Below are 141,076 nucleotides of genomic sequence, written 5' to 3'. Positions count from 1 at the left end.
ATCAGTATTATTGACTATCACTTTTCTTGAGACTTAAGCTTCAACAGACTTTAAGATGGCTAACATCCTCAGGATATACTACATGCTCTCCCCGCAGATGTCAACAATGACTGCCATCGCTTTAAAACACCTCAAATAGTTTGCAGCTATTTGGATACTTCTCCAAACACTTTTTTGGCAGGGGAGGACCTTTCTTTCAGTGCTCATGTTTTCAGGAAGTGCACTGGCTTTCAGTGGGGTGGGGGGTGGGGGGTGGGGGTTATTTGCATACTGGCTTGCCCTAAGGGAAGGGAGAGAGCCTATCACTCTTTGTATCATGTTTAGTGACCAAACTGGTCCTGGAGCAAGTGTACACGGGTGTGTGTGTGCGTGCGTGCGTGTGTGTGTGTGCTGTCTCCCCACACAGCACACACACAGAGAGGCACATATAAACATGAACCCATTTACCTTTGAAATTATGTACAGACAAGGTTTCCCATCCTCTCAGTTTGACAAGAAAAACCTGATCCATTTAAAAAAAAATTTATCTAACTGGAGTGTGTGCTTTTTGGTTATGCTTTCCATGTCTCAGATAAAAACAGAGGACATCAACGACTCACCCCATTCCGCCTCCGCACTGAAGACATGTCATCTGACGCAGAGCTCTCCATTGCCTGGAGGTCAGCTGACTGGGGTAGGACATAGACTCACTCGATATCTACATTTTAAATACCATTTAAAGAGGAACTCCAGTGGTAATGTTTTATTTTAAAGGAAAGGTTGAACATTTTTCAAAAAATATGTCTAAAAGTTTATCTGAAGATAATATGAGGCTTCGGCCAACTGAGTTAGTCAAATAAAGTGGATGTCTTCCACAGTTAATCTTTTTAGGAAAGAAAAGTCTCTCTTTGTGTCTCAACGTGCAATGTTTTCCTGTTCAGCTGAAGTGGAAGGCTCATAACAAAAAGAGGGTACTAAAAAGACAGTAACGTTGAAATATATCTACTTGATTTGACTACTTTGGATGACTGAAACTTCATGTTATCTTCAAATAAACTTTTTAATACACGTTGGCACAGAAGGACTGTGGATTTTGTCCCCCCAAGATTTACATTGTAAGTGAATTATGACAAATGCAGTATGAACAGGAAGAATCATTACAGCAAGAAAAAAACATGTTAATGTTCATATTGTCACCTGACTAAAAAATGTTGATGTAGCATTTATGAGCAACACACTATATGTAGTTATGAGCAGCCATGAGGACATTTTGAAGTAATTATTAATATACAATATTTAACAAGCATTATAACTTCTCCCTTATAGACATATTTTATTTACAACCGTGTTTTACTATACTGTTATTCATTATCTCTTTACACACCAGAATCTACTTAAGATGCCCACAGGAGGAGTTATTGACAAATACATTAACAGACACTTCTAACTTCTAACAACTACATCAAGAACTTGTGTTATCGGCAAAATTTCCCTCAAATATGAAGAGAAAAATAAATTCTAAGTAATTGGTTTAAATAAGTACATTTTATGGTGTGTGTTTTATGTTCCAGGAGCTCACCTCTCTCCACACCATGCAGCAGCTGGTTCTGATGCCCCCGTCTCACCTGTCGTCTCCTTCCCCGTTCCTGCTCTCCCAGAGTCCCACCAGCCACCAAGGTAGAGTCTTAAACATCCACCGATGCTCTAAATGTGCATGAACTCATGCTTTAGCCATTTTGAAAAAGTCAGTTGAATTAAAAGTTGCAGCCATAAAAAAACAGACACATGGCATCTTATATTTATGTGACATTTTTACTAACTTAAAAGCTAAAAGAGAAAAGTAAGATCAGGGCTCAAAATGATGACAAAAAGATACCAGCAGTGTCCTTATTAGAGTGTATATTTTAATTTATTTAACTGGTCAACAAGAACTGGCACTGGTTGAATCGTGATGGTGCTACATCATGCAGAATAAAGCAGAAATGCATATCCATATTAGGGAGTATTACTTAAATAATTATATAAATATTATAAAAAAGATTGAATTGACAAGATCTGATATCTTCATAAAGGAAAAGTCTTGTTGTCGCAAACAAATTATTGGTTAATAATCTGCTGTTTTTCGTTGCAGCCCTTCTGCAGCAGAACTTACTGTCCCTCCCTAGCCAGAGTCAAACTAGTCTCCTTCAGCATCAACCTGGACTTGCTCTGACTCCGCAGGTAAATTAAGACCACTTCCTGTCTACACACACACACACACACATCGGTATAAATTATAATACACCAAGAACAATGTTCAGGCAAAAGCATGGAAGAAGAAGACTTCTTATTCACAAACATGGATGTGAATGAGCTTTTGGTGTTTTCTGAGAAGGAAATGCTTTCAGCACATTTGTTAAGCAAATACATTGTGGTAAAGGTGTGGTTAGTCAATGAAAACACCTGGCTACAGTTAGGAGAGACTGATTTTTAAAGAAAGTTTTTTTTGTTGTTGCTCTTATTTTAATTAGTTGTCTGTAATGGAATCTAAACCCCAGTCTCTATTGTGAAGGTTGGAAGGGCTCCACACTTCTTAATTTTCTGTCTCACTACATAAAGGACACAATGCATTATCACAAAATGTAATGCAGAATGAATTTTGTAGAGAGAAGAAAAGCCAAAAAAGGTGAATATTGGAGTTATAATGGAAAGATGAAACACAACTCCAAATGGTGACAATGTTGCTCTGTAACTGCTAGATGTGGAAATTGTTTGCTAACAATGTCATATGTTAGTGTTGTGTTGTGTGGCCAATAAGACATTTGTGAAGTGTCCAGAAACATGACATCAAATTAACTCCTAATGTTGCTCCATATTTTCTGGACATGTGTAAGCAAACGTTTGCTCACTTGTTAACTTAAAATGTCATGATGTTAATTGCAGTTTAAAGATGAAATTAGGGTATAGTAGGGCATACTTGTACTATTAGTACACATGGTGAGTACAAACATTTACTTGCTAGAAAGAGGGTTATACCTGTACAGGACCATTGCCTGCTCCAGTGGTAAGCTTTGTTCTGCCAGCAGTACATTCAGCTCTTTGTACAAATGCAGCACTGCCAGCCACAGAAATAAGGTTGCTGCAAGTCAACAGCAGCACAGAAAAATGAACTTAGAATTAATGAATTTAGATAAGTAAACATTGATTACTGCAGACACATAATGGTCATTTTTGTTATGCAAGACAGTAAAAACCTCATTGCCTCTTTTATTTCAGTTGGAAACTGAGGATTATTTCTGTGATGTATTTCTGATCCAGGCCATGAGTCGCTCAGGTCTGGCAGGACCGTCTATGGAGAACCACATGGACATGTCCCATCTGCAGATGCCCAAACACATGGCAGTACCAGCACAGGAGGAGCCCAGTGATCTGGAGGAACTGGAGCAGTTTGCCAAAGCATTTAAACAAAGACGCATCAAACTGGGCTTCACTCAGGTACTGAAGAGGACCAACACCACTAAGTTTTCCTTGCAGGACATTTACTTTCACACCTAAGAAGTCTTTATATCCTGTATCTTCCAGGTTGCTCTATGAGGTCGGATTCATAGTTTGTTCTGGAGCCTTAAAATAACTTATATGCAGTGCTCAAGGGTGTTTTCACATCTGCACATTTTAGTCCAGTTAAATTGAAATCTGGTTCTTTTTCCCCTCGAAGCAATTCACTCTGTGTGTTTCAAAACAACCACACTGAGACCCTTTAGAGGAGGTGGTCTTGCCCCAAATTGGCAATTACTAGGATTTTACTTTACATTGTAAACTGTTGTACTTTTACAATATCATATTCTCTACTAATACTGTCTTAAACATTTGTTACTGCTTTTCCCTAAAAACTTTGGTTAATCCTGTAGACATACTCAAAAGATTCAGTGCTGCTTAAAAGTTTATGAACACTTAACAATTTTCTCTATTTCTGCATAAATATGACCTGAAACGTGATTAGATTTTTACATACGTCCTATAACTAGATAAAGGGAACCCAATTAAACAAATGAGACAAAAACATTCAGTGTATTTATTTATTAATTGATTTATTTAATTTTTATCTTTCCTATTTGTGTGAGGCAAAAGTATGTGAACCCTTGCTTTCAGTAACTGGTGTGATCATCTTTTACAGCAATAACTTCAACAAAACATTTCTGGTAACTGTTTATCAGCCCTACACGTCAGCTTGGAAGAATTTTGGCCCAGGCCTCCCTACAGAACAAACGTTGGTGGGCTTCTTGGCATGAACTGCATGCTACAATTCCTTCCACAGTATTTCTGTAGAATTAAGGTCATGACTTTGACTCAGCTATTCCAAAACATTAACTTTCTTTTGCTCTAACCATCCTTTGGTGACCCATTTTTTCTGTTAGCATAAGTTCATGGATGGATATCTTGACATTTTTTCTGTAGAATTTGCTGGTGCAGCTCAAAACTGAAAGCTCCATCAATGCTTGCAATCCATCCTGGTCCAGACACAGCAAAGCAGGCCCAAACCAGGATACTATTACCACCATGTTTCACAGATGGGATGAGAGTCTTATGTTGTAATGTAGTGTTTGCTCACTGCCAAACAAAACGCTTCTCATTCAAGCCAAAAAGTTTGATTTTGGTCTCATCTGTCCACAGAACATTTTTCCAGTCGCCCTCTGGCTGATCTACATAGTCTTGAGCAAACGGCAGCAATGTCCTTTTTGGATAGTAGTGGCTTTCTCTTTGCAACTATGTTACACCCACCATACACACCATTGACATTCAGTGTTCTCCTGATGTTGGACCCATGAACATTGACTGTAGTCACTGCAATAAAGGCCTTAGGTTCCCTAGATGTTAGCCTGGAGTCCCTTGTGACCTCCCAGGCTATTACATGCATTGCTCTTTGTGTGATCTTTCTTGTCCAACCACTTCTTCAGAGGGTAACAGTGATGTTGACCCTGGAAAAACCAGCAAATTAACCTTAAGATTCTTTCCCTTTCATCAAATTAGGTAATTGTGTTTTATGCTTGCATCTACTTTGACTTTTGCATCAGAGAGTGATTAATGTGTTATTGGTGCTCTGTTGCAGGGAGATGTGGGCCTTGCGATGGGAAAACTGTACGGCAATGACTTCAGCCAGACCACAATCTCTCGTTTTGAGGCTCTCAACCTCAGCTTCAAAAACATGTGCAAGCTCAAACCTCTGCTGGAGAAATGGCTGAGTGACGCAGGTACAACACAGGAACTGCCATTTCATTTTTTAATTACCACTTATTATTCTGGTTTGATGTGAGAAGGGATTGCGGAAAATGTAAAATCCAAAAAGTTGTTTGAAGAAGTGTTTTTAAACTCTTTCTTTTTGCTGTAATTCAAAGTATTTTCCACAATGTATTTAAATACCACAGAAAAAATGTACATCTTACTATCAGTATCAGTTATAAAATGACAACATAGGTGTATGTGTGCATACACTGAGTGAGTTTTGCATTAGCAGGTTATCAGCACTGACTGAGATGGTTAGTGTGTTTCCAATAATCCCAATAAACCAATTATATTTTTATATTTTGTTCATATGTAACTTTTTTTGGTTAGAATTTTGGTTAAAAGTGTCTTTTTTAAGTTAGGCAGGTAAAACCACCTTGTTGAAGAAATAGTATGGCAGTTTGGGAAATACCCTTATTTGCTTGCTTTCTAATACTTCTATGAGAAGTATGCAAACTGTGAAGCATCAGCCAAGAGACAGTAAGCTTAGCATAAAGACTGAAGACAGAGAGAAACAGCTAGTCTGGCTGTGTTCAAAGGTTAAAAAACGTGCCTATCAGCACCTCTAAAACCTACTAATTAAAATGTTCTCTTGTTTAACTCCTATTAATGTAAAGTGTAAAGCGGTCGACAGGTTGTGGTTTTAAGAGGGGTTATGTAGGTTTCTACTTCCTGGAGACTTAGCTGGTTGCCTGGCAACCTCACTGACGACAATACTCCAGGTTTAGTGGTACAGGTGAGGTAAGCAGGTTTTCCTACCTATTGACAAAGCCAGGTAGTTTTCCCCCCGATAGTTTTCATGCTACACCAAGGTAACTGGCTTCTGGCTTTAGCTTCATATTAACATAATTACAGACACGAGAGTGGTATCAATTTACCTAACAATTTATCTAACTTCTTCAGCAAATAGTGCCAATTTTCTGCAAAAAGTAAATGATTGTATTTCCCAAAAATATCAAACCTTTTCCTTAAACACTTTAATAAATAGCACAGATACACAGAGGTCCGTTTTTTAACTGCTTGTTATGGCTGAATGGGAGTCAAACTAAAGTCTTGCTAATGCTAACTGCTACCTGATATTATTGCTGTTTAAAAGTGATGATGAATGTCCATGTAATATTTGTTTCTACATTAGAGAACTCACCTTCCGACTCAATGAGCAACCCTATCTCTCTGCCGCCCCTGATGGAGGGCTACGGACGCAAACGGAAAAAGAGAACGAGCATCGAAACAAACATCAAGATGACTCTGGAGAAACGTTTCCTTGATGTGAGCTCAAGATTGATTCAATATAAAACCATTAAAAAAAAAAATCTAGTTTATCTTAAAACATCGAGACAACATTAAATATGATTTTAGTAATTGTGAGCACATTAGCATGCTGATGGTAGCATTAAGTACAGTCTCACAGAGTTGCTAGTGTGGCCATCTTTGTCATGTCAGACAATTTCAAATTATACTGCATGTATAGGCTTTAAATCTACATGTACCAAATGTTTCCTTACACATTACAAGTGATCTGTTTAAACCATTATTAAACATGTTACAGACTCACAGAGCATTGTTTCTATTCAAGAGTGAACATTGTTCCTCGTTTACAAACCATTTATAAACTTAACCATTAATATAGAAATGCCTTAAAAGTGCTCGTATAAATGTTTTTTCATTAGATAAAATAGTTTAAATTTTCATTTTTTGAAGACCATAATAATCTTAATCGTAGCGATGAAAATAAGACAATTATCAACAACTCTGTAGCTCTTGACGGAGCTTTATAGCGAGTTTTAGCGCAACTGTTTTGGTTCACTCTCAGTGCTATCATATAGTATAATATTCACTCTATGGTGAATGTAAGTTTACATGTCAATGTTGTGTTCACAACTTGCATCTACTGCCCCCAAGTGGCCAACACATCAGTTAATGCAGGTTTAAAGATTTCAAATGCTGATATTTGAAGGAGGATATGAAATTATTTTCTTTTTGTTTTTGTTTTCAGAACCCCAAGCCCAACTCTGAGGAGATAACTCTGATCTCAGAGCAGCTATCCATGGAGAAGGAGGTGGTTCGAGTTTGGTTCTGTAATCGGCGTCAGAAGGAGAAGAGGATCTACTGCCCAGTGGCCAATTTACCGGTCAAATCACACAGCTACAACTCCAGAATGGTTAGCCACAATAACAATCTACTAGTAACTCTTGAAAGAAATCATTGAAAATGTAAAAGAGAGAGTTTATGCAGTTTTTGCAAGTGATCAGTTTCTTAGCAAACAACAAGTTTATTGCACACTTAAGATAGAAAAGTAAAAAATGATCATGATAAATGATTATTTATGTCATTGCAGCTGAAGAATAAACAGACCATGTAACATTAAACCATCATCAGTCTTATTAAATAAATACACAATTTTCCATCCTTTAGTGTGTGAAAGATTTACTTGATTTACTAATGAAATTATTAAACTGCAAATACAGCTTATTTAAGAGATTTTTGGTTACACAGCAACTATATGCTTTAGGTCTGATGTAAAGTTGGCTTTATCTGATTCATTTTCACACTTTTCAGGCATCAGCTTCCAGATCCTACAGCCCTTTGGCTTCAGGCGGAGGCAAGTACTGTTTCCTCATTTAAGTACTGATAATGAGAGGTGGAATACGTATTTAGATCCAATAGAGCAATGTAAGAATACTCCATTACAAAACTGTACTTAAATTAACATATGACACTTCATCGCTGCTTAAATCAGAATTGGATTTTTCCTAGTATCACTACATAGTGTGAGTGCTGCTGTGGATGATCCATGTATGTGCCTATATGTTGGTTTCTACATGTTTATGTTTATTCGATAACATGTTGGCCTTTTTCCTTCCAGTTTCATCAAATTCCTCTCCAAACAGCATAAGCCGTGAAGCTTCTCCCAACGGTCTGTCCACAGCCTCTGCCTCTTTAACGTCACAGGTCAACCCAGCTTCCTACAGCTCACCGGGGTATGAAACCTTCTTTTCTCTCACAGTTTATTTTTACAATTCTGTAAAAGCAAACAAGATATGACATGTTAAATAGTGAACAAAATGATAAATAGTGAACATTAGAGGTGACATAGATGTAATTTTTAATTTTAGAGCCAGGCTAGCTGCTTTCCCCTGCTTCCAGTTTGTATACTAATCTATGCTAACAGACTAACATGAGATTAATATCAATTTTCTCATTTTATCTCACTGAAATATTTCATCTGACATAAGCAAAAGCTGCATTAACAACTTATAGGTTATAGGTGGTAGGATTAGTTTGATTTATGCTTCAGTGAATCTTTCAAAACTGTCATGACAGCTGTTGATGTATCACTGTGGATGTATTGTACGATAACTGGGTACTGGACTCAAAAGATGGCACCTATTCATGCATGAGCCAAATAAGTTTCTAGCTTCAAGGTTGTGCGGACCACTGTAAATACAGAGTAGTGTTTCTCACAGACTTTACATCAGGATGACATCATCACACACTTTAAAATATCTGTTTTAGGCTCGAGGAAAGTTTTACAAATATGAAATCCTTTTTTTCAGTTGGGTGTCCATAGACGTCTCATGCTTATTTGCTTCCTGGCAGAGAGTTAGATGAGACCAAATGAGCAAGAAAGCAAATAAGCATATTTCTCAAATTTGCAAACTATTCCTCTAAATTAATTATCAAGACTTTAATTTCTGAATAAAGCAAAACTTTCTGTTACTTTTATCTGTTTAAGTAATAATCCTGTGATCCTCCCTTTGGCCTTTCAGGTCCTGGTATCGCACGTGGAATGCTGCTGCATATCACCACTGAGAAACATCAACTGTATCATATGAAGCCTTTGAAGATTGTTTTGTTTGAGAAGGATGTACATTGAAGATGTGACTGAGTCACACAATATTCCTGTAATGAGGGTTGTAATTATTACAGGCCAAACCTTAGACAAACTTGTAAGACATAACAACAGCACAAGTGGAAGACTTTAAGACACCACAGTGCTGTCAGCACTCACGCAACTCCTAACTGCCTCGAGCTATTTGATTTGTCTTCATGTGATGCTCTACTCTGCTTAGGTCTGCTGCAAAGATGAAGAATTCACAGAAAAAAACATACACAAGACAGATATCATGTCCACGTTTGTCATTATTTGAGCCAAAACGCTTATGCCTTGAATTTATAACTGTCAAGTTTAAAATGATCTGTTTGAATGTAGGATTCAGGTCCAGATTCATTGAGATTGTGCTACAAGCTCTTCCTTTTGAAGAGCAGTGATCTTGGTTGTTGCTGTTATTGTATTGTTTTATGTTGATAGAATAGTTAGTGTTGTGTTAGTGAATTTGATGCGATCTTACATTGCGTACTGCTGGCCTGTCTAAATAAATATGCAGTCAAAACGAGGGGATTTCACAGACTTTTCTTCTTAATGTTCATAATTGGTTCAAAAGGGCCATGGTTATTGTTATATCTTTAAAGGATAATAAAAAACAAACTCCTGCACATTGTGTCTTATGCCTCTCCGACCTTCTTCAGGTGTATAGGAGATACATCTGGTGGAGGTAGGGACAGTTTTTCTCATTTTTTTCAAGTTACTTTCCTCTGACGTATCTGTTGGAAAATCAGGTGTGCAGAGATTTTTGGTTTTTACCATTTTACAATTATTTAAAGGATCATTTTGTTTATTACAGCTTGGGTCTTATTACTGTAGTTTTGTCCATGATTCCTACCATTATCAATATTGTTGTATTCTGCAGGAGGCAACAAACACGATTTGCTTGTAAATAACTATGCTGCCATATTATCTAAAAAATTCAACTTTATCAAACTGAAAATGAGTACTCCTGAAATATTTGAAAAAAAGAAAAATTCATTGCTATGTCAATTAAAATGAAAAACTTTGGGGAATTTTTGGTTCTTTATTCACTAAGTGAGACTTATATTTAAGCTCTAACTGGTCTGGGAAAATAATAATGAAAATAATCCATCATTGCACTAGAAAACACCAGAAGTAGAGTAGATTAAAGTTGAAGAAGTAAATTGAACTGTGAACTGTGATGGATGTTTACAACAGACTGTTCACCTTTATTTTTTTTCCAAATAAGTTTGACTCACCTTGATTTGTTTACAACCTGTTTAATTATATGTCCCTGATCTTATTATTACCCTTATCACAATTCTTATATTATTTTTCATATATGACGAATTAAACTACAAAAACTGTTCCAAAATGGAATAAAATGGAATTATTACACACAAGTCCTTACAAGGCCTGAAAACAATTTTCTCTATCAGCTTCTTACTATAAGTGATACAATTCTACATTCTACTATTAAATTGTTTGCAACAGTTAAAACAGTTGTGGTCATTTCACATGATTGACTGATTTATTTGTAATTTTGTCCTGAAGTAGGCATTGCCTGCCTGTAAAATGTTGATGTCATGCTCCAATGGACCAATCAAAATCAAATCTGATCAAACCACACAGAAGACTGGCTTTGGATATATTGAAATACTTAAAATGTGAAACAATGCATGAATTTCTGCCATCATGTGTTAAGTTCTCAGTATGTTTCAAATGAACTAGTTTATATAGCATGTTGTCCGACAATGCCTAAAGTCTCATTTTATAGCTGACTAATGGGGAGGAAAGCCTGCTGTCGTAAAATATCTTTTATGTCTCTATGTAGTCTTCAGGTGATAAATCCTACAAATGAGAAGAAAAATTTAATTTTGTGCAAACATCCTCTTATGCTTCAAAGCAACAACTTGGGCACAATCAACCTTCCAGAAATGTTCAACCCTAACTCAAAAATGCAAAAGCACTTCAGACAAATGTAGTAAAAGCTTTTTGTTGCCATCAATGGCTTCCCCATTCAATATGATATATGTATAACAAGCTACCAGGCCTTGAATCGGAAAAACTGGGCATTGTTTCAGAAATTAACTACTTTGTTGAGTGCCTGCATTGTTGCAGTGCTCCAACAGGCACCTCACTTGAAGCATACTGAGGCCTTGAAATGTTACTTTGTCTGAATATGTTACTACTGTAGTAGTTTCAGATTGAACCAGGTTATAAACTGTAAGATAAATGAAATTTGACAATTGTTGTTCACACGTGTCATGACTGCTGGAGTGTGTTTTCATCCAGTGTTTGCTGCACCAGTTCATTTGTTTGAGACTTGTTTATTTTGTCTCTTATTTCCTGCTGTTGGTCCTGTTTATCAGACACTCATATAAGTGCATAACGACTTTTCTTTGTTAGGTTGTGTAACGCATTAAAAAAAAAAAATAATAATAATAATAATATATATATATATATATATATATATATGTATATATATATGTGTGTGTGTGTGTCCATTGTATATTTCATTTCATTTTAGAGAAGTGTCTTGCAGCGGTATGAAACTCTGAGCTAAATAACTCATGGCTTCAACTATTTTATAAAGGTAACCACTACAATTATAAATACAGTGAGTAACATGACGTTTTTGATGGAAACTGTGCCATATGATCTTCTGAGTCTCAGGGAATCAGTTCTCTTTACCTCTCTCTCTTCAAGAACCCATGTTAACTTTGATTTTATGTAATTAAAAGTGATGATGGTTATACTAATTTCAACCAGTTATTTCTAAATGTGTTTTCTTGGATTCATGTCTTGGGTTTTTTTGTGTTCCTGTTGTCTGACAGTGAACAAGCATTGAATAGCAAGATGTTAAGTTGGGACTCTCATCAAGAGGTCTGTTTTTTTCTCATATCCCATATGTAGATTATTTTGCTAACCACGTATAATTTCATCAATAAAGTTGTCATAGATGAAATATGACAAAAAAAAACAAAAAAAATGTATAATTTTGCTAGTTAAATATTCTTTAAAGACTAAATCATCATGTTATCAAATCTGGAAACAGCAGCACATCCAAACTGCATGGACCTGAAATGGTGTATAGCGTGAGAATGTGGTATCCAAGGAGACAGAAAAAGACAAAATTAGGAAAATGGATAGTATGTACACTTTAATGATAAAAGAATAATACAACAAACAAGTCAGAATGAGTAGATTAGTCATAAAAAAAGCGTTGTCTTAATAAAGATATAATTGTCTCTGTTTTACAATAAGAAGAAGGCTTGAATCGTCAGTTTAGTGCCTTGAATCTTCCCTGATCCATTCGACCATGATGGAAAGACGCTGTCCACGGTAAGGTGAGGTCAGTTGTCATTGTTTCCCTCTTTGATGTGTGGTTCCCAGTTTTTAAGTGGTGTATTTCAGAATTCTTTGAACCTGGAATTAAAAAGGTAAATAAAAAGTTACAGTTTGTTTGTTAATTAATATTAGACGTATATATCCTGCTTATAATGTTCAGTATTTGTTCATAACTGATGATTTTAAGAGCGAGTTAGACGAAAGGATGAATATAGTTAGAGGAATATATATATATATATATATATATATGTTCATCTCTCAGTCAGAAAATCAATAAGCATATTTCCTAAGGTTGTACTAACCCTTAAATTAATTCATTCTAAGTTGCATACCTTAAAAGATAGGATCAGGTGCCAAAATGAGCACTGAAACATGTTTTGTTGCTGTAATCATTACTTCTGTTTATACTGCCCATTAGAAGATCCCTTTATAATGTACTAATATGAGTGATGGGAGAAAAAAAAATCCAGTTTATGTAAAGCTTCAGCCATTCAAATTAATCAGGTAAATATCTCTCAGTTACAGTCTTTTCGTGCACAATTCCCTCTTTTGTTATTATACTCCTACTGCAGCTTAAGAGGAAAACTGTCTGTTGTTGTCTGAGACACAAACAGGGAAATTTTAACGAAAAGAAATGTAACTGTGTAAGATATCCACTTTATTTGACTAACTCAAACTGCTAAAGTCTCATATTATCTTCTGATAAACTTTTAAATACATTTTTGCACAGAAGGAGGACTGTGGATGTTGTCCTTGAAACTGTAATTTAAGGCATGTGTGCTTCAAACAAAGTGTCAAATCTAGCAGCGTCACAAACATCCTTTCCGATGGCAGATTTAGGATGGGCACTGAGTGTAGGGTATGTGTCTTTTTTACCTTTTCATAACAGGCAATCTGACTGGCATTCAGTATTTTTTTGGTAGTCATCACATCCTTACTAGTAGTTTTAAACATGGTTTTATAGATTTATAATTTTCATAATGATGTGATATTTTGGTTTTGTACCAGCTGAAAAATACATCTAAACCTAGATCTAAATGATTAGGCTGAATACAATAGTCAAAGTTTCTGTATCTTTGAGACGAGCATCAGTCTCACCCTCTGGCACGAGGTTGACGTCCACACCAGCCCTGAGCCTCCTTGAAAACGAGCCTGGACAAAAACTGAAGACAAACAAACAACAGTGGTTACAAAACTACAAGAACATTGTCATGAGTCAAGACAATTCAATAATACAAAACATGACAAATAATGTTCTAATTGTGCTGAGTTGTACTGTAAGAGACTAAATAGATGTAGTAGTTTGTCTGACCGTGCAGGCCAAGATGTCGGCAGAGATGAGCATGTAGAAGACGTTGTTCCAGCCAGTGGGAGAGATCACACCGGCAAGCAGAGGACCCAACGCAGCGCCTACAGAGAACACACAAACATTAATGCACTGAAACCTCCGTTGTTAAGTAGAGCAACATAAACAAGTTTCAAACTTTTAGAGCTTTAAAGGCATTTGCCAAAAAATGTCTTACTTGTGTTGAGTGTGTTGTACTGTATTATATGCTGGGCAGGTTGTATAATGATTCAAGAAGGTTTAATGGAGTAATGTAGAAGAAAACATCAACGAAAAGATGCTGGATCTCTACAGTTCAGACACTTCATACATACCTATTGAGCCGGTCCCGTCAATAATTGCCGTCACTGTTGACAATGCCCTTGAGTTTCCTCTCAGACTCTCATGTGTTCCCTGTTGAAAAAAAGACATCATGTAAATAATCGGTCCTGAGTCAAAGAAGCAGGGAAATACACAGAGAGAAGGAGAAGAAAAGGGCAGAGATAAAGAAAACTAAACCAATTGTTATTTTAACTGTGTGTTGCACTTACAGGATATAGCTGGAGGTTTTCCATTCTTTTCTTATTGTCAACAAATCTAATTTGTAGAGCCAAACCAACAATTAACTGATCCTATTTACAAGTACTGTGTGTTTATCCAAAGTCTGATATGTTGTATTCCTCTGTGTTGTAGACATCCAGAAACACGGTTCTGTTTACAGAGGTTCTCTAGCTGTTTGTGCTACATAACACAACCACTTGACTTTGTACTTAAGTTATTTGAGAAATTTCTCATGTACAAGTCGGTGCAACGTTTCACTTGTACACAGTTCTAGGAATCTCACTCCTGAAGGTTACCATCTTATGAGCTGTTTCTAAACAAGCATTCTTTCTTCATGGACAAAGGAAGGAAGGAAGCCAGTGCAACAATGTTTTCTATAGTGTTTGCACAACAGAGTCCTATGGCACAGAGGAATCAGGCTTTGGATAAACAAACAATAATAATATAGTAAGTAAGATCAATTAATTGTTGGTTTGTCTCTGCACATGAGACTTGCCAACCAAATCCTTTATTTGTGTGTTTATGTGTGTTCTACACACTGAGCAGTTTTAAACCATAATCTGAGTTTTACTTTAAGTAGGTTATTGACAAATTACTTGAGTACTTTAAACCTCTTCCTACCGCTGAGAAACATACCAGACCATTCATATCTGTCCCTAAAATGTATCTATGCAAGTACAGAGAAGGATATTTATTGTAATGCAAAGCGTGTATTAGGTAAGCATAGCAGGGATGGATGGCAGCGACATAAAGCAGAGGGTTGAGTTTCTTGTGGTGCATCAGGTCTTACCAGGTCAGCAGATACAGCAGTAGTGATCAGGGCGTATGGTCCGTTCACCAGGCCTCCACATACCAGCAGCATAGCTACATACAGAAATAAAAAAACTGTAAGTAAAACCAACTTCGTATTCATAAAACTCAACGTAGTTAAAACACTGTTCAAGTAATTAAACCACGGTCAAATGTATTTCTGATGACTTGGGTCTTGATGATTAAATATATAATAAAACATTGGTTTGCCAAATAGTCAACTCTGACTGTCCCAAATATCACAGACCAAGACAGAAATGCTGTCTGTGCAGAGGTTTTCCTCAAACATCCCCACCTGCAGATGTGTGTGTATTCATTGGGTTGTATGTAGTGAGATTGGAAGTAACTGTTATTATTGTATGTGACTTATGGTAGTTAAATGCTGTTTGACCATCCTTCATAAAGATTAAAATTTGTGTTTTCCAGCTCAGTCTTTATGCCCAATTTAAGATCTGAGTTTACATGCAAACCTTTTATCACTGAAATAAACCATTTTGGAAGTTTACAAGGCAGATTATGAAAAGGTAATAATGAAAGTTAAAAACACAGTAAATAAATCTTACCAATTGTAGTGCCAAGGCTCCTTTGCCCGATGTAATTATAGAGGAAAAGCTGCAACATGGGGAAAAAAAATTAGCAGATGAAGATTCACAGTTTCATACAGAGAATATCAATGACATGAAACTTGTTTTTGACAGAATGCTGCATCATTCAGAAAATGTATTACTAAACTGTAACCAAGCCTTTGAGATACAGAAACATTTAAAGCTTATCCACAGCCAGTTTCAATTTCATATTGACTTTTCACCCAAATCTACATGTAAAATAATAACACATAACAGAAACACGTTCTGTTGTTGCTGTTTTAGGAAATCACTTTGGCTTTTTTCATGAATCAAACTATATATATTTTAAGATTCACGTCTCCATAGGAAAAAATGAGACACATAGACTGGGTAGGGAAGTTGAAGATTACTGAAAGAGCAATGAACACATTGTTGGTTTTGGTCTTTTCATGGTAGAAGTCTAAACACATATCATTTGGGATCAAGCTGAGGAGCAAATGATAAAGAAGAGTATCTGTTGTCAATATATAATCTGATGTATGAGGTGACACTCACCATAGGGGCAGCAAGAAGTAACATGATACCGCAAGTCGTTGCTCTCCCACCAGTATAGTCTGACACGACGCCTGCCATGATGCCTCCTGTAGACACAGCACACAATCAGTCAGGTAAAAGCATTATGACAGTTTCAGGAATAAAACAAAAAAAAAAATACAACACTAATATAACACCAGATGTTAGTAGGACATTTTTATCCTGTAATGACAACTCATTGATTAGGCATATTTTTAATATCAACCATCCTGTTTTCAGCCTCCCTGGGATGCTGCTGTAATCCTTGCAATATGTTTTAATTACAGGTTTCTATAGTGACAGGCAGTTATGCTCCAGGGTATCGCAACAATAACTTCAAAGTCAGTCTGACCTCTTTTGAAGTTTAGCTGCCTGACACCCTCCTGGCAAGTGAAAACATCTAAGGTTAAGTCGCTGGAAGCAAAGAAATGTTGTCTTGAAAACTGAAAATCTAATTATGACATTTTTTGTCACTACTGAAATGTAAAAGTTTGGCATGTCAGGATAGACCCTTTCTGGCTGAGATAGATGAGAAAGTTGATACCACTTTAATAACTGCATCTGGTGAACTTAGTATAAAGGCTGGAAACAGGTGGAAAACAGCAACCCTGGCTCTCTCCAGCAGTAACAAAATCTGCCTAAAGGCACCTCTAAAGCTGACAAATTTATATAGTATATCTCCTTTGTTTAATCTGTACACGAACAGACATGTAAAATTGACACATTATAGTTTTACGAGTTGGTTGCGTGTCAAACTTTTTCTTAGCCAAGCCATAAACTGTCTGTGGTTTTAGCCACTTACCTGGCAAGTGTTCAGAGACAAATAATCCCTGGTAAAACGGCAGTGATGTTTTTATGCTCCAGTTTTTGTACATTTTTTGTAGTTCATGTTTTCAGTCCCGCTGAACATTTCAAGGGTAATTTAAAGTGGTGCAATTTCAAAATCTTGATTTTACTTTATTTTTTACAAATTCAGACAGCAAATCCAAATATGTAATATCTATATTAAAAAATATATATATTCAAATTGCTCAAACTGTCAAATTCTGATCTAAAAATGGAATTACTAAAACCAGATTGGTAAACTTCAGTTCAAACTTCAACATCCACTTGAATTTGTGAACCAGCATATTTAATACCAGCAAAATTCTAATGAAGGCCTCTCTTTGCTTCCATAGAGACTAAAACATCCACTGCCACGATTATTGACTTCTACATGAGTTATCTGAGGTATCTCCATCTACTTCTTCCATCATAAAAAGGTTGGAAAATCAAATTAAATCAAATCAATGAAATTATGTGATATGACTTATCAGTTGATGCTCAAATCTTACCCACGATTCCTCCTACATCAAATAGCGTCGACATGTCTCCGGCTTCCTTTGCATCAAAATGTGCTGAAAATAAAAGAAAAACATGAATTTATCTTTAAATTATGTCGTTATAACTGTATCACTTAAGTACATAAATGTAAAAAAATAAAGCATGTGTGTGAATACTGACCAACGTTTGAGATGTAGAGAGGAAGCCAATACAGGAAAGTATAGCTGACCAGCTTGGCGAACAGCAGACAGAGCGAGAACTCCACCACTCCCTTTGACAGACATTTAAAAAGATGAAAAGCACTTAAGAAACGTTTCACCATCTCAAAGTCTCATTAACACTGTGCTGTAACTCAAAATTCACTTTCTGAGACACAGCAAGTGTACACAAACCCATTCAAAATGTGATTTTATATAAGAGGAGTAGCGCTGGACATCATTTTAAATGCTTTGATATGCCATGGTATAACACACCTCCCAATGTGAAATTAGTTAACATGAACACAATTTCAGCCAGAGTGAATGGAGCCAAACAGAGTGCTAATTCTGATGATTATTCGACACATATGATTTCTATTTCTTTCAGCTTTAAATGCTCAGGTTTGTTTTTCCTTGACACTGCAACATGCCACACTAATTAAATACTCAAAAGCAAATGTACAAAGTGAACATATGTGACTGATTGATCATCACTGACACATGCTGAGCTGAATCAAACAGTCCTCATTATTAAATATGTGGCCTGTGCTGGTCTTTTGCTCTGAAGGTTACTGCTACATTTATTACAAAATGTGATCCTTTCCTTTCTGACTGTAGTGGGAATGGTTTTGATTTGATGAAACTCTGAGTATAGTGTCTCAGAAAGCTGAATTTGAATGAACTGAATTCATTTTACACAAAACAATTAATCTTTGTTAAAAATCTGTAACAGTAAAGTGTGTGTATTTTAGCATTTTTATAGCATATTTCAAATAGCTATTGCTGCATGAGTTAAACTTGAACAATCCTGATGACACTGTGACCACTAGATGGTGCTAGATTATCAATGATCAAATCCTACATGTAGCAGCAAAATCACCTTTCAAACACATTTTATACATGAAATATAACTTCCCTTTCCACTGGCACAAATATCTGATACACAATCATACAAACATGTAATTTCCATAGTTTAAAAGCAGTTGTTCCCACTCACAGGTATACTGAGAGCCCCGCAGAAGCTTATAGCCTCAGCGTGCTCCTCGACAATCTCCTGAGGCTCGGTGGTGATGGAACCGTTGACGGCGTGAGACGAGTTCTGCAAGAGAGGCTCTGTCTCAGTGCTCTCCTGATCACCCTAACACACAAACACAGGCATGCATGACCCACAACCAGTCCTGTAATGAATGTACAGGAATTAATGAATGATTCAGTTTTTTACTCACGTGGTGCTGAGGAGGAGTGCAGTTGACGTCTTCAGGTTCTGAAACACAGAGGAAAGGGGAGACTCAGAAATGTCTTTATACAGCAATTTATAATTTAAAGACAAAGGAAATGTGATCATAAAAACAACATGTAAAAAAGGCAGATGTGGAATATTTCCCCCTGCTTTAAGTTTTTGACCTAACTATGTTAAACATGTCCAGACCTGCCCCTGTACTGAGAGATTACTGACTGGGTAAAAACAGGGAAAAAGTCTATTTCCCCACAATGTCACAGTTCCTTTCTGACACTGCAGAGTTGTCTCTCCTCTCCTGACTCTGACTTCATGAAGTAATGAAGCAAAACCATTTCCAAGATTTAACTATGTCAGAGTTGTGTGTGTGTGTGTGTGTGTGTGTGTGTGTGTGTGTGTGTGTCTTGGTTGAACAGAAACTGACTCTCAACCAGGAAGAAGAAGCACAAGATCCCAGTGCAGGCGATGATGAGGCCTGGCACGATGAAAGACATCCCCCATGCTGAGGAGACGAAGACACCTGCGATGAGGGAACCCAAGATGTTTCCTACTGAAGTGTGAGAGTTCCACACACCCATGATGAACCCTCGCCTGAAGATCAAAACACAAGCACACAACAACCATGAGTGATCTCTCCACACTGCTGCTCCTATTGTAGGTCAACGAGCTGTCAAGTCATTGCTTCAAAAACATGACTTTGGTTGGTAAAAGCTCTTAAATAGGTTTTTACACTTTAGACCTTTTGTATTCTGTATATTCTATGTATCTGTATACTACAATATGTTCAGGGATGCACACTGACAACAGTCACGTTAAAGGAACAGTTCAACATTTAAATGCATCTGTGCATTAAGTACGGAGCTTGAATTTAGATGTGGTTATCTTATCTTAGACTGAAGACTAGAAGCAGGGGAAAAAAGCTAGTATCTTGTTTAATTTGTAGGCAAAAATGTAGCATGTAACACCAAACAGTAACACCGAGCAGAAAATTTGGTTTTGGTCTCTGTAGGCACAATGGTACCAATCCTAGTACCTTGTGGTCAATGTGAGCATCACTACTGCACTGTTTTTCAACAAGAAGTAGTTTTGATATTTCTGTGTAAAAGTTTAACAAACAAGATACAACATGTTAATTAGTGAGCTTTAGAGGTGTTGGAAGGTATACCTGAACTTTGGACATAGCGAGGGTCATATCAGGCAATATCAATATTTTCATCTTACTCTCAGAAAGAAGAGAAATTGATCTTATTTCACAAAATGTTGAACTATTCTTTTTGCCAACTTTTATATGTATTTCAGCACACACAGAAAAAAAACAAGTAACTTGCTGCATTTTACAGCAACCAGGTTACTACGATGTGACTAGCTGTTTTCTTTTGTTTCCTTGACTGCAGATGAGGCACTGAAAAGGGTGTATTATTTTTATGATGTTTGCCTAAGTTTCAGGAACCAGTTTGACCTGTTTTTGAGCTTCCAAGCATATGCAAATGTGCAGTTTACATTCAGGATGTAGATTTCAGGTGAGTGGTCTTAAGTAAATCAAAGCTTGCTTGGTCTCACTGTGCTCTCAAAACAAGACACAGTGTCTGTGGTGTGTCAGCAGCATCTGATACTACACAGTCAGCAAGACTGCACCACCAGTACACGGCCTGCAGTACTCACTTCCCCTTTCCGAACCAGTTGCCGACACAAGCCACCACTGCTGGCCATCCGGTGGTCTGCATCAGTCCGTTCATGACCTGCAGAGTGGAACAAATCGAGAGAGACCAGACAATGTTAACTGAGTGCATCACAGCCTCATAACACTGGTGCAACCCTAAAAAACATATATGCACATAAAGGAGGGTGAGAGAACACCAGTGTGAAGAAGTGCTTTCAACATTCCCACATCACACGCGCCTGTAGTAATGTGACACTGTGTGAGTCATGTGATACGTGTGAGTAAAGCCTGACTAAGCCACCATGAGATCTCCACATTTTGAAAGGGATGAGATTATAAATGAGGTCCTTACTGACCCATAGAGTCCACCGTGATCAAACCTGTAAGGAGTTGATATTGTTGTTAATGAACATGTTGAAGAAGTGGGCCTTTTTTAATAGTTGCATGTAGGTGCTTCAGCTTTTAAAAAGTTTTTTTTTCTTACAACTGTCAAAATTATAGACCTAATCAGATTTATAGTGGCAAAATCGTTCTGATCTTTCTCTCTTGTTTGCCATAGGTTGTGAATTTACTTGAGGAATTTGACTGCTGGGAGGAGTCATGTGATTGTGGGAAGCTCATCTGACACTTCAGAGCTGCAAAACAGCTTTTCATTCATCTAAACTACAAACTATCCAACATGCAGCTTTCTAGCAGACTTCAAACCAGTATTTTCAGACTCATAAAAAACAGAAAAACATAATCACAAAATCATTTTTGTTCAATGATGTGTTTTTGATGTAATACAACTTTTACACAACTACAGTCTCTGCATGGTGAGTGTGATTCTCATTATAAAGTCAAGACAGCAATACAGTCTGATTTTCAGTGTGTTAAACAAAACAATACCATGGGTTATAAAGACCCTGAGTGTGCCTCCATTCATTTCCTATAATGCTGAGCAACCAGCTAAATCTAGCCAGTGCGTGTTGCTATGGCTGAAGTTTTTATGGTGAGTCAGCTTGTAAGGTATCTGCTTCCCTCTTTTCTCTACTAATGTGATTTTGCTGTATGCAGTAGTTCTGTCAGGGAAAATGGATGCCAGGTTGCAGAGAAAGCAACCCGATAATAAGTTACCTCCGGGCTGTTTACAACCAGTCAGTGAGCAAAACCTGTTTGTGTGAGCTGCAGCCTGTTGTATCTTTACCTGGATGACGGCGTAGTACCACAAAGAATGAATGTTCCAGTAGAAACCAAGGCCAAACAGACATGTGAACAATCCACTCATCAGCATCCCAAAACTCAGGTAGTACCGCAAAGGCAGGCGCTCTCCAAATATCCCACTGTGAACACAAGGAATAATAAAGACTCAATATGACACAAACATTCAGACAAAAACTTAACAAAATCATCCAGCAGCCGCAAATACAAACCTGAAAAACATGCCGATGGCATAGGCAACCAGGAAGGAGTTATCCAAGACCCCAAATAGGGTTTGATAGTTGTCCTGGTCTACAGAGATGACACAGATGAGACTATTATCTTTCTATGAAACACTTTACAGTAAGAGCTATACAGCATTAAGGATGTAAGCACTCGTTTGTGTTTGCTGAAAGGCATGACTTAGCGGAGGAAAGACGGTGCTCTCTCAAAAGTAAGTGCATCAATAAGACAATTAATCAACATACACAAAAAGCAATATACTATTAACAAATACGAATACCGAATCAGATTAGATTTACTCATTTACACTCATATCACAATATATCATTAAATACTGTCTGCATAATATACTAATTAGTGAATTATGGATGGCACCAAGTGAAAGACTTACCAAAGGGTGCCCAGTCACACCAGGTGGCATTATTGGTTATGTTAAGATCTGGTGGCCGAATAACAGTGGAGCAGTTTTTGTGCAGTTCACTCTGAGTATCGGTGAGAAAAACACAAGAAGCAGATGAAATAACCTTGACAAAACTCTCAGACACAACAGAATACAAGATTAGAAAGACTACGAGGAAACAAGGGAAAGTTTTAAATTCATGCTTTCATATTGATATTATTATAGAGAGGTTGCAGGAACTTGTGATTAGAATCAAATGTTTGTCTAGCTCCCTGAATAAGAAATTTGATTCACATTTTTTCCATTAATTTATATTCATTGATGAGGATAAAAGATGATGAAGTTCGACTGAAGCTAACTGAGACTCTCAGGGAGTTTCTTGATCGCATGTTATATTCAAACTATGCAAAATATCTCAGCACCTCAGCAACAAGAAGATAAGAGAGACATTTTTGTCTTTTTCATGGCTTCCAAACTTACATAAAGGAACTCTGATGAGTCTTTTAAAAGGCATTTGACCTCTAAGCCACACTTATCAAGCTCCTGCAAAAACCCTCTAACACCTGTAGATAAAAATGAACTGAATTGACGCGGTCACCTTTACAATGCTGATAGGTTTCCGTGAGAGATGGTAGGCAGTGTAGAAGAGGAAGGTGAGGAAAAGAATAAAACTTCGATACCTGCAGAGGAGACGTTAAAACACACACAGTTCAGCAAAGTTATTCTGATTTACAGGAACACTTCAATGTATTTTAATACTGGTTATTCAGAATATTTTCTTATTTTGTACATTGCGAAAACAGAATAATAATATTAGTAACATATTTATGCCTAAATTATACATCTGATATCATTATTATAAGGTGGCACATGTAATCACATCTACCTGATGGTAATAAACTATGATGGCATGTTAGAAACATCAAGCTTTCATGATAATAATACAGTTTCTTTCTATAAACAGCAGTCCAATACGCCAACACACCATCTTACATTATCAACTTTACAAAAATAGGATTTACTACAGGGTTGTTGAGTTGGATTGCATTAAATTGTACAGGTGAACCTAATAAAAAGGTAGGTCACACCCTGTTTGTTATAATTAAAGGAGATAAAACTTTATTGACTGCTCACATGAAAATGTGCCTTGCGTCATATGTTCCAACAATCATTACAATAAAATAAAACCACATAAAAGGACATTTCTATGATCACCCTCCAGCGATGTAATTAAATCCTGAGAAAACACATTCATTCACACAGTCATTCACCTGTCCACCTTCACCTGTCCCTTGTTATGCACACACACACATCCTACATCCAAAATGTGATTTTATTGTTAGCAGAAAGTGGGGAGTAAAAAAAAACATTTTGTGAAGATCATGTACAGAGTCACATGCAACATTAAGGCACACCCAAGTGTACTAACACTGCCATGTGAGCCCCCTCCAGCTGTTCATTATGTTTGTTTTTTTATCACTTAGTCTCAATTCATGGCGGGACACTGTGAGAAAGAGTTTCAATTAACATGAACTATTGATCACTATCAAGTTTTAAACGACAAACAGACAGCTGGTAAAGTGTTTAGATGTGTAAAACTCCTGTTACAACATGGTCTGTCTTAGTATGAAAAATAAACTGTAGAGACATGGATGTTCTTGTTTAGGAATACACTCATTTATAAGATATTCTATTGCATCTCCACTAAGGCTGGAAAGATTAGTCAATTAATTGATTAGTTGACAGACAATAACTCTGCAACTATTTTGATAACCGAGCAATCTTTTCAGTCAATTTCTCAGCAAAAAAAGCAAACATTTGCTGATTCCAGTTTCTTAAATGAGATGTTTTTTTCCAGTCCAACATTATTAAAATGATTAGTATAGTATAGTATTTGTGTTTTTGGTGGTTGGTTGAACAAAAAGGGCGATCACTTTAGGCTCTGGAAAAAACTATACTCTCATTTCTAACAGATTTTCTAACTTTACAATCGGTTAGTCAAGAGGATAAGCTGTTACAGCTACATCAAGAAGTATCTCATATTCTTATTATTCTGACTGACAAGATACAAAACTGTTATTTGAACAGTAATAAAATCACAATTAGTAGACATATTATTTATTCGTTTGCACTTTTATGTTTTCTTGCATGTGGGAATGGGCTTGCATACTAAATGGTGGAACATTAAGGTCTTCAATGCTGTAATATTATTTTTTCCACACATTTGTTTTGCGTGTTAAGTGTGAATTAAAAAAATAGTGACTTTTGTCGACAGTGTGAAAGCATACTAGAAACTGAGATGTAATAACAATAGCATGCCCCTTGTCTTGTGAAATTCCTGAAATACTGCGAAGCTATCGACTCGTTTCGGGGTCAAATCTGTGTCAATAAGAGAGGAAGCTCTGAAATGACATCTCTTTAAATGGAGTTTGGCATGGCTTCACATTTTTATAATAAAAATAGCAATAATATCACCGACTCATAAAAAAAGCAGAGATTATAATTGTGTCACAGATATTGAGTTATAAATAATTGGCTAATTACACAATTAATCAATTGGGTTTTACTAACCTTACTACGGACTACCACAATGCATGTTTATTGATGTGTTTAGGCCAATCATTTACAGCAGGGAGATAAAGATAAGGTCTCAGTGGTAATGAGGCTGCCATTAACTCCTTTATACTTTGGAAATGTGGAGGAACAATAGGAATAATGGAAACTTACCAACTATCTCGAGAAAAAGACGTGATAAGACGTATGCCGGGAGCCTGGGATGCCTTCATTTTTGGACCAAAACGTTGTAAAACTTCACAGAGAAAAAACTTAAAAACTGGTTTCAGGCATTTTACTTGTATCCGACTAACTTTGTGTGCTTGTATCCGACTAACTTTAGATGTAGAAGCAGGAGAAGATAACCCACTGCTTATTAATGGTTAGTATGAATAGATAGATATGGATGATAGACACGCTTACTTGATTTTGTAGTACCGAGAATAATTTAAAACGTTAAAAGCCGGTTAAATAAAGGTAAAAAAGCAGACGCTAGCTACTATGGGAGTAAAGCAGTTTCGGTTTTGAAGCGTCCTGTTCGGAGACACAGTCCGTAAACATCCAGCACTTCTCCATACTGTGAGGCTGTGGGGTTAAATACGGCGGTCAGGAGAGCCAACCTTCCTCTGTGCAGCCGCGATAGGCCGTCAGAGTAAAAAAAAGTATACAAAAATAAAAAAAGGCGTCAAATATGAATGGAAAAGTGATGACAATATTAGCGTTTAAGGTAAGTGTTATTCCACGAGATTTTCCAGACGGAGCCTCTCTTGGACCACGTGGCTCCTCCCCTTCATGACGTCACTTCCGGAAACAGATGATGGAGTCCAGCAGTGCTCTGTGTCCCACATGTAAACTGATAGGTTTATCATAGGTTTCTTATAGACAGTCTATGGGTTTATCTCGTTGTTCTCTTTTTTCTTTATTAAACATAAACAATATATACAAACCAAATCTGTTTCTGCCATGGAAGTCACATGAAGTTTTTTTTTTTTTTCAAACAGTTTGTTTTCATTGCCTTACTGTTTTTAATGTTCTTAACTGTGGTGCCATTTTTTTAGATTTAGTTCTTGAGCAAAGTGACCAAAGTTTGGCTTGGAGTCAGTCCATTTCTTCTATGTAAATGGAATTTTCCCAGCAACAGAATTAACTGTACAAGATAAACAAATGTTATGTCTTTCTGTTCATTTTCATAATGTAAAAAAGCATCTCTATCTCTGAGATGAAATGTCTTATTAGTTTTTCTCATCATAACATTTTGTACATCTACCCAAAATATTTTAGCTATTATCTGCAGCTTTGAGCGTTTTTTTAAATGATCAATACAGTACATGAAAGAGTATTTTCTAAATTTTAATCAATCTCCTTAGATTATTATAATTTTTTATTATTAAGTTTTACAATCATAAATGTAAACTGCCAAAGGTTAAATTTCACTTGAATGTTTTCTAGCTATATTGCGCTATATAAATAAATTTAGACTTCGAGAAGGACCCCACTTTACATCTGCCTCCACAATTGACAGGAAGTCATGTCTTCTTTGCGTGTTTATTACCCCGTAAAGTAGCAGACGAAGAAAGCTGAATTAATTCGATTCGGACAACAGATTAATAAATTGATTTAAAACATTACATGGCACATTTAAAATAACCGCCAACTTTCCAAAGACTTAGTGAATGAACTTTATAGTGGCCCATTTAAAAAAATCTTTAAATTACTAAGTCTCAGTTTTACATATTGTATAAAGTCTTTAAAAGAGTCAATTTAATTAAATATATGTATGAAATGATGATTTCCTGTCAGTTGTGGAGGTCGAGGTAAAGATGTCTGCGTCTACGTTCGCCATCTTGTCTGCAGTTTGGTACCCTTGGAAAAGTCATGCGCTATTTGTTTCCACTTACTTTTTAATGATTAATATTGACCTCTGGCATGTTTGAAGTTTTATTTCAGTTTGTTTGTCTTTTTATTTGCTTTTATGTATGTGTGTTTGTATATATGTTCAGATTAAATTGATGAACAGTTATTTGTATTGTATTGTGAAAATAAATGTAGAATATTAAAGTTTTACTGTGCTAGGTCACCCATCACCATGAACATCAAGTCTACTTTACTTATTTGTTTATTTTTTTATCATTTACAGTTTTGTGGTAATGGAATTGACTGTAATTGAATACTACTGAATTACCATGCAATAAAATAAGATAAATGAGCTACAACAATTTAGAAAACTAATTTAAGTATCTCACAGATAATTCAATTTGAAAGATAAATACATGCACCTTATGCAGGAAGATATTATAACAGATTACAGTTGTTTATACAATTAAAATCCAGCCCTGAAAGTTGACCTGAGCTAAAATAGAAGATCAGATCCCTACATTATGGTGAGCGATCACAAAACAGATTCACCAGCTCAATACTCAAAAACACAATTACAAATGTATAGACTTCCCTGATGCTTTATTAATCATGTAAAACCACTACATTAATTACATATAGAGAGAAATTAATTAATAAATAATGTCTGTAATAATAATAACGATAACTATGATAACAATATACCAGGTAAAGTCCAGTGTGGTTTTATAAATATAAAAGGCTCAGTTTCAACAATAGCAGAACATGACAGAGTCTGCAGCTATACCAGTAGCTCTGTAAGGCTGCACTGAGGCATAGTGGTGCTTTAAGCTAAATTGGCAATCCAACAACATTTGAACTGATATTTCACTCTAAACCCAAAAATGCAAAAGTTTGTGCAGATTCATTGTAGATGTTGAAATATATCACCAATGTTGAAATCATTCATGTTAAAAATCTGCTGACTTGTTGACAGTGGTAGATGAAAAGTCTGGAGGATAAACATGTCCTGGACGTATCTTTAAGGAGGACGTACAGGGACAAAACTTGTATGACTCTTGTCGTCCGACTCTGGGTTTGACAATTTACTCTGTATTTCAAAACATGTCAGACTTCTCCTTTAGAAAGCAAACAGCAAGGAGCCTGTTTCTTCCAGACAATCTCCACTGCAGCTCATCATCTTCATTTATTGTAAATCCAAACTGAACATTGCTGAATGTAGCGCCTGGGCGTATGCTGTGGGAAACACAAATATTACCATTAACAGTATTTTTTTTAAATCACCTCATTTATAGTTCCACTGGGGCTTAATGGGAGTGTGTGTGTGGAGAGCAAGGCAAGTTGCAGTGAATACCTTTGGGATTGTTGTGGAAGACACAGTTGTTGGCACATGTGTCGGGGTGGGAGTCCCAGAAAGAGGACGCACAGCAGCAAAGAGGAGGGAGCTCCAGCTTCTCCTGAGACAGACGCTGCTTCATCTGTGCTCTCAGAGCCTCAATGAACCTGCAGAGAGTTGAGCTGTACATCAGTTTGTTTCATCAGGCAGCTTCAGCTTCAGTAAATCGTTTACTTTTCCAGAGTGTGAACGTTTGGTTTGTTTGGTCCTGATTAAGGAAATAAATGATAAACTGTTACTTTTTAGTTGTGGTCTGTTTCATATTCACACTGAGCTGTAAAACTTAAAGTCATATGGACTTTTGGTGATGCAGCAATGCTACATGGATCCACATGTGGAAATTAAATGAAGCTGATACGTTTATTTATCCCCTCTGATGCTCATAAAGAGCTCCTGAAGAAATAATTGATTATGAGCACCATTAGTTGAGGCTGTAACTTTCATATTGTACATTAATTTTTTAGGCAAGGCAAGGTAGTTTTATTTATATAGCGCATTTCATACACAATGGCAATTCAATGTGCTTTAACCTTACCTCAATATTCCTCTGTGGTCGCTTTATTTCACTTTCACTATATCACAGTTCAGTTTTGGTCAATTAATCTCTGTAAATTACCTTGCAGCTACTTTTCCTTTCTCCTGTTTTTTCCTCCTCTCTAGCTCCACCGCTCGCTCCTCCTCCTCAATCTTCAGTCGCTCCAGAATCAGCAACTCTCTCTCCTCCAGCTTCTGTCGGGCATCTGCGAGCTGCCGTGCTCTCTCCAACTTTCTTTCTTCCTCCTGACGAATCTGTTCTTTCTCTGCTTTGATCCTTTAATTTAGAAGGGGAAATATATATATATTCATTTAGAATTATGTAAAATATAAACTAAGCACAGATTTATTATCTTAAATATAGTTTAATATTTCATGTAGTCATTATTGCTGCTTTACATTTGCTACTTGTTTTTAAATGTGTTCAAAATGGTTTAAATTCATGCTTATTTCTGCGTTTTAACTTATTGAACGGTTTGAGCTGCATTTTGTGGATGAGAGGTAATATATAAAAAAAGTTTATTAAGGTAATAGAACCACAAAGAAGCAGAATATTGAACAATACTAATCTATGAATGTTTCTGTAGCTGAATTGAAGCTGCTGTTTTTCATGTGCACATTATACACAACAAATAAGAGGAACTGATGCAGATGAAAATTCTGTGGTTGCGCCACCTTGCCGTCCTCTTCAGGTGTTTCCTGTGTTGTTTGTTCTCTTTCACTTGCTCTCTTTCGATGTTCATGTATAGACGGCGGTGCATCAGGAACTGTGACTGACGCTGCAGAGAGAGACGTGCTGTTAGTGACGCATGATCTGACAAACTATGATCTTCAAGCTGCTTCATGTCCCCTCAGGAGTCAAAGGTTCATGCTCATGTGTGATGTCTACCTGTCTTTTCAGTTCTTCTTGTTCAGCCAGGGGCCACAGGACCGGAGGGTCTCTGAGGCTGGACTTAAAACGAGGATCAGGTTGTGATCGGCCAGTATCCCACAACTCACGTTCACTCACCTGAAATATATAGAAGAGAGTAAGTAAGGTTACTCACAAGTTATCAGTTCTTCTAAGTAAGATCACTGTGCTTTCCTTCACTGCCTTCATGTTGAATTCCACAGTCATCTTTAAGAGGACATAAAGACACACTGTTAGTGTAGTTAAGAGTTCAGAGTTTAGATGCCTGACTGCAGTTTCCTGCCAGACAGTGCAGAGCTATGTAAAACATGTTTTAAATAGAAAGTTAAGGTTAAGATTATGGCTGCAGCCATAATTGTGGGTTGGAACAGTCAGTCCTTGTAAAGAAGTAAGAATTTATGTCAGGTGGAGCTGCCAAAACTATCATTCATCTGTATTAACTATAAACATATAACTCAAAACAAATTATTGGCAAAGTGTCAATCCATTTACTATCACACAGCTAAATAATCACTCATACAAAAGAGTATTTTTTAGAAGTTGCATGATAAAATCAATTTAGAGAACACACAATTATATCTGAAATGCCTAAAATCCACATTTTTCACAGGGAAAAAAAATCTGGATAAAAGGTCAGCACGTAGATAGAAGAAGCCAGGCATAAACTGCTCTGCTGTTCCTTGTTCGCAGCCTGGACATGTGAATCATAATGCATTAAAGGAACATGGAAGTTGTACAGATATATTTATCATTAACTCAGTACACTTCATTCATGTCACCAGTCATATGGTGAAGTGTACCTACACAGTAGTTTCCTACTGGTATTTACACCCTGTCAGCTGCTTTGCATCACAGTCATTAAGTTTTGAATGTTTGGGTTTATGAGCTGATGAGGGCCACTGTTAGACACTGTAGATTTTTGTGATGCTCTACTACACATGTTACTCATGTTACGCCTTAAGTGGTAATATACATGTTGTAGTTTTAGATTTTAGAGTAAAATTTGTCAATTTTTTGCTGCTGGTTGTTAATACATGGCAGATATCTGTGTATGCAGTAAATGGATAAAGAAGAAAGTCAGTGTTGGGACACCGTCAAAGAATAAATTAACAATGTAAAACCAAAAAGTGAATTTGAAGAAATTCATTTTTAGATTTTTTTCATTCATTTCCATTTGAAATGATTATGATGTGTCACCCAAGTCCCATAATGCTTTGGGTGATGTAAACAGGGAGTATAAAGTGCCATGGAGCCCACCTACACCTGAGCCCTATTTTTTCACCTTTTGTTTGCATATGAGGGAAGATCTGAAGTTAAACAGCCAGCTTATTTCTATATGACATCATGGGTAATGTTCACATCAAAGAAATATATCTGTGACTGAAATATGATTCTGAAGAGAATATATGAATGTTATGAATGAATATATGTTTGAGACAAACTGAGTAAATCAAGTGGGGAAGAAAAACAAGAAAACGCCTTTTACTACAAAAATTTGAATGCCTTTCACATCTTTTCAAACTGCTATAGGGATATATTATATTTGGTAAATCCCCATTTGACACACAATGCAATTGCAGTGAAATGAATCTATTGACTAAGATGGTAATCATGTACATGCCATGCATCCTAAATGACTGAGTTTATAAAGAAAACTTTAATTCAGTAGGTCATTAACACAGCACACATACCAAACTGTGATGAAAGGTGCCGCTGCTGATATTCTGCTGAACAAGGGGACATTCATGTTGACTAGAGAAGAGTAGATCATCTCCCTCTTCTTCCTCCTCATCGTCTTCCACTTCCTGCTCTGCTCTTGGCACATGAGATTTATCTTTCTGTTTGGTGCAGAGGAAAATTGTTTTCATTAAACCATCAACAATTATAGGAACTATGTGCTTTTAAAAGAGGAACAATTGTGAGCCACAGATACTCACATGTCTGTTTGGAGAGATGTTCCACTCGCCTCCAGGAAGATCTGACGTCACTTCCCCTTGTGGGATCATCCGGCAGGCAGCCAGTCTGAGTCTCACCTGCCTCATGCCTTCACTTGGCTGAAAAATCATGGAAATAAATAAATGTATCATTGTCACATTATTTTATCACTCACACAAGGAAACAATGCAGTCATCCTGACAGCCAGGAACAACACACTGTTTCCACCCGACAAACTAATGAAGACAACATAACCTAAACGGACTTCTGTACATTACAAGGGGACAATAGAGGACATGTTTGAGAAAGCAGTATAGTCTCTGAAGTCCTTCTGGGTCCCAGACTTTTGAGAGTAGAAACCAATGTTGATATATAAAGGACAGGTACACAAATGTTCAAGTCTGTCATAAAACAACAGTCCAAAAACTGGGTTCTTAAATGAACACTGAAACTGTGAAATATTGTGATATTGATTTCAGACACATTTTCCATTGTTGATCCTTTTTTAAAACAACTTTCTAATGAAATATGGGGTACCAACAAACAAAACATGAGATTAGTTTGCAAACATTTATAATTCATTATTTTCTCATGCTCCTATGGCTTTTCTGTGCAATAGTAACAATTCCCACCTCCTGTGAGCTCCTCTCCATCATCCTAGAAAGGTGTTCCTCCCTCTGAGGAGAGGCAAACATCAGCTTTTCACTAGCAGAAACATGCTGAGTCCAGTCCTGACGCTGCTGTGGGATTCTCCGATCAGGTTTAATCTGATCACACACAGTTTTACAATGAGGGTGTCACTCAGGCAGGAGCAACAGGCAACGAGAGGGCTCAGGCTCACTTTTCCATCATCGGTGATGGAAAAGTGAGCCTGAGCCCTCTCGTTGCCTGTGCTGCTGTTGAATATGTACAGCCTAAACAAGTAGCCAATAAATTAAATTAATCAGTTGAACAATTTTGATAATTTATTACCTAACTCATTTATAAAGGAAAAAATGCCTAACACTGTTTGGTAAGAATCTTCCAATTATGATGATTTGTTGCTTTTGTTGCTTAAATGTAATATCTCATAGTTTTTAAGATTTTTACACACACACACACACACAGACACACACATATATATATATATATATATATATATATATGTATATATATATACACATAAATAAATTATTAATCACATGAAATTGCAGATAGATTGTTGGATAAATAAAATACTCAGTTGCAGTTCTAGTTTCATGTTGTGCCTAACACTATCTCATTACACTACACTATTCATACTTCACAGACAGTCAAAATAACATTATCTTTACCACTGAGTCTGTTTTTGGAAACTGCTGTCTCTTCTTGCTGACTTGTGCCACACGGTGGCGCACTTCATCTTGAAATCTTCGCAGGCTCTCTTCATTCTCCCTCTTCTTCTCTGCCTGGAGCTCATCAGTTAGCAAAGCCAGCTCCTGAGCCAAGAAAAGAGAAGACTGTTTGGACGACTTCAGGTAAAGAGAGACCAATATTGTAACAGATTTCAGCTTCCTGTGCAGACTGAGCAGCCTTTTAACCCCTTTAAATGCAGTTTCCCACATTTTTCCTTAAGTCACTTTAAAGTTGTTAAAATCATGTCATCTCACGCTACATGACAGTATCATATGTTGTCTAGCATGTTGCCCCTAAGATGAGTGAAATATTCAAACTCAAGACTTAACAGTTTTTATGACTGCATCACTCCACAAAAATGAGAAATCCTTGAAGGCTACTTATGATTTCATATAAGTTTAAAATGTTTAATATGTTTGGAATATTTGGGATCTCAATTAAACCTTAACATAGAGGTCTGTAGTTTTAAACATTGAGTAAATACTGACAGCATCACCAGCAGATCACTAACTCGATATGACAAAGGTCAGAATCTCACCAAAGATCAAAGATTACAGAAAAAGTCCAACAACTGAAACAGATATGTGTATCTGAATTTTGTTTTTTCTTCTTTCCTTTCCCATTAATCATCTCATGACCCCAGGGGTCATGAGATGATTGCCCCACCCCTAGGTTGGGAACCACTGGACTAAACTAGCTAACTGTATATAAAAAACTAGCTCCACCTCCAGCAGCTACAACAGTAACATGCTGCTCGAACACTGATGCTTCACTATTAATAATCCAATGATGTTATATATAATAATATATCAGCCAAACCACTACTTTTACTGCAATATTTAACTACATCGAGCTCATGATACTTATTTACTTTTACTGTAATACTTTAACTACATCAAACTCACAATACTTATGTACTTTTACTGTAATAGTTTAACTACATCACTTATAATACTTATGTACTTTTACTGTAGTATGATTTTCGTGCAGGATCTTTACTTTCAGAGTATTGTGACATTGCTGTAGTACTTTCCCTTCAATAAATGATCTGAGGTACTTCATCCTTAGTGACAGGCTGCAGGTTAGCTGATGATCAGTCACTCACAGACGGATGCTCCGGGATGTCTTCTCCGCCCTCCACCCAGGCTCCCACCGCCACCACCGCCTGGTTCCTCTCGGCCAGCACCTTGTTGGCTCCTCGGGGCTTCATGCTCCGGCTGACTTCAACTTTCCTCCTGCCGGCTGTCGACGTTATAACCCGGCTGGCACTCATCACCGGCGGCCTCTATACAGGCCTAACGCAAAGTTTAAGTGTAGTGCTGCTAATTCACTGCTAAATACATATCTTCTCCCATCCAGTTTGGAGTGATAATAGATTCACGACAGCATTATTAACGATTGTATCAGCACGATATGTTGCTTTGCTGCTTATATGGACGATAAGAAAAGGAAACAACAGAATAAAATCCCAGTTACTTCGCCTGTGAACAGTAAACAGCAACAGGCTTGTTTGATTTTCGCCCAATTTTCTTCTTTTTGTTTCTGAGGTAGATCAAACTGTTCACTGTCACATTACTGCCCCCTGTCGGACAGGAGGAGACACTGTGAATAACAATCAGAGCCCAGAGATAGATTTGTTTCTTGATGTATTGTTAATTAATGTCAGCATTTATAAAGTGCTGTGCTTTCTCTATTTGACAATGCAATTTGATCCTTATTTGATTTAGTATAGCACCTTTCACAGCGTAAGGTTTTCACAAGTAATATGCTTTGAAAAAAAGAAAGCAAATAAAAATGAAAAAAAGGCACATAACTTAAAAAAGAAAAAAAAAACGGATGGATGTTTTAGTCCACTTAAATATTTATTTAATATAGTTAGGAACATATAATGAATTCCTTTATGATTATATTGAATGGGCAACTATTATTCATTTATTTGTGAATCAGACTTTTCCCGTTTTCCTTGATTTCCATTTCTTTAATGTTGATGTTGATATGTAGGACTTTAATATAAGATTGTGATTTGAATTAAAATGGACAGTGCACAAGAGACATATTTGTGTTGTTTAAAAAAAATAAAAAATAAAAAACAACAAAGAAGTACTAAAAGTGTTAATAAAAAAAAAAGATAATGACTAATAAAAGTGAAAATGTACACATGAAGGACAGATACATAAATGAATCTATCCATGCATAATTGGAACATTAATTGCATTAAAAGTGCCACTTTTCCTTTCTTAGATTATTTGTTTCTGCAGTATCATCAATAGTTTCACACACAGCTGACTAGAGATCAGTGGGAGCATGAACACAACTAAAATATACAGTATGTACACTGGTAAAATCACCATTTATAAGCTGAATTTATCATTGAATATCACTCACAGGCAACACATTTTCATTTGCAAATGAAAAAGTGATTTCCTCAAACAGTAGGATGCTGCCATTTTTAGTCAATGTTAATTAAACAGGAGTCAAGACTATTTTCAGCTGTGGATAAGTAGACATTTGTTGGTCTATAGAGTATTTGCAATAGCAGGGCAGTGTAAATGGGAATTAAGCAAAGTGAACTTTAGTTTATGGTAATAAAAAGGAGCATGTATGAATGTTTTAATACAACAGTGTGACTCATTTAAGTGTTTTTAATAGTCTTTGGACAACAACTAAGCTCAAGCTGGCACAAAGGAATACACTATATTAAGCTTTGGAGGAGGATGTGAACAGACAGTACTTGTTCGCAGGATCCAATCACTGTTTGTATTATGGTGTTTTCATGATATTTGCTGGCAATAAGAATAATATGTGAAATAAACAGACTGGTCCTCTGATGTGATAATATATCAGTCCAAAAAGAATGGTCCTGTATGCAGTGCAGAGGAAACTTAAATTCATATTTAGTAACATTTATGAAAAAGAAACTGAAACAAATGTTGGTTTTGCAGGTATTTGCTCATAAACCAATCAAGGTATTGGGATGAATTGAACTTTCAACCTGCTGGTGGTGCTAGAGACAAAGTAAGGGGATCAACAAAGTTATTACATCTCATCCTCTGGGCAATAACAACACCTGGAGTAAATTTCATGGCAGTACTTGCATATTTTACTGTATTTCATTCTGGACAAAAGTAACAAACTGACCCACCGAATCATAAAACTACTGACATTTAAACAAAGGTTTCCTGAGTTTTATTATTTACCTTAGGCACCAATAATGAATGTACCAAATTTCATGGCATATAATTTAATATTTTAAAATATTTCACAGTTGGACGAAGCCAGACATTAACATCCCTTTAAAAATGCAACTTTTATTCAGGAGGCATGAGCATGTGAACAGATGCCATGATGTGAATTTTAAATAATAGGACATTTGGATTTATGTCAATGCTAATATATTAAACTTGCACATGAACTCTACTAACATCTGTGCATCCTGGAACATTAGCTGACAACTTGCTATCCTGTAATTTTTGTAAGGACGCACACATCTATGAAGAGAAATGAGACAAAAAGTTTACAGAGGTATGATGTATAATGCAGGAGCACTGTCGACCTCTCTCAGCATACATTTGATTAATTCATAAATTAATAAATTCCAAACTTAAGGGGCACAGGCACTCATATAAAGTAAATCATTAGACTACACAGGTTTTCTTTACTTTTTTTTAATTAAAAAAATGACAGTATTTTATACAGGAAAATAGAACTAGATCTCACAGCAAGGTGAGCAAAATGGTCATTTTTCAGATATAAAGATTACTCTGAATGTCAGTGCTTCTGACAAACTTGCGGAGGACGTCTGTGCTCGGAGATGGGTCCAACTGAGGAGAGAAGTAGGAGATTGAAATTTTTAGAAAAACCAGGAAAACTATTTAGATGTATCTTAAAAGCTGTGTAACAAGCCCCTTGTTTATTTACTCTGAATCCCTGTCGCCATGTTGAGTGACGTTGAAATGTGAAAAGTAGCAGTATAAAAAGGTACGTATTGTAATGAAACTACTGATGAATATTGCAATCATTCGCTGATAATGCCGTCTCCTCATCAACATTAACTGATACATAACAAGAGGTAATGGCCGCTTTCAGGCAGTTAGACTTCCTTCATAATTCATCTTTCAGTCATACCGGTGGAGTCTGCAGACGAGAGCAAGTGTGCCCCATTTGAAATATTCCGCTCCCCTCGGACCCCGACCCTCATTAATGTGAGTTATGGTGCCACATAATATCAAATGCCAAGGGGAAGTGAAGGAGGGCAGGACAAATGATTATTGAAACACACTTTGTGTCAAAGTTTGTTGCGGTTCTCACTACAACTCAGTCTGTGGTGACCAGTAACACATTACTTTGATCCACGAACATTACAGTAATATAATTTCTTTCTTCAGTAATGAGTAGTGTAAGGGATTAAAATGTGAAATTCAGCAATTACATTATAGTTAACAATCCTGGTAATGCTCCATTAATTTAACTGTTACTTGTTGGTCGGAGTGGTTTCTGTCTTACTGTAATTAACATCAAAAGCCAGCTTATTCAAGATTTATTTAATATTAAAGACATTTTATTTCCATTTGCATACACACAAGTTAAATGCACATAATTAATTACAATAAATTAAAGTTAGACTAGTAAAAGCTCTGAAAGGCATTTACATTAGCCACAGACACACATACATTCAGAAGTTACGTGGCACCAGTTTAGGCCAGAATCAGAGGGTGTGTGAATCGTACAGCTGAGGTCTCTTTGCAGTAACTAAGGCTACGCTAACTGTCGGATGGTCAAATCCCTCCAAACTGTCTTCTGCCTGCTTGTTTTTTTATTTCTTTGTGTGTTTAATACAAAAGATGCAGAGTGTGGGTGTGAAGGATTTTTAGTTGCTTAAAGGCAACTTTGACACCTCTGACGGCTGAGTAATAAAAGTAACTCATTACTGTTTTTGCTGTGTAATGAGTAATCTCATTAGTTTTACGATGAATAATGCGTAATTAGTAACACCAGTGATGTCATAGTGAGTGTTTTTTCCCGCCAGCTGTCAACAGCTGCTGTCACATCACACTGTGACGCTGCCAGACTGAGCGCTGACAAATCTTTCAGGACGCCCATTCATTCATTGTGTATTATTTCATTTTTAGAAATCGGACAAACTTTAAATGAGAGGGGCATCTGCTCTCGTCTACTCTGTGACCAGTCTGACCTTTCCAAACCCCGCTCAGATATAAAAAGAAAAGACACTTACCCGTATGGACTTGCCAAGCTTGGTTAGTGCAGGCTTGTAGGTCTCCATGGTGACAGAGTCGGGGCCTATGACATCACTGTAACACTGGTAAACAACAGTGGCGATGCGGTGAACCTGGCAGTGGTTCAGTACTGATGAAAAAGCACAAAGAAGAAGAACGTAAGATTATTTTATGATTACCCAATGAAAGGGGCAGTTTGACATGAGGTGTGTGACCCGTCATTCCTCAGTGACACGGATTACATCTCTGATGTCACGTGTTTGCTTGTGTCTGCGGTCCTGTTTTGATGTCCTTAACTGCCCCCGGCACCAAAATGACCACATCAGGATGCAGGACTGTGCGCTCGGTGAGTGGAGTGGGACCTAATGGCACCACATTTCATTCATTTGGCAGATGCTTTTGCACAAAGTGACTTACATTTATTCCCCACGTGCTCACGTCGGGTTCAGTCTCTTGCTCAAGGACACTTCAACACAAGGCGGTCCATACAATGGAAGTCGGGATAACACAAGTCTCGCCTAACACATCTTAAACTTTACATTCTTTCATTTAACATCATTTCATGTTGTCTCATCACTGATTAGGAGACTTCAACTGCGCAATTGCTGTGTTTACGTTTATTCATTCACAATCAACAAGGAGCAAAAGGTTTGTTTAAGAACCAAGAAGAAAAATTTTATTTTCAACTTTCTTCCAGTTGTCCACATTATCAACACAAACTGACCAATCACTGCTCTTGTGGTGGTTTCTACGACTTTTGTTAGAAAAGTTGAGAAGTTGGTTATGATGCACTGAATTTACAAGGTCCAGTAATCCAACAACTCCTGCAGAAACTGTCAGAAGAGTAAATTATAATTGACCAGTCTGTTAGTGGAGGTGTATGTGGTTGTTTTTATTTTTGTAGTTCAACTTTTAAGGGCATCAAATCGTTTTAAGCTCATTGCCTTAAAAACTCTGAAGTGGGACCTAAAGGATTAATACTTGTCGGATATTCTTTTCTATGCAACACTGACTTGTCTAGTCTTTTCAGAAGTTGACTTATTTTGTGACTGAAAATCAAGCCTAGGAAAACCTGAACAACATGCATGTGTATTATTTATCTGATTCTATTATTGATACTGTTTTGCACAAATCTTGTAAATAATATGTAATAAACTGGTCTACTAGTTTAAATCATATAAATACAACCGCACTTGCAATTCTTCTGAACAACTGCATTTAGATATTTTCCTGAAATATGTGAAATATGTACATTTTATAAAGAAAAGCAAGTCATGCTTACTGCAAAACTTATACATATATATATATAGAACCTCTCTATATATTATCTACAATTATTTAATTGTAACTCAAATTTACTATAGAAAACTTTTTCTTGGTGAAGTTTAATGTGAATGCTTCTTTTCTAACCTGCAAGGATGAAGCTGCCGTTCTCCAGGAGTACATCAAATCTCAAGAGGCGTTATTCTACTAAACATGCAGAGCAGTATGCAGCGAAGGAGGAAAGACAGAGTTTTGTATGGTGGAGAGAGGATAGAACATCTAGTCCATTGACATCCAAATCATTTGGAGGTGTAGTCGTACCTGCAGCTGGAATCCCAGTAAGTATGTTGGGCTGCTCCAGTGACTGGCAGACAGGCTGGCCTCTGAATGCACTGGTGTGGAGAGAGCGCAGGAAGGGTATGGAGTTGTTGCTCAGATAGTCTGCTGCTTTGTAATCTGCCACAGAGCTGTCTGACAGCACCGTCACATTCAGTTCTCTGTGCTGCAGACAGTCGAACACCTACAACAGAAAAAAAAAACAAGATAGCATCACTTTATCATGCTGATCATTCTGAAATATACCTGCATGTTTGACTCACACTGCTGTAATCTCAAAAAATCTGCTGTATACTATATACAAAAACACAAAAATCAGATTATGTAAGTGACATTGACCATTACTTTCAACAGACATCAGCAAGTCCTCCTGTCACTATGTTGTTGTTCTTCATCAATGTCAAAAAACAAACCTGTGCAAGGTTGTAAATCTGCTATCTGTTTGCAGGCTGAGGAAGGACAGCTGCTCTAAACATCTGTGCTTTCCACAATAATCCAATCACTGTCCATCCAACTGATTTACTTCAATAAATGTACCTTTTCTGTCCACTGGAACAACTGGTCTTCTGCAATGTAGCAGGTCAACTGGCATATCAAAACCTTCAGAAAAAGGAAAGAGAGAAATTTATGCAACATTTGTGGATTCAAAGTATTGTATATTTGAAGAGTTACTTAAAGATGGGAGGCATGTTTATGAAAGTATATTAAAAAAAGAAACAACAACAAGACTAAGAATTTTGAATGTCCTTTTTGCAGGTATTAAGTCATAAACCAATGAATTGGGACAGTTTGAAATTGTGAACTGTTGGTGGCGCTAGAGGAAACATCAGGGAATCAACATTATTAGTATCAACCTCTGGGCACCATATTTCATGGCAGTCCTTCCCACAGTTGATGAGATTTCATTCAAAAGTGACCAAACAGTGCACCAACTCAAATCATTAAGCTACTGACATTTAAATAAAGGTTGTATTTCCTTTTTATTAAAAAATGACAATATTTAACTAAAGCTAAATATATAGACAATATATTCACTTTATTCTGAATGAGGAGGACTTTCGTGCTCCGAGGCAGGACTGGGATGGATATACATGTATTTTCCCAGCAGTAGTCCAACCAGCGCGAATATTGCTCCAACAGCTTGGTATTATCCTGACCTTGATGTGTCTTTGTCTGTTTGTTTGGTACTTTCATGCTCAGTGCAGCACACAAGAGGTTACTTTAAAGGAGGCAGCACAGAGAGAGGTGTTTGGATTTTGATGAAAAAATTAGCTAAAGCTGAACTGAAAATGACAGATCTATGAATGTTGTGATTGTGTAAACGAACATTCACTGAATACGTAAAAAGAAAAGCTAGACAACTATGGAATAAAGCTGAAAACTGTAAATAAAGACTTTTAATTCAACACTCGAGCGCCTGGTGAATAAAACGTGTACAATATGCACTATAAACACAGCATCCCTGATTCAATTATGCCTCAGGACCTTTGTTACAGGTCACTCCCACCTCCTCTCTGCCTCCATTTTCTGTCACCTCTCTACTGTCCACTGTCAATACAGAAAAAAATAAAATACTCTCTCACCTGTATATGCTTTTAAATCAGCATAAAAATGTGTATAACTGATATGTAATTGATGACCGTTCCAGTATCTGTTCCCCGCAGCTGCTTTATACTGTATAAAAACCTTTACCTTCAGTTAATTAAATCCCTGCAGCCATCTGAAGGCAGCAGGACTGATACTACATGTGTGATAAATCTGCAGCTTCCTCAGGGAGCGCGGCGCTATCACACACAGTCGTTCACTATGTTTATCTTGATTAAATCATGTGCAAATGACAACAGGCTGATACAAAAATCACCACACACACACCTTCACACACAGCAGATGGGTCTGTTGTAACTCAGCACTCTGACAGTTTATGTAAGAGACGCTGGATTAGCAGTGGCGCATTAATCCTGCATGTCACAGCCTCCTTTCTAACTTTTGTAGTTACAAAAGTGATGCGTTCTGTTTTATTCTTGAAATGTTGAAAATGCTACTGTATAAAAAGTGGCCAACTACAATGCAAGTAAAAGGGAATGATAACTGAAAATTAACCGTTTTGATTGTTTGCGTTTTTACTTTCTATTTTTACCAAAAGTATCAGCATTCCTGATCTTCCTGCATTTATCTATTCAGGTTTTCACTTTGATTTGTCTCCTGTTTGCAACTTGAAAATCAGTGGCAAACTCTTCAAAGTGAAACATTTGCTTTACAATAACAGCGCTGTCGACATTTTGAAGGGATTCTCAGGTGTTTCTCCGCAGTGTATCACTCACTGATGGGTTGTCCTTTTGTCTGTAGAAGACACATCCCGACTCGTCGCTGGTTTGCCCGGTTACAACGCGGCTCCTCTCGTTCCACACTGACGCGTGTCCAACCGTGTCCCAGTTTGCAGAGGTCAGAACACACACTGACAGAAACCCTGCGAACACAGAACCTCTCAGTATTCAACAACAGCTCACATGTGACAGGAGTTATATTAGTTTTCATTTATCATGTTGAAATTATTCAGTGCATGTAGGTACAGCGTGTTCTACTTTTAAGTTTAATGGATTAGTGTTTCATATCCTACAACCAATTCTAAGTTTTCATCAAAGAAAGGGAACGAGCCTAGAGGATGAAAGATGATCTGAGTAGATACAAGAAGAGCTACTGTTTTAAAGCTATTGACCTTTTCTCACAGCGGACATCGAGGCAGGTGTAAGTACCATCATTAATAATGGCTGGATGCATCACATTTACAGCAGGTGTTCCAGTATCACAGGCCGTTAGTTTAATGACGAAACTAAATGTAATGGAGCTGTTGTTAGTGTTGCTGATAACAGCTGTGCGTAAGCCAGACCTGTGTTTCTATAAATGTGCATCGACAAAGTAAATCCAGTAAATCCTCTGCACCAACTGTGCAAATTATCACCACAGAAAAAACCCTGGGTGTCCTTACACAAGGGAAACATAAAAAAAAAAACAGCTCAAAGGAATGATTTTACATTTTCGAACAGCTTAACCAACATGAACAGCAATGTAGTACAAAACCTCCTGTAAATTCTCAATTTCACATTTATGTTCACTTAAAAAATGAGAAACAAGGTGTTAATTTCATTAAGCTAGCTCACTAACTTTGTGTTTGTTTGGTGCACGCTCTGGGCGAGTGGGTTTACTGCTTGATCGGTATCAGAGTTAAGCGGATCGAGTTTCAGCCACATGTGACTAATCCACAATTAAGTTTAAAGTTTCTTGCTCAGTGCTGTCAAATAATTCAGTGTTTAATCAGTTGCTGGACATTCAGTCATGCTCAGGTTTTAGTGCCATAGCAAATCCTGGATTTAAGTTGTTTTATGTAAAAATGATCACAATGAGTTCCACGTAGTGAGGTGTTGACTGATTTTAAGATTTGGAAAAAGAGAGGGCTTGTATTGGATCAATATTCTGCATTGGTGGATACAAGGACAGCAGCTAAAGGTTATTTTCACTACCAATTAATCTGCCCATTTATTTTCTCAAACAAAATCAGAGAATAGTAAAAAAATGCTCATCATCATAATTGCCTTGAGTCCAAAGTGACGTCTTCAAATGTCTTATTTTGTTGGACCAACAGTCCAAAACACAAAGACATCAATTTAAAATGATATAAAAACAGAGAAATGCTTAAAATCTCCAAATTTGAGAAGCTGGAAACAGCAAATATTTGTCATTTTTGCTTAAAGTGGAAACAGACATCTTTTTGCCTTCCACCTCCGCAAAAGCATTTCCAAATGGTATTATTGTTTGCGTTGCTATCAAAAAGATAACCGGAACGCCTTCCATCTTCCTCAGAGCATAACTCTGTGAAGAAATGATCAACACCATTTTGGAAATAAGAGAGAAGAAAGAAGTGTGTTCACTGAAGAGGTAAATTGAAATTGTCACAATTTTATATTGAATTTGGGGACAGGAAAAAGCTTTTGTAATGATGTGCATTGCATAGTAACACAGTTTGACAAATGTTGTGTCAGGGTGGAATAATGTTAGGAGAAAACATTTGAAGGAAAAGTGTGTTTCTTCGTTGATTTAGTTTAGAATGGAGACATGAAAGCAGATAGAAATTCTTTACTGTGTTGAGAAAAATGAAGAGAAAGAAACTGCATAACAGAGACATTGATAACATATTTTTCTGTCTCTTGAGTTTCATATAAACTAATAGATCATCCCAAATAGATACTGATCCTTTACTCTATGGCTGTCGGGCTTGTAGCTTAGCAGTATGTTGTGTTGTTCGCTCCATTTGTCTCACTGAACAAAACACATTAATACTCTAATGTATTTAATGTTTCTGTTTTAGCTTATAACAAACAGCATTTCCTACAAGCCCATCAATGATCGCAGATTAAATGTCACCAGCTCCGCAGAGAGAGGCCCGTTTACTCAAATATTTTTTGACAGGAAAGAAAATGGAAAACACAACAGGAAACACTTCAAATCTGAATATCAAGGTTTTTTTGTAGTACCAGGACTCAAAATTAACACCAGCCAAAATCTGGTAAAATATCCAAATGGCTGACAGACTTTCTTCACTCATTAGCCCCAAAAAAACGATGCTAATCTATTGATTGGCTGGTAAAATTTGAACATTAACAAACCATTTGGCCGTTGGACAAAAAAGTTAATTTTGAATCTTGGCAGATACTAATTTATATTCGTGTTAATTACGTGTTTAAATGTGTAGTTTAAATCTGGTTAAAAAAAGTGTGCTGCTTTGTAGAGATTATTATATCCAGTTTGCTCATTACTGAGCTTATTATCTCAAAAAGCCAAAGTAATTATGTTCTTGGAAATTGACTGCCTTATTTCTGAGCAGTCGCTGGACTTTATGTTCCAATTCCCCCAAGGGGATCATTAAAAGCTCAATTTGATCTGTAATAATATTGGGTGTGCTCTTAGAAAGGTTCGTATGCATACAGAAGAGTTGTGACTCTGGGAAACGGCTGGCAGCCCGTTACTTACTGGCAGCGTTGTGTCCCACAGCGAGGACAAAGTCTGAACACTGCAGCTTGTTTCCAGACCTCAGCGACTCAGAGACTTCAGGAATCCATTGCAGATGTACCTCCCTGATGAAAAGTGAGGAAGGTTAGAAAAGGAGGAAAAGCTTTGGAAGACACTTTATTATCTAAATTAGCACAAAATAATTATTATATCTGTCAGACTTTTAAATGGCTGGTGATCAACACCAACTGTCACACCAGCTGCTGCACTGAGCTCTTACATACCAGCGCATATTATTTAGTCTGTCAGCCACTCAAAACTGTACACGAGCTTTCAAAATTACACACTTCAGCGTATTCGAGAGCATCTGTAGAGCACTCCTAGCACCTGCAGACATGTGGGATGCAAGTAAGTACCTGCAGCTAGCCAAGAGGACAGACGCACAGACAGGCCATGACGCAAAAGGATCTGAACTGTGAGCCATTTTCAAGAGTAACCACCATTACCTCCTTAAGTATTTCCATGTAGGTCTCTGATTTCAAAGATTTTTGTGGCTTTGCAGCTTTTCCTCATATTTTATTATCAAAACAGTCTACTCAAATAAACCTGTGTTGCCACACTTTAGAAGCCTTCCTTCAAAAGTGTATTGTACTTTGGTACACTTTTTCATTGAGTAATTTCATGATTACGTTCTTGATAAATCAGTTAACAGTTTTCTAAATAAAATGTCAGAAAATTGTGAAAAATATCATATATATACAATCATGTATGACTAAAAGTTTATTTAGTCTTGTGTGACAGTAAACTGAGTATCTTTGGTTTGTGGACTGTTGGTCAAGACAAAACAAGACATATCAGGAGATCAGTCCTGCATTTACAGTCTCTTATGTGTGAAGTAGTGCTTCTATATTATAAGATTTTGCAATACCAACATATCTGGCATATAAATAGTGTCTGGTATATTTACATGAAAAACTAAATTGTATACATCCTTATAATACGAGTGTGAGGGGGCTGCTATGCTCTATCAATCATCGGACACACACACTCCCTGCACAATAACTGCAAGAGCTAACCTTTTATAATCTGGGTTATTACTGCTACTAGCTGCCATTTTTCACTTATGTTTCATGTGTCTTATGTAAGCTAGAGCTGAGAGATGTCTGCACAGGTTGTGGCCAGTGGTGAAGGAAGTATTAAGATTATTAAAAAAAGTACAGATACAGGTACATTACAAGTAAGAGTGCTACAAGAAAAATCTTACTTAAGTAAAAGTAAGTATATATTAAGTATTATGAACTTGATGTAGTTAAAGTATTACAGTAAAAGTACATAAGTATTATGAGCTTCATGTAGTTAAAGTATTGCAGTAAAAGTAGTGGTTTGGCTGATATATTATAATATATGACATAATTCAATTATTATACTGAGACATCAGTGTTAGAGCAGCATGTTACCGTTGTAGCTGCTGGAGGCAGAGCTAGTTTACACTACTTTACATTAGGGCTGGGCGATTACGGCAAAAATCAAAATCACGATTAATTTAACTTTTAACCTTGATTATCATTAATGAACGATTATCTCCACCCTTGATGAACAATTATGTATTTTCACAGTTTCTTTTGTTTTGTATTTTACACTGCCCTCACACGATATTTTCTGATATTTCCACACATGAATATCTTTAGGTTGTGAAAATAATGATGTTGTAAGCTGTGATGCTGTGGTTAATGTCTAGTTTAGGCACAAAACCCACTTGATTAGAACTATAAAAAGATCATGGTTTGGGTTAAAATGATGACTGGAGACAAGTCCTTTCCAATTCCTTAAAGATATGCAACCTTTATTGTCATGGCAACAGTGAACACCACGATGTGAGGGGTGGTGAGATGATTAATGGGAGAGGAAAGAAGAAAAAACAGAATTCAGATGCACAGATCTGTCATCTTGTGGACTTTTTCTTTAATTTTTGGTGAAATATTGGATCATTTGAACATTAAGTGAAATGAAACCATGTGAGAAGTTCAGAGGGAAAAATCACTATTTGGTGGAGCCAACTCAGACATTTTAAATTTGACCCCGACCACGCACTGCTTTTTAGACGTCAACCAATACTGGTTGTGACATGTGGCAAAAACTATAACTAAATAAAAAAACTACATTAAATTGGACATGCGAGGATGAGAGCCACATACGTAATTGCCTTTTAAAACTAATTTTACTGAATTTTAGGAGTTTGATTTATTTTAAATACTGAAAATGTTCATGTTTAAGTTACAATGAGGTTTCTATTTAATGAATGTGAAACTAGTTTATAATTAAGCTCTCACTAACTCTTCAGTCTGTCACATGTATCTAAATCATGCTCTGAAAATTATTAAGTAATGTGGTATTACTTGATAGAGTGTATTTTATGAAGTAACATTAATAATAACACTTCCATGCTTTCTGCCTAATCATTTTCAGTGTCCATGCTAGTTACCTTTAGCTAACATTATTTACCTCTTTTCCTCCAGTTCTCTGCGGATTTGTTCATCTTCTTCGTTTTCCTCGAGCTCCTCCTCATCTTCCTCCACAGCCCGAGAGTACACGGACAAAACTTCACCGAAAAACGTGGCCATAATCGCTGTATTTCCAGATAAAAACGAAAGTTTGACTAGTAGCAGCTCAGCTCAGACCATAACAGCAGCTATGACTGCTTCCGCCTATGAGCTTCTTCTTCTTCTTCTCTTAGAGGCGGTTTTCATCCACAATGGTGCATTACTGCCTCTACTGGATTGAAAATAGCAGTCAATCTAAATTATAATATGTAACATTAAAATAAATAAATACCCCTCATAATCAAATGAACAACATGACTACAAACATATCTATGCACGGACATTGCTTAATAATACTTCATGTTAACTTAAAGGGTGGATTGCTGTATTTTTAAAATCTGGCCAACAACAATATGAGGTGTGAGCCGCTTCAAATGTTTCTCATGTCTAGCTCTACATTTCAGCTCAGAAAGAAATTTACTGTAGGGCCTACAGGGAAAAATAAAGACACATTTTTTCCCTGTCTGACTTATTTTCTCGATTAATTGTCTATGAACTGTCAAAAAGGAGTAAAAAAAGAACAACAAAAAACAAAAGCAAACTCCCCAGAGCCCAAAGTTGTCCTTGAATTGCTTGTTTCATCCAGCAGTCAAAAACCCATAAATATCTAATTAACTATAATTTATGATACAAATGTGCAACAAACCCTCATATCTGAGAAGGTGGAACCATCAAATATTTGGCGTTTTTTGCTTTAAAAAATCAATCAACACATTTTCGTTGTAAATGTATTAACTGACTTATCATTGCAACTCTAAGGTTAACTGTGAGTGTATTTTTGTGCAGAAAAAGGATTGCATATTTTGTGCGTCATTACTCACACTGGAGGCTCATGAGGCAAGGATCTTTTCAAGGCTAGTATTGAGGGGAGGAATGTTGGCAGAAATCAATATTTCATTGAACGTACACATGTGAGTATTGTATCAAGGCACACTTGGAAAAAATGTGAACCTCTTCTTCAAACATTTCTTTCCTGTAATAAAAAATCCAAACAAATCTGACTAAATATTTCAAATGCACAGAAATACCTTCAACCAAGCAGCTCAAACACGCTGTTGCACACAGACAAGTGCAACATAAGTTGCTGCCCACGATCCCAGTAGGAAGCTCAAAGCCCAGGGCTGCATGCATGAGTACTGCCTGTCCAACATATTTCTGCCTGAGCTGCTAACTTAAATCAATGAATGATTTAAAGCTGTTGCTCTCCAGTGGATACACATGGCCTATGGTTATACAATGCATAGGGGCTCCGATATGACTAACAATTAATGTAAGAATGCTTGATGTGCTATATTTGGCCCTTGTGCCAATCAAGGTTAAACTTGACACACCACATGACTCCACCAGCATCTTGGTGGTAATACATAATTAACATGAGTGGAGAGAAGCAGGAAAACATAATTTCTAAAGGGTGCTGGCAGATCGTTCCCAGTTGTGCAGCTAGCCGGAAACATAAGCCAAATCATGTTAGGCGTAATTGGCCTCAAGTTGACTGCAGGACATCTATCCTTTCCATTGTATTGTATAAGTCATTTTCCTATAAGCTGTGCCTTGGGAGATGAGGGACAGACACAAATGTGATGACATCAGCACAGCCATAAAAAATTGTCACAAGAAAACGTCTAGTGTTGGAAAGATAAATTGGATTGCAGGGCAATGCCTGGAGTAGAATAGAGAGTAAGCTCTATTACCAGTGCAGTGTAATAATGTAGGAGAAGAGGCCATAAAGTAACAGCAGAGAGGTTTCCTGTCACAAAATGGAGCAACATGCTACGAGGAAGCTTCAGGCTGCTGTTAATATAATTGATAGTAGAAAGAGGGAGGGAGGGAGAGTGGGAGGGATGTTCTGCAGCTTAACAAACACTAAAGCTGCTCGGCCAAAGACAATAAGAGGGAAAATGGTATGTCAACACATTACTGACCATTAAAACAGGGCAGTCAGAGGACAAAAAACATCCAGAGTGAGTCTGTCCAATCAAGCGTAGTAGATCTCTCTTATTGGTTGGACTGCCATGCTGGTAGGTAGGGACGTGCACAGACATTTTGTAAATGGCCTATAGTTATATTCTGGGTCTCTACTGGAAAATATTTGCATGAGTTACAGTTCAACAAACCCCTTATTTATCTCATATTGACTGCAGCTCCTCAGTTCAACCTCTGTCTGTGTGACGGCCCTGGGCCTCCATAGTAAAGGGGATAGTCTGCCTTGCTTCCTGTTCTCCTGTTTTTTCTCTCTTCCTTAGATGGTCTGGTCCCTCCCTCCTCGTCAAGGATTGAGATCACCTGTAGGAGCCTTATTTAAGCCCAGGAAAGCAAAGATGGCTCTCTCTCACACTCTGGCCCTCCTGGAAGGCTGGTGCCTTTCAGGCACTTCATTTTTGGTTTTGATTTTGATTGTAGCTTTGGTTCATGTTAGTTTAACTTTAAACTCTTGGTTGATTGTTTGTTACTTTAAATAAATTACTTTATTAATTTTGAACTCTCGCCGTGTGGTTCTCCCTGTTTGTTGTGCTCTCCAACGAGCTGGGCATAACAAGTGGGGGCTCGTCTAGTTAGAACCTGGAAAAGGTTATAGTTTGGGTAAGTTTGAGCAGTTGGCTCGGGTTGGGAGACCCACTGGAGGAGTTCATTTTGATTAGGTTGAACAGGTAGAGTTTGAGACTGTTCTAGTTGTCCATGTGATCGGTGTAGCCAGCATAATGGTAAGTTTGGGTTATGCACAGGCATTTTAGATCCTGTCTCTCTGATGACCCCCCTCTGTCCTGACTGTTCAGCTTCAGGAAGCTGACTATGTAAAGAAAGAATAGTGGTCAGATTTCACTTCTTTGTCTCATTCTTTACTCTAAAAACAAACTTTTCAAATACATCTGTACATGTTTGAGCCAAAATCCAATTTGAAATATGCAAGTGGACAATGTGAACAACCCGAAGGACAACTTAAGCAACAAAGCCTAAAAAATGGACTGACATTTATGGACTTGTGTGAAGAGCGTCATCGTGAGGAGGAAGTAGAGATAACTTTGTAAGTGGAGTGTTCAGAGCTGGTTGAAGTTGTGGTTTTACATACCTTTATCTCAAGTTGTGTAACTTCGACTGTGTTTAACATCCAATATCATGTCGGTTTAAAAATGATAACATAGGATCACAAAAGTCATAATATGTCTCCTTTAAACATATGATAAAGGACTAGTTTGATATTTTGAGGAAAATGATTATTCGCTGTCTAAAAATTTTCGACACCACTCAGACTAGAACGGTGACAACAAACCTGCAGACGGTCACTGTGACCACCCATGAAGACATTTTTTATGATGATTATGATAATGGAACAAGATTATCATCCATTTGGAGTAATATTCACTCTCTTTTAGCTCTATTTTTGCCTTCTATCAACTCCTGAGGAAAATATCTGACTCTGCTAAATGCTACACTATGTTCAGCTAGTTGCAAACTGTGTCTGTTTGTCATTTTGGTGCTGAGCAGATACCTTTTTTTCAGCAATTGTTTGGTGTAATGAACACAGCAGCTAGGGGATACTAGCACAACTTTAGGTTTTAAATGAGGAGTGAATTTAGACACCCAGTATACAGTGTGTTTATCAAAAAACAGTGGTTCTCTGTTGAAGAGGGTTCAGAGTCTTGTATTGTGTTTTTATTGTATAATTGTCAGGATATTCCCTCATCACAGCAATATGTATAAAGAATTACCAATAAATAAGACCTTCTTTGTCTACTTTCTTATAAAATCTGCACCCTTGTGTATCATTTAAGATGCTGGGATATTCCTGTAATCTCCATGTTGTAAAATATATTTATTCTTTTAACAACCTGCAAGTGTTTCGTGTGCTTTGTTCAGTTTCAGATGAATTTGTGGCAGTTTTCTACAACAACATGAGTTAAAACTTGTTTTGTGACAGGTTGGAGTGTTTCAATTTACAGCTGGCTATCTCATGCACTGCAAAGCAGTGAAACAGCGTCTAATATACCACCAGCGAGTACATTCACCAAGGGGCAATTTAGAGTGTTTGCTCCAGCTGAGCTGCGTGTCTGCGGACTGTGGGTGGAAAGTGGAGTGCATGGAGGAATCCCACGCAGACACACGGAGAACATGAAAACCCCACACAGCGAGGATCAGTTGCTTAGGAACAGAATTGTTCATCAACTGTGGGTGTGATCACTTCTGAACAAGGTGTGGGTTTTTTTTCATGTGAACTTATGTGTGAATGCGAACAGCGCTCTGATAATGCTCATTGTGCTGGAGGTGGGTGGAAAAGGTGATAATGTGTCATCTACCAGCTGAGAAAAAGATCGATATAATAACCTCAGTGAGCAAATTATGATGATTATATAAATTCCGGGTTTAACAAAAATATATAAACAAGATTTTTTTTTTTCAGCAGGAAACTGTTAGAAAATATAACGGATGCAGAGATTCAGGCCTCGATTTACAGCAGGTGAAATCTCACTGGGCCTGTCCTGCTTAAACCTGATGGTTTATAAAACTGTCAACACATAAAAAAGCTTCCAAAGCAGCTGTAAGAAATATGTTCTGTCTGCCTTCACTGACTGCCAACCCGTCGCTGACTACACTTGGTTTATGTTTCAGAACAACCTTACTGTATTTTACCTAGTCTGATACTGCATCCCGCTTTTGGGTCCTCTGAGAAATATACAGATGTGTCATAGAGTGCTCGATGCCTGGACAAATCTGCAGGAGATTTTCAGGGATGATTTATTGCAAAAGAGGACTGGAGGTGTGATGTGGACAAGAACTTGTGGCTGAATGCAAAGCAGGGTTGAGTAGCACTGCTGTGTATTTTATCTGTATAAGTGGTTATCCATCCATTGTGCTGTTTATACATTGTTTTGCACCTCATCTGAAACACTTAAAAAAACGTATCTATAAAATACATCTCTAATTTAAAATGCTTTTCTGTAAGATACTACAGTTCTTGCAGTAAAGCAGTCAATATGCTTCAAATAATGTGCTTGTGGGATCATCTTAAAGTGTTTGAACCCCATCTCCCCTACTCTACCATGTCAAAATGTAATAGGAGGAGCATTCATAACTACAGTTCTACTTCACAAAATTAGATATAAGTATACATTTCAATATGATTCATTTCCACAAGATAATGAGGTGCAATTAATGTCAGAGCAGTAAGTTTTTCTCGCTGTAATTATTCCTTTTGTTCAAACTGACCTTTAGAAAATCTATTTCTCACATGCTTTCATTGTGATGGGTTACAAAATCCATAGTTTTTCTTTTGAGCGAAAATATATTCAAAAGTTTATCTTAAGATGAGTTGTCAGCCAACCAAATTAGTCAAATCAAGTGGATATCTAAAAGTGAAAGTCTTTTTAGTACAACATATACTCTTTGTGCGTCCTGTTGAGCTGCATTGGAAAGACTGCAACAAAAAGAGGTTGAAGTCTGACGGTTGAAGTCTGATATCAGCTCCAGATAAACTTTTGAATACATTTTGGCATTAAATGAGGACTGTGGATTTTGTCCCCCATTATTTACATTGCTGCATTAAAAATGGATCTCTCAATGGTCAGTATGAACGGGAGGAATGTTTACAGCAAGCAAAACCCTATTTTGGCATTCATTTGGGCTCCTATTACTGTACTTTGAGACAGATTTGAAAAATTGTGCACCTATTCTTTAAATCTGAACCATTCTTTAACATAATGACATTTTTTTTTCAATTTTTTAAAGTAATAATTTCTCCAGTTTGGTCTAATCATGTTTTAAGTGGACCTTGAATATGTATATATTCAGTGGAGGTGTCCCAATGCAACATCCAGAGGTCAGTTTAGCTGTCATTATCATCTCTGTCCAGGCAAAATGCCAGAATAATAATGGTATTTTAATGATAACTATATTCTTTCAAGTCATTTACCCTCATTTACAAAAGGAACAAACAAGGGAAGGTTTCACCCCCGAATGCAAAAATGTAAAAACCCTTATGTAATAAATGCTCACATGCTGTCAGAGACTAAAGCTTGATGACAGTATCATCATTAAGAAAAAAAAGGAAAAATCAATTTGTGGAGGAAATTTCCTCTCTGCATGCATATGAGCCTCATTCATTCTTTCCTAAAGCCATTTCTGTTGTGCACAAAAGCAAAGTTGGTGTGTGTCTCGTTGTCTGCATGTGTTTGAGTGTGTGTGTGCATGCTTGAGTGCACGTATGGTAAACTGGCTTTTGTGCAATTCATTAGAAATTCTGCTGACAGAGACTTGCAGTGAAAGCAGTAGTGTGTGCGTGGAGGGAATATCAAGAGGATTGCTCCTGCCTGGAGATGGCCTGCAGCTTTAAAGATATCGGCTCCTTCATATGAAGACACATAACATCACACTTACACACACACACACACACACTGAGTGAACAGAAATGTGTACATCGATAAACGTTCAGCTTTCAGACTCCCAAGCCTTTCTCATTATAGTCAGATTAACACAAGCTGCAGTCAGAGTGGTACCATGGTGCTGAAGGAGAACAGTGTGGCTCAATAATAGTCAGACACATAATGTACTGTGTCGAACACAGAGAGAAAAATGTAGTTTCAGTCATACTTTAGGTTTACAATGAAACTGTCAATGAACAGTATAATCTTTACCTTGGAAGTTTGAAGAACCATGTAGAGATATATAAACAGTCAAAGCTGCTTTAGTATTTTTTATTTTTTAGTATTTTTATACTCACAATCGAATGACCGTGTGTGTGTGTGTGTGTGAAAGGAGTCACTTGTCATGATGAATCCATGAATTATCCAAAAAGTCCTCCATAATAAACGACCAAATGTGTACAACCAAAAAACACTTGGTTAGGTTAAAGGAAAGATTATGGTTTTTGGTTATAATTATCATTTTGTTAGAGGGCTGGATTTGTGGAAAACAAGAAATTTAACTTTAGAGTGGATCAGTGTGATGGTGGGTGCCCTCCTGTGCAGTAAAATTACTAAATTCTATCTTTCTTCCATTTAAATTATTTGAAATGTTGAAGTTCATGCCTCAAGATCGAGTGGTGTTAAGATGGTACCCATACGTCACACCAGAGAGTTAAATCAAAACTCCTCTCTCTACTACAGTGGTTGTACATGTAATTAGTGTTTATGTAGTTGGTATTTGCATTTCGGCTGGATGATAACAAAAGCAAGTCACAGATGTAGACAAACACACATGAAGCACACAGGTAGGATGAAGGCAAATGTATTAAAGGAAGGATCAGGCACAGGCTTACACGTTGGTAATGGGATGGCAGAGTACATCCAAGAAGACAGGGAACAGATGGCATGATATAAAGGTTATAAGCAACATTGGCAATCTGGCAAATGACTGCTCAACTGGTATAAATACTGTGGGCTAATGGAGTAATGAGGAGCAGGTGTGCAAGTGGGTGGAGACAGCAAGAGGAAAGATCCCTAACTAGAGCAACAAAAGCTCCAATACCATACACCATACAGTAGCCTACATACCACATACCAGGATGAAATCAAAGGAAATGGTCAATCATTGAGTGAGAAAGATTTGGTCTGGATAAAAGGCTGAGTATGTGATGGAGGTGATTTTTCAGACTTTTAAAAAGTCCTTTTTAAAGTCCTTTTTTAAAAATGGGACTTTTTCAATGGAATTCAGTGCAGGTAAGGGTTTTGTGGAGGACTCACATACAAAACAGTATGTATTAGGTGTTGCATCAAACTGAAGTAAATGATTTTGAGAGATGACTTTTGTGGGTGTACCCTCATTGATCCCTACCCACTTTAAACTAGAACTTTAAGCAAGAAAACAGTGTGTAGAGGTGTAAAAGTAGGCAGGAAATTAACTTCTTTCTCGCACTCTTTTTATTCATTCTTCACAAATCTGTCACTCTTCATCTGCACCAGAGTACAACACCATGAATGCCTCTGAGGAGACACTATCTGAACGTGTGCACTGTTATCCCCTTTTGTACAATTAATTACATCAAGACAAAAGAATAATTTGTTTGAAGCATGCTGAGACATTGATAGCGACTCTACTCTTAGGTTCAAGGGTTTCATTTAACCTGCCACAGCTGCAGAATAAAACGCACAAAGAAAATACAGAAACCTGTTATCAGTTTTTTTTAAAGGATTTGGCTGGCTGAAATTTAAAAAATGCAGCACAAACTCAGGAGTTTGTGATATGTAGCACAACTAGCTACTGAACTACTCTCTGGAGATTGAAAATGTGATTGCTGTTATAAGTCTTTACACAAATAAACATGACTGTAATCTTCAAGGGAGAAGGAACATGTCACCCAGTGTAGTGGAGTGGCTTGTTGATGTGTTTTTAATAGTTTATAGGCAACATGGAACGTCTGTGGCACAGATAAAAAAGATATATCAGGCTTTGGATATTCACACAATACTTCTAAGGATGAGTTCATTGCTGGTTTGACTCTGCACATGAGATTTGTTGACAATAATAAACATTTTTTAAAAAGCCAGCCATATCCTTTAATATCTTTCTGAGTTCATTTTGACCTCCTGAGTCCAACATTCATTATTTAAGAGTCATGAAAATGAGTAAGAGTGGTGCTCTGTGGTTGTGCTGTCGTTGGGTCCCTGGTCTAATGTGGGTCAGTTTGATCTGGGCTGCTGAGTGAACCTGTATGAATATTAAAATAAGTGATATAATCGCTCTCCGTTTAACAGCCTTCAAACATATGCCGAGCTTTAAACTGTGCATGAATAGTTGTATAAATCTTTCAGTATGCACTCATCTACAGTGAGTTCATCATCCAGGGACCCTCGCTCCCTCCATGGCCATTCATTTTTCATGGAGACCTGCTGGCGATGTCCACGAGTACGACTGGGAAATTACTGTGAGAATCTCAAACCAATCGTGATCGTAATATGAACAAGCACTGAGGCCTTTATCTGATTAATGCAAAAATCCACTTTGATATCTGTAAATATAATCTGTAGATACAGATTATACTGCATTGTCATCTGCTTAGACTTAGTCATAATGCTAAATATTTTGAATTTGTAGATTACTATTATAAAAAACAAACCTATATTTTTTAATATTAAGACATATCCTCTTAATAAAAAAGTGGCGCACCTAAATTCTAAAAAAGCACTGTCTGAAATCAGAAATGATTGAATTAAGGCATAACATGATTAGATTTATGACAATTGATGCATGAATTAACAATTTATAACATCTCAGATAAAAAGTGCACGGCTGCAATATAATAATTCCCCAAGACCCAGTGCATCTGGCTAAACTTGACATAAGAAAAACACCTGGACCAGAAAACCCCCCAAAACTATTTATTAGAGAAAAATATGTACTTTTAAACATACACAAGTCAAAGGTTTAGACACACTTTTTCAATTCAAGTAAATGGGAAACTTTTAACTGCTGTATACCCAATGGAATGTAATGCATCATGGGGTAAATATGTCACCAGCACACTCAAACATCATTTACTTTTTAAATGATACTTAACATGCATGAATTGTACACACTATATGATGCAGCTCATCTGTGACACCAAGAAACTTTGATAGAGACGAGTCATAAAAACGCAAAATATATACGAAATCACATATATCTGTGTGCAGAATCAGTTGCAGTGGTGTATAGATACTGTATATTTCCACTCAGTAGGTCAAGGTGTGGCCTCGTTCTATGGAGACGTCTCCTCGCTTTGTTCTCCTTTATCCACTCTTCTATATTTGGAGTCTGTGTCACACAGCCTGCAGTGATCTTCCAGTGCGAGAGGAGCTGAGCTCAGGTTGGTTGCGGTCTAAATTGCTCTTTATTAGGGGAGCTATTTGTTAAAGATGAACTCTCCCTGCACCAAAAGTTAAAGCGAGCATGCAACACAAATATGATTCAAGAAAACATGATTTAAAACTACTTTGGAACATTTACTTCATTCCGCACCACATTTCATGACTGTACTAAATCTATAAAGATCACTGGGACGAAATTGATTTGTGTTTTTCACTGCATCTGGAAGAAATCATGAGGATGAGACTGTGTGAAGTCTCTTAAAAAATTGGTACTTTTTCCATCGGAGTTCAATAAAGACAAAGGTTGTGCGAATATGAAATTACATTACTGTATCAAACTGATGCCAGATAATCCTGAGATATCAGTCTTTTAGATGAATCCTCATGGGTCCCTATACCCTTTTCAACATGTACATAAATATACTTTGATGTTACCAAACACATAATTCACAATGCATCTGAAACTATGTCCACACAGACGTGTAGGTGTGATTTCTAAAAATATAAGCTTTGTACAAACTTTTCTTCTCTAAGATGCAGTACAAATGCAGCATACCTCCTACACTTAGCTAGGACATTATTTAAACCCCCACATAATCAGGCTTAAACGCTTCAAATCATATGTTTGCAGCATTTGGCTGACCACACCCTAAGGAATGCCAATGGTTACTGATCAGGGTCTAAAATTGAAACAGTTTCTCCTCTGTGTTTATTATTTGACTCTGTGACTTAATGAGAATGTAATAGAGATAAAGGGGAGCCACTCAGTGTTGGTAATACAAGGACTTCATTTGAAGGGAAAAAACACCCCTGCCAGCTGACTGGTATACGGGACCTTTAATGCAGCTGCAGCTCTTCATTCAGATGCTGAGTGGAGCAGCAGATGACCGGAGGAGGGACACTCTTCGAGGATAACCAGACCACAGCTCTGCTCTAATTGCATTTTTGAAAACAAAAAACAAAAACCGAACACACTTCCATGAAGGATTTTCCCGTTACTTATAGTATTTAGCTGCAGGAAATTGCTGTTCTCGCTGCAGACTGAGCGGATTGCGGCAATCACAGCGTCCTGGATGATCGGAGCTCAGCAGCAGCATCACATTGTATGAAATGCGTCACCGCGATCCAGTTTTCCCATTTACACAAATCGGCTCTCCACTCACGGACTGATCCCTGTACTGACTGTTTCACCAGGTAAGGAATTTCCTCTCTTTATTTAAATGTAGGCTATAGAGGCATGAGATGGAAAAGATGTAGGCCAAGATATTCTCTGCGTAAAGCTGACAATCTTGTCCTATTCGTGTCTGCGTGCAGTGCAGGAGAGGATGGCTTCTATTAGGCTAAATCTTTAGGCCTTTACATTACAATAGACGATGCCATGTCCCGACTTCCACCCCATCTTACATTCTTGACCGCTGTCCCGTTTTTAAAATGATCAGCCGCCTATTCTGTATTATGGATTCGCAGGTTTTTCTAACATAGTGTGAGATTGAGCGCACAGGGCATTATTGATGGTTTCAGACTGGTTTTTATTAATGTAGTTTAGGCCAGTTATGAGGGGTTGGTGGGCGGGTTACAGATAGGCAGTCTCCTCTAGAGCTCAATGAGCGGGTCTCATGTGTCGTCTTTTCGGTGCAGGTAACCACATGCGCGGGCCGGTGTCACCACGCTGAGCCCGGAGAGCACGAAGGGTACTGGGGTCAGAGAGACAAGAGTGGCCGGGAAAGGTGGACCGGATGACAGCCAGAACCTCTGAGGCGTCGGGACTGTCGGTGCCGCTGCACCGCTGTCACGGGGTTCTCCAGGCCAATAACGGAACCTGCGTGGAGAAGCTCAGCATCTTTCCGCCGTTCTCCTCCACCCTCGCACTCCTCGTGCTGGTGGCTGTGCTCGTGGGGATCATCCTCGTTTCCCTGGCAACGTTCCACTTCCACAAGAGGAAGCTTCGGAATAGGAAGATCCAGCGCGCGCAGGAGGAATACGAGCGCGACAGTCGCAGCCCCGTGCGCGCTGGGGCGAGCGGGGAGCCCGCGAGGCCGTGCGTCATCGTCCGACCGGCGAGATGCGAGGAGAAGCTCTCGTGCCAGAGCACGGAGAGCGGGGACGTCACCGAACCGGCGCTGCACGAGGCGGTTCCTCTTGACTGTTAACTTGGTGCAACTTCAGGGAACGAGACTGTGGAAATAACAGGAAAAGCAATAAGGCACAAAGAACTCCCACATCCATCTCTGCTGCTTGTAGACTTAGAAACAGTAGGAACATAAATGCAGAATACTGAGCAGAATAGTAGGCCTAGAGGTAACACTAGTACTACAGTGGCACATAGGTTAGCTATGTGGACACACACCTTAACACAGTAGTATAACCGGTAAATTCCTTATGGATCTGTATAAAGTATTTGCCTGCTTTGACTTTTGGACCTCTCCCTCTTCCCCAGCCTAAAACGTTGTTTAAACGTGGAATATGTTTAAACTTTAAATCCTCCCCGTGATGAGACACACGGTTGTGTTAAATTATTTATAGTTGGTGACACAACACAGACCATAATGGCTCGCAGATCTTCCTTAAGCATGTCCTCTGACACACTACCAGTAGTTAGACTATAATGGATGTTGTGGTGCTGTTAGGCAGTGCAAAGCTGCACATAGGCTATAGAAAATGGCTTATTTGTTTGCATAGTATTTTTCCTTCAATTAAGTGACTTAGCATATTTGCATAAAGTACTCTGTCCTCCAATGTCTGTTAGACATCTGTAGGTAGCTCTAGTTAGCCTCACAGGATGCAAGACTTTTGCTGTAGTTATGCACATAAGAAATTTTCTTTCATGTGTCAGGTAGTAGGAGTTTTAGCGCTAATATAGTATTTTCATTTTTGAGTATTTATAATGTATTCTCTGACATGTAATAAATTGAGAATCCTTCCAACAGAGTGTTTCAGCTCAAGACGGTCTTATTATGTTTTGTTTTTTGGTCCTTCATATTGTATCATAATGGGCCTAATAGAAATTCAGTGTCATTTATTATATGAATTCACTGTAAATGTATGCCATTATGAGAGCTGGAATGTTTTACAGTAACACCATCTTTCTGGAGTTCATGTAATCTGCCTTATCAAAGGAAAATATGTAATATTCAAAGTTTATAAATAAATGCTTAAAAGTTATGTTAATTCTTTGAATGTGTCAGTTATCTTGGAAACTTGTAGCCTGTTGATTATTATCTAACAAGCCTGAATGTTGCTACTCAGTATCAACTGGTAAATATTCCCATCATTCACTCATTATAATACAGTCAAGGTGACAAGCTGAGACAAACATAAATGACCTTCCCAATGTATATCTGTAGAATTTACACAGCAAGGACCCTATAGCATAAAGAACCATATCACTGCATACACAATTGTGGCATATAGGACCTTGTAAATTACAGCCATGTCCCTCGAATACATAATCAGATCCACTGCATATAGAACAAGGTCTGCTGCATATAGACTCCGTCCATGTTTCACTGTGATTTATTGACATGAAGGTTATCCACAGAAGTAGTCTTAATCTCAACATATCTGTGTAATGGCGCCACAGCATGTCTCATTGGAGGTCAGTGGAAGTGAATCAGCATCAGTCAGTCTGTTGGCCCAGTACCAGGACACCATGTTCCTAATTGTCCCAAGCAAAAAAGACCTGGAAATATGAAGAAGTCTTTGGCAATGCTCCAGCCCTGGAAGATGCACTGAGAGACTGCTTGTCTATCTTATCTCATTGGCATAAGTGCAACAGAATGGAATGATTTATCTTGGGAGGGAAAATGGAAGTAAGTCAATGAAAGATGACTAATGCATTTTACATTTAAACATATGTTCCCCCCCAGAACTATATATATATATATATATATTACATATTGGAACCAAGAACCTCATAAATGTTTCACCATAAAAAGTAATAGGTTTTAATAGAATAACACTCTGTAATGACATAGCAATAGATTTATTGTAATTGATCAAATTCAAAGCAACTGAGATTAGGTAAGTATGTAGAAGCCATGAGATAATTTTAACCATCCTATGCATATACACATCTGAATGGGCCGTGAGTGACTTTTCTACTAAAGGTGGAGTTAAATTTTATTCAAAAGGGAGTGAAACACCTCTTCAAATTTACAGTATGGTCGGACGAGGGATGAAGATTCAAGATTCAAGAAACTTTATTGTCTGTTGCATAACAGAAATTCCTATTTCACTTGGCTCAATCAAAGATAAGGTAGACAAATGTAACAATAACAAAACAGAAAAAGTGAAACAGTTAAAACAATAAAGTAAAACATCACAGTAAAGTAAGTGACACATGCAAACATCAATTCAGATGTGAATGTATCTGTATGTGCCTAGTTTGATCTATGTAGGGCAGAAATAGGTGAGGGTGAAGGACATTTTAAAGGTATTCCTTTGACCACCTGGTTTTCAGTGTCAAAGAATGGATGTGAGAGACAAGGAATGGGTGCATGTCAATAGTGTGAAGATAGATATTAGGCAGGGAGGTCAGTGGCTAGAAATCAATGGAGGTCAGTGGAAATGAATGGATGAGAGTCGGTGGTGGTCAGTAGCTGGGGACTGAATGCGGTCTGTGGTTAGGAATCGATGGAGGTCAGGGAATAGGGGTTGATGGGGTCAGTGACTAGGAATCAACAAGGTCTATTTTTCTTGACAATAACTTTTATCTTAATCCACTTGTATAATTGCATTGCTGTCAGGTGGAAACCTTGTAACTCCATATTTCGTTTTGGACATACTACACAGCAGTGATAACATCAAAGGAATGGGGTAAAGCTTTGTGTCGTAGCCTATTTCTATTGAGCCTGACAAAAAAACCCGAACAAACAAGCAAAAAACAAAACAAAGCTGACACATATATTTTTTCTCCCATCTTTGAGGGGCCCTTTCTGTTCAGGGGCCCCTGGGCACTTGCCCAGATTGCCCGTATGGTAAATCCAGCCATGGCTGTTACTTATTGTCACACATAAAGACCTACGTTGGGAAGAGAGAGACACAGACAGAGACTTTTACGTGATTTAAGTTTGCTCTGGGAATAGCCTAGTTATTGTGTATAGTTTAATTTAGAATTAATGAGGCCAGTTTTCAGGGTTTTGTTGTCCCAAGAGGTCTGCTCCTCAGTGCAGCACACAGACTTAGTTGGACAGTGAGTGGATTAGGTCCACTGAGGCTGTTTATTATAGCAGGATTGTTCGGTGCATTGTCTAAGACTGAAGACAGCTGGTGTTCATTTAACTTAGAAACATTAGGGGTACAGTGGACAAAATAAATGTAGTCTTTTTCTCTGGGTAACTTTTGAGTGTTTATCTGCCAGCAGCAGGGCCTATGGCAATGTTTGTTGAACAATTACAATTACTGGGATTGGTAATGGGTGTTTATGGTTCTCAAAATATAGTCTGTAATAACTTTGATTACTCCTCAGTCTTTGCTGTGGTGCCACCATCATGCCAAAATGTCCATATGCACAGAAGAAATATCAAGATCCAAATGTATGAATGCCATAGTGTTTAAACATGTACAGTGTGTTCCATAATGGGTGAACCCTCTCCATTATGGACCCATCCTCAATCTAAAGTGACATTTTTGCACACAAAATATCTCATAATCTAATAGGAAAAGTTGCCAAGAGAATAAATCCAATATTGAAACTTGTGCCTTTTCCTCAAGTGCCACCCTCTAGACATAATTGACATTTTAGTACTGCTATATGTAAAGCTCTAAGAGGTATAACCACTAACTTCTCAAAGGCTTTATTTAAACTTTTTAACCGTGTGTCTGTACTTTGGTTTTGTGTCATGGTCTCAGTTGTGAAATATTTTTTCAATTTAATGTTGAACATAGACAAAAAAATGTCTCCAGTCTTCCAGACAGCCATTAATTTCCTTTTATTTCTGCAGAGTTTGAAGATCAATTTACAGACACTTGAAACTGGAGTTGGCAGTCCTTGTGATATGGTTCGCCTCTCAGTTCTCTTTGGTGAACACTTGCTTTGGAAATGGATTACATTATTATAAAATATGCAGACTGAGTTTTTAAGACAGCGAAAAACATGGTTACAAAGAATCCCTCCAGATATGTTTAAAGACTGAATAAATCATTGTGTCTGATGTGGTTATTCCACAAAAAAGTTTGGTAAATGGACTGCAAATTAACTTAAACTTAAAATTAATTCTATCCCTTCTTGTTTATTGAAAAATGCAGAATATATGAATAGGTAAATATGGTCATTTCAAACATTTTCCTGCTGAATACAAGATTTCTACTCCTTCATGTACAGTATATACAGTAGTGAATGTGCACTGTGGAGTCTTCAAGTTTCCACATCATGCTTGTGTATTTTGGAGTATTCAGATCCTTTACTTAAGTAAATGTACCAATACAGGAATTTAAAAATACCCAATTACAAGGAAGTCCTTCATGAAAAAATAATACGTAAATGAGAGTACATAAGTATTAGCAGAAAAATGTAAAACTGCAGATATATCATTCTGCACAGTGATGCTCAAACATCCTGGGACTAGACAAAGACACATTTTTGACTGGAGGAAGTTGTGGGTTGTGAGTTGTGGTAAAAATCAACTCAGGCTATTCCTACAAGACCTCACAAATAAGCTATTGGGTGCACTGATTAGTGGGTTTCCTGTTGCACTCAACATAAAGCTAACACCCTGCCAGCAGCCAGACAACCTCCCTGCTGTAGAGCATCAGTGACAAAGGGCCACATGTGAACAATAGCAAATATGGGTAACAACAAAAATCTGAAAGCATAAACACTCCACAACCCACTGAATCATAGATATGAAATTGTTAAAAATCACAGTCCACATTTTCCGGGATAAACCCAAAAATCTAAAATATTTCACAAAGAGAAGGGATGCAGTCAGTTACAGCTGTCTCACTGATGAGGCTTTGCCCTCGACTTTACAGCCTATTCTGATTATTCCTCTGAGCTGCATTAGTAGATTGGTCCTGTGATCCATAGTTCAACTCAGAGTGATGACAAGTGGCAGTTCACTGTCAGGAGGAGAGGACACCGCTGCTCCTATTCTCACCCCTGCTGTCAGGGTTTGAGGTGGATGATTTGTCACCACTGTCTGTTTATACGCCTCATTACCACAGGTTCAGGTTGCAGCTGTGAAGGTACCAAACAACTACAAAAGCACTAATTTGAAGGAGAAAGAATGAATAGCAGAACACAACTCTTTAGTCCTACCACTTGGTGCATACACAGTTGTTCAGCCCGTGATGTTCATATACCTAATTTAGGCTAGGACCATGATTGACACAGTTAATCATATAGGACATATAGAGATTTATTTTAAAGAAGCTCGTTGAATTAAATGGAAATTATAGGGGTGACTGAAAGATGATGACTAAAAAGACTAACTTTGGAGATGCATAAGATAGATAGAAGAGGACCACATTCTCATGTGGCTGCTGCTCTGATTCATGTCTACAAACAAAACAATCAGAAAACAACATGAATGACAGAGAATACACTAGCCAGCATGACATTTTGTCCATGCACTAATGAAGTTTAGAGGGAAAACACACTCCATGGCCTCCATGGCACACAAACATCAAAACAATAGAGGTGAAATGAAAAAGAAGTTTGTGACTCACTTTAATATACTTATTTTCTATTAATTTCATTGTGCTATGATTCATCACACAGTCAGTTCACAATCTACAGTCTGGCACAGACTGTGACCAATATTTTATTACAGGGATCTTGCACAATGTGACAAGCTCAAGATAGTTAAGGTAGTTAAGAACCACTTCTCATGGTCTTCTTCAGCTAACAGAGTTGGTCCGGTTGCCATTATGTAACGTAAAGTAAGGAGTATGGGTCATGTGGTAACAATGGTTGTACATGAGAAGATTGTTACCTCTGTAACCGTGTACCCCATGATCGCTCTCTAGCCATCCGCTGACTGCTGGTTGATGACCTTTGACCACTTCTCAGTTGATGCTGAGGTTTTTTGTCTGGTGTTTGCAGATAGCTGGTGCCATCTTTCCAGTTTTAATTCAGTCTCTTTTTTGTGTCGCTGATCCAGTGTCCACTACAGTTGTTGCATGTGATGTTCAACAATACTCTGGTCTTCCTTTGCGGGTCGAGTCTTGTCTTCGGTGTCCCAGCTGAGATTTTAAGTTGTTAAATTGTTTTCAAGATCAGGACATTTGCACCTGACACCAAAGATTGTCTTTAAAAGAGGACAGAGCTCATGTAGTAGGCAATTTGAATGAAAACTCATTTAAGTCATTACAGCTCCTGGTTCTGTCTCATTTGTCCTGGTTTAACCATTTTTGTGTTTTAATATCATCAATACATGATTTATGTTCATCCTATTTGGGATTACAAACACAGCACTATGTACTTTGAGTACAGGACCAACCGACAAACATCATGTTTCTTGGATATAAAATGGTTCCTGTTGACACACACTACTGAAGTCTGCGGCAGTAAAGAGGGGCTTTAAATTGAGATTACTGATGGATGGGGCTGCTGCCTGCCTGACAGTCCTGTAGATTTATGGAAGTATGGCTTCATGTCCTGTACAGTAATCCATTTGTGAGACACTACATCATTTTTCTGACAGCTGGATTAGGTTTCTGTGTGATCGCTCACCTTAGTTTATAGCACAAAGGGTTGAAACATCAAATCCTGTGCAGATGCGGTTGCAGTTTGCCTTATAAAAATGTTATGTAATTGCATGTCAGTGGGTTTCAGACACAGGCCCCTCGGATCTCTTGGAGAGGTAAAATCCTAAAACAAATAGACTTGGAACACCTAGAAAAGTAATTTTGGTCAGTAACATTCTCACTTAAAGAGATCTGATATTTGAAATATGTCTTGTCAGAAAGTACCACGAAAAGACCAAAACCAAGAGTGCATTGCTTGCACTAAAAAGTATTACCTGTGTAGCCAAAGTCTGATGAATATTTTTTATTTGTGCCATTTATTACCATTGTTGTGGTAAAAAAACTATTAAAACATGTAAATGAGCCACACTGGTGCATGGAAGCAGCATCGATCTTCTCATCTAACTCTCAGCAGGGAAGTGATTAAAATTTCCCAAAATGTCAAACTATTATTTTAAACAATTACCGGTAGTTTAATGAATGAATAACTACTGTGAAAAAGTTTTAGACACTTTAGATGCTTATCTTCCTCTCCATTATGCAGTACCACTAGGGAAGCATCTGATCGGTCCTAAATATATCCTGCAGCATAACAAACATGTATAAAAAACTATCTTCGGCAAAAAGAAGAACAAGGAGAGTTGCAACAGATGGTTTGGCCCCCACTGAGCCCTGATCTCAGCATCATGGGAGTCAGACTGGGATTACATGAAGAGACAGAAGCAGCTGAGAAGCTGAAATCAACAGAAGAAATTTGGGAAGTTCTCCAAAATGTTTGGAACCAACCTGCCAAGTACCTTGAAAAACTGGCATTATATTTAAAGCGTCCTGACTTTACTTTTAGTGCCTAAAACTTTTTCACAACACTGTTTGTAAAAGCCAAATATTTACACAGCTCGAGAGACAATTTGGATTTATTCCCTCAGTATTTTAAACATCCTGACGAAAGCAGGCGTTTTATTAACCTACTGTAAGATTGACAGCTTGAATGTCTCCATCAGAAAAAGTGAAAGTGAAGAGCATCATATTCATTGGGAAAACATTAAATGATCTGAAGTGATACTGAAAGGCAGAGCTTCATCCTACGTCAAACAGTTTTATAATCTGCCTGTTGGTCGGATGAAGCTGTGAGACCAGATTATAAAAGGGAGCTGTGACAGGAAATTTTACATTTCACACATTTCTTATTAATGTTGCATGAAGCCATTCTGAAGTGGGAGTGGAGTTGGATTTGCAGGAAGAGAAAACAATTTATTGTTGTAGACATTTTTTTCTAATCGATAGCATTCACATATTAGAAAAAATAACCTTTCTTAACTAACTTTCACCACATGTAAAGTTTTCAGTATGGAAATCTCTCATGCTGAAATTTACCAAGATATCGTCAATCAGCAGCCATGTAAACTGCGTGGACAGTAGAAAAACTAACTGACTCTAAAAGACAATCAACAAAAGTTTCTTTGTGTCCATTTAAATAGCAAGCATCCACTTTATATTTTCCCTCCTCCCTCTATCTTCTGTTTGGGCTTCTTCTTCTTGGCTGGCTTGCTGTCAGACTGTGTCTTGCTCTTTTTGGCTGGGTTGGGATGTGGAGCCGCTGCACCATCGGCCGGTCGTTTCAGTTTCATTTTCTTGTCTTTTTTCTTTTTGGCTTGTCCTTTCGCTTCCTCTGGTTTGTTTGTGGGGGTCGAGTTGTTCCCCGCAGGTTCTAAAACAGGCTTATTGCGCTTCTTCCGCTTTTTCGTCTCAGGTAGAAAACCTTTCTTCTTCTTGGGAGCTTGTTGTTGGTCGGCTTCCTTGTCAGGCTTTGTCTTTTCAACTTTGGGCTTCCTGTGAATGTGAACATCAAAACATGCAAGGTCAACATGATGGCTTTAATACACTGTCCCCCCAAAAATCCACCTTGCCCTGCCCAATCCACCCAGCCCTGTGATAAATAACACCTTAGTGAAGCTCATGTTGGTAGAGATCGATTAGAAGTTATGAACATAATAGATTCGATTAGATATCTTTATTGTCATACAAGTACAACAAAATTTAGTTTGTGACTCTCATACACAAGTAGAAGGACAGTCGGTAAAGAATATAATACACTATTCAAATGCAACAGTAAGATTACTGACCAGTGTACTTGTATACGTGAACTGACTAAAAACAAACTAAACAGTCTAAAAAGGAAATAATCTAAAACCACCTACATAAACAGAGCCACTGCTCAATGTGCACTGTCATTAGTAGAAAGACAATAGCAGCCTTGAAAATTAAATAAATACAAACAATTGTAGACATAATGGCATAAGTTAAGACAAAGAAATAAGTGGTTCACATTTCAGCAACTACGTATCTCTACTTATTGATAATATTATTTTGTCTAAAAGTAAATAAACTTAATACTGATTTACATATTCGAAACAACACAGAAGCGATTTGCTCCCCTGAACTTCAAACCTTTCAGTTTTCAGAGCTTGTTTGTAGTGTTAAAACTCAAATATCTCTGTGAGTGTTCTTCAGCCAGTGTCGGTGTGTTACTGCTTGTGGCGAGCACAGCAGACCCTGTGCTAATTATTACTGGTGTAATGACAATACACTGGTGCTGCTAATAGAGTTTTATATTAACTGTACACTGCTGCAACATAATGGGGAAATATTGACTGTGTTTACACACTTAGATTACCGGTTTATTATCAGCTTTCTGCAGTAGTCGTGTTTCTTCAATGTCATGTAAACGATAAACCTGATTTATAAACCTGATTCATGTAATGAGGATAGGGAATTGGAGAAACCTGATTTCCCCAGGTAGATATCTCTTGCAGAAATCAGATTTCTTGGCCATGTATAAAAGTAACTGGGTTTCTAATCATCTTTTTACAAGTGAGCATGTGCACACAGACAAAGAAGATACTCAGCAAGCAGGATCATGTATCATAACACTTAAAATACATGAGGCATGTGTCCAAAATTATGAGGACATCTGCTTACTGACATGTTGCATGAATAGAAGGATTTACATTCACAATGTCTGAGAAACAGACAACAACTCACATGACTCCAAAGTGTTTCATCACGGCCCAGTAGGTGTCTTCTAGCTTGCCGGTCTTATTGAAGGTGATGACGCTGGTCAGGGACTGCAGGACCGTTTTAAGGGGCTCCAGGTCTACAGTCAGTTTCTAAACAGTGCAGAAAGCAAGAAGAAGAGACTGAGCACCTCAATCGAGACCATGTCAACAGTTTCCCCCTCACACTGACACTCATAGCCGACCTACCTGCAGGTGGACGATCTTCACTAGGAACTGACAGAGCTCCAAGATTTTCACCACTTTCTCCTTCACCATTTTGCTCTCAGTTTGACCAACAGCCTGAAGACACTGCGCGAAGGGGACAAAGAAGTCATTTTTGGGCCACAGCTGACCATTAAGGCCACCTTAGATGAGGGTAACTAACCAGCTTAGCAGTGTTTTTTGTGGGGATTCACTGATCCACTTGACTGATATTGCTGCCAAAACCATTTAAATTAAATATTTTTTTCCCGCTATGTTACTGTAGTAAGCTAATAAAAAAAAAAAAAAAAAAAAAACCTAGAAAGCAGCCGTGTGTTAAAACAATGCAAGGGACTGTGTTGGTGGATGCATGTTGTTTGAGGTACTGGTGAGACAATTAACTGCAACAGGAAGTCTAGTTGGAGCTACAGTTTAAAAGCTCATCAGAGAGGATTTTATACCTGGAAAGTTATCACAGCGGCAGAAATTGTATATTTTGTTGTGACGATTGGGAGGTGAACAGTATAATACAGCTTTCAGGTAACATTAAGTAATCCAAAAGCAATGTGTGCACGAATATACAGTACCAGTCAAAAGTTTGGACTCATTTTTTCCATTCATATCAATGAGAAAGTGTGTGTATGTAATAAAAACGTGAGCCTGATTAAACTGCTGCTGCTGCTGCTGAAGAAGCTGTGAGAGTGAAGCAAAACAGTAACGCTGCAGCTAAACAATGAGCAGGCCATTATTTTTTACACTCATACAGTCATTCATAATTCAGGATTTACACTGCAGCCTTGATGCAACACCCCCTGACATTTCCATAATTTTTAAATACTTTCATATAATGTATAAACCTGTTGTAATGTGTTCATGTCATTTTACTGAAGTTGTACAGTGTCGGTTCCACAACAGGTGGAAACTGAAAACCATCTTGTTCAATACATTTGCATAAAACTGTTTTTGTACCATTTGGTAAAATTCAGATATTACTCAAACAACTGATAGAATTTCTTGATTTCCTGTGTTTAGATGCATCTCACGTTCAGTGGTGACATTGTGATGAAACACAGGGTTGTCTGTGTTGACTTACCGTTGCCAGCTGACCTGCAACCTTTACAAAGAGCTCCGTCCACAGATCGCCGCTCAACAGCTGCTGAACCTCCCTGCTCTGCATTGCCCTCAACACCAACATACATGCTAGACCCTGTGCACACAAAACAACGTCCATTAACAGAAATTCTACTATACACATGAACTTCACAGTATAAAGAGCTGAAAATAACCAAATATCTAGAAGAGTGAAAGAAAAGCTAAGCAAGGAAACCTTATTGTCACATGCAGTGAAAACAATTAGTGAAATTTTCAAAAGCTTGACACACCAACTTTGCTGATAAAAACTATTTGACCTATTAATACTGATTATATTGATTTAAGCTAATCACAGACATGTAGGTGACATAAAATGAAGTGATCCCACATTTTGACCATGTACAAAAAGCCTCTTTATCAGTTGGAGATTTCATAACACATTTTTGTTTTAAAAATAAAGTTAAAAGGTATAATATGCAGGATTTGTTGGCTGATCTTTGTCAATACAACATTAAAAAACAAAAACAAAAAAAATTGCTGATTTGTATACGGAATCAGTTGGCAAATAAAATTAACTTCAGGTTTTATTTCCTTTACTTATTCTTCTCTTGTTTGCCAGAAATTGGGCTACATAACTGCTCCTGAAGCTAACGCTCCAAAATCTTTACCTGCTGGTGTTCTCTGACCCCAAATGTGATGTGCTGCACAGCTGTATCCAACAGGTTGACACACAAAACCTGGAAAAAAACAATAGCTGTGTTGAAAACTGCCAACAGAGGACATTAACTTCTGGCTTCATGTTGATGTGAACCACCATCAGATGTGTAAAAGTACTCACAGGGAATCTGTTGAACAAGTCGGTGAACATCTGAGCAGTCATAGGGCTCTTTCTCCGGCTCATGAAGGAGCTCAGAGCATTTCGGAAGATTGTGGAGACCCGATCCACATCCACGTTCCCCATGAACTTCAACTGCAGAAACAAACACCCACCATGAGAGAGAACAACATCAGAGATGTATTCTATGTTCTGTGATTACAGGTGTGACTATATGTTACTGTTTAAGTGTGATCAAAGGGACGTCTTTTTGACAGAAGACATTTTGACATTTCGCAGAACACAGGTGACAGGTAACAAACTAATTAACACAAGTTTCTGTTTCAAACCAATTGTTTCAGCTCTTGAACAGAGTAACCCAGTAAAAACACCAGACCACAGCTGGAACTGATTCAGTGCAAAGCTGGACATAATATGGGAAATGCAATGGTAACAATTATGTACCATGTAAATAATTAATTAGATGTCCATCTGTCTCATGACCAACTTTAAGATCTATGAGTACAAGAAGATGTCATTTTTTTTAGAGAAATATCTATTTAAGTGCTGTTTCAGCCACAATGAGCTTCTGTGCCAGCAACACTTTACATACTCGCCTAATTAGGCTACGAACTGATCGATTCTTGTGATCACAACCACACCGTCCAACAATCTAAACACAACTCCCACTGTGAGGAGGTTAAGAGAGGAGAAATCAAACAGCGGATGAACACAGAAGTGACAGATGAATCAGTGTGTGGTAAACATACGTCGATTGCTGCGGCTGTCGGCTCCTCTTTGGTCTCAGCAGGAGGAGCTCCTCGGAGCACTTTCACCACGTACAGAGAGGCACTGGAAGGACATTTCAACATGAGGAAAAGGCTTTGGCCAACTCACAACAGACTAAAATTAAATGTAGGGTCGAGCTCGACACATTCATTTCTGACCTAGAGGAGTCAGTGTGGCTGTCTGAGAATAACAGAAAGCAACAAGAAAGCAAGTGCATCTCGAGCATGAACCAGGTGTTTCTAATAGCGTACTGGCCCAAATATAAATCATGCAAGAATATTTTCACGGAGGCTCAGAGTCAGATTCAGAAAATCCTCTTAACTGCTAACACACATCAACCTGTCAATGAGTAGAGCAGGTGTGTTATATAAGGTAGTATTTATTCACAAGAAATTCACTAAAGAGTAAAAAGAAGTTCTGTTGTCAGAAATCAACAGATGAAAAGAAATTTAGTGGATGTGACAGACAAAAACAAAACAGTTAAATGCAAAAAAATGCCCCATTAAAACAAAGTGTCTTTTCAGTTAAATAGGTGCAGATCAAATGGATGTAACAGTCAGGGAGATGGACGACAGAATAAATTGATGTTACTCTGTCAGGCGTTATAAAAGAGGACATTTATTCAAGCAGCAAACAGCAGCCTGCTGAAACACTGTGAGGCAACTGCCGTGATGGGAGTATTTTTCTAACAGCTACTAAATAGTATAAGATGTCGTGCCAAATACCAGAAAACGCTGCTGCCAAATCCCTCAGCATTTACCAAGTAACATATACTAATCAAATATATTTCCTTTGTGTGACAACTTCTCATTTTCAATGCTCCTGGGTTTAGATTATTTAAGCTGGCTCCTCCTTTCTGTCTCTGTTTATCCTTCAGAACATCACAAATCCATACAACATTTCAATGGTTTAAAGAATACAGATGCATTTATACTTTTTCTTTAGCTCTAAATAAACTATTATTTAAAATACTTTAAATCTTGTGTGATCCCTTCTCCTTGTATAGCTCACAAATTCTGGGCTGTGACATTTATATCAGTATTTTCTCCTGTTGTACTGTATATGACACCTGCCTGTGTGCTCACTTACAAGCATGCATATTTCATTTGACAGAATAAAAAATCTTAGGTTTTACTTGGCAGCTTTTTTCTGAGCTATGAACTGCATCTCACAGTCTTATATTTAACGGTTTTAATTCCTCATATTCTCGGTTTGCATGTTCTAGTAATGAAATCGTCAGTCATGTTATGTGTAATGTCCTCTATTTGCTTTATATTCATTTTAATTGTATTTTCTGTCTGTGTATGAGATCCATTTTCCCCACATGATTAACAAAGCTCATTTACTCCTCGTTACTTCTAAATTCACATCTAATATGGAGTGTGAGAGTTTGACATCGTTTTCTCTTCAGATCAGTCATTAAGCAGAAAGTTCTACCTGAAGTAATAGAGGCAGACGGAGGAGTCGGACAGTTTCTGGGTTTTAGTCATCAGTTTGTCCAGCAGGTCATGGAGCTCCCCCTGTCTGTCACCAGCAGTCCTGCAGTAAACCTTGGACCTACAGAGCTGGTTCCTGCAAAAATCACACAAGTATTCATCATGTATTCACTCAAAGTAAAAAAAAAAAAAAAAAAAACTTTTCACAGTGTCTGTTAGGTGCTCTCTGGTGAATAAAACCACTCAAACCAAACACAATCATGCTTATTACCAGACATGTCAATCACAAAAACAAACACTAATACAGTAAATCATGATGGTCCACGCCTCAGGTGTGTTACCTGAAGATATCTGCAGCTCTGCGGAGGAAGTCCTGCTCCTGTTGGTGGCTGTCGGAGCTCATTCCTTTGTCGATAATGCTGAGCAGAGGCTCCACCAAACCCAACACAAGAGGACTGCCCGCCTGCCGAGCCACGAACACCTCGATCAGGTCCAACACCTACAGTGAGTGGAAAAGCCAAACAAAGGAGAGAGACAGCTTTAGAGTTGGTGGGAATTGTTTTTTCATGGTTTTAATGGAGGTAAGCTAGCAGTTTCCCCCTGAGTGTCTGCTTCTAGTCTAAGATTATTGTATCAGTTTACCTCCTTTTTCATTTTATCTGCTTTAGACACTGTGATACTTGCATTGGACAGCTGTGTCATGTATACTGTATCTGTTCCTATTAAATAAAACATAATAATTATAAGATAAACACGTCCTGGATCTTAATACTAGACACAAATGAAAGTGTTCTCATCTGACTCCTGGTAAAATGTGTGAGACTATGTCCTTATAAGACCACAGACTGAGGACGAGGTACCTTGATCTTAAAGTCTCGAACCAGCATTTTCTCTTTCTGTATTTTGGTCTTTTCGTCCTTCTTGGCCAAGGCCTTTTTCTTCTGTTCTGAGAACAACGATGCCAGGCTCTTATCCAGCTCCATCATGGCTTCATCATCCATATCTTCATCACTGCTGCCGTCCTCCTCTGCGGCCTGAACATACAGCACAATTGGAGGACAAGAATGTATCTCCAAATACCACTGTAAAGATATTAATCTTGCTAAATTCATGACATGCCGGCCTGAAAACTTGAAGAGAGGTTAGAGAGAGCTACATGTGAAAAAATGTATTATTAATGTATAAAAAAAGACTAAAAATAGCAACCAATATCAGTATACTAACTGATGTTTACCAAGTACAATGTTCAACATGTTCTCCAAAATAATTCACTATGTTAACATGAAAACATTTAATAATTAGCATTAAACATAAGGTACAGCTGTGGCTGAGGGAACTGTCAATGATTTTCAGGTATTTAGTTGAAAAACAAAGTATTGGTAAGACACTGTTTCATATGATGATGGTGCTATATTAAAAGTTAGTTATCATAATTTATCTTTATGGGGACATGAAAGTCTGCACCACATCTCATTGTAATCAATCTAATGGGTGTTGAAATATTACACTCAAAATCATTGTATGGGTATCATACATTTCTATACAAAATTTCATCTTAATCCATTCAATAGTTGTTGAGATATTTCTGTCTGAACCAAAGTGGTGCACAGACATTGCCACCCTTTGAGCCCCATATGGAAAGTTATTTTAAAAAAATCGTGTTTGTTTCAGTTCACAGAGCCAAAGGTGGGTTTAGCTGGTTCAGGTTTTTGTTCACACTTGTTGCTCTGTCCCCAAAAGGCCAAATGGAAAGGATAATGAATGCAGTTTTAAACGATCATTAATTTAAAACACTAGACACTGAGACCAGGAGGGGCTGAAAACCTGAACACCCACCAAAGCATTCTGCTGCTGCAGGACCTTCATCAGCTCCAGACGGAAGTTTTGGTCCACCTCTCCTTCCTCCTCTAGTTCATCATCGTCATCATCATCCTCCTCCTCTTCCTCTTCCGCCTCCATTGCTTCACCATCTGCATCTTCATCCTCATCATCTGATTCGTCTGACTTGTCAACCTGACAAAACCATAAACACGTTATGAAGATATCAGTTAAGTGTTCATTTTTTAAAACAAAAAAACCCCCAAAACAATCAACTGTAGCATACAGACCTGTATGTTTAATATATTCAGTAAATAAAAGGAAAACCAGAAGTGTCAAATATTACAAGATATTGATAAGTCGATAAGATGATGTTACTGATGAGACGATAAAAAGGACTAACCTCCATGTCTTCGTCATCTTCATCTTCCTCTGATTTCTTCTGGGTTTTGTCAATCTCGTCAGTGACGAACACGGCAGAATCCTCCTCGTCATCCTTTTCTGAGTCCAGGACCTGCACAAAGCCCGGCACATAGTCATTAAAATCCCTTATAAAGCTAGTCGTGCAATACTAATGACTGAAGTAACTGTGAAAATCATTAGAGATTAATTATTTATTAGAGTTGACAGAACACTGTCGGAGCAGTTTGCAGACAAGATAATGATTCATCCACTGAGTAGCTCTTGCTAAGAAGTACACAGCCCAGCTATCTTAGGAAACAACTAAATCTTTTTTAAAGGCTAAACAAAATATTTGTGACCTGATTTTAAAGATTTTCGTGTTTTGGTTAAACTTCTTTAACTATGATCTAGTGTAACTTGTTTATCTGATATTAAACCCAGCGTTTTGGGGTATTTTTGCCCCATTGTTCAGTATAATTTTTGCAGACTGTCACCACAGCCTCCTTAGTCTTTTGGCTGCTTGCATTTGCCCATGCCGATTACCTGCTGCCAAACCCAGCTTTGATTCAAGTAATTAAGTGTTTTGCATTTAACTATTTTGATCCTGATTCTTGCTTTGTTGTCCACATGCATGTGACAGATACCTCAAATTCACTATTAGAAGGGAGACTGGTTTAAATGTTTAAATAAAGTCCTGCCAGGCCAATCCAACCAAGATGTATGTGTTTTATTGTCTTATGCTTGTTATCACCTGACTGAAATTCTTTATTTAGGACAAGAACACAATTTCCATGACAACTGAGCAAATTCACTCTACTGATAAAGGCCACAAGACAAAAAAACAAAACAAAAACCATTGTGATAAGAGTTGCTTGTCAAACTTTGAGCCAATCTGTTATCATATAATGATGATTACAGGTCTACAGATCAAACTTACACACTACACATTGTAAAAACTGATTCACGGATGGTGTCAAAATCTACCTCTTTACCATTTTGACAACGACTGATCTTTATGTACGTTACTTACGTCTAAGATGGCGGTGAGGGCGGCTGCAGTAACATGGGGGCAGATGGAAGAGAAGACGGTCCTGCAGACCTGTCTGATATGTCGACTCGGCTGGGACAGAAGGGACAACAAGATGTCCACCATCACCTCCACCCACTCAGGCTCCTCCTCCTGCTCTGTGGATACACCAGGAGAAACGCACATTTCATATTAAAGCTAGATATTTTTGGCTGCTTGGAGTCACCAGAATACACTGTAAACACAACATACAGTTGTTGTGGTGAATGTGCTAGCAAATAGTTGCCAATTTACACTCCTTTTAGCTCTGTTTTGGTCTCCACCAACTTCAGGGGTAGAATATTTGGCTCCTGAGCTATGGAAATATTCCACTCTGTTCACCAGCTAGTTGCAAACTTTGTCAGTCTGTCACTTGGTAGCATACTGTGTGTTCATCAGAGCTTTTACTGAAACAGTTGCCGGGTGTGTCTACAGAAAACACTAAGAGAGCACTAAAAGTCAAGTTATGGGCTGTAAAAAACTACGAACTGAGAGAAACTGAAACAATCCATTCAATCCAGCTCCATTTGCTGATTGAAGACAGTCTGTTTTTTTGCTGCTTAGTTTCTTCTTTCAGTTTTACACTGTACAGTTGTGTTGAAAGGTTTTATATTATGAGCAACAATAAAAGGTTCAAATCAAATCTATGCCAAAACATTTGCAAAGTGGTGAAAAAGATCAGAATGACAATGTTGATTTTAGATTTCCAGTTTGGACCAGTCACTTCCTGTGTGGCGGAGGATAAATAAATAAATAAATAAATACATAAATAGCCCACCAGTGACTGAACTAAAATGAAAAAAAAAGGTCTGTCACATCTCAGTTTGTGGAGATGTACTGATAATCTCTTCTACAAACACATTTTGTGATTTAGATGAGTAAAAATAAATCCTGTAGATCGTGGCTTTAACGGAATAGTTCAACATTTATTACATTTCTGTTGCCTCACCTTGTTTCTTCTTTTTCTTCTTGACCTTCTTCTCCTGGGCTTTGTCCATACAGCTCTGCAGGTCCTTCAAGACGTCAACTAGCTCTTCAGGAGCCTTCAACCACAAACACATTTACGACAGCGTTCAGAACAGAGACAATTATCCTTCTCTTTCTAACAAGGCTCATTTCTGTACAATGTTTTGTTTCCAATGGTTTTTGTTAGTTTTTGTTAACAGTATTCTTTAAGAAAAAGACAATAAGATAAATACAATAATAATGCAACATCATTGCATTATTGCTCTGGAATTGAGACAGTATACCATACCTTGAAGAGATGCATGCCGACCAACAGGAAGAGCTGCTGGAAAGCACTCCACTCTGCACTTTGGCCTTTCTTTGCTTTCTTCTTCAAGCTCTCCACTGACTCGAGCATGCTGGGGGAAACACATGTAGAGTCAGAGCTGTAAAACATGTTCACACCTCGTTTCACACCTGCTCTGCACCTACAGAGGTGCTTCTCATTAAACAGATACACTGGTGTCGCAGCGGCATGTAAAAAAGTATGCTCATCAACACCTATAATGTTGTACAATTTACATGATGCATCCTGAACTTGTTAAAGCTGTGAGAAAACAGAAATGTAAGAATCACTTTTGTGAGTTCAGTGTTATTATAATAAAGAAAATACAGCAAAATCTATGATATACAAGATATAACTAATAATAATTATTTAAAATAATCCTTTAATGGATAAAACCCCCCCAAAAAAACTAAATTCATAAAGAGGCTCTAAAAAAAGAAGAGCAACATTTAATCTGCATCCTTTCATCTTGATCCTGTTCTGGACATGGATCACAGATACTCTGAGGAGGATCCTCTTGTCCTACCTGTCCCAGGCCTGTCTTTGCTCAGCGCTGAAGGACTGGCTACTCTGGACGTGTTTTGGCTGGCTGAGCAGGACTTGGGCGTACTGGACCAGGTGGTAGATCCACATGGTGCCGTCGGCTGTTACACCCAGCGCTCGCTTTTGATTGACAGTCGCCGCCCCCTCGGCCGAGTTCTCAATGAGAGGCAGGTGGTGCATGGACATGAGGAGCCTGGATGATGGACAAACAGAAGTCAGTCATAAGACACCTGAACAGCTTTTGGTGAAAACAGGGACGTCAGATTTGTGTTCTTTTCTGGTTTGTTTTATCTTTAGATGTGAACAGACTGGTTTCCTGATTTAAACTGATGGTATCAGTTGCGGATTATCATTAGACTTTTGAACTGTTAAATCAGTCAAACTCTGTCTCTTTGCACAATGACTGTAATTAATGAGAGGCAGCCACCAGTGATTAAAGCAACTGGTCACCACAAAGCTTTTGGATTCGTGGGGAATTATGTTTGCTAAAGGGAGCTGAAAAACAGAAAAGCTAAATAAACAGAGACATAATATTGTTTGTTAAAAAAAATCTACCGTCCTCATCTGGACATCTGGAGTGAACCACAGAGCAAAAACATCAATGTGACTTTGAATTACTACTGAAACAGAACCCAGAAGTTCATGTTTTACTTCAGATCTCTATCAAAACATCTTACCACTGAAAATAGACAGACACATTTTTTCTAAATATATGGAAAGTGGCTCTATTGCTGCATTCACATAGTATCCAAGTTTAACTTCCAAATCCTTTTCAGTAAGCTCTGATATATCTAATTTAGTGCTAAATATGCAGTGCCTGAACATCTATCAAATAGGGATGCCTCACATCAGCCAAAGTCTACTGTGTCCATTGATTAACTGTCTTGAGTTGTTTTATGATGTAAACATTTTCAAATCAGAAAACATGGGAATCTTTCAGATCTATTTCATATGACAAGAAAGCAGCGTAAGTCAGACAGAGGTCACTGAGTCGTTCCTAGTTTACAGTACTTTGCTAGGAATAAACAACTCTGGCTGTAATCAGTGGTTGATATTCACCAAGCAGCTGTCTACGATCAGTAGAAAAGATTACAGCTCACCCAAAGAAAGAATTGACAAGCACTCCTCTGGTTTTATCATCCAGTGGGACGGAAAGTTTCCCCGCTGTCTCTGGGATGTCTTTAGTCGGCTTCTTGGTGCTGAAGAAAGCATGGAAAAAGACGAACCTGGAAAAGACACAGCACAACAACAGCTGATGGTTTCTCCTCATCAAACACTGAGCAGTTTATATCGTTCAACTAAATGCAGGTCTGACCTGGCCACATCCATGATGAGGTCCTCCTGCTTCTTCACCTGGTGGTTGTCAATGATCGAGGACAGCCGAGCAATAATCCACTTCCTCAGGCGGAATATGGAGTTCTCCTTTCTGAGGAGGTAAAGTCGACAATCAATAGAATCCTCCATTTCAGGATCAGGACTGACAGGTAAACATGCTTTTAAACATACAACAGGTGTATACACTCACTGAGCTTCCTGATTGTCTTTCTGCTTGCGAGTGCTGAAGTCCAGGAGCTTGTCCAGCTGAGGCTGCAAGAACATGGTCTTCAGCCACTCCACGTAGCTCTGCAGAGCTGCTGGCTGGAGGTGCTGCACCACCTTCCACACCGATGGCACCACAGGGTAACCCTGGTTGGTCAGTGAAGAGAAGGCCACCATCACTGCCAGCTGTTTGTCAGAGTCCTGACAGTTCTGCAAGAAGTCCGACACATAGACGTCCATCTCTGGGGCCAGCTTGAAGCGGTCTGGTTTCTGAGTGAAAAAGAAAGGGCAAGACCTAAATCAGTCTGCTTTTAATGAATAAAACTAACCACTGGAATTAGTGGTTAGTGGTTGAATTTGAGGCAAAAAAAGACATAGAGGAACATGTTTTCACATACTTCCAGAGGTATCTAGTCACTTAGAGCTACACTGCAAATTGCTAGACTGGCCATCGGGAGCAATTTGGGTTTCATTGTCTTGTTCAAAGACACTTCATTAAGTGGACAGGAGGATCCAGGGATCTAGCCGATTGATTCACAACCTGTAACCAAACACACCTTTCTGCGTGAAAAATGCTAGTGTGTTCTTTAAAGAATCACTTTTTGTTTCCCAACTTTCCATGAAATGCAGCCACATCCAATGTGCATTAGGGGGGCGTAACTGGATTTGGATATCAAAAGTTTCTTAATGTTTTCTGGAGAAATCAAAGTCACTATCTGGTGTTTTTCCCAACAATTATTTTTAATTTTGATGAGCATTTTTTTCCCCCTGACACCTACAAATAACATCAACTCTGTTGTTGTTTGATGTAAACTGCTATTAATGACAGTCGACTAAGCAGGACCACTAACCTGAGCAGACACCACATGTTCCCCGTAGTGCATCATCACCTCTCCAGACAAAACCTCCTTCAGCTGGTCTATAGACAGGAGAGGCAGGGCGCTGCCCAGCAGACGGAAACTCAGGTAGCTGCACACAAAGAGGACGACACCAAGAAACATGTTAACTCAAACTAGGACTGAACAATATGAAAAATAAACAAATGGGTGACTAATTAAAGGAAAAAGGTAAACAAATGAATGGAGCTAATACAGATGCTTCCATACAGAGTAGAACACCTATGGGAGATTTTAGGATTAATATTCTAAGGCTCTTGTTTCTTTTCCTCTCAGAAGGCCTTTCTCCCTGCAAGGACTCACTGAGTTGGTCCCGGCTGCTCCTTAAACATGCTGTCAACGATGGCTTTATTCCAGAAGAGCTGGAAGCTGTCTTCCCTCAGAGAGAGCTTCAATAGGTCCAGGACCACTGCTGGGAGAACACACTCCTTCTTCACTGAGCGGGCCGCCATCTTCAACACCTCTGTCAGCCTGCCAGAAAACATCACAAGCTCTTTAGCTGTTCCACACAGCTGCTGCCAATTAGCAGATGCAGGAAAAGAAACTGGAAACAACTGATGAAATGTGTGGCTGTGCCAATTAGAGAAAGACTGATAAAAATCTATATTTGAGAGTTTTAAAACTGATATATTGGCAGACGATGAAGTTACATAAAGCCACACAAAGCCAGACCTAAAAGGAAAACCCAATAAGCCAGTTACAGACTTACTTGGGGATGTTGTCAGCGTTGATGATGGTTGACGAGCCCAGCAGCTTCTTGAGTTTCTTGGGTTTGAGGGTTTGTGGGAAGCGCTGCAGTGCTACCAGCAGCAGCTGCAGCTGCTCTGGAGTCCTGAAGGCTGATGCCAGGTCAGTCTGCAGAGCGCCCAGCAGAACCTCCTCAAAAACCTCCTCTGGAATCTGATGGACGGACCAGCATCATACACGTTAGTTTGAGGTGATGTCATCAGCAATCATTTCTTTCCACAGGTGATTTTATCAACAAATCATGCTCTTACTCATTAATAAATATAAAAGTCTGGTTGAAATAAAATTATCTATCAAACTTAAATTAATTGTAGGATTCAAGTGAAAGATAAAACCAAAAATATTTGCGTATGGTTATGGCTATAATAGTAATAGTGAGATGGCCTTTGTATAATAAGAGGTACAACGGAGCAGCTCACCTCATTTAGGATGTCCATCATGGTCTTAGTGGGCAGGTCCTTCAGGTGTTGTCTGTGCTCGCTGAGGCTCTGGAGGAGCTGCACACATCCCAGCACCACCTGTGGCTCCTGCCGAGACACAACACCACATTATACTGCAGTTCACACACACATTAACCTGATTCATACATTATAAATGACACTGTGATATTAGACAGGGGGTGTATTAATTTGCTTGGAGAAAAAATGACTGCTGTACCCCTGAAGCCCAATCAAGGTGTTTATTTGTAAATCACATAAGTCTCAACTGGCTAAGGAGCTTCATTAAATATTTGTGGAGGCGGAATTGCTTCATATCTACAGCACTACATATAGTAAGGTTCAACCATTTTTCACTATTTTCAAACATTTTATAGACAAAATCCATTAATCAATTAATCCTAATAAGTTTTGATATCTGATAAAGCTTCAAAGTCATTTTTTGTTTTGTTTTACTTAAACTGGATTCAAATGCCTTTTTTTATGCTGAGCTGGAAAAATTAGATCACTTCACATGCAGTACAGCATGTGACTGCTGTATCAACACAGACTTAGAAAAAACTCTGAACCTATCCTTTAAAATGCTGAGTCATGGTGAAACTACTTACTTTTGAGAGGCGGCCAGACTGATGAAGAGCGAGGACGCCAAACAAATTCCCAAACATAGCATTTCTGACAAGTTTCTGAAAGACAAGAGAAAACCTTCAGATTCTCAGATCTCATTCATGAAGCGTTTGGAGCTGTTAGACAGAACATCAAACGCACCTTTTTCACTTTCTGCAAATTGTGCTTTTCTTTGATTCTGTCGAGTATATCCTGCAGAGAGACATCTTCAAAGGCACTCAAGACCTGAAAAAATCAAAACAAAAAAACGACTCATGTCATGTTAAATCCAACATTTTCATCATTTCATGCTTGGACTCAGATATCTAAAAATAGTTTTACTAATTAAAACTAAATTACTTCAGAAATTTCCGACCAGTATGTGTAATAAGCCAAATGACAATATCTGAAATATCTTAAAAAGGTATTCTTACAAGATTATGTTTGTAGCTCCTGCTATTCATTGCTCATCTTGTTTAAACAGCAGACACAAATGTCATATCTCTTTTGTTTCATTGAAAGTGTAATATGGCTCTCATGCTCTGTTCAAAATCACATCTTGTCTATTACACTTTAAACTAATCTTTTAAAGAGTTAGGTCCATGATATGTACCGAGCAGGACATTTTAGAGTTGAAAAATAAACCTGTCAAAAAATATAAAACTGTTTCTAAATTATCTAAAATGTTATGTCCTGTTATATTTTGTATTAAGTAACATACTGTATATTTGTCAGTTAGGCTTGAAGAAGACTGCTCAACAGATGTTTTCGACACCTTACTTCCCAATATTAAAACTGAGGCCTCATTGTGTCACCCTCGTATCCGAGAGGTGTCTCACTGGTTTTAAATGAGGGTTGTGTTTCTCAATCTGCCACTAAATGTAAAAACAGAGCTGTACACTGTTTAATAGTGATTAATATTATATGCTTAATTGAACAAAATAACAATAATCACAGCAGACAGTAGGAGTGTGGTCCGTTACATCACAGTCTCAGATTGAATCCATCCACACAAATGTAATACTAAAAGTCGCCCAGCAGATGTCACCATTTGACTATAACATATTTCAACACATTTTCAGTGAATTTGCTTCTTATTTATTCAGTGTTTTCAGTATTTCCCCCATGGAAGAGCCACTTAAGCACATATTGATATTTGGATCATTTTTTCTGTTATAATCACAAGCTATACGTTTTAACATTATTTAAATTCATGCAACAGTTAATCCACAGTATATCAAGTATATTATGAAGAGGGTTATAGGTGTATATACTTGCCATTTTTATAATTTTGTATGATAGAATGCAATAATATATAATTTTGTTGGTTGCAACAGTTGATTGAGCCATCCTAAATGAATCAACCCTCAAACCTGAAATGTAATCATAGCTAGTCAACTTGTTTTGAGTCTTGTCCACTCACCTGTCCCAGAGCCAGACTGAATCCAGGTCTTGCCGCCTCTCGTGTGTGAGCCAGACCATCCACCAGCCTTTTAAAGGTGTATTCCAACTCATCTGCCTGCAGTAAACAGAGCGATGGAGAAAAAGTACCACAGTATTACACACAGCTGCACATTGCTGCAGGAGAGTCTTTTTTCTTTTGGGAACACTGTTTGTTGTGACATACAATTTCAATTAGGGGATAGAATTCACATTTCAGATAGTTTAGAGACTTTCAAACTTCCCTTGCAATTCAGAATGTGTCTCTAACATGTTTAACAACATGTTAGAGACGCATTCTGTTCATGTAGAAGATTAAAAAATGAAACTCAACAAATGTCTCCAGCATGATCTCTTATGTCAGCAGTGATTTGTGTTATTCTTCGTTTATACACTAGCACAACTTGTATCTAGAAACCATAACGCAATCTGTTTTTGTGCATTACATACAAGTGGTAAAGATTGCACAAAAAGTTTGGGTTAAATTGATTTTGTTTTTGACCAGATATCATGACACAAAGTGATCTCTACAAAACAGTTGAGCAGACCTACAAAGGGTTAATAATGTACTGTATTAAATATACTTATACTTCACTATGTCCAATTATCATGCTTTAATTGTGCTACTTTAAGTGTATTTGCTGTCTTTTTCTTTTTGTTTGTGTGTATTTATGTATGATTGTTAATTTATGACTTTTTGTTAGATGGTTGTTTTGGTTAACGTCATTATACTTATTTACAGCTGATACAACTTCTGTACTTTAAAAAGACCTGAACATTTCTTCCAGTTCTGATTTAATACAACATTTCAGTTTTTAAACGTGTCTGTAAACATGTCTGAATCTCAATCTCTCAGTTAGTGAGCCTGACTCTATCTCACCTGGTTGTTGGTTTTCAGGTACTGAATGAGGCTTTCTACCGCCTTCAGCCGGACCTCCTGGTCCGGTTTGGCAAAGTCCCAGAAGAAGTCGAGGAAGACCCGGTTCTGCTGTAGAATCCCGGCCGGGCGGACCGGCTGGGCTGTTTTCACTGAAAGCTCCTCCACCATCTCTACAGACATCTGCACACAGTAACACCACCACTGCCCATGCTGCAGGAAAACGTGCCTCTGTGCGCACACACTGTTTCCGGGTCAGCGCTCATCTGCGCTTCATCGCCATCTGTTGGTGGGAAGAGTGAACAGCCTGGGCCATCAGGAGACTGCCATGCCGGACTTCACCCATGGATGTGTTAAGAGAGCTCTTATAATACATCCAGACTTCACCAGACTTCACTCGAATAATTACTCATAATCCTACAGCAATGGGCTATAAAATGACAACATATACTGTATATTGTTTTACAGTATATATTGTATATGTCAACAAAAAAAATAACAACCTACAAAGCAGTATACATTATGGGTAGCCTACATAATAAGACTAAAGGTAAATACTACTACTAATGATAATAATAATATATACTATGTAAATATTTGCTTTTGATCATTATTTTCACTTTTGTTGTGATGTTGTGAGTTGTGATGTGGTGAATAAAATAAGATAATAGCCTAATATATTTTTACACATATACTTTTTTAATTAGCAAAAAACAAAACAAACCTATGTATATATATATATAAAAAACCTACAAAGCAGTATACATTATGGGTAAACATATTCATATACAGAAGAGTAAATGTAAATGTAGATGCTACTACAACTACTACTACTACTAGTAATAATAATAATAATAATAATAATAATGTATACATTTTTACATTTGATCACTATTTTCACTTTTGTTGTGATGTTGTGAGGTATTATAAATAAGATATTATAATAAATAAGATAAGATAAGATACAATCCTTTATTAGAAATTTACATTATTGCAGCAAGTCAGTTGATAAAAATAGAAAGAGCAGCAATAAAAAGAATAAAGAACAATAAATGGTAAGTAAGTACAAAAGCAATAAAAACAATTGTATTAAAATATAGTAAAAAAAATATATAGTAAAAAAAATAGTAACATTATGTACAAGAATAATAGTGTGATATTGTAATTTCACAGATATGCACAGTGGAACTGAAAGTAAAGTATACCTGAAATACTGATAATGCACTGTAGTGTACATTAAAAAGGTGCAGTTCGTCAAATTGTCCAGGTTGGGGGTGTGTGTGGTTTACTGGGAGCAGTGCTGATCGTACAGTTTAACAGCTGCAGGGAGCAAGAACCTGTGATATCCCTCCTTCACACACTTGGGTGAAAGTCTGTAACTGAAGGATCTCTCCAGTGCGGTCAGAGTGTCTCTCATGGGGTGGGAGTCGTTACTCATCAGTAATCATTCTCCTTTCTCTCACCACCTCCACTAGGTCGAGGTTGAGGTCGAAATAATGTCCTATAGGTAAAATAATTTTTACCGTTTTTTTTTCCCGTCCACAATGTAAAGGTGCTAAATTGAGGATTTAATGTTAATATAATATTATTTTGACCAGATTTGTTGAGTGTAAAGCATTTACATTCACTGAGCCTCCCCTGAAATTGTTTGGAGGCCCTTTGGGGACACCTGCCTCCCACTTTGAAAACATCTGCTAGCTCACAAAGAGCCCATCACCATTCTTGGCTTTCCTCACATTATGCAACACTTCACTCATCACTTCCTCTTTCTGCTCCTCATCTTTATATTTGATCAACAAGCCACGAAACAATGACACCAGACTAACTTTTATAATTTCTTTGAACTTCAAAATGTTAACTAATTCTCAACAACCATCTTCACACTACCCTACCTTTTTCTCTTCCATCCAAACTACTATTTACATAACTATGTATAATGACTTATTTATTTTTCTGTACTTTCATTTACATCCATATCATTCACGCCCACCCTCATCATCACAATTCCCTGACATCCTTAATCCCGTCAGATTTGTTTATGCAAAATACACTGACGTCCACTTCCCAAAACCATGTGCCAGTTTGCAGTTATCCAGGTTATAATGCAAAACATAAAATATTTATTATGAGTATAGGGTGTATGAATGTAAACGGGGGCAAAATGAAGAACAAGGTGATAGAATAATGTTAAAAATGTGTTGTAAAGAAAGTTTTCACATAGTATAATATTTTGATTTAAATGTTTCCTCAGTTATTTCAAACACATTTCATGGTTGGTGGCTCTTAAAAGAGCCTTTGTGTTTTCAGAGCAGCAGACAGTTTAAGCTCTCTCTCCACGGATGCGGCGGGCCAGCTGGATGTCTTTGGTAAAAAGGTACTGAGAAAGAAAAGGGCTGCCTCTGACTAACATGACAGATAATATGTATGTAATAATCTGCATGCCTGTGTTTAATACATAATTTCACTTTACTGACTAAAATAGTCAAACTTCAAACTATTTGAGTCAGTAATATGGAGACACTATATTAATGGTTAAAACATAATTATTGGGATCATGCTCTTAAGGTGAGATGTGGGTGGCTCTTAAAAGAGCCTTTGTTCAGGTTGAGGGGTTCAGACTGATGACAGCTCACTTCTTCTTGGGTGCTGCCTTCTTGGCTTTGGGCTTGGCCACCTTCTTTGCGGGAGCCTTCTTGGCTGCGGGAGCCTTCTTGACCACTTTCTTGGGACTTTTGGCGGCCTTCTTGGGGCTCTTGGCGGCCTTCTTGGGGCTCTTGGCTGCTTTCTTGGCCGCTGCGGGCTTCTTCACCTTCTTTGGGGATTTCTTGGCGGCTGCTGCCTTCTTGGCTGCTGTCTTGGGCTTCTTAGCCGCTGCGGGTTTCTTGGCGGCGGGCTTCTTAGCTTTAGGAGCAGCTTTCTTCACGGCCGTCTTCTTGGGCTTAGTCTCCACCTTCTTGCTCATCTTGAAAGAGCCGGAGGCTCCGGTTCCCTTGGTCTGGACCAGAGTCCCCTTGGTCACCAGGCTCTTGACGGCGGTCTTGACGCGGGCCTTGTTCTTGTCCACATCGTAACCTCCGGCAGCCAAAGCCTTCTTCAGAGCGGCCAGAGACACGCCGCTTCGCTCCTTGGAGGCAGACACGGTTTTAACGATCAGCTCGCTGACGCTGGGGCCGGTCTTCTTGGGCTTTGCTGCCTTCTTCTTGGCGGCTTTCGCCGGGGCGGCTGCGGGAGCTGGAGCCACTTCTGCCATTGTTTTCTCAGAGTTTGGATCCTATGTAAATCACACAGAGTCTGAATAGACTAGTGGAGAGTCTGAGGCAGGAGGCTGCACTTAAACACACCATGAGAACCGTGGAGACTCAGTCCCGCTGCTGGCTCCGGAGAGCAGGGTGAATGTCTGACACTTGTGTTTTCTAGTAGTAAGAAAAGAGGAAAAAATAAGTGTGGGACAAGTCCCGAAGGCTGACAGGGAAGACAGCAGATAGCGGACATGTTTGTCTTCATATTGAAGTCACGTAGAGCTCTGATGCTCTCTGCATTTTGTTCGTGGAGCAAACAAACATCACCTGTTCACCGCCGCGGACAGCACTGCGCAGCGACTTTTCTCTCTCATTTCTCTCCTAAAATGCTGTAAAATACATCCGAGCTCCACCAAACGTAGTTTTCCAGCTGGCTTACATGTTTGTTCACAGAGCCAACGCAAAAACAACCATCTGTTGATGATCATTTTATAATAAAATGAAGCTTTTCTGGTAGCAGCAAACACACTGATCAGGCTGACGATTCTTAGTCAGCCTTAATGTCGGAGCTGCTCTTTGGCTGTGAACATTTCTTCTGTTATCCTGAGGATTATTTTTAATATAAATAAACGACTTTTTAGACTTATTTACATTTGTAATATTAATGAACACGACAAATAAATGGCAGCACATGTGTCCAGTCAGTATGTTATTAGCTAACAAATACAATGTCCACTGATGCTCCATAAATGCATCATTGGTAAACTTAATTTAATGATTACTTATTAAAAGTATCAGTTACAATATGTATTAATTTATGTCTGTGTGTGTTCTGTTGTTGACCCTATCAAATTCAATACTAGTGTTTTACACACTATGTATAAACTATAATAACACTGACAGTTGTCATAAACATTTTCATTTTAATTTACTGTGTGAAAGGTAGGTTTCTGTTCCCCTGAGTTATGATTATTACATCATGAGGTATTTTATATAACATAACTAAAAGTCTTTTTTAAAGATTTTGTTCCAAAATCTTGTATTATCTCATTTTACAGTCAATGAAAGGACAATTGGACTCTAGTGTCTTTATGCATGTTCTTATTTCATACATATCTCAATGGAAACATTATGCCCAAGTGGGAAATTATATTTACAATATTTAATGCCCACACCCCCAAAATATTTACTCCTCATCCAAATAAACACATCTAGAAAGTTCCTGTTAACTAAGGTGTCCAGTAATTTTATGATTTCCATGAACATGACTCTGGAGCAGCAGAGCGATTTACAATCGAAAATCACATGTATAACCCAGAATCACAGGTTCCTGGTGGGTTTATATTCTGCTCCTTACACTGAAGTTAGGTACTTCAGTCTAGTTTGGTGTGAGCACGATGGTTAAAAGTGTAAATCATTTTAAGTGTACTCATTCTGAAATCATAATTGCCATTATCTTGTCCCCATTGCCTTAAATGTTGTAGTCATCCTTTATATTGCTTAGTCATATCAGCAACATCTTAACATACATAAAATGTAACAGTGGCATACTACCCATATTAAGCATTAAGGTTAAATTATGCGACTTCACAGAAAAAGGGTCGACCAGATTAAATTTTGGCACAGCCAGTTCTCCTGTAATTAAAGCGTTTTAAAAAAAAAAGTGGACAGTAAATTAATTGTTTTGAACATTAATTTAAATAGATTTAAAGACAACGATGAAGGCAGGCAGTTGTATCATGTGATTTTTCAGGAGTGATTGCTCTCAAGTGAAACTGTGGGTGGTCCTGAAAAGGACCTTTGGGTTATTGGGTACAGACAACAGGTTTACTTGGAGCTGGTGTACTTGGTGACAGCCTTGGTGCCCTCAGACACAGCGTGCTTGGCCAGCTCACCGGGCAGGAGCAGACGGACGGCGGTCTGGATCTCCCTGGAGGTGATGGTGGAGCGTTTGTTGTAGTGAGCCAGACGGGAAGCCTCACCGGCGATGCGCTCAAAGATGTCTCCAACAAAGGAGTTCATGATGCCCATGGCCTTGGAGGAGATACCGGTATCAGGGTGGACCTGCTTCAGCACCTTGTACACGTAGATGGCATAGCTCTCCTTCCTTGTCTTTCTCCTCTTCTTGCCGCCTTTCCCGGCGGTCTTGGTGACGGCTTTCTTGGAGCCCTTCTTGGGCGCTGACTTTGCTGGTTCAGGCATTTCGAGCAACTGATATGTTAATGGGAGCAACTTTGCTTATATAGAGTCTATGCAAATGCACTGTGCGGTCCCCCTCCCGTGATTGGCTGAGCTGGCAATGACGTTAAAGAGTTGTCAAGGCTGATAAACCCATGTTTCCATGGAAACACTGTTTTGGTCAACAGGAACATCAAAGATAAATAGTAATTCAAGCGGCTCTCTCACAGAAGAACAATGTATGAGGCAATAAAGAAACTTACGCATATTTTAAGTGAGACATTATAGTTTATAAAAGTATTTGAATGTTTTCACTGTAAAGACAAAGGTTGTTAAAGATTATAATGAACCATTTAATCTATCTGATTTCACTCGTAGACAAACACTTTCATCACGTGATAACAATCAAAGGCTGCTCAGACTGATCCAAAGATCACCATGATGAATATATGATACACACATTTTATAACTATAATAGATATAGTTACAATAACTACTATTATAACTATTATCTATTTGTTGCACTACATTTATTCATATTCACACACAGTATTGAAGCGTGAACCAAACAGGCTCCATTCTGGTCCCCGTCATTCCTTCATAACTACTATAAACAACACTAAAACATTTTAAATAAAAAATAGACTTGACAGATCAGAATCACTAATGTTTGACTAAAATATTGAAGTCTAGAAATCAGAAAAAGGTAGTTTAACTCAGTGAACTCAGCCATCAAAGCTTTTAAACTGAGCTCTGATTACAGCTTTCAACACAAATGGTTTGCAAACTGTTCAAATAGACAAAAGGATCAGTTGGTCCTGTATGCTGCTCAGTTAACGTCTTTGCTAGACAGTTTCAATATATTTTCGACACAAGCACTGTGCATATAATGTGGAACTTTGGAAACCTGGTGTCATTAATGTGGATAAAACAACGGAACTGGTACTCTCCACAAAACTGGATTTGATCATTAAGTCAATTTTGCTCATTTGTAAGTCTGTTGAATCTGTGGATAACTTTAAGTATCTTGGTACAGTTCTGGACTCTCAAATGACCTCTGTAAAAACTAAAAATATTCTTTAAAAATGTTTACAATGACTCTATCTTCTGAAATAGATCTGCAGCTCCTATGTCAGCCAGAAGATATTAGAAATTGTGTACAAATAGTCTTGTAAGGAGTGTTCTAACCTCTCATCTCCCAGCCTGGTACGGTCATCTAACTCTTTTAAGATTGTAGTCTTGACCAGTAAAATAATTGGTTCACCTCAAATCTCTTTAAACCAGGTTTTCACTGAGAGGAGGAGAAACAAAGCCAGGTGCATTGTCGCTTAAATTTCATTTTCTCATTTTCTCTCTGGCCAATTTGAGGTTTTGAGCTCTGGGAGGCGCTACATACTTCCTTTGGCAACCATAATTATAATTCTTTATCAGCAGATGGTACGGGTGATGACATAGATGAGTGGATGTTATCTGGAAACAATTAAACAAACGGTCTACATTAATCACCATGGCAACATTCATAAACAATTTAACTGGAGGCTATCTTATAAATCATAAACATTCAAAAAACATAAAAACAGAATTCAATACACATTACAATGCCTCTCTAAACAATATATTAGCATGTTACTATGAAAAATAAGTTTGTTGTTGTTGTTTCCTTCCTGTCTGGTTAATATGTTGCACTGTATGAAGCCCTCAACAAACTTAAGTTCCGCCCTCAGTCTTTCTAACAAGGAGAGATACTGTTTCTTTTCAATACATGACTAATGATATATTAGCAGGATAAGATGGGTGAAGATACTCCCAGTAATACATTTTTCTATGTACTAATTGTTTGAATGTGATTTTATTGTGTACAGTATCATTTTTTGTCAACATTTCTATGTTTAAAGACAGGAATCACTAAAATATTGTAGATTAGTCTTTTTTTATCTGAATGCTAGTTGTAGCTTATTGTTAAAAGACAATAAGCTTTCATATGTAATTTCTAGTTCAGGTGAAGATAATTACCTGAACACACACTTAATACAGACCGTCCTCCAACATTAAGCCGGCATGTTATTAAATAACCTATTGTTGATAATGGATCAATTGAAACATATGATCCAATACTGTTCATTTTATATTTTTTTATGATTTATTTGTAAGTTTTAAAATAAAAATCTGAATGAATGTGAGTGCAAAGCTTTCAAGTTGCCATTGCACACATGAGCAGTGAAGTCCTCCAGCAGAACTATGGACTTGCTGGACTGTGCCTCCTCCAGAGCTCCTCCCAAAGACTTCATAGAGGCCAGATACTCCAAACTGCTGTTTGGCACATACACCCAACTATATCTAGTTGGGCTTGTTTCTACAAGACTGTGGTATTTAACTTCACTAATAAAGATAGCATGAACCCCAAGCCATAATTGGCAACACTGCACATCATAATCATTTATTGCAATCATAGCATTTATTAATTCATTTTCCATACCACTTATTCTACAGAGGGTTACAGAGGGCTGTAGGCAATCCTAGCTGTCAATGGACGAGCAATTAACGGCAAATTAGTTCCTAAAACTTCATTAAATACATGTACAAAATTGTTACCTTTCTACTTATAAAAAAATAATATACAGTGCATCCAGGAAAAGTATTCACATCCCTTCACTTTACCCACATTTTGTTATGTTACAGCCTTATTCCAAAATGTATTACATTTTTTCTCATCTACAGACAATACCCCATAATGACAAAGCCAAAAGGTTTTTTAGACATTTTTGCAAATGTATTAAAAATAAAGAACTGAAATATTGCATGCTCTATTGCATGTATTAATATTCACACCCTTTACTCAGTACTTTGTTGTTCTCTTTGTTTTCTTTGAAGGTTTTGTTTTTCTTCTGTCAATATGGGGTTGGTGTGATTTACCAAAAAGCTCTAATTTAGTTTCATCTGTCCAAAGCACATTTTTTCAAAAGGACTGTGGCTTGTCAACATGCATTTTAGGATTTTAGGTGTCTCTCTCTTAGAAGTGGGGTGTTCTACCATGGATATCATTTTCATTCATACAGTGAAACAATTGTACCTTGAATTTGAAGACTAGCTTGGATCTGTAGTTTTCCTTGCTTTTTTCTTGACCATTCAAGCCCTCTTTCTGTTCAACTTCAACTTCTGTTCAATTTTCCTCTTGCGACTACATCCAGAGATGTTGGCTACAGCTCTAGGGGCCTTTAAACGTCTTAATAATATTGTCAAAGGTGGTCACAGTAACATCAATGTCTTTACAGATAGTCTTGTAAGCTTTACATTGACCATGCTTGACTATTAGCTTTTTTCTAATGTCTAACAACTTTTTAGTTTTCTTTCTGTTTTTCATGTTTAGTGTGGTAAAAAAATAGCAGAGTGAGTAATTGCAATGACTTTTAAAATGACTCAGCTTTTGGCAACATATGTTCTTTTGTATAGTGTCCCTGAGAAAGCTTTTTATCCCGCACTATTTTTCTAATCAGAAGATTTTCTATGGATGTCAATGCTAGATCATTATTTAAGATTGTCTTTAAAAAAGGCTTTCTGAGACTTTAGAAAGAAATTGTAACCTGAACATCAGTGAAAGTTATTTTCTTCAGAGTAAAAATGTAGCTACCTTCTACCTCACTCCAACAGACAGCTGTGATGAATGCATTTCTTAATTAGTATATTAACAATAACTAATAAACATTAAACGACAGTATGATACAAATATAATCCCAGTTGCATAAAACAGTGTTGTTGTTTATTTATATTAAAAATAATCCTCAGGATAACAGAAGAAATGTTCACAGCCAAAGAGCAGCTCCGACATTAAGGCTGACTAAGAATCGTCAGCCCGATCAGTGTGTTTGCTGCTACCAGAAAAGCTTCATTTTATTATAAAATGATCATCAACATATGGTTGTTTTTACTTTGACTCTGTGAACAAACATGTAAGCCAGCTAGAAAACTACGTTTGGTGGAGCTCGGATGTATTTTACAGCATTTTAGGAGAGAAATGAGAGAGAAAAGTCGCTGCGCAGTGCTGTCCGCGGCGGTGAACAGGTGATGTTTGTTTGCGCCACAGACAAAATACAGAGAGCATCAGAGCTCTACGTGACTTCAATATGAAGACAAACATGTCCGCTATCTGCTGTCTTCCCTGTCAGCCTTCAGTACTTGTCCCACACTTATTTTTTCCTCTTTTCTTACTACTAGAAAACACAAGTGTCAGACATTCACCCTGCTCTCCGGAGCCAGCAGCGGGACTGAGTCTCCACGGTTCTCATGGTGTGTTTAAGTGCAGCCTCCTGCCTCAGACTCTCCATTAGTCTATTCAGACTCTGTGTGATTTACATAGGATCCAAACTCTGAGAAAACAATGGCAGAAGTGGCTCCAGCTCCCGCAGCCGCCCCGGCGAAAGCCGCCAAGAAGAAGGCAGCAAAGCCCAAGAAGACCGGCCCCAGCGTCAGCGAGCTGATCGTTAAAACCGTGTCCGCCTCCAAGGAGCGAAGCGGCGTGTCTCTGGCCGCTCTGAAGAAAGCTTTGGCTGCCGGAGGTTACGATGTGGACAAGAACAAGGCCCGCGTCAAGACCGCCGTCAAGAGCCTGGTGACCAAGGGGACTCTGGTCCAGACCAAGGGAACCGGAGCCTCCGGCTCTTTCAAGATGAGCAAGAAGGTGGAGACTAAGCCCAAGAAGACGGCCGTGAAGAAAGCTGCTCCTAAAGCTAAGAAGCCCGCCGCCAAGAAACCCGCAGCGGCTAAGAAGCCCAAGACAGCAGCCAAGAAGGCAGCAGCCGCCAAGAAATCCCCAAAGAAGGTGAAGAAGCCCGCAGCGGCCAAGAAAGCAGCCAAGAGCCCCAAGAAGGCCGCCAAGAGCCCCAAGAAGGCCGCCAAAAGTCCCAAGAAAGTGGTCAAGAAGGCTCCCGCAGCCAAGAAGGCTCCCGCAAAGAAGGTGGCCAAGCCCAAAGCCAAGAAGGCAGCACCCAAGAAGAAGTGAGCTGTCAACAGTCTGAACCCCTCAACCTGAACAAAGGCTCTTTTAAGAGCCACCCACCTCTCACCTTAAGAGCATTATCCCAATAATTATGTTTTAACCATTAATATAGTGTCTCCATATTACTGACTCAAATAGTTTGAAGTTTGACTATTTTAGTCAGTAAAGTGAAATTATGTATTAAACACAGGCATGCAGATTATTACATACATATTATCTGACATGTTAGTCAGATGCAGCCCTTTTCTTTCTCAGTACCTTTTTATAGGTGGTATGTAAACATGGTAAGTGACTGCAGTTATTTGTGCTGTCAGCTCAGTCATATTCTGTTATCTCAGTATACTCAGATCATATTTTACATTTACATAATAAATTAATACTAAGGTGTCAGTATGATCTGCAGTAAGTAGCACAAATACAGAATATATGTAAATGCAATACAATGACAGCCATTTTACTATAACATGATTAATATTTAATAATGAACATCTCAACTATAGTTGATTTGGAAAGAAATCAGAAAGATTTCCCTTTGATGTGTTTTACAGCCCCTCAGAATGTTGAACCTTATTGATTCTTGTGACTACTTTTCTATCTACTCACTGTTTACTACATCTGCAATTTTAATCATTTTACCTTTTAATTAGTTTTTATCAGAATACTTTTCAGATCCTTTTGAGGGCTGAATAACTATTAGTAATTAAAATTAATGATAAGTATAATAAATAATGATGTCTGAATTCCATACATGATAATGTACAGAATAACCACAACAGGGAAATTCACATGTGACAGCAGTAAACATAAGCAAAAAACAGAACAAACAGAAACCCTTAAACATATACAATAGACAAACAAACAGTCAAAACTGGTGCTAACTGAGACAAACAAGCCTACTAAATGTACTGAAAATAAACAGTTTGTTAAATATGAAATATATATGGTGATGAGTGGTGTAATTGAGAATATAAACTATAACATGTTCAGGTTGTGCTGGTGTTGTACAGTCTGACAGCGTTTGGAATGAAAGACCTGCGAGTCTCTCCTTCTTACACCGTGGGTATAACAGTTTGAAGCTGAAGTAGCTACTCGGGGACCCCACAGTGTCATATGGGGGTGAGAGGTGTTGCCCATGTTGGATGTCAGCTTTACTAACATCCTCCTCTCACCCACCTCCTCTAGGGAGTACAGCGGACAGTCCAGAACAGAGCTCACTCTCCTGACCAGTTAGTTGAGTCTCTTCCTGTCCCTGTCCGTGCTGCCCCCTCTCCAGCAGATCACAGTGTAAAAGATGGCCGAAGATCCCGCACTATTTTTCTAATCAGAAGATTTTCTATGGATGTCAATGCTAGATCATTTTTTAAGATTGTCTTTAAAAAGGCTTTTTGAGACTTTAGAAAGAAATTCTAATCTAATTTCTTAATTAGTATATTAACAATAACTAATAAACATTAAACGACAGTATGATACAAATATAATCCCAGTTGCAGAATACAGTGTTGTTGTTTATTTATATTAAAAATAATCCTCAGGATAACAGAAGAAATGTTCACAGCCAAAGAGCAGCTCCGACATTAAGGCTGACTAAGAATCGTCAGCCCGATCAGTGTGTTTGCTGCTACCAGAAAAGCTTCATTTTATTATAAAATGATCAGCAACATATGGTTGTTTTTACGTTGGCTCTGTGAACAAACATGTAAGCTGTGGTGGAATTTAAGATGTATGCTCTTATTTTGAAGGTCTATCTTGGTTAGGAACAGGATGTTACTTGGAGCGTTAGCTTGACTTCGGACTGAACATAAGATGTGAGTGTTTGAGAGCTGTTCAATAAAAGAAGATAAAAAGTCTCGTCTGTTAAGATTTATATGTATGTTTATCTGTATTTTGAAAGTATGTACATGTAGTATATGCAAATCTCCTATTCTATACACCTTGCAATAGAGGAGATTGTGGAATTTTAAAAATAAAAAAGACAAACCCTGGCTAACTTTCATACAGTTAGCTTTTATACTGGCTGATATATTGAATCAAAAACAGGATATTCTCGTTGGGTGCCTCAAGTGTTAAATCACTGCTTTCCAATTACAGCCACATAGATAAATAATGTTGATGACTATTTCAGCCTAAAGCTCAAACAATTGATGCAGAAATTGTTGCAAATTCACTTCTTCGTACCAATCAGTGGATTTTTGTGATGTCAGGATCATCATTGCATTCAAACTTCATAGTCTGGCAGCAACACTTTATGGCCAACAGTGCATCTGGTTTGATGCCTCCTGAGAGCTTTTACACGTTCCTGTGTTTTAGAGCATGATGAAACAGTACATTTTAATACAATAAAATTAGATTGCCATTATTGAAATTCACATCTCAAGTATAAAATGTAGAGACTCACTGTATTTGGGTTAAACACTTATTTCTGCCTCGACTCAACGCTAATTTACAAGGAATAAAGCTCTTTGGTGAAGTTGTGGGTGGTCCTGAAAAGGACCTTTGAGTTGTTGGTTACAGACAACAGGTTTACTTGGAGCTGGTGTACTTGGTGACAGCCTTGGTGCCCTCAGACACAGCGTGCTTGGCCAGCTCACCGGGCAGGAGCAGACGGACGGCGGTCTGGATCTCCCTGGAGGTGATGGTGGAGCGCTTGTTGTAGTGAGCAAGACGGGAAGCCTCACCGGCGATGCGCTCAAAGATGTCTCCAACAAAGGAGTTCATGATGCCCATGGCCTTGGAGGAGATACCGGTATCAGGGTGGACCTGCTTCAGTACCTTGTACACGTAGATGGCGTAGCTCTCCTTCCTTGTCTTTCTCTTCTTCTTGCCGGTCTTGGTGGCTTTAGACACGGCCTTCTTGGAGCCCTTCTTGGGTGCTTTGACTGGATCAGGCATTTTCGCTGGTTTGATTTCCACAAACGAATACTTGCACTAAACCCAACCAGTTATTATATATCCATCTGATGTAAATGTTACTGCGCTGTTACTCGCACAGGATTGGTTGACATCTTGAGCATGCGCAATATAATACACCGTCCCCCACTTCAAGGAGAGACCTGACCGCCTTTTTACTTACAGTGCCCCTCAGAGTCTTCACTATAATATAGTGTTTTGTAATATTGTATTTAGATGTACGTTTGTTATCAAAAATGTATGTGTCTGTTTTGATATGAATTACACCATTTCAATTTTCCATGAAACCTTTTGCCTACTAATAATAATACTACTATTAACATGAAAGGACTAAGAAAGCCAGTAGAAGTTTCCTGTGAGCCTATGAGCAAGACACTCTACAAATATAAATCTGTTCACCTTTATTAAGTATTGTGCAGACGTCTACAGCTGTTAAACGTGTGTAGATGTCACTTCATGATGCTTCAGAGAAGATACTTCAATTCTGAAAAAACATGTAATTGATTCTTCTCCCCCTACATCCCTCCAACTACTATTAATTGAATAGTCAACTAGTGCTTACTTTGTTTTCAACTTGCAACAAAAAGTATCAGAGTCCAAAAAGAAATACAAAAATGTTGCAGAACTTTTTAGTAATCAGATGTATTTTTGACAGGGTTTTTTCCCCACATTGTCAAAACTTGATACCGACTTAATTATGCAAAATAAGTATTTAATATATACGTTCACACCTACACCTTATGTAAACCGCGATAACACAGCTCTTAGAAGTAGGTGGTTAGTCTTTAATGTGACTGCAGCGTACCGTGGGATGTGGAATCACATCATCTCGCAATATACAACGGTTTTATTTGTACCATCTGATCTACTTAAGTAGGTTAATTAATGGATTGAACTGTGTTTGCAAGGCATGTGTTAAATGGTCACTCACTAGTCGACCTCTTTACCTCTGTTATCTCTTCAGTGTGTTGAATATTTAATAGCGAGTTATTTCAACGAGTACTATTAATACACAACAGGACAACTCTCAGAGGAAGTGGGTGGCTCTTAAAAGAGCCTTTGGGTTTCAGTATCAGTGGATCAGGTTTAACCTCCGAAGCCGTACAGAGTGCGGCCTTGTCTCTTCAGAGCATAAACCACATCCATAGCGGTCACGGTCTTCCTCTTGGCGTGCTCGGTGTAAGTGACGGCATCACGGATCACGTTCTCCAGGAACACCTTCAACACACCGCGGGTCTCCTCGTAAATCAGACCGGAGATACGCTTCACACCACCACGGCGAGCCAGACGGCGGATGGCGGGTTTGGTGATTCCCTGGATGTTATCACGGAGAACTTTACGGTGACGCTTGGCGCCTCCTTTACCGAGTCCCTTACCTCCCTTTCCTCTGCCGCTCATTTTGACTGCTCTTTACTCGAACGAGAGAAAAGTCGATTATGAGACTGTTCCTCTGAGCTTCTGTATTTAGAGCGTGTCTGCGGACGTAAAAGAGGACATGTGGCGCGACCATTGCTGGGCGCATGTCACCCCCCTCGTATTTCCTGTCTTTCTACTGTCAAATAAAGGCGTCTATGCCAGAAAAAATCTTAAACAAACAAACAAACAAAAAAAAAGATTAATCATAGGATTGGACGAAAGGAAAGCATTTGATCTTAATTAACGAGAATATATGTGGGAAATTTTAACATATGTGCCTCCTTGTGCCTCACATTTCATTTGAGTTCCTTAGGGACAAAAATGTCCTTTTAAAAGGACTGCCATAATATTATAAATGAATATTTCTACTTTGAATTAATATATTTTTAACCAACATCAGTCTTAATAATAAAAAAACAAATATTAATTTGTTTTCAGGATTTTAACCAGTTTGTTTACATAATGCAACTTTTTTGTGGTGGTTGTGTGTGTGTGTGTGTGTGAGAGAGATTTAGACCTAATGCTGTGAATGCAGACCTGTAAGACTATCTATTTGTATCTGCACATACACACATTTATGTATACACACACTCACACACGCACATTCATTTTTTTAACTGAATATGATTAAAAACGATGATAGGTTGAGTGACATCAGAACCAGCATTGGGAGCCGGGTTGTGTTAGCATATGCTGATGATGAAAGTGTTGTAATTAAAAAACAAAATTAAGTCAATATATTAAACAAACATCTTCAGCTGTATGAGGAAGCAAAGTTTAACCATAATTAAACCCTTGGTCAATGTCCAACATAGAAATTATATCAATATTTTAGGTAACAAAAACTGTGCCAGTGAGGAAAGAGAGAGATTTCACAGGTTAACTTTTGGTTGAAAACCGACTCTCAGCTGTAGTATTTATATTGTTCTTGCTGGACATGAAAAGAAGCTAAATATGACGCTCCTCTCATATCAGACTATATAATATTGCTTGTTATACAAGTGATTATAGACAACTATAATTGCAAACATGTAATGATGGTTAAGTGAGGCATACAATTTAAAATTAGCACTTACCCAGTCGTTAATTATGGTTGCTAAAACAGAGCTGTTTTTCTGAGCTGAGTGTATTTTAATTGTAATATAGGTTTACTGTAATGTGTAACTGCTTGTTAGGAAAGGATAACAAAAGTAAATTCAATGATGAAGAAATAGCAGCAGAAATGAGGGATCAGGCTATTCATTACCTCACTGAAACATTTAAAGATTTATTTACGACTCAACACATCTGTTTAAAAAAAAAAAACTTGTTCAGCTTCCAGTTTCAAAACTACAGGATGGTGACTCAAAATGACACATTTGGAGCTTCAAAATGGGACTTCACAAACCAATGGATGACATCACAGTGGCTACCTCCATTACTTTTATACAGTCTTGAAAAAGAATAAATAAATAAAGACAAATATTTATTGCTCAGAGCTTACACTGACAATATTATCATAATTATAAAATATAGCCAGAGATGGATGTTTTAACTAATCCATGAATTTTATATAAAAATGCATCTTTAAAAACATAAATAAATCACTTTAGATCTGAGCAGAAAGTGACATAAAATACATTAATATTCAAGTCAAACAAGAAATCGAAATTTTTGTTCTCAACATTTGTAACATTTGATGTAGTGATGTGGATATTCAGGGGGTGATAATACATGTTGTGTAGTCTAGTTTTTATTTTACCGTATTTAAAAGTAGGTTGGAAGTATCAAAATTAAATGTTGCGTTTTATTATGAAATCTCTCACAAAGCGGAAGCCTTGTAGTAAAAAAAGAGAAAAAAGACACGAGCTCTTCTCTGATTGGGGGATCGTAGTTACCGCTCACTCTGACCAATGAGCGAGCACTGGCTGCCGTATAAACACGGTTCAATACAGTTCAAGATTTTATTCTATCTTGACTCCGAGATAAACAAAAAACATGTCTGGACGTGGTAAAGGCGCTGGTAAGGCAAGAGCAAAGGCAAAGACCCGCTCCTCCAGAGCTGGGCTCCAGTTCCCTGTTGGTCGTGTCCACAGGCATCTGAGGAAGGGCAACTATGCCCAGCGTGTCGGTGCCGGTGCCCCCGTCTATCTGGCGGCTGTGCTGGAGTACCTGACCGCTGAGATCCTGGAGCTGGCTGGAAACGCTGCCAGAGACAACAAGAAGACCAGGATCATCCCCCGTCACTTGCAGCTGGCTGTCCGCAACGACGAGGAGCTCAACAAGCTGTTGGGTGGAGTGACCATCGCTCAGGGTGGTGTGCTGCCCAACATCCAGGCTGTGCTGCTGCCCAAGAAGACCGAGAAACCCGCCAAGAAGTAAATTTCAGGCCTCGGTCCTCAACAACACAACGGCTCTTTTAAGAGCCACCCACTTCTCTATAAAGACCTCACATCCTCATTTTTAAACAATTATGTGTACCATGTCAACATAATGAACCGTATGTGGTTCATTTTGCAGCAAGTGATTAAAACGATAATTATAACAATTATCAAATGTCATTTTACAAAACTGCTAATATTCTTTTGCCGATATATTAGACCCACATCACCGAAGTGTTTAAAAGCTAACATCGAGTCTAACTTGCTCCTGTGCACATAATCTCGATGTAATAGTTTTTCTATTCCATGAAGCAGTTTCAAATAGGATTCCCTGTTTTAATAGAGCGTCTTCTTACATCCTTGCTGTTTAACGCAAATTTAACTGGTCGATGTTCTGATAAGTGGCATTGCTTTTTATTAACGAGCTCACATGCTCTTGTTTCTATTAGCCTTACATTATTGCTCATGATTTATTACTGGCGGGACGCTAATTTGACAGCTAATCTTGTTGGTAATTAAACAGGACTTGCAATAGTCTGTTTCAGGTGTTTGAACTTGTATATGATGCAACTGATACCTCAAACTAGTATTAGTTACAGATAGGGACATATTGCTTTTTACTAAAAGTTGGTGGCTCTTAAAAGAGCCTTTGTTGTGTTTTCAGAGCAGCAGACAGTTTAAGCTCTCTCTCCACGGATGCGGCGGGCCAGCTGGATGTCTTTGGGCATGATGGTGACCCTCTTGGCGTGGATGGCGCACAGGTTGGTGTCCTCGAACAGGCCGACCAGGTAAGCCTCGCTGGCCTCCTGCAGAGCCATGACAGCGGAGCTCTGGAAGCGCAGGTCGGTCTTGAAGTCCTGAGCGATCTCTCTGACCAGGCGCTGGAAGGGCAGCTTGCGGATCAGCAGCTCGGTGGATTTCTGATAACGACGAATCTCTCTGAGAGCCACGGTACCGGGCCTGTAACGATGGGGCTTTTTCACTCCACCGGTGGCCGGGGCACTCTTACGGGCAGCCTTGGTGGCCAGCTGCTTCCTGGGGGCTTTGCCTCCGGTAGACTTACGAGCGGTCTGCTTGGTTCTTGCCATTTTTCTCTATCTTCTGTTACAACAGTAAAACAAAGGATACCGCTCTGCTTTGCGCTGCAGCTTTATAAAGGATCTGCCGACGTCACGGCGCCGCTCATTGGTCCAGACCAGGAGGAGCGCGCGCTGCAGCTCATCTTGCTATTGGATAAAACAAATTTAACAAACAAAACCCCGCCTCCTCCTCGGCTGACTGCCAGATGAGAGAAGACAAGCAAGACAAAGTTATATTCACGATTTATCATTCTTTCGGAATTAATCTTTCCAATAATTTCTTCTTAAATGTAACTGTATGTTTACACAATTTCCCCACTTTTCTACTTCAGTCCAAGGCCCTTTTTTATTCTATCCTCCCATAGCATCCTACTTCAGCACTTTGCATACTTACTTCCTGGAATATGTAACCATCTCACAATTGTCTTCTGTGATTTATTTATTTATTTATTTATTTTTTGCATTTGTATGTCATATAAGCTACTGGTCCTTAATTTCCGTTGGGATGAATGAAGCTGTCTGTCTGTCTGTCTGTCTTCATAAAACAGTACTATACCAAAAAATATAAAGCTATACAAAGAATAACAGAAAGATAAATGTTTAAAAAACGAGAAGAAAAAAAAGAAAAAGTAAACAAGATAAAAAAATAAAAATAAGAACACAATACAATCAAACATTAATGTGAATACAAATGGTTGGATGGTAGCTGAGTGAGTCTCTCTCACATTATCGGCAGATATATTACATTATTGGCTGCTTCATGGCTCATACCTCATTTTGTATTCTAATCCCTCTCATACTGGTTTGGGAAATTGCACACATAAATGCTATTGGCAGACTTCACAAGCAGACATGTTTGTTCAAGTTATCAACTGGAATCAAGTGGATTGGGGACGTACCCTCAGTCACACATGCAATATGGGATACAAACCTAAAACCCTGTGGAAGGGGAAAAGAGGTAACATGTGTCGAATGGTTTGAAGAACTGGGCAATTTCAGATACTGCTTCTGAGCGGTATGATATTATCTGTTATTAATATCCCCAGAGCAGCCATCTGTCAGGCGTATGCAATAATCATTGTGTATTTTTGTGCGGCAGTAGCTTTTACTTGTGTAGACCAAACCCTTGTGTACCATTCTGTTATGAAAAATAATTTCACTTGGTGGCTCAATCAATGCAGAGAGGAAGGCATTCTGCTCATTCTCTGTGACTTGTTTGACTCTCCCATCATCTAAAACTATTGTGTCCTGGTAGCAAATATATTTCAGTTGTATTTCTTGAATGTTGACTGGTTTTGTAAGGGGATGATTCTCTGCAATGGGATTGGCTGTATATGTCTCTTTTTTGTCAGGTTTTATTTGTCAACTAGGTCTTTTGTCAAAGTATGGGTCATTTGGGCTTGAGTGGACTTTTTCAAGATGATTACAGAAGAGTGTGGCTTTTTCTTTGTTGTCACTGATGATTATTCCGGAGGATTTGATTGGTGGTGTGTTATTGTTTTTTGGATCTCCATTTAGGCTCTTTATTTTTTGCCAGAAGGTCTGGGGATTTGTATCCTGGTTGAGTTTTCTGTAGCATGTGTTCCGAGTTTTCTTGCTTGTATTTTAATAATGCTTTGGAGTCTGTTTATTTCTGTTTTTGTTTGGGGGGACCTGAATCTCTTCGCAGCTTCCTCTTATGTTTTGTGAATTGGAGAGTGTCTGTATCGGTGTTTTAGCAGGATTTTGGCATATTGTTTCCTCTCTGGCTCGGTGAGAAGTTGCCTAAACAGCGTTACTTGTTGGTCCAGACCTTGGGGGGTGTTTATCAGGATAGTTTTCTTTCTATATTTGATCTGTATATTTCCCACTCTGCTGTTTTGTAATACTTCTTCCTTGGGGTTGCTTGTAGATGAAAGGAGAATGTGGTGAGAACAGGTAGGTGGTAGCTGGATTTGTGGTGGAGAACTTATGGAGTTTTGAAGCCAGATCAGGGGAGCATGGGATCAAGTCCAGAATGTCTGTGCTGCCTGTTTGGGTGGATATATAGGTGGGTTTGTTTGTGTTGATGATGCGTGTTGGACAACAAGTTGTCCTGTTGTGTTAAGCTACATATTTGAACATTAACTTGAATATGCTTAAAATTTGTCCTCAAAGCCTTCTATCAAAACATATCTAACTTGCTTTAAAGTAAAGACAGTGTTTGTGAATAAAATCCATGACACATGTCATGTTACAGAATATCATAAAGACCACAACAAGAAGGTTAATTCAAATATAACTAGATATGGTTAACACTGAGTTTAAAGAGCCTCATAGCTCAGTGTAAAGCTTTCATGGATCAGTTCACTGAATTAATTAAAAGGTCATTTTTTTCTGATTATATAATATTTTAGGTAAACATCAGTGATTCAGATTTATTGTGTGTATTAGTTCATAATAAACCTTTCATCTATTTATTCTTAATCTTAAGTACTCTCTGTAGTAGTTATTAAGAGATGACTAGGAGCAGAGTGGAGTCTGTTTGGTTCACACTTCAGTATGGTGTTCGAATGAGTGCAGATAAACAAATATATGTAATATAATGTGTATATATTATATCACATTCATCATGGTGATCTCTGGATCAGCCGTTAATGTTTAACATGTGATGAAAGTGTTGTTATATTTGTGTTTGTGATCAGACAGATTAACTGTTTCATTGCAAACACCCACAAATTCACCTGAGGGTATTATTCCTTGATTTTCTGCCTGACTGTTTATGTAATGTTCCCTCTATGTGTTTTACTTTGAAAGTCTTAACTTAGATAAACTCCAAACTCCTTTTCAAGAGCCAGGAAGTGAGTGTGCTTGCTCCTTTATTGACTTTGTACACAGCAGATAAGTCCGGATGACAGCACTGAATTGGAGTGAAACCAGAAAAGAAAGATACAAAAAATGACTTGATGGACTGCTATATTAATAACAGGTAAGTATTAACTGCTCAATGTTATCATTGTAACCTACTAAGTATACAACAGGTAAGTATAACGACCAACATCAATGTAGATCAGGAAATCAGGTCATTAACATATAAGTATATGATGGTACAGTTGTCTTACAGGCTAAAACACATTATGCTGCTACTTTCATACAAACTTGTCAGTAAACTATTCAAGGTATTCTCTTGTATTTTAATGAGCAATATTAAACATTGAGTGACTATATCCAGAGATCGCTACAACTTACAGGAAACAGCTACTGTACCAGTGCATCGCACATGCCTGTTTATTTCTGCCAGTTATATATAATATAATATATAATATGTGCAACATGAACATCAGATAGTCCTGTAACTATTTACCTTTTTAATGGTTAATATGGATTGGTAACACATGCCACTGTCACATGTTATTATAGTATGGTTTATGTATGTACAGTATGTAACTTCAGTATAAGGAGTTAGCAGAACATAAACGTGATTTTGGATTATAAACAGCTCAGCTGCTCAAAAATCTTCAACACATCATCTGTTACAGTCACCCACTGCCTTTGAAGAACAAGCCATCCAAAATATAGCAACAGCAAAGTATAACTGACATATAATGAAAGCTATATTAGTGAAATGTGTACATAAAAGAACAGTTCACACTTATTACACAATGGTGTGTTTCACATTTCTCAACAGAAATGTTGATCACTATGTAAATAGTGTAGTAGAGTCATGTTCATAAAAACAATGTTCAAAGATAATTAAAGGACACCTCAGTTCACAGGAACTTTCTAAATGTGTTTCTTTGGATGAGAAGTAAAGCAGTGTTTGAGAGTAAGTTAATTTTGTAATTCCTCACCAACGCACTACATATAGTGTTATATTTACATTATGCATTAATGGAGCAAGACAGACCATATTACTGTTTATTACAAATAAAAAATATGAATAACACACAAGTAACACTGACTGTAGATAACATTGTTGTTGATTATGGATATTAAAAATAATCCTCATAACAGAAGAAATGTCATCACCTCATCAACATCCACCTTCGACATGAAGTCTGACTAAACCGAATAGTCAGCCTGATCAGTGTGTTTGCTGCTACCAGAAAAGCTTCATTTTATTATGAAATGATCATCAACAGATGGTTGTTTTTACGTTGGCTCTGTGAACAAACATGTAAGCCAGCTGGAAAACTACGTTTGGTGGAGCTCGGATGTATTTTACAGCATTTTAGGAGAGAAATGCGAGCGAAAAGTCGCTGCACAGTGCTGTCCGAGGCGGTGAACAGGTGATGTTTGTTTGCTCCACAAACAAAATGCAGAGAGCATCAGAGCTCTACGTGACTTCATTATGAAGACAAACATGTCCGCTATCTCCTGTCTTGCCTGTCAGCCTTCGGGACTTGTCCCACACTTATTTTTTCCTCTTTTCTTACTACTAGAAAACACAAGTGTCAGACATTCACCCTGCTCTCCGAAGCCAGCAGCGGGACTGAGTCTCCACGGTTCTCATGGTGTGTTTAAGTGCAGCCTCCTGCCTCAGACTCTCCATTAGTCTATTCAGACTCTGTGTGATTTACATAGGATCCAAACTCTGAGAAAACAATGGCAGAAGTGGCTCCAGCTCCCGCAGCCGCCCCGGCGAAAGCCGCCAAGAAGAAGGCAGCAAAGCCCAAGAAGACCGGCCCCAGCGTCAGCGAGCTGATCGTTAAAACCGTGTCCGCCTCCAAGGAGCGAAGCGGCGTGTCTCTGGCCGCTCTGAAGAAGGCTTTGGCTGCCGGAGGTTACGATGTGGACAAGAACAAGGCCCGCGTCAAGACCGCCGTTAAGAGCCTGGTGACCAAGGGGACTCTGGTCCAGACCAAGGGAACCGGAGCCTCCGGCTCTTTCAAGATGAGCAAGAAGGTGGAGCCCAAGAAGACGGCCGTGAAGAAAGCTGCTCCTAAAGCTAAGAAGCCCGCCGCCAAGAAACCCGCAGCGGCTAAGAAGCCCAAGACAGCAGCCAAGAAGTCAGCAGCCGCCAAGAAATCCCCTAAGAAGGTGAAGAAGCCCGCAGCGGCCAAGAAAGCAGCCAAGAGCCCCAAGAAGGCCGCCAAGAGCCCCAAGAAAGTGGTCAAGAAGGCTCCCGCAGCCAAGAAGGCTCCCGCAAAGAAGGTGGCCAAGCCCAAAGCCAAGAAGGCAGCACCCAAGAAGAAGTGAGCTGTCATCAGTCTGAACCCCTCAACCTGATAAAAAGGCTCTTTTAAGAGCCACCCACATCTCACCTTAAGAGCATGATCCCAATAATTATGTTTTAACCATTAAATATATCTGTAAATTACCTACACAAATAGCTTGAATTTTGACTATTTTAGTCAGTAATGTGTATGTTAAATACAGTATACAGTATGTATAAGTATGTACTATAATACAGTATGATCTGCAGTAAATAGAACAAATACAGATTAGGTTTGTGCACAAAGCATAATTAATCTGCATTGTTTACATATTAAATGAAACATTTTTGGGGGTATAACAACAAATAGCCTGAATAATTAAGATCATTCTATAATATGCTGTTTAAAAAACCCCCACAAATGAAGATAAATAATATACATTTCATTTAGATTCAACATCCAATCAAATTATTAACTTTATTGATCTGTGTTTTTTTATTTGTTAAATATATATATTCCATAATATTTTCAAATAAGCTAAATGTATTGATCCCACAGTGGGGACAATCCATTGCTACAGCAGTTTTTTCAGTTTTTTAATTTTATTGTTATATATATATATATATATATATAAAATTAAAAATACTGAAAAAAAGGACCATTGTAGCAAAGCATTGTACAGTCTGGCTGCAGTTGGAATGAAGGACCTGCGGAAGCGCTCCTTCTTACAGGGTTAGTGTGCATTAATCCGTCGCCGAAGGAGCTGCTTAAGGCCCTCACAGTCATGATGGAGGACAGTTTGGCCAAAACCCTCCTCTCTCCCACCACCTCTATGTGATCCAGGGGGCAGCCACAGACTGAGCTGGCTCTTTTAATCAGTCTGTTGAGTCTGTTCTTGTCTCGCTCAGAACATCCCCCTACCCAACACACCACTGCATATGAGAACACAGATGCCACCACAGAGTCGAAGAAGGTTCTCAGCAGTCGCCTGCACACACCAAACGTTGCAAGCCTCCTCAGCAGGTGTATCATTATTTTCCCCAATTGGTTAATTCTCCCATCAATACTCTTATGAATATAATTAAAGTCAGATCAGTTAATAAAGAAAAATTAAGAAATATGTTTTACAAAACCACATTTACAATCTTTTAATTATTTAAAAGGCCAGTACTTACACATCCTTTTGACCTAGCTTCTTTATCATTTCATTACAGGTCACCTTTTACATGGTGCTAGCAGAACAAGGAAACAACAGATGTTTTAAAGCCAATTTTAACATCTACAGGAGTGTTTGCTGCTTCAAACAGTTCTTTGGGTGGGTTGCTGTAACATTACACAAGCACTGAGTGCTTTATTTTCTCCAGTTCCTATTGTGATAAATTCATCCTAAATAGAAGATTATTATTGTAATTGTGGGATATGTCTTACTTGTGATGAGTGAGTTTATTGTTTGTTTATTGTGTATTGTCTGTCACTGTAGACTGAGTCACTGCACCACTCTCATCCTCCTGGTGGGAAAACATTATCAGCGTTAACAAAACTACACCCCTCCTCTTGAAGACAAAACGGGCAGACAGGACAGTTAAATTGTCTGATAAAGCGCCTGTGTGTGGTTTCTCACCTCAGACAGGTGAGTGAACTTCCTTTCCAATACAATTGGTCATTTCCACAGGTTGTTGATGTTGTTTGAGACAGGTAGTGAACGGGCTGTTTCTGTGGAGTGGCTGTGGTGAAGCGGCAGCGGCAGCAGCAGCAGCAACGATTACATTGGTCTGTCTGAGACACAAAACTCTATGGCAATGCATTGTGGGTAAGCAGCCAGGCCAGGGAAGCACTTGAGGAGACAGCTGAAGTCAAAAAGAGGAGAAGTGAGACAATATCATCCATTTAATATCAATCAGTCAATCATTACGCCCAATCACCTAGCACACTTTATGTAATGGAGAACGGGGACGACAATTAGGCACTGTAAAAGTCCCAAGCAACACCATAACAGAGGGTGAAGATATGAATAACAGCTCACTAAGTCCCAAAGCTTATGACAAATACGTTTGGAGAGAGTAAGACATGTGGCAGCATGAATGACTCTCCATTGGAAATAATGCATGAGAAAATGTATACAGTGAAGTGTACACAGATCATGGTCTGGACTTTGACAGGTGCCTCCTCAATGTCAGTGGTAAGATGATTCACTAAAACTCAGAAAGCATTTTTAATGCAGTGTGAAGTGTCACAAGTAGGAGAGTTGAATGTTGGGATAACAGAATTTCTGGAATAAAAGTGCAATTATTCATGATGTTTTGTCTTTAACAGTAGCTGCTGATCAGCTGAAACCTCAGAAACCTACTGTGAGACCACCACCAGAGTCTCTGGGAAGGATCAACCTCTAGATTGGACTGATATCAGCTGTAGTCGCCTGTCTGTGCTCGACTCCGTTCTAAACCTTCTCATTAGCAACACCATGTGGCCTATATCTTTTTAAAAATATATATTTAAATACATTATATCTTGGCATATGTAGGCCTACGTGTGATATAATTCACCTCTAAAGGTTTTATTAAAAAAAAAAAAAAAAAGATTGAAATATTAAGCTGAAATGTCACTTTTATTATGAAAACCCCTTTCAAAGCGGAAGCTTTGCAGTAAATACCGGAAACAAACAGGAGCTCTTCTCTGATTGGGGGATTGTAGTCACCGCTCACTCTGACCAATGAGCGAGCGCTGGCTGCCATATAAAGCCGGTTCATACAGCGATAATATATTCATTTATTTCTACAAGATAAATTAGAAACATGTCTGGACGTGGTAAAGGCGCTGGTAAGGCAAGAGCAAAGGCAAAGACCCGCTCCTCCAGAGCTGGGCTCCAGTTCCCAGTCGGTCGTGTCCACAGGCATCTGAGGAAGGGCAACTATGCTCAGCGTGTCGGTGCCGGTGCCCCCGTCTATCTGGCGGCTGTGCTGGAGTACCTGACCGCTGAGATCCTGGAGCTGGCTGGAAACGCTGCCAGAGACAACAAGAAGACCAGGATCATCCCCCGTCACTTGCAGCTAGCTGTCCGTAACGACGAGGAGCTCAACAAGCTGTTGGGTGGAGTGACCATCGCTCAGGGTGGTGTGCTGCCCAACATCCAGGCTGTGCTGCTGCCCAAGAAGACCGAGAAACCCGCCAAGAAGTAAATTTCAGGCCTCGGTCCTCAACAACACAACGGCTCTTTTAAGAGCCACCCACTTCTCTATAAAGACCTCACGTCCTCATTTATAAACACAATCATGTGTACTATGTACTGTAAAACATGATTTTCACCCTTGCTATTTTTGCTGAGTGTAGTTTTGACCTACATTATCTTCAGCCTTGCTGTAGCTATTCCAGTATAGTCACATTAAATTTCTGACCACTACAAATACGCCCCTACATACTTGTAGTCTTGTGACGCGAGTTAAGACCCTGATTAAAGTGACGTTTGTTTACAATAACTAAAATAAGAAACTAGTCATGCTTGTAGGGTCACGTTTCACAAGAATACGAACATTTTGGAGCTAATCCAACATTCATGACGTTAATGACTGATAGCTCATAAGTAAAATAGCTAATTAACTGTAGTAAATAGATATAATGCTTTTTATTAAAAGTTGGTGGCTCTTAAAAGAGCCTTTGTTGTGTTTTCAGAGCAGCAGACAGTTTTAAGCTCTCTCTCCACGGATGCGGCGGGCCAGCTGGATGTCTTTGGGCATGATGGTGACCCTCTTGGCGTGGATGGCGCACAGGTTGGTGTCCTCGAACAGGCCGACCAGGTAAGCCTCGCTGGCCTCCTGCAGAGCCATGACAGCGGAGCTCTGGAAGCGCAGGTCGGTCTTGAAGTCCTGAGCGATCTCTCTGACCAGGCGCTGGAAAGGCAGCTTGCGGATCAGCAGCTCGGTGGATTTCTGGTAACGACGAATCTCTCTAAGAGCCACGGTACCGGGCCTGTAACGATGGGGCTTCTTCACTCCGCCGGTGGCCGGGGCACTCTTACGGGCAGCTTTGGTGGCCAGCTGCTTCCTGGGGGCTTTGCCTCCGGTGGATTTACGAGCGGTCTGTTTAGTTCTTGCCATTTTTCTCTATCTTCTGTTACAACCATACAACAGTAAAACAAAGGATACCGCTCTGCGGTGAGCTGCAGCTTTATAAAGGATCTGCCGGAGTCACGGCGCCGCTCATTGGTCCAGGCCAGGAGGAGCGCGCGCTGCAGCTCATCTATCTTGCTATTGGATAAAAAAAACAAAACAACAACAAACAAAACCCCGCCTCTTCATCAACTGACTGCCAGATGAGAGAAGGAAAGCAAGGCAATAAAGTTATATTCACCATTTATCATTCTATCAGAATGAATCTTTTCAGTAATTTCTTCTTAAATGTAACTATATGTTTATACTATTTCCTCACTTTTTTTACTTGAGTCCAGGGCCCTTTTTTCTTCTATCCTCCCATAGCGTCCTACTTCACCACTTCCACTATTCCTGTAATATGTAACCATCTTACAACTGTCTTCTATTAAGTTTAATTTAGGTTTTTTTTTTTGCATTTTTTTATGTGTGCGTCATATAAGCTACTGGATGCCTTAATTTCTTTCAGGATGATATCTAGTCATGAATATCTACCTTTGTAAAACAGTACCATACCAAAAGTGTAAATTTGCTTTATAAATGACAATCAATTTCAAAATGTTCACATGGATGATCCTCATACACCACCCTCTATACTCCTTTAATTAACCATACATGATCACTGTAAAAGCCCCCCAATAGTGATGAACATGTTCAGCAGTAAGAGAAGAAAGTTTGAGAGGATGATGGCTGCAGCAGCTGTTAATGCAGTTTGTGCAACAAACAAACCAATTTCTGAAATTAAACCATGATGACACATGGAGGTAAAGAAGCACTTTACTGGACAAATTCAGACTGGATTAATGGAGGCATACGGACACTGACGCTCACTGCTTGATATTTTGTTAAGCATCTATTATAAATGGACACATACGTACATGACTGCTGAGACCGTAGACTCACTCAGTATCTAAAATATAACAAACAAAGAATTACTTTATATTAATCCAAAATCCAGCATACAGGTGGTGAAGATATGTGCTGCTGAGGTGACTGGAGAATGCAGAATTTATAATGAAGGCACAGAGGCAATACAATACTACAGAGAGAATAGAAAAGGCAAAACCTCAGCTTGTCTTTTAATGTTTTTTTATTTAATTGTTTGTTGAAGTCATTGTGCTTTACCCTTGGCTTTATTTATTTATTTGAAAAATGTAAATGCAACCTTACACTGTCTTGTCATTTATTTGTGATTGGGATGCTCTGATAAACATTCAATAAAGAAGAAGAAAAAGCAGTTAGTAGAAACTAGTCTAGAAAATGTCAGCAAACAATGAACAAAAAGAAGAAACTGGAGATAAATCAACTTCTGTCATATCAAAGTAAACACTGACATGGTTTACAGCCAAAATACATTTATGATCTGCTGCTACATTATATAAAAAGTACTAAACTAAAACACATATTCTATATTTTATAGGCTTCGCCCCATAGACATATGTACATAGACGCCTCACTGAGCGGGTTAGCCTGTTGCTGCGATTTGTCAGTGTGTCCGCCATATTAGATGTGGCTGATCTGCCCCGTGAACTAATGCAAGTTAATGGAGTAAACTTTATAAAGCGCTTTTCTACAAACTGCTTTAAGTTAATAGCTCTCATTCACCCATCCGCACATACTCTAATACATTTGGGAAACAGATAGCAAAACCAACATATATAACATTATCTGATGATTATAAATGTAAATGTTAATATTTTTCCAGTGTTTACAGCTACCAGAGTATGTAACATTGTTACTGTGATGACACATAGAAGTTAAATATTGACTGTGTGTTTATAATAACCAGGTCCTGACCTGTAGATGTGACATATGTGGGTTTTCTGAATATAAAGCACTAACATTTACATGTAATGGCTGTGATCTGCTTTATTTTCTTTTAGTAGTGAAATGATGAACTCCATGACAGAAAATGATAGACCCTTGTTTTATTGTAATAAAATTTCATGGCTCAAAAAAAGTAAACAAAAAGAGAGAGTTATTTCCAAATGGCACAGCGTGTTGACAAAAACAAGAGACAAGAAGTACAAATGCAAAAATAGACTGATGAGCAGACAGTGGGCAAAACAGAAGGTCTGAAAGATCAATTAATATTTATATAGCGCCAAATCACAAGTCATCTCAAGGCACTTTACACATAGAGCAGGTCTAGACTACCATAAAAAAATATTATAAATTAATATAATTTTCTACTTTCAATGAATTATCTCCCATAGAGATAAATACAACAAAATGATGGTATTAATTTTAAGCCCTGGATGATTGATTGAAATCAAAAATATATTAAAAAGAATGTTCTTAGGCATAGGCATGAACACAGCCCAAATTATCAAGAAAATAAAAAATGAAAGCCAGAAATGTCCTTACTGAGGCACAAGGGTTAAATGAAAGAGACCCAACATTCCCACATGGGCAGCACTTACCGACAGCTGCAGGAACCCCCCCCCCCCCCCCCTTTAATAGAAAGAAACCTCAGGCAGGACTGCGCTCTAAGTGAGTAGCCATCTGCCTCGACCTGTTGGGCGAGAGCAAGAGAGAAAGGTGAGGAGAGAGAAGCACATCGAAGAAGATGCGGACAGAACAACAAAAACACCATTAAAAGAACAAGAACAAAAACATTTAATTAATAAATAAATAAAATACAGAACTTATTCATATAGTCATCATCACCATAATACATTACATATATCTATACAGATAACAATGGTGATAATACTAATAACAGTCACAATAGCAGTAGTAATAATGATAATTAATAGTGTAATTAACAAAATGCTAATAGTATTATAATTCAATGAAACTGAAAGTGTGCCAGTGGTGCAAAATAAATCTTCACGACTGCGCATGCGCACAGGGATATAGCCAGGCTCTCTGCATATCTTGAAAACCCTGAAGCATCTTTTGTTCTTCAAAAAACACCTGACTTTAACTTACAAGAGTTATACAATGTTAAATAATTCCTACATTTAAGCACATAAAAACAAAAAAAACTGAAAGTATACAACGCAGCACAAAACACAAACAAATCAACAATACAAGTAACAGTAATTATCCATTCATTAATTTGTTCTTTTTTGGCTGTTTATCCATATCCATGTCATGGTTAAGGAGTAATTGCAGTATACTTCCAGGAGGTAATTGTGTTGATTAATCAATTAATTAATTAATTAATTAATTAATGTGTAATGAATTTTAATTCACATTTATTTCTTTTGGCACTTCATACATAATCATTATTTGGTCTGACACTTGAACTGATGATTAAAATGTATTGAAATTCCAAACCAACATAGAATAGAGTACAAAACACAAAACAATAAATACATACCTTACCATAACATAACTGAATAAAACATCTGGTAAGAAATTAAATGAAGACACAAATGATATGTTAATATTACAGGGTTACAGGAATATTAATCCGTGTTTTGTAATCTACTTTTTATTTGACCTTATTTAAAAGTAGGTCGGAAGTATCACAAATAAATGTTGCGTTTTATTATGAAATCTCTCACAAAGCGGAAGCCTTGTAGTAAAAAAAACAGAAAAAAGACACGAGCTCTTCTCTGATTGGGGGATTGTAGTTACCGCTCACTCTGACCAATGAGCGAGCACTGGCTGCCGTATAAACACGGTTCAATACAGTTCAAGATTTTATTCTATCTTGACTCCGAGATAAACAAGAAACATGTCTGGACGTGGTAAAGGCGCTGGTAAGGCAAGAGCAAAGGCAAAGACCCGCTCCTCCAGAGCTGGGCTCCAGTTCCCTGTCGGTCGTGTCCACAGGCATCTGAGGAAGGGCAACTATGCCCAGCGTGTCGGTGCCGGTGCCCCCGTCTATCTGGCGGCTGTGCTGGAGTACCTGACCGCTGAGATCCTGGAGCTGGCTGGAAACGCTGCCAGAGACAACAAGAAGACCAGGATCATCCCCCGTCACTTGCAGCTGGCTGTCCGCAACGACGAGGAGCTCAACAAGCTGTTGGGTGGAGTGACCATTGCTCAGGGTGGTGTGCTGCCCAACATCCAGGCTGTGCTGCTGCCTAAGAAGACCGAGAAACCTGCCAAAAAGTAAATTTCAGGCCTCGGTCCTCAACAACACAACGGCTCTTTTAAGAGCCACCCACTTCTCTATAAAGACCTCACATCCTTATGTTTGTAATAGTTACAATATAATAAATGAAAACAAGCTTGTTGCCATCAATATCGGTGTATAAATGATAACCATTTAAAACTAGGTATCAGTATTCATTAACTGTCAAATCAACACACAACGTCAAAGGGCAGATAATGAAAGTTGGTAACGCTACAACTGTCTATAACAAACTTAGTCAAGCAAAGACATCCATATTTTCTAAAACTGAATAGTTAAACTTTGAAACTAGAAGATTTATGCTGAAGTTATGCATTAACTTATTAATTGATTATTTTATTGAGTGCATTATTGGTACATAGATGAAATATACCTCAAATTACAGAATGACTCACATTAATGTAACTGTAGGAGTCCAAATAAGAATGTAACCAATGTTATGAATAAAATTAATCAACATTGAAAAGTAAATACCATACTAAATTGTAGTTAATTGTAGAAATCATTTTCTCATTCTTATAACAATGGTTATCATGTACGGAATTGACAATGATTTATAATGCTTGTTATCAGTAATTATAATTACTTAGAGCTCACATCCTCATGTCTCAAATACATTTATTGTATACAAACACTGATTGGAAACGTGTAGTTTGTGTTGCCAGTTATGCAAGTTCTTAAACAAAAACAAGTCAAATGTGGACAGTTTAACTTTATGGTCTTTTGTCGCTATACTGTAGGCCTACATCAGGTGTCATCAAAACTAACGGGTATTTGCTCTTGTGTAAGCAAGTGATAGTTGCTTTATACAATACATTTATAAGATTCATGTCATGAATATTTAAACAGGACGTGTAGTATTCCCTGTTTTAATAACAAGGAATCTTTACATTGTGGTCATTTATAACGCAACTGAGAATATAAATAGTTATTGTTTAAGTGAATGGGACATATTGCTTTTTACTAAAAGTTGGTGGCTCTTAAAAGAGCCTTTGTTGTGTTTTCAGAGCAGCAGACAGTTTAAGCTCTCTCTCCACGGATGCGGCGGGCCAGCTGGATGTCTTTGGGCATGATGGTGACCCTCTTGGCGTGGATGGCGCACAGGTTGGTGTCCTCGAACAGGCCGACTAGGTAAGCCTCGCTGGCCTCCTGCAGAGCCATGACAGCGGAGCTCTGGAAGCGCAGGTCGGTCTTGAAGTCCTGAGCGATCTCTCTGACCAGGCGCTGGAAGGGCAGCTTGCGGATCAGCAGCTCGGTGGATTTCTGATAACGACGAATCTCTCTGAGAGCCACGGTACCGGGCCTGTAACGATGGGGCTTTTTTACTCCGCCGGTGGCCGGGGCACTCTTACGGGCAGCCTTGGTGGCCAGCTGCTTCCTGGGGGCTTTGCCTCCGGTGGATTTACGAGCGGTCTGCTTGGTTCTTGCCATTTTTCTCTATCTTCTGTTACAACAGTAAAACAAAGGATACCGCTCCGCTTTGCGCTGCAGCTTTATAAAGGATCTGCCGACGTCACGGCGCCGCTCATTGGTCCAGGCCAGGAGGAGCGCGCGCTGCAGCTCATCTTGCTATTGGATAAGAAATTCAAATAAAACCCCGCCTCCTCATCAGCTGACTGCCAGCTCCGGATGAGAGAAGAACACAAAAAAAGTTTAAGATTTATCATATTATCTGAATTCAATTTTCAATTTTCAATTTTTTGCTGGGGCCAGGCATGATTTTTATTTTTTATTTTTGTAGGTCAACAACTGTTCCTTTGACCTGAATTTTTTTTTGTTTTGCCTTTTGTTCAAAAAAGTTCAAAAAAAAAATCATAGTCCTCTACTGTTCACCAGCTGTTTCTCGTGTTTGGTCATTTCTTCAATTCTTCAGTAGGTTTCCGCATCTTAGACCCCAAGATGAGTCCCAACAAGACTGGACCACTGCATGCCACCATTCAAACAGTATCTGGGGTAATGGCATGTAGCCACAAATTCAGACCATTATTCTATGTTTTCGTATTTGACATACCATTTTATCATGGTTGTGACTCCTTAAGTGTACAGGTTAGACAAGGTCATAGAGTGTAAACCAGTTCTGGGTAAGTCTGAGAGCTAACTGTGGCTCCCACTCAAGTGTCATTATTCCATGTGGTAGGTGGGCCAGAATTCAAATGCACAGTGGCCCACATTTGGGTGAGTGCTGATTTATTTGGTCTCTTTGGTTGTGGCCCACTTCTGGCAAACAATTGTGGACCACCCTAGTACCATCATTCCATGTTGTATGTGGGCCGGATGAACATGTCAGGTGTGGGCCAGATATGGACCAAAAGAGTTTTATACAGTGGCCCACATTCGGTTGAGTACTGGTTTATTTGGTCTGTTTTTGGTTGACATCTGGCATTGTGATGGCTTGGTTATGGCCCACTTTTGGCAAACATGAGCGGACCGCCCAAGTGCCATCATTCCATGCGGTATGTGGGCCGGATGAACATGTCATGAAGAAAGTAGTTATGGCTAGTTTCTGGGGTCACAAAGATCAATCGTTTTGCTCCAAAAAACAATTTGTGTTCAAAAGAGTAACACATTTGCATCACAAAATTGTTGTACGTAAAAAAGTCAGACCTCACAATCACCTGGCACTTTTTCCCTCCCTTCGTATCACTACGCGCTTCCGCCTGTTGACAGCTGGGCACTTTCATGTGCATATGGACGATATTAAGCAGGTTACTCGGTCATGGATGGTCAGGTGGTTCAGGGGCTTTGGCCAGCTGTAGAAACAATGATATGGGGGTGGTACCTGTTAATGTGAATTTTATTATAGCTTTCTGGAGAGCAGCAGTGCTTGTTGCTGTCCTCAAATATATCCATACTGTGGCGTCTTTGTTTTATGGTTTGGATGCCTGTTATTGTATGTATGTAAATATTGCTAATGTAAAATGTGAGTCTGTGTGTCAGTTTTAGTGCTTTGTTCTGTATTGTTTGCAGGTGTTGTATCCGAATGTCAGAAATGGTGATCCAGGCAAGGAGAGTATTAGTAATAGTGGTCGGATGACAAGTAGATTTGATGTAGAGGGTCATTGACTATGCTTTCCACAGAGGACTTAGTTTAGTTTACTCCAGGTTATTCATGTGTTTTGTCCAGGTCATTTTGTTTTAGAACGTTAAATTTAGGGAACTTTCTGGTTGTATATTGTATACGTTAATACTGTTGTTGAACTGGAGGTGTGGGATTTGAGTTAAGAGGATGCATTGTGTTTTGGCAGGGTTCAATCAATTAAAAAGAAAGAGATCACACTGGTCTGTGCAAAGTGGGCGGAGCTGCTGAGTTTAACACCGCCCAGCAAAGTTCGCGCTACATGTCCTCTTTTACGTCCGCAGACACGCTTTAAATACAGAAGCTCAGAAAAGAAGTCTCATATTCGACTATTCTCTTTTTGAGGGAAGATCAGTCAAAATGAGCGGCAGAGGAAAGGGAGGTAAGGGACTCGGTAAAGGAGGCGCCAAGCGTCACCGTAAAGTCCTCCGTGATAACATCCAGGGAATCACCAAACCCGCCATCCGCCGTCTGGCTCGCCGTGGTGGTGTGAAGCGTATCTCCGGTCTAATCTATGAGGAGACTCGCGGTGTGCTGAAGGTGTTCCTGGAGAACGTGATCCGTGATGCCGTCACTTATACCGAGCATGCTAAGAGGAAGACCGTGACCGCTATGGATGTGGTTTATGCTCTGAAGAGACAAGGCCGCACTCTGTACGGCTTCGGAGGTTAACTTCATCCATTGATACTAAACCCAAAGGCTCTTTTAAGAGCCACCCACTCCCTCTGAGAGTTGTCCTTTTTTTTTTATAACCATCTTATGTCATATGAACATACAATGTGCATGTATGTGAGTGACATGTTGCCTTTTGCATAACACTTATACTTACATGACCCCTTCTCTCAAAACTGACATGAAGGTGACTTGTATATCACACTAATCAAATACCTGCCACCTTAATAAATCAAAATGGTAATTGATGGCTGTATAGTACTTGGAGAGATGCAGGAAGAGAACAATCAATTGTAGCGAATTGAGACCACCCACCTCCTTAAAAGCGGTTTCCTAAAGTTAATGCCAGGGCTTATGTTAAATTGTGAGTATACAAATTACTGCTAGTATAATAAATTCTCTTTGAAGCTATATTCAAAATTATACTACCAAGTGGTGTGTAAGTAATGTTTTTTAAGGCACTATTCCTTATTGCATAATGGAGTTTTATACATTTATGAGCTTATCTGTATGTGTTTGTGGACATTCTGGTACTTTCATTTCCTATGTCACAAGACACAACTACTATTGTGCTTTCATAATTATTCAGGGGTGAATCTAGGATCAGACCATTAAGGGTCAGTTCCTAATTATAATTTGACATACAATGGTGTAAAAAAATAATAATAATGAGAACGTTTTTTATGGGTGCTGATCTGTTATTATTCATTATATCAGTATTACTATTAGGCTAAATGTTTATGAAAAATTATGTAACTTGTATCAAACCAGACATTTATAAATTCCGGATTTTAACTGAATGAAAATTATAAATAATAAAATGAATATTGGACCAGCATATTACAAACAGTGAAGACTCCTCAATACGAGGGGCTCTTTAAGTAAAAAGGCGGTCAGATCTCTCCTTGAAGGTAGGGCCGGTGTCTTGTACTGCGCATGCTCAAGATTTCAACCAATCCTGTGCGAGTAACAGCGCAGTAACATTTACATCAGATGGATATATAATGACTGGTTGGGTTTAGTGCAAGTATTCGTTTGTGGAAATCAAACCAGCGAAAATGCCTGATCCAGTCAAAGCACCCAAGAAGGGCTCCAAGAAGGCCGTGTCTAAAGCCACCAAGACCGGCAAGAAGAAGAGAAAGACAAGGAAGGAGAGCTACGCCATCTACGTGTACAAGGTACTGAAGCAGGTCCACCCTGATACCGGTATCTCCTCCAAGGCCATGGGCATCATGAACTCCTTTGTTGGAGACATCTTTGAGCGCATCGCCGGTGAGGCTTCCCGTCTTGCTCACTACAACAAGCGCTCCACCATCACCTCCAGGGAGATCCAGACCGCCGTCCGTCTGCTCCTGCCCGGTGAGCTGGCCAAACACGCTGTGTCTGAGGGCACCAAGGCTGTCACCAAGTACACCAGCTCCAAGTAAACCTGTTGTCTGTAACCAACAACCCAAAGGTCCTTTTCAGGACCACCCACAACTTCACCAAAGAGCTTTATTCTTTATAAAATGTGTAAAGGTAAAATTTCTCTTGATTCATGTGTATCTAATAAATGAAGTATACTTAATTCTCTGGGATAGTATGTTTAAAATAAGGGCATATATGCCAAAAGGAGTTGCTGCTTAATTTCACTGAAATATTATATAATTACTTGTATATAGGCTTACTTCAGCCATCACACACATCTGACTTGTGGTTCAGAGTAACTATATGGTCACAGCAGGCCACCACAGCTAACCCCCAGAGCTGTGAGGGTTAGAGAGTACTGTGAAGATATCAAGACAAAAATACAAGGTCTTGATTAGCTGAGGTCAGCAGCTTCTGCTGGCAGTAAAATACATCTGGAAAATCATATGTGTGAAACAGTCAGACATTGTGTCTAATCCCATGAACAGGATGTCAGTAATACAATTTAAAGCTGCATTTTTGTAAATACAGTGGAGTAATGGCAACTAGGGGCCTGTACCACAAAACAGGGTTTGGGGTTAAGGAGGTACCTTCAGATTTAACTCTGGGTTGTCTGGGATTAGATCACACCCCCAACACTGATCTAATAGTTTGCCTTTTTGTTTGCTCATTTTGAATCATCAGCAGTTTTAGTTTATTCTGAAGTTATTTTGATTTACCAGACGATGAGTATTGTACATAGGTGAAATGTACCTTAAATTGTATAATGACCCACATGAATGTAACTAAGTCCAAATAAGAATAATATAATATGTAATGTTATGAATAAAATGAGTCATCAACATTGAAAAGTAAATACCATACTAAGTCTTGAGTCTTGTGTAGAAATCATATTGGCTCATTATCTTATAACAATGGTTATTCTGTACATTACCATGTATGGAATTCAGATATATTTATTATACTCATTATCATTCATTATAATCATCAGTAATTATTAACCTGGAAATTTACTCCAGCCCTCAAAAGATCTGAAAATTATTCTGATAAAAAAAACTAATTAAAAGTATGATTAAAATGGCAGATTTGGAAAACAGTGGGTAATTGTATCACAGGAATCATAATGTTCAACATTTTGATGAGCCACGCTGTTAAAAACATCAAAAGGAAATATTTCTGATTTGTTACAACATCAGTTATAGTTATGATGTTGATCTAACATATTAATCATGTTATGTTAATATGGCTTTTCTCATTATGGTACATTAACAGTTCAGTGTGATCTTGAGTGATTTTCTGTGCGGCTCATTGCAGAGCATGCTGACAGCTTTGACCATATTTGTAAAACTGACATTTACATAATAAATGAATACTGATATTCTGAGATGACAGTATATGACTGAGCAGACAGTATATAAATAAGTGCAGTCCCTTATCATTTTTCGCTCCCTCTGACATGTCAGTAAATATTTATTTTTAACTAAGAAATCCATATTTCGTCATATATTTGTGTAGTAAATTTCAAGACACTATGCGTAAACCATGTTATAATTGCAATCATCATCATTAGATGAGAGGTGGGTGGCTCTGAATAGTGTTAGGGTGGTGTATAATAATAACTCCAGTCACAATTTTTCCACATGACCTGCCAAGCAGCTGTCATCAGTGTCATGTAGATAATATTATATTTAATATGAGTACACTTTACAGAATGAAGGGACATGGCACAATTATATATTATATTAATAGAAAACACTACATGGTTGCAACACAATGCACTTAGGATAATGCTCTTTAGGTGAGATGTGGGTGGCTCTTAAAAGAGCCTTTGTTCAGGTTGAGGGATTCAAACTGATGACAGCTCACTTCTTCTTGGGTGCTGCCTTCTTGGCTTTGGGCTTGGCCACCTTCTTTGCGGGAGCCTTCTTTGCTGCGGGAGCCTTCTTGACCACTTTCTTGGGGCTCTTGGCGGCCTTCTTGGGGCTCTTGGCTGCTTTCTTGGCCGCTGCGGGCTTCTTCACCTTCTTTGGGGATTTCTTGGCGGCTGCTGCCTTCTTGGCTGCTGTCTTGGGCTTCTTAGCCGCTGCGGGTTTCTTGGCGGCGGGCTTCTTAGCTTTAGGAGCAGCTTTCTTCACGGCCGTCTTCTTGGGCTTAGTCTCCACCTTCTTGCTCATCTTGAAAGAGCCGGAGGCTCCGGTTCCCTTGGTCTGGACCAGAGTCCCCTTGGTCACCAGGCTCTTAACGGCGGTCTTGACGCGGGCCTTGTTCTTGTCCACATCGTAACCTCCGGCAGCCAAAGCCTTCTTCAGAGCGGCCAGAGACACGCCGCTTCGCTCCTTGGAGGCGGACACGGTTTTAACGATCAGCTCGCTGACGCTGGGGCCGGTCTTCTTGGGCTTTGCTGCCTTCTTCTTGGCGGCTTTCGCCGGGGCGGCTGCGGGAGCTGGAGCCACTTCTGCCATTGTTTTCTCAGAGTTTGGATCCTATGTAAATCACACAGAGTCTGAATAGACTAGTGGAGAGTCTGAGGCAGGAGGCTGCACTTAAACACACCATGAGAACCGTGGAGACTCAGTCCCGCTGCTGGCTCCGGAGAGCAGGGTGAATGTCTGACACTTGTGTTTTCTAGTAGTAAGAAAAGAGGAAAAAATAAGTGTGGGACAAGTCCCGAAGGCTGACAGGGAAGACAGCAGATAGCGGACATGTTTGCCTTCATAATGAAGTCACGTAGAGCTCTGATGCTCTCTGTATTTTGTTTGTGGAGCAAACAAACATCACCTGTTCACCGCCGCGGACAGCACTGCGCAGCGACTTTTCTCTCTCATTTCTCTCCTAAAATGCTGTAAAATACATCCGAGCTCCACCAAAAGCAGTTTTCCAGCTGGCTTACATGTTTGTTCACAGAGTCAACGTAAAAACAACCATCTGTTGATGATCTTTTTGCAACAAAATGAAGCTTTTCTGGTAGCAGCAAACACACTGATCAGGCTGACTATTCGGTTTAGTCAGACTTTATGTCAGAGCTGATCTGTAGCTGTGAACATGACTTTTTATGTTATTAGTTACTGTTAATATATGAATTAACCAATGACCGTTGTCTGTAGGAGTGAGGTATATACATTGTTATGCTGACTGAAGAAAATAACTTTCATTGACATTCAGGTAATAATTTCCTTATAATGTCTCAAAGTATTTTTAATGCGCATCTTAGAAATTATCTGACATTGACATCCATAGAAAATTTAGTAAACTTTCTAAGGGCGACTATACAAAAGAACTATTTTACAACTATTTTACCACTAATTTATATGTTTTAAGAAGTCATGAGTATTTTTGCAATGTATAAATGATGTCAAGTCATTTTTTTGTCTATCAATATTTGTTTATGTCCACTACAATAAACATTTTCTGTGAAATGCCATGTATTAAAATGTATAACAATTAATTGTAAATGCACTATGTAGCAGTGAGAAATTTAAATATGAAATTAAAGGCATTTTTAAGATCATAACTATTATTTTTGAATGTTGGTTAACTTGAAGAAGAAAAATAAATTGAACAGACAGATTATTGAATAGTCAAGAAAGAACCATGGAAAACTGCAGTACAGATCCAAACTGGCCTTCAAGTTCAAGGAACAATTCTTTCACCGTCTGAACATCTATGGAGAAAATTGAAACCTGCAGTTGGGAGATGGTACTCATCAGACCTGAGTGAATTGGAGTGGTTTTCTCACACAGAGTTACAGAAAGCACCTGATTGAAGTTATTGTCTCAAAAGTCTTTGCTAGAAAAATATTAACTTAAGGGTTCAAATATGTTTGGTCATGCAAATTGTATTAATAATATGTTGTGTTATAAATACAAAAAAAAGTTTGTTATATTCAATGTGAAATAAAGAATGATGGATAATATATTAATTAATAATTAATTAATAAATAGTATTAATTTGCTGTTAATTGCTCACCCAATGGCAGCTGGATTGCCTATCTCGCCCAATGGCAGCTGGATTGCCTATAGCTCCCCTGTAACCCTCTGTAGGATAAGTGGTATGGAAAATGAATGAATGAATACTATGATTGCATTAAGTTATTGTGATGTGCAGTGTTGCCAGTTATGGCTTGGGGTGTTTGAAAGCTTCACACTCACATTCATTGACATTTTTATTTTAAAAACATAGGACATGCTACAATCAATCACAAAAAAACTACACAAAATTAACAGTATTGGATAATATGTTTCAACTGATCCATTATTAGTAATTATTTTTTTAATAACATGCCAGGCAGGCTAAGTACAATGTTGGGGGATGGTCCATGTATTACATGTTTGTTCAGGTAATAATCTTCCCCTGAACTAGGAATTACATAGGTATATGAAAGTACATAAAGTCAGTTTCTCCGACAACCCTACTGAATAATATATTATAATAACTACAATCTACAATAATTGAATCATTCCTGACTTTAAAACACATACATGTTGACAAAAAAAAATGATACTGTACACACTAAAATCACATTCAAACAATTAGTAAATAGACAAAGTTATTACTGGGAGCAATAGTTACCCATTTAATTCCATTATATCATTAATCATGTATTGAAAAGAAACTAACTCTCCCTGTCAGAAAGACTGAGGGCAGAATTTAAGTTTGTTGTTGTTTCCTTCATGTCCGATTAATATGTTAAACTCTATGAAGCTGGTTATTATCATTTTTACTGATGTGCAACTTTGAATGATAAGTAAATTATATTAAGTTATGTTTTACTGATTGGTTGTTTTGAGTGGCGTCATTGGGCGTATTTGAGCTCTGCCGCTCATTTCCACAGATCTTTACTCAAAAAGAGAAAAGTCGAATATGAGACTTAAAGGATTTCACAAGATAGAGTCATTTGTGATGCAGACAGTCTTGGAATTTTATGGAACTCGATATGTATATGAAAAATGAAACATTTCAGTCCAAGTGCACCATATAAGACTTATTTAACTTGAGCTTTTATTTAGGAGAGTAATGAATGGAAAGTGGAGATAGTCAAGAGAGAGATATTAATAATATGTAATGGTGGCCTAAAACATTTACACAGTAAAGTATCTCTGTTAAATCTGTCCAAAAAGTGGAAAAGCAATTTCTCAGTTTTTGTTAGCTGTTTGTGAAATTAAACGTTCATATCCTGTGCATCTCCTGGGGGCTAAGCCCTCCCTGTCTTTAAAACCTAGTGACGCCCCTGGTTTCTTTAATAACAACCTGCTTATTGACTGATATCAAATTGACTGTATTTCGGGAAGTTGGCTATTAAGTTATGACCCCTGCTCTGGGTGGGCGGAGCTGCTGAGTTTAACACCGCCCAGTAAAGTTTGCGTCACCTGTCTTCTTTGACGTCCGCAGACACGCTTTAAATACAGAAACTCAGAAAAACAGTCTCATATTCGACTATTCTCTTTTTGAGTAAAGATCAGTCAAAATGAGCGGCAGAGGAAAGGGAGGTAAGGGACTCGGTAAAGGAGGCGCTAAGCGTCACCGTAAAGTCCTCCGTGATAACATCCAGGGAATCACCAAACCCGCCATCCGCCGTCTGGCTCGCCGTGGTGGTGTGAAGCGTATCTCCGGTCTGATATACGAGGAGACCCGCGGTGTGTTGAAGGTGTTCCTGGAGAACGTGATCCGTGATGCCGTCACTTACACCGAGCACGCCAAGAGGAAGACCGTGACCGCTATGGATGTGGTTTATGCTCTGAAGAGACAAGGCCGCACTCTGTACGGCTTCGGAGGTTAAACCTGATCCACTGATACTGAAACCCAAAGGCTCTTTTAAGAGCCACCCACTTCCTCTGAGAGTTGTCCTCTTATCACCGTTTCATATGTGAACATAGAAGCAAGTGTAAGTTTAAATGAATGTCCTTGAGTGACATCTGTTAAATGCTGTGTGTGGACTTTGAGGAAGAGACAATGGGACATGAGGAAGAAAACCGGAAAGTGTGTTAACCACTCAAAGCAAACGGAGACATGGGATGGGTTACAGTGTGTTCACATTATCTGCAACTACTTAAAAAATAACTGACTCAATTTATTATATTTTGCTTCCTGCCACATGTTAGATAATCAAAATAATCTGACAGCATATTTCTCATACTGGATATTCTGAGATGGCTAACATTACAGATCTTAAAGTCTTTATTGCATCATATACTGTCAATTTCATGCATGTTTGGACTCCAGGAAGACTGACTGCAGCTCATGGGAATCATAATAAACACAGTAAGGCCAGTAACAAAACTGATTCAAATATGATTCTTATTTTAATTTTCCCCAGCTGTATTAAAAAAAAATATATATATATATATATATATATATATATATATATATATATATATATATATATATATATATATATATATATATATATATATATATATGATTAATGCCCAGTTTAAAAAGCCTCTTAGCTCAGTGTAAAGCTTTCATGGATGAGTTCACTGAATTAAGGAGTCTCCTTTCCGATTCTATAATGTTGTAGGTAAACATCAGTGATTCTGATTTATTGTGTGTATTAGTTCATAATAAACATCAGTGATTCTGATTTATTGTGTGTATTAGTTCATAATAAACTATCTATTATTATCTATCTATTTATACTAAATCATAAGTACTGTCTGTAGTGGTTAAGAGATGACAGCAGAGTGGAGTCTGTTTGGTTCACACTTCAGTACAGTGTGTGACTATGAGTGCAGATAAACAAATAGATGTAATCAAATGTGTGTATATTGTGCTTGTAAAGCAATTTACATTTTAATCTTTCATTTGCACTCTATGTCCTTTTAATATTTTTACATCTAATTTATTAGTTTATGCTGCAATCTTATATTTAATGCTCTATTCTAGCATTTTATTTCTCACTTTCTGTTTCTCTGTACTTTGTTTTTATTATGTGGGGGGGGGGGGTAATTGTTTATGTAAAGCACATTGAGTTGCCATTGTGTATGACATGCACCTTGCCTATTATATTAAATCATATTCATCATGCTGATCTCTGGACCAGTCTGAGCAGCCGTTGATGTTTATCATGTGATGAAAGTGTTGTTATATTTGTGTCCAGAGTGAGATCAGACAGACTAACTGTTTCATTAAAAACACCCACAAATTTACCTGATGATATTATTCCTTGATTTTCTGCCTGACTGTTTCTGTAAAGTCACAAAGGTATTCTCATATGTATTTGATGACCACAATTAAAAATTAAGTGAATGTTATATTATACATCATATACATATTATACAGATCTCAACTACAACTTACAGGAAACAACTACTGTAACAGTGCATTGCACATGCCTGTTTAATTTCTGCCAGTTAATATGTGCACATGAAAATCAGATACAAATATTGTATTTATCTTGTGAATATTAAAATATGACTGACCTATAATGAAAGCTATATTTGTGAAATGTGTACATAAAAGAACAGTTAACACTTATTACACAATGGTGTGTTTCACATTTCTCAACAGAAATGCTGAACACTATGTAAATGTCTGGTAGAGTCAAGCAATGTTCAAAGATAATTAATGCACACCTCAGTTCACAGGAACTTTCTAGATGTGTTTCTTTGGATGAGAAGTAAAACAGTGTTTGGGAGTAAGTTAATTTTGTAAGTAAGTTAATTTTGTAAATATAATTCCCCTGAAAAGGGAAAACAGTCTTACATATAGACACTACAGAAGCTAACTGTCCTTAAATTGGCTGTGAAATTAAAGACAACATTGCTAAAATGACTTCACTGTTTAGCTATTACTATATAAACTAATAATATAATGGAATTAATCATAACTGGATGTAACACAAAATGTTACACCTGTGCCCCAAGTCACTTTCATAAGAGTATCTGTAAAACACAAGTACTGAATTTCATTGAGTCAACAACACCAGAATACACACACACACACACACACACACACACACACACACACACACACACACACACAAACAAATACATGAATAAATATTGTAAATGAAATGATTTTGAAATCATTCAATTATGTTAAAGTTAAACAATTATGCATTAAGGAGCAACAATGAACAGGTTATATGTTACAGATTGACTGACATAACGTATTACTGTGCTGTAATGTATTTGTCAGTGTTCCTGTTTATTGCAAATAAAACAATAAACAAGAAGTGTAACACACATTGCACTGACTGTAGATAACATTGTTTTTGATTATGGATATTAAAAATAATCCTCATGATAACAAAAGAAATGTTCACAGCTACAGATCAGCTCTGACAGGAAGTCTGACTAAACCGAATAGTCAGCCCGATCAGTGTGTTTGCTGCTACCAGAAAAGCTTCATTTTGTTACAAAATGATCATCAACAGATGGTTGTTTTTACTTTGACTCTGTGAACAAACATGTAAGCCAGCTGGAAAACTGCTTTTGGTGGAGCTCGGATGTATTTTACAGCATTTTAGGAGAGAAATGAGAGAGAAAAGTCGCTGCGCAGTGCTGTCCGCGGCGGTGAACAGGTGATGTTTGTTTGCTCCACAAACAAAATACAGAGAGCATCAGAGCTCTACGTGACTTCAATATGAAGACAAACATGTCCGCTATCTGCTGTCTTCCCTGTCAGCCTTCAGTACTTGTCCCACACTTATTTTTTCCTCTTTTCTTACTACTAGAAAACACAAGTGTCAGACATTCACCCTGCTCTCCGGAGCCAGCAGCGGGACTGAGTCTCCACGGTTCTCATGGTGTGTTTAAGTGCAGCCTCCTGCCTCAGACTCTCCACTAGTCTATTCAGACTCTGTGTGATTTACATAGGATCCAAACTCTGAGAAAACAATGGCAGAAGTGGCTCCAGCTCCCGCAGCCGCCCCGGCGAAAGCCGCCAAGAAGAAGGCAGCAAAGCCCAAGAAGACCGGCCCCAGCGTCAGCGAGCTGATCGTTAAAACCGTGTCCGCCTCCAAGGAGCGAAGCGGCGTGTCTCTGGCCGCTCTGAAGAAGGCTTTGGCTGCCGGAGGTTACGATGTGGACAAGAACAAGGCCCGCGTCAAGACCGCCGTTAAGAGCCTGGTGACCAAGGGGACTCTGGTCCAGACCAAGGGAACCGGAGCCTCCGGCTCTTTCAAGATGAGCAAGAAGGTGGAGACTAAGCCCAAGAAGACGGCCGTGAAGAAAGCTGCTCCTAAAGCTAAGAAGCCCGCCGCCAAGAAACCCGCAGCGGCTAAGAAGCCCAAGACAGCAGCCAAGAAGGCAGCAGCCGCCAAGAAATCCCCTAAGAAGGTGAAGAAGCCCGCAGCGGCCAAGAAAGCAGCTAAGAGCCCCAAGAAGGCCGCCAAGAGCCCCAAGAAAGTGGTCAAGAAGGCTCCCGCAGCAAAGAAGGCTCCCGCAAAGAAGGTGGCCAAGCCCAAAGCCAAGAAGGCAGCACCCAAGAAGAAGTGAGCTGTCAACAGTCTGAACCCCTCAACCTGAACAAAGGCTCTTTTAAGAGCCACCCACATCTCACCTAAAGAGCATTATCCTAATAATTATGTTTTATCCATTAATATAGTGTCTCTATATTACTGACTAGTTTGAACTTTGATTATTTTAGTCAGTAAAGTGAAATTATGTATACAATTAAACACACAGGTGCATTACATATTATCTGACATGTTAGTCAGATGCAGCCCTTTTCCTTCTCAGTACCTTTTTATAGGTGGTATGTAAACATGGTAAGTGACTGCAGTTATTTGTGCTGTCAGCTCAGTCATATTCTGTTATCTCAGTATACTCAGATCATATTTTACATTTACATAATAAATTAATACTAAGGTGTCAGTATGATCTGCAGTAAGTAGCACAAATACAGAATATATGTAAATACAATACAATGACGATGGCCATTTTACTATAACATGATTAATATTTAATAATTAATGAACATCTCAACTATAGTTGATTTGGAAACAAATCAACCATTGATGTGTTTTACAGTGTAGCCCCTCAAAATGTTGAAATACATTTGAAATATATATGGTGATGAGTGGTGTAATTGAGAAAATAAACTATAACATGTTCAGGTTGTGCTGGTGTTGTACAGTCTGACAGCGTTTGGAATGAAAGACCTGCGAGTCTCTCCTTACACCGTGGGTATAACAGTTTGAAGCTGAAGTAGCTACTCGGGGACCCCACAGTGTCATATGGGGGTGAGAGGTGTTGCCCATGTTGGATGTCAGCTTTACTAACATCCTCCTCTCACCCACCTCCTCTAGGGAGTACAGCGGACAGTCCAGAACAGAGCTCACTCTCCTGACCAGTTAGTTGAGTCTCTTCCTGTCCCTGTCCGTGCTGGCCCCTCTCCAGTAGACCACAGCGTAAACGATGGCCGAAGCAACCACAGAGTCATAAAAAGTCCTGAGGAGAGCCCTGCACACTACACACGAATAATCTCAGTCTCCTGGAGGCATCTCTGGCCCTTCTTGTATAGAGCGAGGGTGTTGTCAGTCTAGTCCAGCTTGTTGTTAAGGTGAACACCCAGGATTTTGTAGTTCTTCACTACCTCAATGTCCGAACCCTGGATGTTCACCAGTGTGAAGTGGGATGTTTTTCTCCTGAAATCGCTCATCATCTCCTTCGTCTTGCTGGCGTTAAGCTGAAGCTGGTTGAGCTCACACCAGCTGACAAAGTCCCTGATGACCTCCCTATATTCCAGTTCATTCCCCTCAGAAACACATCCAACAATGGCTGTGTCAATCAGAGAGAGTACCTCTTATAGGTGGTTATATGGACAAGTGATAAGTGACAGCAGTTATTTATGTGCTGCCTGCTCAGTCATATTCATCTTAATATGGATCATATTTGTAATTGGATATTTACATAATAAATTAATAATAAGGTGTCAGTGTGATCTGCAGTAAGTAGAACAAATACAGAATATCACTCAAGATCTGTAAATGCAATAAAATGTCAAAGCCATTTTAATATAATGCCATTATGATTAATATTTAATCATTAATGAACATCACAACTATAACTGATTTGGAAAACAAATCAGAAATATTTCCTCTTGATGTGTTTTAGAGTGTAGCCCCTCAAAATGTTGAACCTTATGATTTTTCTGTGATTTCAAGTACTCACTGTTTTCAAAATCTGCCAATTTTAATAATTTTACTTTTAATTCGTTTTTATCAGAATACTTTTCAGATCCTTGAGTGCTGGGGCTAATTTTCCTACTATAAGTAATTATAATTACTGATAACAAGTATAAAAATCATTTTGTCTGAATTCCATACATGATAATACACAGAATAACCATTGTTATAAGATAATGAGAAAATATGATTTCTACAATTAACAATTTAGTATGGCATTTACTTTTCAATGTTGATTCATTTTATTCATAACATTAATGATTACATTATTCCTATTTGGACTTCTACAGTTACATTAATGTGAATCATTCTGTAATTTGAGGTATATTTCATCCATGTACCAATAATGCACTCTCAATTAAATAATCAAGTTAATAATAAGTTAATGCATAACTTCAGCGTAAATCTTCTAGTTACAAAGTTTAACCATTCACAGTATTGGGGAATATGGATGTTTTTTGCTGACTAAATTTAAATTACAAACAGTAGTAGTGTTACCAACTTTTATTATCTTCCCTTTGACTAACATACAATATTAAGAGGTTGTGTGTTGATTATATTGATGTGTTTTTCATGATCAACACATAGTAATGAATACTGATAGCTAGTTTTAAAATGGTAATCATTTATACACTGATATTGCTGGCAACAAACCGTTTAATTCATCATTATAAGTGTTACAAGACCATGTGTTACAAAACATGAGGATGTGAGGTCTTTATAGAGAAGTTGGTGGCTCTTAAAAGAGCCGTTGTGTTGTTGAGGACCGAGGCCTAAAATTTACTTCTTGGCGGGTTTCTCGGTCTTCTTGGGCAGCAGCACAGCCTGGATGTTGGGCAGCACACCACCCTGAGCGATGGTCACTCCACCCAACAGCTTGTTGAGCTCCTCGTCGTTGCGGACAGCTAGCTGCAAGTGACGGGGGATGATCCTGGTCTTCTTGTTGTCTCTGGCAGCGTTTCCAGCCAGCTCAAGGATCTCAGCGGTCAGGTACTCCAGCACAGCCGCCAGATAGACGGGGGCACCGGCACCGACACGCTGGGCATAGTTGCCCTTCCTCAGATGCCTGTGGACACGACCGACAGGGAACTGGAGCCCGGCTCTGGAGGAGCGGGTCTTTGCCTTAGCGCGGGCCTTGCCTCCGGTTTTGCCTCTTCCGCTCATTGTAAGCTTCTTCTCGAGAGGTTAAACTCAGAGAAAATGTGATCAGCTCTGTGAAAACTTCGTTTATATCTCCGCCAATGCGCGGGAGGCTTCGAGCCAGACCAACCAGAAATTACGCTCTAGTTACGGGGGACCAGCTCTCATTTTGGCGGACCTTTTCAAAGGACTTTTGTCCAATAAGCAGCGGAGTGTCAGCCTCCTGTAGGCGGTGCTGAGCTGCAGGAGGAGCCGCTCACCAATGAGGATCCGGAGGTGTGAAGTAGCGTCAGAGTTACGCAGCAGCTCCGACACTTTAAGAGCAGCGTGTCTCCTCTTCTCCGTAATAATTTCTCCTGATCAAAGAAACAAACAAAAATGGCAAGAACTAAGCAGACCGCTCGTAAGTCTACCGGAGGCAAAGCCCCCAGGAAGCAGCTGGCCACCAAAGCTGCCCGTAAGAGCGCCCCGGCCACCGGCGGAGTGAAGAAGCCCCATCGTTACAGGCCCGGTACCGTGGCTCTCAGAGAGATTCGTCGTTATCAGAAATCCACCGAGCTGCTGATCCGCAAGCTGCCCTTCCAGCGCCTGGTCAGAGAGATCGCTCAGGACTTCAAGACCGACCTGCGCTTCCAGAGCTCCGCTGTCATGGCTCTGCAGGAGGCCAGCGAGGCTTACCTGGTCGGCCTGTTCGAGGACACCAACCTGTGCGCCATCCACGCCAAGAGGGTCACCATCATGCCCAAAGACATCCAGCTGGCCCGCCGCATCCGTGGAGAGAGAGCTTAAACTGTCTGCTGCTCTGAAAACACAACAAAGGCTCTTTTAAGAGCCACCAACCCTCATTAAAGAGCGTTTTCCTCTGCGTATTATAGAGGATGTCTGCAAGTCTGTTTACAATCTTAAAAATCTCATTACAAAAGCAACTCATGAGATATGTTAATCAAATTTGTTGTACTCAGTGGCTCAAAAGTTTTCAATCATATTGCAATTGTGTATCTAACAGAGATATGGGACATCAACAACCTAAAGATCACTGATGTTATTGCCACCATTGATGAGGCTATGCTACAGTGAACATGGAAATAAATTGAGTACTGTCCAGATCAAACACCCAGCGCCTGTAGGGAAGGATTGCTGTGCCTGGTGAAGTGCATATAACTTTAGTTGTCCATCATGCCCTACACTGTTATGTATTACTATTATGCGCTTCAACTATTTCAGTGAATGATGTCAAACCAACAGTATAACATACAGAGTAATATCCCTCATGTGTACCACAAGGATTATTTTTTAAATATATATTTGTCAATTTTTACAATTTAAAAAAATATGAATAAAATTATGCTTTTCTGCACTTTTTCAGCGATTACTCTCAATATGTACTTATTGAAACTTTTTGTCAGGTTTCCTGACAAGTTCTGAAATTGGAGGTTATTTATTTATTGTAGGCCTATGTAAAAAATTGACGAAAAGATATATTTGAAAAAGAAGCCTGGTTGCACATGAGGGATATTAGTCTGAATGTCATACATTTGGTTTGACATCATTCACTCAAATGGCTGAAGCGCATAATAGGTTTGTATTTTGAAAATCAAATGAATGCTGAATATTAAACTTGAAACTTGATTTTCACTTGAAAATCATTTTGTACCTTTTGTACAGGATGTCATCGGGGACATCTAAAGGATTGCATCTCCCTAAAAACTCTTTGGATGGATCTGTGAAGTTGGTCTTATGTAGTTTGAAGCTTGGATTTTCAATGCATTGTGTTTTCAATATATAAAATAAAAAGGAATGTAAAACAGTCAACAACTATGTTCTTGTACTTGCTTTTCACCCATAAATTAATCTCAAATGGTCAAAGAACCATGTTTTATGAAACATTTAGAAGAGGTTCTTTAATAAACCAGAACAACAGAAAACTTTCCTGAAAATGGTTCCACAAAGTTCTCTGGAAACCATTTAAGAACAGTTTTTTGATGGTTCTTTGTTGCACTTTTTGCTAAATGGTCCTTTGTTTCACCAAAAAAGATTACATTATGGCATCACTCCAAAGAACAATTTTTGGTTCCATTTAGCACTTTCATTTTTCTGGGTGTAGCAAAAAGTATGCCTCCAACAAACACACACAAAAAAGGCAAGGTCACTGCAATTCTGGTGTAATAAATGATCTTGAAAAAATACATGTAAAAATAGAAATAAAAAATCAGGAAACCATAGCAATTTCAAGAAAACAACAGAGCCACAGTGAGATATCCACTCTCTCCAACAAGTTGAAGTATAAATGTCTTTGCTATAAACTACACAACAAAAGTTCTGTCCTTGACAAGGGATGAGAACAGCCGCCTCACAGCTAAAAAAATTGCAAAAAATAAAAAGAGGGAAGATAAAGAAACAGAAAAGGTTCTTAAACGACACCATTACAAAAATACCTTGAGAGTCCTGACTGCAGGATCTTATATTATTTGTTCTGCTGTATGCAGGCAGTCTAGCTATCCGTTTCAGATATAATCTTGCCTTTGCACATTCACTCTCTTTGGGGGGACTGACTTTGAGAAAATATTTGAGTCAATATGCCGTGACTCAAACTCAAAAGGACTGCATGTACAATAAATGCCCCCAACTGCAAAAATAAAGACTTGTTGTAAGTGATGGGGATTTGCAAGCAAGACTTTGTTTTCACACACTGGACAACAGAGACTGCTCTGAGAGAAAAAAAAAACAAGGAGGACGAAAAAGATAGTCTGTCAAAATCACAGTGAAAAAGAGGACAGAGATGACTTTGCAGAACCTACTTGAGCTCTTCCAGTGTCAATTTAAGGACGATTTATGCTTCTACGTAGCCTTCATGATGTAAAGACGTCGTGCACCTTTCAAAGTTCTGCGTCTCTCCATCGCATCATGTTTTGTCGCGGTTCAATCAACCTGAATTGTTATCGGTCTCTAGTCCCTTCCCAGGTATGACAGACAATTTCACACTTTATTTTCTGTGTCATGGCCACTTCTTATTTTTTCCCTATAAAGTAGTATTTAAAAAAAAACTTGCTCCACAGCAGATTTAGTTTATTTCAAGTGAAACTGTGCTTGAAACAAGTGAAAGTTGTTTAAAACAAGTTACTTTTTTGGTGATGAGTCTTATTTTAAGTGTAATGATTTATTTTGTCTAGAAGATTTGGAGTTTCTGCAGTGTTTTGTTTTAATGCACATGATTGTCACACAACATTATCTACCAAGCAAACAAATCACAGCCCTTGCAGTCTGCGTTGCCTTGACAGTTACATTTCTGGGGAGGTGCACGTCAGGGGACTGCGTAGGGGGGTCACGCAGACACAGTTCTGCGTAGGTATGCTGTCGGCTTGACGTCGACCCAACGTAGAAGCATAAATCAGCCTTTAAATTTCACTACTACTGGGATTGAAGAGGATCATGACAGAAGTATTGCATGTGCATTTTGCAGTGTAGCAGCAGCGTGTGGTCAGAATGTGTCCATTTAGTGTAAAAGACTAAATACAGACATGAGTCTTTTCACTGCAGACACAGATGCATTATGCATGTTAACGTGCAAATATAACCACAGATCCCAGATTCATTGCATAGAGCATGAACAATATACAATAGAGTAGATACATCAAGTACCATTTCTGTAGGAAAAAACATTGAAAAATTGATACCAAAACACATGGTCATGGTTATAAAATTGCCAGTGCCTATAAACAGCAATTGAGTCATGGAAAGTAAACATTAAGGGGGAGAAAAAAAAAACACTGTAGTGTACTCCTCAATAACAGTTATTGTAGGAAACACTCAACTAGAAGTGGAATCTTTACTGCATCTCTACATTTAAACTGATCAGAGTAGTCAATTAATCCCTGATAAAACAAAACCAAAACACTAATATTTCACAAGGAATAAAGCTCTTTGGTGAAGTTGTGGGTGGTCCTGAAAAGGACCTTTGGGTTGTTGGTTACAGACAACAGGTTTACTTGGAGCTGGTGTACTTGGTGACAGCCTTGGTGCCCTCAGACACAGCGTGTTTGGCCAGCTCACCGGGCAGGAGCAGACGGACGGCGGTCTGGATCTCCCTGGAGGTGATGGTGGAGCGTTTGTTGTAGTGAGCAAGACGGGAAGCCTCACCGGCGATGCGCTCAAAGATGTCTCCAACAAAGGAGTTCATGATGCCCATGGCCTTGGAGGAGATACCGGTATCAGGGTGGACCTGCTTCAGTACCTTGTACACGTAGATGGCGTAGCTCTCCTTCCTTGTCTTTCTCTTCTTCTTGCCGGTCTTGGTGGCTTTAGACACGGCCTTCTTGGAGCCCTTCTTGGGTGCTTTGACTGGATCAGGCATTTTCGCTGGTTTAATTTCCACAAACGAATACTTGCACTAAACCCAACCAGTCATTATATATCCATCTGATGTAAATGTTACTGCGCTGTTACTCGCACAGGATTGGTTGACATCTTGAGCATGCGCAGTACAAGAGACCGGCCCTACCTTCAAGGAGAGATCTGACCGCCTTTTTACTTAAAGAGCCCTTCATCTGAGGAGTCTTCACTGTTTATAATATACTGTTCAAAACCCCACAAAAGATAACTAAACATATATTTTGATTAAGCTTCCCTCAAACCAAGAAGGTTTATTGATCTGTTTTTTAATCCATGGATATAATTCATTTCATCTATCCTTAATCCAGTTTTTGGTACTATTCTCTTTGGAGCTTGTAATAAGTTAAAAGTGAATTTAATTAATATTCTGTATTGCTTTCACATGCTGGGCCCAGCTGACATGTGGACATTGTGTTTCTATGTTCTCCACAAAAATAATTATGAGTAAATCCCAACTCCTTTACTTGATCTTTCCTTACTCCTGTGTTGAACCAGTAGCTGTTCTGGTCCAACATTTTACATGATTTCCATTCAGTTATAAGAGTCTGAAATTCATGAGTGTCCAGTTTGATACAAATTACACCATTTCTCAGAAACATTTAGCCTAATAGTAATAATGTAATGAATAATAACAGAGGGGATTTTAGACATGTTTAAGGTCATGCACCCTTAAAATATATATACACACACACTTGCAGGAGCTTAGCCCCCTAAAAGGTTTGATCCTAGATTCACCCCTGAATAATTATGAAAGCACTCTGCCAGTAGAAATGGTTCCTGTACACTGTATAATACAGAATACAGGGTTTTAATTCATGTTATTTAACCAGTAGTTCAAAGTCAAAAGTCCAAATAATACATACAGATCGGCTTACAAGTGTATAAATGTTTAATTATGCAATAAGGAATAGTGCCTTAAGAACCATCATTTACACACAATATGTACTTTGTAGAATCAATTACACTAGCAGCAGTTTGTAGACTTAACATTTACCTATAAACAGCAATAACTTTAGGGTACAGCTCTTAGAGGGGGCTGGTGGTCACAATTTACTATTCATTGAATGGACCATTTTTTTTTTTCTTAAATCAAGACTAGACAAACACTTCTATCATATACAGGCAGGTGTTGTAGATGAGTTTTGTAATCCCTTTACTCTTTTGAGAAAAGGGACTAGGCAAACCATCTAAAAACAGAAAGTAGTATTTTATTGATTATTATGTGCATTCATTCAAGCTTGCTTCTATGTTCACATGATATGAAACAATGACACAGGACAACTCTCAGAGGAAGTGGGTGGCTCTTAAAAGAGCCTTTGATTTTAGTATCAATGGATGAAGTTAACCTCCGAAGCCGTACAGAGTGCGGCCTTGTCTCTTCAGAGCATAAACCACATCCATAGCGGTCACGGTCTTCCTCTTAGCATGCTCGGTGTAAGTGACGGCATCACGGATCACGTTCTCCAGGAACACCTTCAGCACACCGCGAGTCTCCTCATAGATCAGACCGGAGATACGCTTCACACCACCACGGCGAGCCAGACGGCGGATGGCGGGTTTGGTGATTCCCTGGATGTTATCACGGAGGACTTTACGGTGACGCTTAGCGCCTCCTTTACCGAGTCCCTTACCTCCCTTTCCTCTGCCGCTCATTTTAACTGTTGTTCACTCAACAAGAGAAAAGTCGAATATGAGACTTCCTTTCTGAGCGTCTGTATTTAAATCGTGTCTACGGACGTAAAAGAGGACATGTAGCGCGAACTTTGCTGGGCGGTGTTAAACTCAGCAGCTCCGCCCACTTTGCACAGACCAGTGTGATCTCTTTCTTTTTAATTGATTGAACCCTGCAAGAACACAATGCATCCTCTTCACTCAAATCCGACACCTCCAGTTCATTTTTCTTCTTCCACCAAGCAGTGTCATATATTCCTTTTTGATTGATTGAACTCTGTCCAAGTCCTCTCTCCTCAAAACCAACACCTCCAACAACAATATTAACTCAAGATTATATAGACAACGTTATATGGACTGATGGGAAGATTTTTGAGAGCCGGGATGTTGTAAGAGCAGGGCAACATCGTGTCTCCAGCGACCCCATGGCTCCTGGCATGATCGGCGAGATGCACAAGGTAGACCGAGGAGCCCATCAGCTAGTGCCAAGGGCCCACGTGCTGCCTGCACCTGGTCCAACCCAATCACCTCACAAGCAGGTTCTGACATGATTTGGTGGAAGTCTGTTTTTCTCCAGTATCTGCCGGACACAAAGGCTCTTTTCAGAGCCACCTACCTGTTGTTAAAGATCAGTTTCCGTCCAAAGAACTTGCCCTTGTCTCCACTGAGCTTTCGGCCAGTTTGTGTCAATACACATTTACCCCACCCTCAGGGTTCCTCTGCAGTGCACACACTGCAGACTGTTTCATTTATTGGTGTTCTTTTCCCATGTTAGATTCACACCTGTGCCTTCCTGGTTGTCAAGCTGACCCTACGCAAACTGGAGCCCAATTCATTTATTTTCCATAAACTGACAATTTGGCAATGCATTCAGTTTTGATAGAAAATACACTTCATTCCTTACAGCAGTGGGATATAGGGTATTTATGTATATGCCCACTCACTGTCCTTTTGTTGGAAGTTACTCATAGTGAATGTTACCAAAGCACCCTCAGATTTTGTCAGTACTACACCCTTAGTAGTGGATTTATTTGTGATGTTTGTACTGTAACTTGTTTC

General features: G+C 38.5%; 21 protein-coding genes across 29 annotated transcripts in view; 9 read left to right on the top strand and 12 right to left on the bottom strand.

The window, feature by feature from the left end:
* The window catches only part of pou2f3 (POU class 2 homeobox 3), a 15,413-nt gene extending 6,362 nt beyond the window's left edge, over positions 1-9,051 (top strand). The window contains exons 3-13 of one of the 2 annotated variants that reach the window (XM_053331803.1): positions 572-673; positions 1,554-1,661; position 1,862; positions 2,111-2,199; positions 3,277-3,453; positions 5,066-5,207; positions 6,374-6,507; positions 7,235-7,399; positions 7,798-7,840; positions 8,105-8,219; positions 9,009-9,051. In XM_053331803.1, coding sequence (XP_053187778.1) covers positions 572-673; positions 1,554-1,661; position 1,862; positions 2,111-2,199; positions 3,277-3,453; positions 5,066-5,207; positions 6,374-6,507; positions 7,235-7,399; positions 7,798-7,840; positions 8,105-8,219; positions 9,009-9,051 — 1,119 coding nt within the window. Of the gene's footprint in view, positions 1-571; positions 674-1,550; positions 1,662-1,861; positions 1,863-2,110; positions 2,200-3,276; positions 3,454-5,065; positions 5,208-6,373; positions 6,508-7,234; positions 7,400-7,797; positions 7,841-8,104; positions 8,220-9,008 lie in introns of both variants that reach the window. The other variant, XM_053331804.1, reaches the window with a different exon arrangement.
* A 3,178-nt stretch (positions 9,052-12,229) lies between these two features.
* Positions 12,230-25,845, bottom strand: slc37a2 (solute carrier family 37 member 2). Of its 2 annotated transcripts, none has more exons than XM_053331377.1 (18): positions 25,240-25,845; positions 23,111-23,192; positions 22,504-22,594; positions 22,103-22,181; positions 21,877-22,012; positions 20,693-20,769; positions 19,455-19,621; positions 19,020-19,057; positions 18,791-18,931; positions 17,777-17,867; positions 17,608-17,670; positions 16,256-16,341; positions 15,698-15,746; positions 15,115-15,188; positions 14,099-14,177; positions 13,752-13,849; positions 13,538-13,602; positions 12,230-12,517 (listed from the first exon to the last, which is right to left on the bottom strand). In XM_053331377.1, the coding sequence occupies exons 1-18, from the start codon at positions 25,296-25,298 to the stop codon at positions 12,502-12,504; spliced, it is 1,491 nt and encodes a 496-aa protein (XP_053187352.1). In that variant the 5' UTR covers positions 25,299-25,845; the 3' UTR covers positions 12,230-12,501. The 2 variants fall into 2 exon arrangements, with proteins under 2 accessions (XP_053187352.1, XP_053187354.1); XM_053331379.1 differs by having other exon boundaries at positions 18,791-18,892.
* A 1,813-nt stretch (positions 25,846-27,658) lies between these two features.
* Positions 27,659-34,578, bottom strand: ccdc15 (coiled-coil domain containing 15). Of its 2 annotated transcripts, XM_053331890.1 has the most exons (10): positions 34,174-34,578; positions 33,008-33,151; positions 32,327-32,461; positions 31,697-31,813; positions 31,451-31,597; positions 29,739-29,858; positions 29,525-29,628; positions 28,932-29,126; positions 28,274-28,422; positions 27,659-28,155 (listed from the first exon to the last, which is right to left on the bottom strand). In XM_053331890.1, exons 1-10 carry the CDS (start codon positions 34,339-34,341, stop codon positions 28,106-28,108), a joined length of 1,329 nt encoding a protein of 442 aa, XP_053187865.1. In that variant the 5' UTR covers positions 34,342-34,578; the 3' UTR covers positions 27,659-28,105. The 2 variants fall into 2 exon arrangements, with proteins under 2 accessions (XP_053187865.1, XP_053187866.1); XM_053331891.1 differs by lacking the exon at positions 33,008-33,151.
* Positions 34,579-36,580: 2,002 nt separating this feature from the next.
* On the bottom strand, positions 36,581-47,601 carry psmg1 (proteasome (prosome, macropain) assembly chaperone 1). The gene is made up of 7 exons (XM_053331603.1): positions 47,408-47,601; positions 44,927-45,030; positions 42,223-42,368; positions 40,439-40,501; positions 39,887-40,085; positions 38,302-38,432; positions 36,581-36,889 (listed from the first exon to the last, which is right to left on the bottom strand). Exons 1-7 carry the CDS (start codon positions 47,524-47,526, stop codon positions 36,812-36,814), a joined length of 840 nt encoding a protein of 279 aa, XP_053187578.1. The 5' UTR covers positions 47,527-47,601; the 3' UTR covers positions 36,581-36,811.
* An 11,416-nt stretch (positions 47,602-59,017) lies between these two features.
* Positions 59,018-59,431, top strand: LOC128371806 (uncharacterized protein C11orf87 homolog). The gene has a single exon (XM_053332182.1). It carries the CDS (start codon positions 59,018-59,020, stop codon positions 59,429-59,431), a length of 414 nt encoding a protein of 137 aa, XP_053188157.1.
* A 7,692-nt stretch (positions 59,432-67,123) lies between these two features.
* Positions 67,124-85,203, bottom strand: mybbp1a (MYB binding protein (P160) 1a). Its single transcript, XM_053331949.1, has 27 exons — positions 85,020-85,203; positions 84,123-84,218; positions 82,862-82,945; positions 82,705-82,779; positions 82,079-82,186; positions 81,622-81,812; positions 81,216-81,383; positions 80,868-80,985; positions 80,003-80,286; positions 79,793-79,903; positions 79,578-79,703; positions 78,461-78,670; positions 77,899-78,007; positions 77,593-77,686; positions 76,608-76,762; positions 75,579-75,689; positions 75,194-75,370; positions 74,218-74,391; positions 73,699-73,856; positions 73,359-73,493; positions 71,903-71,984; positions 71,157-71,288; positions 70,987-71,055; positions 70,320-70,433; positions 69,233-69,334; positions 69,012-69,136; positions 67,124-67,799 (listed from the first exon to the last, which is right to left on the bottom strand). Exons 1-27 carry the CDS (start codon positions 85,197-85,199, stop codon positions 67,460-67,462), a joined length of 3,828 nt encoding a protein of 1,275 aa, XP_053187924.1. The 5' UTR covers positions 85,200-85,203; the 3' UTR covers positions 67,124-67,459.
* Positions 85,204-87,636: 2,433 nt separating this feature from the next.
* LOC128371393 (histone H1-like) lies at positions 87,637-124,151 on the bottom strand. 3 transcript variants are annotated; one of them, XM_053331708.1, is made up of 2 exons: positions 123,597-124,151; positions 87,637-87,708 (listed from the first exon to the last, which is right to left on the bottom strand). In XM_053331708.1, exons 1-2 carry the CDS (start codon positions 124,149-124,151, stop codon positions 87,646-87,648), a joined length of 618 nt encoding a protein of 205 aa, XP_053187683.1. In that variant the 3' UTR covers positions 87,637-87,645. The 3 variants fall into 3 exon arrangements, with proteins under 3 accessions (XP_053187683.1, XP_053187682.1, XP_053187684.1); XM_053331709.1 differs by lacking the exon at positions 87,637-87,708 and having other exon boundaries at positions 123,552-123,599; positions 123,642-124,151; XM_053331707.1 differs by lacking the exon at positions 123,597-124,151 and having other exon boundaries at positions 87,646-88,266.
* LOC128371403 (histone H2B 1/2) lies at positions 90,083-90,457 on the bottom strand. The gene has a single exon (XM_053331720.1). It carries the CDS (start codon positions 90,455-90,457, stop codon positions 90,083-90,085), a length of 375 nt encoding a protein of 124 aa, XP_053187695.1.
* LOC128371408 (histone H1-like) lies at positions 94,804-95,429 on the top strand. Its single transcript, XM_053331725.1, has one exon. It carries the CDS (start codon positions 94,809-94,811, stop codon positions 95,427-95,429), a length of 621 nt encoding a protein of 206 aa, XP_053187700.1. The 5' UTR covers positions 94,804-94,808.
* On the bottom strand, positions 97,930-98,328 carry LOC128371404 (histone H2B 3-like). The gene has a single exon (XM_053331721.1). It carries the CDS (start codon positions 98,313-98,315, stop codon positions 97,947-97,949), a length of 369 nt encoding a protein of 122 aa, XP_053187696.1. The 5' UTR covers positions 98,316-98,328; the 3' UTR covers positions 97,930-97,946.
* LOC128371399 (late histone H2A.L3-like) lies at positions 101,727-102,132 on the top strand. The gene has a single exon (XM_053331716.1). The coding sequence runs from the start codon at positions 101,727-101,729 to the stop codon at positions 102,108-102,110; it is 384 nt and encodes a 127-aa protein (XP_053187691.1). The 3' UTR covers positions 102,111-102,132.
* On the bottom strand, positions 102,770-103,269 carry LOC128371396 (histone H3). The gene has a single exon (XM_053331714.1). It carries the CDS (start codon positions 103,195-103,197, stop codon positions 102,787-102,789), a length of 411 nt encoding a protein of 136 aa, XP_053187689.1. The 5' UTR covers positions 103,198-103,269; the 3' UTR covers positions 102,770-102,786.
* On the top strand, positions 107,747-108,345 carry LOC128371395 (histone H1-like). Of its 2 annotated transcripts, XM_053331712.1 has the most exons (2): positions 107,752-108,255; positions 108,298-108,345. In XM_053331712.1, the coding sequence occupies exons 1-2, from the start codon at positions 107,752-107,754 to the stop codon at positions 108,343-108,345; spliced, it is 552 nt and encodes a 183-aa protein (XP_053187687.1). The 2 variants fall into 2 exon arrangements, with proteins under 2 accessions (XP_053187688.1, XP_053187687.1); XM_053331713.1 differs by having other exon boundaries at positions 107,747-108,345.
* On the top strand, positions 111,095-111,504 carry LOC128371401 (late histone H2A.L3-like). Its single transcript, XM_053331718.1, has one exon. The coding sequence runs from the start codon at positions 111,095-111,097 to the stop codon at positions 111,476-111,478; it is 384 nt and encodes a 127-aa protein (XP_053187693.1). The 3' UTR covers positions 111,479-111,504.
* On the bottom strand, positions 111,983-117,965 carry LOC128371660 (histone H3-like centromeric protein cpar-1). The gene is made up of 3 exons (XM_053332029.1): positions 117,561-117,965; positions 116,187-116,480; positions 111,983-112,399 (listed from the first exon to the last, which is right to left on the bottom strand). Exons 1-3 carry the CDS (start codon positions 117,963-117,965, stop codon positions 111,983-111,985), a joined length of 1,116 nt encoding a protein of 371 aa, XP_053188004.1.
* LOC128371411 (histone H4) lies at positions 116,395-120,282 on the top strand. Of its 2 annotated transcripts, none has more exons than XM_053331727.1 (2): positions 116,395-116,422; positions 119,966-120,282. In XM_053331727.1, the coding sequence occupies exon 2, from the start codon at positions 119,971-119,973 to the stop codon at positions 120,280-120,282; it is 312 nt and encodes a 103-aa protein (XP_053187702.1). In that variant the 5' UTR covers positions 116,395-116,422; positions 119,966-119,970. The 2 variants fall into 2 exon arrangements, with proteins under 2 accessions (XP_053187702.1, XP_053187703.1); XM_053331728.1 differs by lacking the exon at positions 116,395-116,422 and adding an exon at positions 118,622-118,634.
* LOC128371405 (histone H2B 3-like) lies at positions 121,328-121,709 on the top strand. The gene has a single exon (XM_053331722.1). It carries the CDS (start codon positions 121,341-121,343, stop codon positions 121,707-121,709), a length of 369 nt encoding a protein of 122 aa, XP_053187697.1. The 5' UTR covers positions 121,328-121,340.
* Positions 124,152-130,521: 6,370 nt separating the features above from the next.
* On the top strand, positions 130,522-131,227 carry LOC128371394 (histone H1-like). 2 transcript variants are annotated; one of them, XM_053331710.1, is made up of 2 exons: positions 130,527-131,036; positions 131,079-131,227. In XM_053331710.1, exons 1-2 carry the CDS (start codon positions 130,527-130,529, stop codon positions 131,124-131,126), a joined length of 558 nt encoding a protein of 185 aa, XP_053187685.1. In that variant the 3' UTR covers positions 131,127-131,227. The 2 variants fall into 2 exon arrangements, with proteins under 2 accessions (XP_053187686.1, XP_053187685.1); XM_053331711.1 differs by having other exon boundaries at positions 130,522-131,227.
* A 2,370-nt stretch (positions 131,228-133,597) lies between these two features.
* On the bottom strand, positions 133,598-133,981 carry LOC128371397 (histone H2A-like). The gene has a single exon (XM_053331715.1). The coding sequence runs from the start codon at positions 133,979-133,981 to the stop codon at positions 133,598-133,600; it is 384 nt and encodes a 127-aa protein (XP_053187690.1).
* A 3,958-nt stretch (positions 133,982-137,939) lies between these two features.
* LOC128371406 (histone H2B 3-like) lies at positions 137,940-138,308 on the bottom strand. The gene has a single exon (XM_053331723.1). The coding sequence runs from the start codon at positions 138,306-138,308 to the stop codon at positions 137,940-137,942; it is 369 nt and encodes a 122-aa protein (XP_053187698.1).
* Positions 138,309-139,687: 1,379 nt separating this feature from the next.
* LOC128371407 (histone H4) lies at positions 139,688-139,999 on the bottom strand. Its single transcript, XM_053331724.1, has one exon. It carries the CDS (start codon positions 139,997-139,999, stop codon positions 139,688-139,690), a length of 312 nt encoding a protein of 103 aa, XP_053187699.1.
* Positions 140,000-141,076: the final 1,077 nt, after the last annotated feature.

This window comes from Scomber japonicus, chromosome 13 (genome assembly GCF_027409825.1).
Source record: "Scomber japonicus isolate fScoJap1 chromosome 13, fScoJap1.pri, whole genome shotgun sequence".
In the NCBI taxonomy this organism is placed as follows: Eukaryota; Metazoa; Chordata; class Actinopteri; order Scombriformes; family Scombridae; genus Scomber; species Scomber japonicus.
This window is presented reverse-complemented; position numbering and strand designations above follow the sequence as displayed.

Bases quoted from the DNA above. Each gene is read 5' to 3' on its own strand.
- LOC128371408 (XM_053331725.1), top strand. From the start codon at position 94,809: ATGGCAGAAGTGGCTCCAGCTCCCGCAGCCGCCCCGGCGAAAGCCGCC.
- LOC128371397 (XM_053331715.1), bottom strand. From the start codon at position 133,981: ATGAGCGGAAGAGGCAAAACCGGAGGCAAGGCCCGCGCTAAGGCAAAG.
- ccdc15 (XM_053331890.1), bottom strand. From the start codon at position 34,341: ATGAGTGCCAGCCGGGTTATAACGTCGACAGCCGGCAGGAGGAAAGTT. The intron at 33,152-34,173 runs GTGAGTGACTGA...TTCTTGGCTCAG, and splicing joins ACATCCCGGAGCATCCGTCT to GAGCTGGCTTTGCTAACTGA. The intron at 29,629-29,738 runs GTAGACATCACA...CTCTCTCTGCAG, and splicing joins AAGAAGAACTGAAAAGACAG to CGTCAGTCACAGTTCCTGAT.
- LOC128371395 (XM_053331713.1), top strand. From the start codon at position 107,752: ATGGCAGAAGTGGCTCCAGCTCCCGCAGCCGCCCCGGCGAAAGCCGCC.
- LOC128371407 (XM_053331724.1), bottom strand. From the start codon at position 139,999: ATGAGCGGCAGAGGAAAGGGAGGTAAGGGACTCGGTAAAGGAGGCGCT.
- LOC128371405 (XM_053331722.1), top strand. From the start codon at position 121,341: ATGCCTGATCCAGTCAAAGCACCCAAGAAGGGCTCCAAGAAGGCCGTG.
- LOC128371404 (XM_053331721.1), bottom strand. From the start codon at position 98,315: ATGCCTGATCCAGTCAAAGCACCCAAGAAGGGCTCCAAGAAGGCCGTG.
- LOC128371394 (XM_053331711.1), top strand. From the start codon at position 130,527: ATGGCAGAAGTGGCTCCAGCTCCCGCAGCCGCCCCGGCGAAAGCCGCC.
- LOC128371403 (XM_053331720.1), bottom strand. From the start codon at position 90,457: ATGCCTGAACCAGCAAAGTCAGCGCCCAAGAAGGGCTCCAAGAAAGCC.
- LOC128371393 (XM_053331707.1), bottom strand. From the start codon at position 88,266: ATGGCAGAAGTGGCTCCAGCTCCCGCAGCCGCCCCGGCGAAAGCCGCC.
- LOC128371660 (XM_053332029.1), bottom strand. From the start codon at position 117,965: ATGGCAAGAACCAAGCAGACCGCTCGTAAATCCACCGGAGGCAAAGCC. The intron at 116,481-117,560 runs GCTTAAACTGTC...CTTCTTAGGCAG, and splicing joins GCCGCATCCGTGGAGAGAGA to CAGCACAGCCTGGATGTTGG. The intron at 112,400-116,186 runs GCGGGTCTTTGC...AACAGAAGATAG, and splicing joins TGGAGCCCAGCTCTGGAGGA to AGAAAAATGGCAAGAACTAA.
- psmg1 (XM_053331603.1), bottom strand. From the start codon at position 47,526: ATGGCCACGTTTTTCGGTGAAGTTTTGTCCGTGTACTCTCGGGCTGTG. The intron at 45,031-47,407 runs GTAAATAATGTT...ACTTTTCATCAG, and splicing joins AGAGAACTGGAGGAAAAGAG to GGAGGTACATCTGCAATGGA. The intron at 40,086-40,438 runs GTACATTTATTG...TTTCTGTTGTAG, and splicing joins TGTTCCAGTGGACAGAAAAG to GTGTTCGACTGTCTGCAGCA.
- LOC128371401 (XM_053331718.1), top strand. From the start codon at position 111,095: ATGTCTGGACGTGGTAAAGGCGCTGGTAAGGCAAGAGCAAAGGCAAAG.
- LOC128371406 (XM_053331723.1), bottom strand. From the start codon at position 138,308: ATGCCTGATCCAGTCAAAGCACCCAAGAAGGGCTCCAAGAAGGCCGTG.
- LOC128371399 (XM_053331716.1), top strand. From the start codon at position 101,727: ATGTCTGGACGTGGTAAAGGCGCTGGTAAGGCAAGAGCAAAGGCAAAG.
- LOC128371396 (XM_053331714.1), bottom strand. From the start codon at position 103,197: ATGGCAAGAACCAAGCAGACCGCTCGTAAGTCTACCGGAGGCAAAGCC.
- mybbp1a (XM_053331949.1), bottom strand. From the start codon at position 85,199: ATGTCTGTAGAGATGGTGGAGGAGCTTTCAGTGAAAACAGCCCAGCCG. The intron at 75,690-76,607 runs GTAAGTAACGTA...GGCTTTGTGCAG, and splicing joins CCCTCACCGCCATCTTAGAC to GTCCTGGACTCAGAAAAGGA. The intron at 67,800-69,011 runs GTGAGTTGTTGT...TCACATTCACAG, and splicing joins ATGAAACACTTTGGAGTCAT to GAAGCCCAAAGTTGAAAAGA.
- LOC128371411 (XM_053331727.1), top strand. From the start codon at position 119,971: ATGAGCGGCAGAGGAAAGGGAGGTAAGGGACTCGGTAAAGGAGGCGCC.
- LOC128371806 (XM_053332182.1), top strand. From the start codon at position 59,018: ATGACAGCCAGAACCTCTGAGGCGTCGGGACTGTCGGTGCCGCTGCAC.
- slc37a2 (XM_053331377.1), bottom strand. From the start codon at position 25,298: ATGAAGGCATCCCAGGCTCCCGGCATACGTCTTATCACGTCTTTTTCT. The intron at 18,932-19,019 runs GTGAGTAAAAAA...TTTGTGTGTTAG, and splicing joins GCACTCCTCCTCAGCACCAC to GGTGATCAGGAGAGCACTGA. The intron at 13,603-13,751 runs GTCAGACAAACT...GTTTGTCTTCAG, and splicing joins CCGACATCTTGGCCTGCACG to TTTTTGTCCAGGCTCGTTTT.